The sequence below is a fragment of the Phascolarctos cinereus genome, unplaced genomic scaffold (genome assembly GCF_003287225.1).
Source record: "Phascolarctos cinereus isolate Bilbo 61053 unplaced genomic scaffold, phaCin_HiC Scaffold_1;HRSCAF=81, whole genome shotgun sequence".
Taxonomy (NCBI): Eukaryota; Metazoa; Chordata; class Mammalia; order Diprotodontia; family Phascolarctidae; genus Phascolarctos; species Phascolarctos cinereus.
Window position 1 is genome coordinate 911,505 of NW_027555514.1, and position 143,090 is coordinate 1,054,594.

At 50.1% G+C, this 143,090-nt stretch overlaps 1 protein-coding gene across 4 annotated transcripts; it reads right to left on the reverse strand.

Annotated features, from left to right (window-relative positions):
* Positions 1-1,797: 1,797 nt before the first annotated feature.
* On the reverse strand, positions 1,798-85,543 carry SLC25A13 (solute carrier family 25 member 13). 4 transcript variants are annotated; one of them, XM_020999968.2, is made up of 18 exons: positions 85,435-85,541; positions 76,539-76,592; positions 66,527-66,669; positions 48,006-48,121; positions 42,173-42,312; positions 37,492-37,638; positions 36,190-36,328; positions 35,478-35,571; positions 35,235-35,319; positions 33,768-33,879; positions 33,239-33,397; positions 27,429-27,481; positions 27,263-27,343; positions 17,162-17,302; positions 8,065-8,203; positions 2,970-3,128; positions 2,769-2,859; positions 1,798-2,695 (listed from the first exon to the last, which is right to left on the reverse strand). In XM_020999968.2, exons 1-18 carry the CDS (start codon positions 85,447-85,449, stop codon positions 2,539-2,541), a joined length of 2,025 nt encoding a protein of 674 aa, XP_020855627.1. In that variant the 5' UTR covers positions 85,450-85,541; the 3' UTR covers positions 1,798-2,538. The 4 variants fall into 4 exon arrangements, 3 of the variants coding, with proteins under 3 accessions (XP_020855627.1, XP_020855629.1, XP_020855628.1); XM_020999970.2 differs by lacking the exon at positions 85,435-85,541 and adding an exon at positions 84,756-84,846; XR_013485034.1 differs by lacking the exons at positions 1,798-2,695; positions 2,769-2,859 and adding an exon at positions 5,063-7,514 and having other exon boundaries at positions 3,038-3,128; positions 85,435-85,543.
* Positions 85,544-143,090: the final 57,547 nt, after the last annotated feature.

The window sequence follows — 143,090 nt, forward strand, 5'->3', positions numbered from 1 at the left end:
TGGGAGCAGGCCAGGCGGCTTTGTCCTTGTGCTCTAGAATGACACAGTCGGCTGCTGTCTGTCTGTCTTCCTGCTCTATGGGCTTCTCTCCACGTCTGGCCACAGGGTCTTCCTGGTTTCTTCTGATTTTGTTCACTTCATCCATTTATGGTGCAATCATATTCCATTCCCTCCAAATCCCAACCCACTCCCCAAGACAGCATTCTTCAAGTTTCTCATTTTTGGCCACTTGCCTCTCTGTGTTTGTACATAGGGATTCTTTCTCTTTTTTCCTTTTTTAAAAAATTCTTTTGGGGTCTAGCTGGTCGAGGGGATACAAAGTGAGCATCTTCCTGGCTTAGTTCCAAATTGCTTTCCAGAATGGCTGGATCAGCTCCTGGCTCTGCCAAGGCAGCGAGGCAGCACAGTGTGAGACTTGGACCTGGAGACAGCAAGTCTTGAGTTCCAATCTGGCATCAGGTGCAACTCTGGGCAGGTCTCATCTATAAAATGGGGACAATAACAGCCCCTCCCTTCCAAGGTCATTCTGAGAGCTGAAAAATGTATTCACAAAGTGCTTTGCAAACATTTAAATGCTAGCTGTTATGACTTTCCCATAGTCTTTTGACATTTATTTCTCCCTTCCGACGGTTATGAGGCAGAACTTCAGAGTTGCTTCAACTTGTGTTAAAAGAGCTTCCCAACTAATAACCTAACGGGGGCTGTCTCTAAGGCCCCAAGCTGGTCCCAACATCCTTGAGATGCTCAGTCCAGCACCAGGTTCCGAGAATCGAAGAATATTGAATCATGGCTCTGCTGAGCTGAGCCTTGAAGGTCAGAGCGAAGGGCCACTGGTGGCTGTCTGGGGAGAGAGCCACAGGCAGAACAATTAGGCAGCTGCTTAACGTTTCTTCATTTTAGACTGGGGGCACTGTGGTTTTGCCTCAAGCAAAGCCCTCTTAACAGCTGGAAATCTCCAAACCAAAGCAGATGGGAGCTCAGCTACCTGAGTACAGGGCCAGCCGTGTCTGCGGAGGCTCTGGGCTGGTCTGGGCAGTCCCCATACTTGGGCCTGGGCTTGCGGGTGAGGCAGCCGGGAGAGGGAATGGGGTCCTGACCAAAAAGAACTTTTCTGCTAAAGCCAGCAACCTGCCAAATTATGACAGTGGGGTCCTAGTTCAAAAGAGAAGAAAGTGCTTTGTGTTTACTGAAAACCTTGAGCCCAGAGGACTTTTCCCAGAAAAAGGTGGCAGCCAAGTTTTGCTGTTTGCTCAATGTTCACTCAGCAAAGGGGGTGCCTGTCCTACAGACCCGCCAGCTGAGTCCCATTTCATCCACAGTCTGAATCCCACCTTACCACTAACGTGGGGGGGCCCAAACCTCCCTCCCAAGATTGGTGCTGGGGTGCCTAGAAACACTGTCCCAGGCAGGCATGGCCCTGCTCTGTCCCCAGAGGACCAGAGGATACATTCCCTGACCTAACACCTCTGTCATTTTTGCTGTGATCCCACAGACCCATGCCCAGAGCCAAGTGCTGCTAGCATTGGCTTCCCGCTGCACTCCATCCTACCCCAGCAGGGAGGCCCGGGCGAGGCGGGGGCAGGAGTTCCACAAGGGCTGTATGTACAGTCTCAGGGCCGGATTTGCTGGGTGCTGGGGTACGCCAAGGCCCAAGAGGCCAATCTTTGTCCTTGGGTTCCAGGGACCCATTTGCCACCTCTGACTTACTCGTGGGAGACTTCCCCAGGCTTGGGACAATATGGGCACGATCTGGTCTGGAGGAGATGGCCCCCAGTCCAAAGCAGAGTCAGACCCGAATGGCTGTTTGAAGGGTTTATTTCTCTCCTCAGAAATAAATACACAGCCCTACAAACACGACCCCGGGCACCAGAAATCAGAGACCATCTTTGTCTTCGACATGATTCAGGGTAAAGAGAAGAGCAGGGACAGTGGCTGCAGGGTGGGGGGGAGGGGCCTGGTCTGTCTGCCTTTTGGCCCCCGGAGAGGGGAGCCCAGCCACATGTGCGATGAAAGCGAGAGAAAATGCCAGGGCACACCAAGAGCGTATGGACACAGCCCTCTTCTCAAGCAGCCCGATGCCGGGAACAGAGTCTGGGGTCTGAACAGTCAATGTGGTTTGCATTACACAAAAACATGTTTCACATCAATGCTTCATAATACAATCCAGAGACAGAGCTTGTGCGCGTAAATGTTTAAAGCCTGATGCCAGAGTGGCTGATCCTGGTATTAAAGAAACATCAGGGCTCTCCAGCCCCTCCTCTCCCCAGCTCCAGCCACAATCCCAGCCCAAGAAGAGAGGCCCTCGTATCTGTCTGTCACTCAGCTCCTGCCCTGTCCTCTCTCACTCAAACACCAGGCAAGGTTGGAGGCCAGAACGAATCAGGAGCAGGAATTTCACCGTGATCTGGTTAAGGAAGCACAATCCCCAAACGATTCCACAGAGTGATCATGATAGAAAGCCCCAACCTAAATGTGAATGAGATGAGGGAGAGAGGAAGGACAGTGCCCCCAGCTCTGCCCGATCAGCAGTGCAGGCCGCTAGGGGGTGGGCATGGATGGCTTGAACCGAGGCAAGTAAAGTCCGAACTTGTTTTCGATGCCCGCAAATGTGGCCACGGCTAACTTGTAGCCCCCCACGTGATCGGCGTTGGGTGGACGCAAGGATTTCACAGCAGGCTCTGGGGAGGCCGGTTTTCTGAAACAAAAGATTCAAAGTGAGATTCTGGGGATCAAAGGAGGGGCCCTACCCACCCTTCCCCTATACTCACGTGCCCCCGAAATCCACATAGAGCCAACGCTGCAGCAGCTCGTAGGTCAGCAGTGTCACACCAAACTGGGGTGATGACCGGAACACACGGGCTGGCGGAGAGAGGGGCAACCACGAACTGAGACCAGTCCCCAGCCTGGGAGCTTCTGAGCCCTCCCCCCAGGGGCTCCCAGCAGGCCGCCCGTCGCCTCCCCGGCCGTACCCCCTGTCCCCTTCCACAAGGCCCTGTGACCCTCTTCTCGAAGGATCTTCTGAAAGCAGTCCACCACTCCGCTGTAGGTGGTCTGGCCGGTCCGAGCTGCCACCTGTAATCTTGTCTTGATCACATCAGCAGGGGTCACTAAAGATGCAGCTGGCATACCTGTGGGAGAAACACAAGCCATCCGTGGGAAGCATTTTACTGCTGCATAAAAATCTCTTTCCTAGTTAAGAGCTGAACAGGCACCCTGCTCCTCACTCCTAGTGGGAGGCGTAGTCCTACTGTGCGCACATCTGTGCCCACCCCTGAACAGGGCTCCCCCCATGACTTAGCCCCCCTTAGGATAAGTCGGACTCCAAACTCTTCTTCCATGTTATCCACATTTTTAGCTTCAAGTTGAGAAGCAAAAATGGAGAACTTATCTGCTGAAGCTAGCAACTTGCCAAGTTATGAGGGTCAGATTTTTTAAAGGTGAAGTCTATATTGCCTCTTCCTGAAATGTGTCTGTGGCTGCTGGCACCCCCTGCCCTACCAGAGCTAGACAAGCACAGCTAACCCTTCCGGGCTCACTCTCTTCTACAAGAAGGAGCCACATTTCTTTTCTGCCCAGGGTTGGACACTGTTCCCCAATCCTTGGTGGAAGATTTCTAATGATGATGGCTAGTATTCAATGGAAAGGGGCAACCAGGATGAGCCCAGCCTATGTTAGCTACCCTTGGGGACAAAGTCTAAATCACTTTCTCCAAAGTGAGGCAGCTACAGGAAGAAGGCACTGTCTCAAACTGTTTCGAAACCAGGCGGTCACAAGCAGTGGCCTAAAGCAGCCTAGCTCTTCTTCAGGCTAAATAATTCTCTGACGCTTTCTGTCCAGACCAGTATGGTCTGGCTCATAGATGACTTTTAAGGTTATTCTGTGTTGGTACAAATGAGCATGCCACACCTTCACACACACTCTTACTGAAACAGAACTCTTGTCTTTCTGCCACTGTCCAAAGAAGCACCTTAAGAAACACCTCTGGGACGAGGTTCCCCAGTCACAGGTGTGAAGACCTCTCCAGGTTTGCACTGCATTGCGTCGAGTGGACTCTTTGAAGCAGTTGGAGGAACTGCTTTACTCTGTCAAGCCAGGCATCACGATGGCGGAAATCCCAAGGCAGAAGAGCCAACGAGGGGAAATTCTGCCGAGTCTGACGCCCATCCAGAAGGAGGGATGGGTACTGGGACAGAGGAAGCAAGCGTGCATGGCACAGCCTGACAGAGACCCTGGATCTCGGGAAGCGGCTGGCAGGAGGACAGGCACGGTCACTACCACTCACACTTTGTCTGACATCATAGGGTGATGCCCTGACTCGGCATGAACTGAACATCAGTGAGGCAGAGCTGCAGTCACCAGCCTCCCTCTCTCCTCCAGTCACTGAACTCTGGTGACAAAAGTCAGGGCTGGAGACGGCCCGGGAAGAAGGGGGTGCCCTGGACACTCCACAGCATCTGCTTCAGCTGCCCCCGTGGCCGCTGGAACAAACTGTTTTCTGCTCATTCCACCGGGGGGGGGGATCTTCCCTTGCTTGGGCCAGACATCCCCTAACCCCACGACGGGTCTGAGGCCTGTCAGTTAAGTGGTCTAGCCCACCAGCTGAGAAGGTTTACTGAACACTGCTGCTGTGCGTGCGACGGGAGCCACCGGTGAGAGGTGGGTGACAGGCAGACACCACAGGTGGACGGGTAGCCCTCCCACAGAGGTGCTGGCCCTCCCTGAACCGGGTGAGCTCCCATGCACTAAAATGCTTAAAGATGAGGAATGTTCAAGAACTAATTTTGAGGACACAAAAGGAAACAGGGTCAATGCTGGAAAAATAGGATTTGTCTGGAGAAACCAACGTGGATGTGTGGGGACTTGTAAGTAAATGCGGAACAGACAGGAGAGGGGCCAGGCCCAACCTGGGCCCTCAAGTGTCTTTTAGGGGCACCTGGCTCAGCTTTCCTATCATGCCGTTGCACAGCTGAGGAGACGGACAGCCTCAGGACGAGGAGGATGGGGCAGGAGGGGCCGGGAGGCCTGCTAACAGAGGTCCGCAGCTCCCCTTATGCCAACTTACAGTCAGCTCAGCGGCCGCCTCGTCCTTCCAGCCCTGGAGGTGAGAGACTTGGGCCTTCACTAACAAATGCCTGCCCGGAATGGCAGGAAAACGCCATCCACGCCCGACGTCCCATCACACTCCAGCGAGGTCTGAGCAAAGCCGAGATGCCCGATCCTTTAGGCATTCTGCTTCTCTGATGCCAACGGCTCGGTCACCGACGCTTCGCTCCACACCAACACCCTGGGGAAGGGTGGCATCGGGTCCTGGGGGGAGCTGGCTGCTGGATGACCAAGGGGAGTCCACGTTGCTCCACAGGCCGCCGAGGCCAGAAGATGCCGAACACCGGTGAGGACACGCCGCAGGAGAGACCATGTGTGGCGTCTCCCCCCGAGGTCTCCCTGCAGGCTCCTGCTGGTCTCTGAAGATGCAACAGCAGGTCTTGGGAGAGGCGCGGTGGGGTTCACCTGGGGCTTAGCACAAGGCCTGGTTTCCTAAGGAAGCTGCCCAGGCTGGATTCGAGAGGAGTGGGAGAAGTGTCCAGGACAGCGCGTCCACAGGCAGTGTGGCGACCTGAGGGAGGATCTAATGCAGACACGAGCTCTGAGGGTGTCCAGAGGCCAGGCCCCCCTCTCCTCCATCTTGCCCACCCCATGCAGCACCAGTATGGGGGGCAGCTACTGCATGGACAGACATCTTTCACCCTTCCTGGAATCCTTCAGTCCAGAGCTCACCACAGCGTCCCTGGCACGGGCACAGCCCCACCAACCCAGGAGAGTTCTTGACTAACACTCACTCCAGATGGTCACTGACAGGGGGGAGGGGAGGAGGGCGTGTCTGAGCCCCGTCGCATCCTGTCACTGTGTGGACGGCGCAAGGCACAGTGAGAGCTTGGATGGCGCGGAGGACGTGGTGGCCGCAAGGCTGGGGACCTTGTGCCTTCAGTGCCTCCAACACCCGGTGAGAGAAAATAGAGCGAGGAGGAGCCGGGGTGCGCTGAGGCGCATCATGGCTCCGCCTTCATGCCACACCTCTGAGAACAGGCCTGTTAGAACCCTTCCTTGTGAGCCCAAAGATGAAGGAGGGAGTATAAAGGCAGTGTGAGGGCAGACTGTGGAGGTCCGCTGGGCCCACAGACTCTTCCCGCTTCTCTCCCGAGGTGGCCTCATCTCTTCCTGTGCGGCTCTAGTCTCCCACAAGCCAAGAGCTGCCTTTCCCTGTCAGCCACCCACGTTTTGTGACTGCTCCCTAAGGACGGCTGTCACTCAGAAGGTGCCTTTCACCTCTTCTCTTGTGATCCCGGGGCCCCCTGTTTGCCCAGGATCCCATATCTCACTTGTGCCCCAGGGACCTGAGCAGAGGCTCTTCCCTGACCGCCGCCACGACCATCAGTGGGCACCGGCGTGAAGCAGCAGCAGCTGGCCCTCGGGGCGTGCAGGTGCACAGAGCCCTGTGGGTCACAGGCAGCCCCATCAAAGCACCCAGCCCGGCTGACGCCCCCTCGGCTGTGCCCCAGTCTTCTTCACTGCCCGGACTTGGGGCCCTCCCCCAGACTGGCCGCCTCCCGTGGATGCTCTCTGTAGATGCTCAGTGCCCTTTCCTCACCCCCCAGACGGGCCACCGGCCAGCCGTTCTCCCCTCTTCTCTCCTCCTGCACTTCGTGCCTTTCCTCCGCTGACTCTTTAATTTGTACAGCGCCGTCTATGTGCCTGCCGTGGGCAGGGCTTTGCTTCTCTTGTCTGTGTACCCAGTGCCAGGCACAGAGCCAGCGCTTGCTACGTGCCTGGCTGACGGACAGATATCAATCCCTCCCCGTGTGTGTGCTGGTGGACTGACAGCAGCCGCCTGGGTGCTCCCCTGGGGGGCAGCCCTGCCAGCCCACTCACAAGAACAGGAATGGCCTCCAACGCCAGAGTTGTTGTGCGGGGTCTCTTCTACATTTGCGTTTCCCAAGTCTCCTGGCCTGTGTCAGGCCAGAGATGAACGTGATGACCTCTTGTCTCCGGCCACCCTCCAGCTGGCCTTGGGGGCTGACATTAGCCACACCCTCCTCACCCTGGATCATTCGAACCCTTGAAGTCTAGACCTCCCCGTCTCTTCCACCCCAATCAACATCTTGATGACCCTTCCCCTGACAGGGGCATTCTGGGGGATCCCCACGTGGCACTGTGCTGGAGAGTCAGTAAAAACCACACCGACGCTCCACTGCAGAGACAAGACACATCCGTGTGGACTGAGACAAAAACAAAGATGGAGCAGTGCCAGTGGGTACAGGGGCACAGCACCTGTGGAGATGGGAGAGGCCTTGTGGAGGAGGGCCAAATAGATGGGGTGAGCCACGAGGGCAGACCCGCTATGCAAAGGCACGGAGGTGGGAGATGAGGCTACTCCCCCCCGCCAAGGTTCTGGGGGTCCCACGTCCTGGCTCTCCTTCAGGGGGTGCAAAGAGCCCCGTCAGTGAGTATGCGTCTACCTACAGAGGGAAAATGTGCCTCAGGCTCAAACTCCTGGAGGCCAGGAAGGGCAGATGCTGACCAGGGTCCTGGCCAGATTCCGGGGCCTGGCTTCTGATGTACATGTACTCACACAACGTCCGCGTGAACTCACACACACACACACACACACACACACACACACACACACACACACCCCCACACTCATGCAGTCACCCATATGTACGCTCTCACACATGCATGCGTGCATTCACACACATACCCGTGCATTCATACGTGCTCACATATACTCATACACAATGCAGTATTCACATGCATTCATGCGCACACACACACTAGCTCAAATGAATTCATACACAACCATGCATTCACACACATGCACACTTGCATGTGTTCAATACATTCACACACACACATTCACGTGCTCACATGCATTCACACACACACACACACTCACAAACACACAACTTACACACAGGTTACCCCTCCGCTTTCTCTCAGAGACACTGAAGACAGGGAAAGTTGGCGTTTCCCTCGGGGCAGGACAAAGGAAGGGGTGAGGAGACTTACCAGCGATGGCCCCCGCAAGGAGGAGGCTGCCAGGGCTGACGTGCCCATCCTCCTGAGCGAAGGACGCCTTCACATGCGCGTAGCAGGGGAAGTAAATGGCAGAGAAGGGGATGTCCCGCAGAAAGCACGCTTTGGCACCCTGCAAGGCGGAAGGGAAAGTGTGAGAGCCGCTGTTCAGCACCACATCATTTCTGACACGGAGAGTGCCTGGTCTCTGCTCCCGTGGGTGGAGACAGAACTACCACAGAGGAGGAGTGTCAGCCAGGGGAGCACAGGGGAGAGGGGCACAGAAGGGCCAGGCCAGGCCTAGCAGCCAAGGGCATGAACGGGTTTTCAGACACAAGGCAGGAGTCAGGGAGGCAAGTCTGTTCGATGCGCTTGAGGAAGATGAGAGATTCTGAAGCAGGACAGAAGGTGCACGCAGGCACTGAGAGAGCAGCAGGAAGAGTCCCGGAAGTGCGGCCCTGACCTCCATCCTCTACCTGAGGAAGGAGGAAGGACAGGGGAGGGGAGAAGGCCTAGGATGGAGGCTGTGAGGGAGGGGAACACTGGTTGGAGAAGACCAGCAGCCCTCTTCTTACAAGATGGAACCCCTCAGAGCTATCGCTCACTGGGCCCAGAGCCTCAGAAGAAGGCCAGGACAGGGGGAGAGACGCTGCGCCCGGGGAAGCCTTGGGGCTGACCCTGGGTCAGTGTGAGACAAACCTGGCTGGGGGTGGGGCTGAAGGCGAGGCCTGGCTTTCCACAGCCTCCCCAACCCAACTCAGGAGCCATGTTTGGGGGACCTGTGGAAATTACTCCAAAAATGGTTTCTTTCAAAGGATCGCTTTTTCTAAACTGACAAGAAAGTGCCTCCTTACCCCCTCCAAAGTCACCATCTGGAGGTAAGTGACCTCCTGGGGCAAACACTGACAAGTGTGTAGACAGTACCCTGCTGCCTTCAGCCCAGTGGCACCTCCCTCAACCACGAGACTGCCAGGAGCTTAGTGAGATGGACTTCCAGGGCCTGCCAGGCTGTGCCATGAGATGGAGGCTGCAGGGACTTCAGGGGGCAACCAGGGAAATTCCCAAAGCCTCCGGCTTGGGGGGACCCTGTGAAAGAGAGTACGCCCCTTCTTTTCTTACAGACCCCCAGTCTTCACTTCTGAGATTCACCCAGAGAGCTGCATGTCTGACGAATCCTCCATCCCTGGCTCACCTGGGGAAACCAGGCCTGAGGAGACCTGGCACCTTTGTACAGTCTCACACCCTCAGGCTGTATCCCAGCCCCTCTTCTCCTTGACCAGAAGGCAAGAGGCCTCCCAGACCTCCCAGCCGATCCAAGACCACTCGGGTGAGCTGATCCCATTGACAGCACTGTTGGGACACACTGGGCCCCAGGCCAGGAAAGGCAAAGGCCTGCAGGGCCCATCCCATACAGTCCCATGGCTTCCTTGTACATAGGCCTAAAGTAACTAACCCCCTCTGGAGAAATGCACAGGCAATGCATCACCTCCCCTTGTCCAAGTCCCCTCTGGAACCTGGAACGAGTGGGTTTTTAGTGCGCTCTTTACTCACGTGGACACAAGTTAGAAGGGAAAAGCTGCCCAGGGGTGACCTGTTGGGGCCGGCCTGTGTAGGGGCCTACATGTCCTGGGCTGACTTGTGGGGGTAGGGGTGGGTGGGGGGTGACCTGCCCAGAGGCTGCCCTGCCCGTGTGTCTGGGGGATGGACCTGCCCGGGGGCCAACATGTCCAGGGCTGACCTACCTGGGGGAGAGGGGGTACGTGACCTGTCCAGGGGTGACCTGCCCTGTAAACAAGGTTGGACCAGACTGGGATCAGGCCGAAGAATTAGCTCTGGCTTCCCTCCAGTATCCCCGACTCCTCGAATCTCCCCTTCCTCATCTGGGAAGGCATGTTCAAGGCAGGCCTCATTTAACTTCAGGTTAATCGTCCGCAACCAACCCTGGCCAATTAGGAAGGCCCAGAGAGGCTGGCCAAAGACACATCTCGCGCCCTCTGGCAAACAATCCACACTCAGGCGGGCCCCATATCTCCCCAGAGCCTGGGCTCTGCCTGTCTGTCTGTCCTGCTCCCGCTTCACCTGAGAAGAAGGCTGCAGACAAGCCAATGCCTTCCCAGCAAGGACAAGGTAATTAGCCTCACAAAGGCACCTCTGTGTCGGCTGGGCCCAAGGAGCCAGCCGGTCTAGGAGACGGAGGCTTAGGCTGGCCTCCTGCAGTGAATGCACATTGTCTAGTTCAGGGAAAGATGCCAGCACGGGGACCTGGCCGCATTCAAGCCCACAGTGGCGCACCTTGTCTGCCCTGGTGATTGAAGGGCTGCGTCAGGCCGGCCTCTTGTTACCCACCCTCCAGGTGGAGGATTTATTGGGTGCAGGGAATTGTTGTTTTGATCCCAGAGTGGCAGACAATAGGCAGTGAGTCGCCACAGGATCCCTGAGCATTCTTCTGGCTTTTTCCATGTGACTAACCCTTGGCTCCCGCAGCCCCCCTTCCTGGCCCAGTCCAGCATCTGCCTGCCTCCACCCCACTCACAGATTTCCTTCACACTGTGGGTCTTTAATGCCTGAAACTGCAAACATGCATGGGGGAGGAAAGTCCATTCTGAAGACACCTTCCTGCCCCTGCGGCCGGGCTGGACAGGCCACTGCCCCTCGCCAGCCAGCACTGCGCTGCTTCCTTGCTCAGCTCGCCGCCCCGTCCTGTCCTGTGGTTTCTGGGCAGTTTTCCTTTGTCCTTAAGGTTGCGGCGCCCACTCTTGTGGCTGGGGAGATGTAACCAGCCGGGCTGGGCACTCTCCATACCTTAGGGGCTCAGGGACCGTGGGGCCCTCAGCTCGAGGGCAGGGCCAACCATGGGCTCCCCACAAGTGGATTCTGGGAGTGGTGAAAGTGCCTTGAAAACCTGGCCAAGGGCAGGGCTCACGTGTGATCTGGGTCAGAGATCCAGGCGGGAGGGGCCTCAGCCAGGGTGATGTGGGCAGGGCCTTCTCCTCTTGTGCCTAGCACTGGGCCTGGCCTAGTTACAGACACAACAGCTACTTCACAAAGAGCCCACGGCTCAGTCATCTGTCTAAGGGAGCCATGCAGGCATAAAGGGGCCCTATAGCTAGGGATGTGGGCAGGATTTGAACCCGGGTTTTCCAGGCTCCAAGGACAGAGAGCAAACACCAGATACTGCATGATGTGGGATTAAAAAGCTACAAAAAGCAAAAATTAGACAGAAGTAAGAGATGCATCTGGTCTACATTTCTTAGAATTTAAAATGAAACACACGAACAAAAGCTCATGCAAACCAGTGGTCAGGACCAACTTCCTTTACCTCAGGAAGCCAAGGGCATCACACTGACCCACAAACCTCCCCAGTGAAGGGTCAAACAGACACAGAAGCATGATGGGATTTCAGCGGTAAAGGTTAAGAGTCCCTCCCCCCATCCCATGGGGAGGACGAGGCAGCAGCTGCTGAGACCCATGAGGCAGTGATGGCCTCGGGCACACTGTGCCCTGGCTCAGTCCACTTCTACAAGACTGCCCAGATGTGGGAGGGACTGTCTTTGATAAGCTAACGAGTGCCCAGAGGAAAGCGAGGGACCAGAGGCCTAGCCCAGGCTATCTGTCACACAGACCCCAAGCAACAGAGGCAAGGAGAGCGGGTGAGCTGCCAAGAGGCATGAGAAACAACTTTCCTGGAGCCCTCTGGGGCTGCAGGGGATGGGATCCAGGGCCCGGAGGAGCACGGCCACTTGGCGGTCAACCAGAAAATCAGGGGCCACCTCCGAGAGGACTCTCAGGAGTGCCGGGAGAAAGGACAGCCTGAGAAGGGGTGGTACAAAGACATGGCTAGGCTGTTTTGTTATGGTGGCATCGAAAGGATGGAACCCCGGGACAAGACGGTGGGAAGATCACAGGACCATGTGAACCCTTCTTCAAAATGGAGGGGACCAGGGCACCTCTGCGGGCAGAGATGAGACCCTGTCCATGGGGAGAGATTCAAGGTGTGAATGAGGGAGGGAAGAAGTGATGGGAAGGCAAGGGAGGTGTCCTTTACCTGGGGGATGAGCAGCCGAAAAGTGGGGGAGAAAACTGCCTGAGCACACCCTCTAGGCCAGGGAACCCAGAGTGCAGGAAGAGGAATTCCGAGACAGAAGTGAGATGTGTTGCCACCTGGAGTGGGTGGAGCTGAGAATCTGGGACGGAGGAACAAACTTGGGGATCTCTGAGCCTCAAGATGAACCTCAGCTCGAAACTGGGAGCTCAGGCAACATCCGTAGAAGGAGGAGGGGCAGTGCTATCCAGCAAACAGAGGGAGAGACAGAGGAACACGGCGGACCTCACGTAGAGGAAGGCATGAAGTGATGCTGCCATTGCAACAGACGATGAGGAAAGGCACGGAGAAGTGATGGAATCGTGACAGGGGACCACCATTATGTGGAGGTCAAAGAGGCACGCCTAGAAACCCCCCTATGTCACACCCTGGGCCTTCTTCTCTCACTTGGTGACCTCGTCCCACCACCCAGAAACCAATCCCAACTGAGAAGTCATTTTACCTCCAGCACACGTCTGCCATCCATCCCCTTCTCTCCACTCCCATGCTCACCACCCCACGTTAGGCTCTCTCTGCTGCATTCTAATCTGCTCTCCACATACATTTCCATGTGACTTCCTCAAGGCAGCAGTCAGCTCCCAATGTAATCAACTCCAGTGTCTCCCCTCATTGCCCACAGGATCACATAGGATCCTTCACAACCTAACCTCAGCCTATCCCTTTCACTCCTCTGCGCATATTCTATGGCTCAGCCAAAGTGACCTTCTGTTTCTCTGTTTCCATGTCTAGTCCTTTGCACTGGCTCCCCCCCATTGCAGCCCATCTGATCACTTGTTTCTTCCTTCATATCGGCTCAAAGGACACCTATATGAAGCTGTTATAGATTCCCTCCAGATGCTAGTTCTACCCTCCCCCATTACCTTGTATTCGTTTTGGATACATTTATTTATCCCTAGCACCTAACAATAGGTCCTGGCACACTGTCAGACTTTAATCAATGTTTGCTGATTTCCTGATGATGTCCCTCTGAATCTACAGAGTTCTGCTAGCTGATGGTGGCTGAGTCCAGCAGCAGTCAACTGAAATACTAGAGGGGCAAGTCCACAAATGTATTGCTCAGACCCAAACCTAGATGAGGAACTCACAGAGTTCAGACTAGGAAGGTAGGGAATAGACTTCAGCCTGCATTGCTTTGGTCACACAGAAAGCTTGTAGGTTTCCCAGCCTGAGTTGTTCCTGAAATCATGAATTAATACAACACTTAAGACCTTGAGAAAGTAACAGCAGAAATAGCCCTGATATTCCTTCCAGAAGTTCCCAGAGCACAGCTCTAACATGAAGTCCAAAGTCAGGAAGTAGTCTAGGAGAATAAGCAAGCAAAAAAAGAATCTCACCATAAAGAGTTATGGTAACAGGGATGCTCAGAATATAAACCCAGAAAAAGAGAATGACTGCAAAACAGCTATAAACAAAGCCTCAGAAAAGAGTATAGCTTGGGCACAAGTTCAATTAGAATTCCTACATGAATGAAGAATTAAAAAACACTTTATAAATTAAATGAGAGCATGAAAGGAAACAATTGGAAAAGGAATGAGAGCTATAGACAAAAAGGAACTAACATCTTGGCACAAGGGGTACAAAATCCTACCCAAGTGACACAATCCTTAAAAATTAGAATGGACCAAAAAGAAGTTAATGACTGCATGACACAGTAAGAAATAGTAGAAGAAAGTAGAAAGACTGAACAAAAAAATAGAAGTTTAAATTATCTCATATTAAAAACAAGTGACCAAGAAAACAGATCAAGGAAAGATAATTTAAGAATCACTGGACTACTTGAGAGCCATAACCTAAAAAAGAGCCTAGACATTATATTTCAAGAAATCATAAAACTGTCCAGAGTTCTTAGGAACAGAAGGCAAAGTGAAAATAGAGTCAACAGTCTACAACCTAAAGGAAATAAATACTCTCAGGAACATTACAATCCAAATCCAGAGCGTCTATGTAAAAGAAAAAATGTTGCAAAAAGAGAAAGAAAGAAAGAATTCAAGCACCTAGGAGCCATAGTCAGAATCACATAGGACTTAGCATCCATGACTCAAAAGAAGTGGAAAGCTTGGAGTATGATAATCCATAAAGCAAAAGACCTAGGGGAACAATATACCCAGCAAAACAGTATAACCCTTTCTACAGGGAAAAAAAAGAATATTTAATAAAATAAAGGAGACCTCCAAGCACTCCTGATGAAAATATCAGAGCTGTGAAGAAACTCTGAAATTCAAACACAGGGGTTAAGTGAAACATGGAAAGGTGATATAGATGGAAGAGAAAATAGAAGTGAGTAATCATCAGAGTAAACAAAGATGAAGTATTTACATTTCAATAGGGGGTGATGAGGCAGCTAGGTGGTAAAGTGGGTAAAGTACTGGGTCTGGAGTCAGGAAGACTCAATGTCCTGAGTTCAGATCCATCCTCAGACACTTGTGAAGCTGGGTGACTCTGGGCAAGTCACTTCACCCTGCTGGCCTCATTTCTTCATCTGTAAACTGAGCTGGAGAAGGAGATGGCAAGCCCCTCCAGGATCTTTGCCAAGAAAACCCCAAATGGGGTCATGAAGAATCCGATGCAACTGAAAGTGACTGGACAAGGGGATGACCGTATATACGTATGTCCTCTTAGAACCCTGCTATCATCAAGAGTCATAGGAGGAATTGCCTGGGAGTGTTTGTTTTTTCAATAATTTCAAAGAAAGAAAGGAAAAAGAGGGGAAAAGGGAACAGAGGGAGGAGAAGGGAGTGTACAGGTGGGAAAAATTCTCACACTACATGAGTATATAGGTAGAAGACTATATAAAAAAAAGAGGAAGAGGTGGGGGGAACAGGTGACACCTGAACCTCACTTTTATATGAAGTGGCCAAAGGAGGGACGCGTGTGCATACAGAATTGAGTATAAAAATAAACTGTAGAGGCAGCTAGGTGGCACACAGGATAGAGCACCGGACCTGAATTCAGGAAGACCTGAGTTCAAATCTGGCCTCAGACACTTGACACTAGCTGTGTGACCTTGGGCAAGTCACTTCACTCCATTGCCTCACCAAAAAAAAAAAAAGAAAGAAATTTCATTTCAAAGGGAAACAAGTAAGAAAAAAAGGAAATGGGGAGAGGGGAATAAGAGGGAGGGTGGGTCACAGAAGGGGAGGGAGGAAGACTTAGAGCCTAGGAATGGGCTGGGGAGCAGAAGAGCCCAGGGGCTGAGCATGCGAGCCTCTCACTACATTCTGTTCGCGCAGTGACCGAGCCTGATTCTGGGGGACTCAGACATACCACTTCACATGGCTGATCCCATAGTTTGCCATCTAGCTCCCTCCAAGGACCCTCTATCACCCTTACCTAAGCTTGCCCAGTGCATTCCCCCTCCCGGCCCTCAGCCATAACACAGCTGGCTTGACCTGGGAGGACTCATCCCAGAGACCAAACCCTGAAGGATCGATACTTGAATTATTCCTAAGATGAGCAAACTCTGACCCAGTCACCCCTCCTCATCTCTGGGATTCTGAACCTGGGCTGACATTAAAAAACAAGCACACGCCTTTTCCCACCTTCAACTGACCACTCCCATATTCCTGCCTCCTCTCAGCCTAGCCCCACAAACATCCTGCCCTTCCACTGTGCTCTGCAATCCCTGCTCCACCAGGAACAAACGAGCCTTCATCCCCGACTCCTTCCACCTTCTGACACACGGCCTCCCAGGCTGACCTTCCCAGCACTCTCTGGAATCACTACTTGAGGTGGCAAACTTCCTTCCTGCCTTGGCCACTTCCAAGCCACATCATTCAGTCCCCTCTCCCCCTCCAAAGTTACCGTGCAATGAAGATCCTGGTCACTGGTGTCCACAGGCTCCAGAACCCTCCTGCCCTCCCTTCCTTTCTTCTGGTTCAAGCCTGGCTCACAGTCTCTGTCTCCTCCCCAACTGCTGCTCTCCTATTTTAACATCTATAGTGACAACCTGTCTAGCCAGACACCACAGCGTCTCTCCAGGCTCTGTCCTGGGCCCTGCGTTCCCATGGACCCAGTGTCCAACTCTAGGGTGACGATCCTCAGATCTGTCTTTCCTGCCTCAACCTTTCTACTGACCTCCAACCTGGCCTCTCCAATGGCCTTCCACCCATCTCAAACTGGACATCCTGGAGACATCTTGAACCCAACCTCTTCCAAGATGGCTGCTCATCATCTTCCAGTCACCCAGGCTCACAAACTAGGCGTCACTGTCAACGCCTCCCTCTCCATCTCTGTTGATTCTCTCCTCTAACACGGCCACCCCTCTGGGGACTGGGATTGGGGGCGGGGGTGTCTGGCCCCTCCCCCCACTCTGCAATCCAGTGACCCCCATGGCTCCATGTCTCCACTCTGGGCGTTTTCTCTTCTCAGGCTGTCCCAGGTCGGGAGCTCTCTCCCTCCTCACTTCTGCCTCCTGGCTGCCCTGGTGCCCTTCAAGCCTGCCCTTCTGCCTCTCCTGGGACCATCTCCCACTGATCCACCATCCATCTGGTTTGGTCCTGGCTGCTTGCCTGTGGTCTCCCCTATTAGACTGGGAGCTCCTCGAGGGCAGGGACTGGCTATTGCCTTTCTTTGTATCACAGCAGCGGCTGGCACACAGTAGGTGCTTAATATGTGCTCACTGCCAAGGAACGGGGCTGGGTAGAGAAGCTGAGCTTCTCGAAGTGCCAGCTCACTGACTCACCACCAAGCCTCTGTCCAGCGCTTCCTAGGGGGCCCTCTCGGCTTTGACCCTGGAGGACACGCTCCACCTTGTAGGACTGGCTGAACACGGGTCTTGCTGATGCCAGCTCTGCTGGTCCCCACCTTGGCACTGGGCACTGTAGTGGCCTGACACAAGTCTTGCTGACTCATGGCCTGACCTCCACTGGGCACTGTGGCGCCCCCCGGTGGCCTGACACAAGTCTTGCTGACCTGGGGCCTGGTCCTGCTCTGGGCACTGTGGCGCCCCCTGGCTGCTATAAGCCAAGGGGTGATTCCAAGAGAAATTACCTTGTAGATTCCAAAGAAGCCCAGGTCGCGGACCACGGACAGGGCGCTGACACGAGGGCCCGTGGTGATTTCTCCAGCCACTTGTAAGCGGATCTTGACGATTTCTAGTGGGTTTGTGAAAATCACTTGTGAGCCTCCGGCCTGAAAGTCAAAGAGAGACACCTTGGGAAAAGCGATGCCTAAAACCTAGAGCCCCTCGCCCCTAGCTATACCAATGAAGACCCAGGCTGGCCCCAAGATGCTGGCATCCTACTGGGGTGGGGGACACAGGAGAATCAACAGGCAGTGTGTGAGAGTGTGTGTGAGTGCACATGTGTCCATGTGAGCGTGTAATGTGACTGGAGGAGGGGCACAGGATAGGACCCTGAAGGAGGCCAGGCACATCAGGCAGGGGGAACAGCCTGGCTAAGAGTTCCACTCCCATACTCTCATTCATAGCCACACGCTACCGTGAACTTCAACCTGACAGACACAGGATTACGGCCAACACAAGCAGCAGGTCCAAGGAGACCCCCTTCCCAGCCACAGCCCTGACCCATGTGAGAGGAGGAGGGAGTCCCGTCCCCAGAATGGCTGGGGTGTTAATAAGAAGGTTCTACAGGGTACAGGGGAGGGATGGAGCAGGAAAGGATGGGTGCCACCTTGGTTTCTCATCCCCAACGGGAAGCCCTGGGGGGGGGTAGACGCAGGAGGGAGGGCGCCCATCTATCAGGAATGCGCAGGGAGAGAAGCTCCATGGTGGTCAGAAAAGGCAGTTTTTAGAATTCTGCTAATCCCAGTGTTCATTCTGCCTTGTCTTTTAGAGGGAGCTTGGCCTTTCTGCAATTCCAAATGAGCGCTGACATTCTGTACTAGGCAAACGTGTTCCATGGGAAGCCCAGCCCTGTTCTTTGGCATAAAATAACCATCAAGGTAGAGTTGTGCAGCCCAAGCTGCCAAGAATTCCCAAGGTTCAGGAAGAGGTAGGAAGGTGTTTCCCACCACATCCGAGGATGAAAAGGCAAAAATTGGTTTCTGAGAGCTGTAAGAGGGCGGCCTTCCCACCAAGAAGACGCGGCAGGGTGCGGCGAGTACACACAGCCTCAGAGTCAGAGACACTGCCTGAACGCAGATGCTTACCATCAGATGAGTGATCCGGGTATAACTGCACCCTCCCTTAAGACCAACCTTTAGAATGTTCACCCTGTGTCAAGATCAAAGCTAGTTCAAGATGGCAGATCGCCGACAAACACGCCCAATGTATCTTGTGGGGACACTGCTCACTGAGATTCTGCCTCAGTCGTCTCCCTAGGACGTGAGTGGAAATGATGCCTGCAGTGGAACTGGTGGTGAGCAGTCCACTGCACTTTAATGCAAGGGGACATGCTCCTCCCTCTTTGGGACCAGGTCTGAGACTAGACAGTGTGGTGGGGGAGGCTCATCAGTGGGCTCCTTGCTTCTTCACTGGCTACTATTTAGGTCAGCTCTGTGCCAGGCACTGTATGAAGCACTTTGCAAACATTATTTCATTTGATACTTCAACAACTGTGGGAGGCAGCTGCTATTATTATCCCCATTTTACAGATGGGAAACTGAGGCAAACAGGGTTAAGTGACTTGCCCAAGGTCATACAGTTTAGTAAGTGTCTGAGGTCAGATTTGAACTCACAAAGATGAGTCTTCCTGATTCCAAGCCCAGAGCTTTATCCACAGTGCCATCTAGCTGTCATAATACTTAATAATTTCTTCATTCATTCATTCATTCATTCATTCATTCATTCATTCATTCATTCTATATTAATTCATAAAACTGCCCAGATCTTAGAACCAGAGGGCAAAGAGGAAAACAGATAGAATCTAGTGGTCACCTCTTGAAAAATATTCCAAAATGAAAACTCCCATGTATTTCATAGCTAACATATGGAGCTTTCTGTTCAAAGAACAAAACAGAGTAGACCACCCACGAGAAGCCAGAAGGACTAAATCTGGAGAAGTCCAACTGGACCACAAAAGATTTAGTGGCCACCACTCTGAAAGAGCGGAGAGCCTGGAATATGACATATTAAAAAAAAAGAAAAAGAGACAAAAGATGCAGAGTTCTAGCCAAGAAGAACTTACTCACCAAAACTGAGCTTAATCCTATAAGGGGAAAAATAGACCTTCGATGAAACTGAGGAAGCATTTCTTCCAAGCATTTCTGAGAAAAGACCAGAGCTGAGTAGAAACTTTTGATATATAAACACACAAGTGAAGAAAACAATCCAAAGGCACACGACCTGATGAGTAATCCTAAGAAACAAAACTAAGAAGAAGGGCTGATATTCTAATAGAAAAGATGGTACAAACGTCCCCTCAGTACTGTAATGTCATTAGGGATGAGGAGTCCTAGAAGGAAGAAGCCAAACAAGGCAGAGAGGTGTGTGTGTGTGTGTGTGTGTGTGTGTGTGTGTGTGTATGTGCGTGTGCATATTATTTCTTCATGGTCTGGAAAAAAAAGGAAAGGGAGGAGAAAACATTTCCTAGGGGAAAAAGGGAGAGGAAAGTTAGGAGAAATTATCTAACATTTTGTGTTCCTCTAAACACAAAACAATAGGAAATGAATGTTACACAATTACAAAGAACAGGCTTGGTCTGAAAATAGGGATGTGAGAAGACACCGGTCCCGTTCCTCTGTACAGGGGAAGGGTCCATGGGCATGGAACACTGCATATCATGTTAAGATTTTTTTCTTAATGTACTGATCAATTTCGCTGATTTTCTCCCTTTTACTCATCTTTTAATTTTTATTTAAAAATGTCATTTTCAGGAATAGCAGAAGGAAAGGGATAGAAACAGCAGGAAATCCAGGCGATGTAAAAAGAACACATACATATGTAAAAAAAAAAGTGTATTTTTAAAAAGAAGAGCCATAGGAGGAAATGAAAGGGATTGGAGCTGGCTATCTCATTTTTAAAAAGGCTCTGTACTGTCTTTGGACATCCTCCCTGGAAGTCCTGCTGATGCTGCTGGGACGCCATGTGGGTGTCCCCATGGCTGGGCAGCATAAGACCTGTGAGTGCATGGCTGTGTCCCAAGGTCCATCACACAACCTTCCTCGGCCATGATACCTCACTGATGGGTCTATCATGCTCTCATCAGCTCTTCACCAAAGTGAATTCAGGGCAAAGCATTTGTCTCCTGATAACCCAAATCTGTGTGTTCTAAATTTTGGGAACATGACACCAGCTTTAAGCCATTCACCCAAGATCCGCTCCAGAGCTCACTCTAGGACCTCAGTAAAATGAGCTGGAGAAGGAGAAGGGCAAACCGAGGAACCCCAAATGGGGTCACAAAGAACTGGACGGGACGGAAATGACAGAATGATGACCACAACAAAAGCTACCAAGGGCGGATCTCCGAGGGGGGACACTGAGGAACACGTCTGAGCCGTCAACTCTCCCCTGGTGGGATGGTTTGCCTCAGGAGCTGGTGAGACGCCCTCCTGAGAGACAGTCTGCTGGGAAGCAAGCAGTGACCGAGCGGTGCCTTTAAGAGCCAAACGCAACGTGGGCGAGCTTTGCTCCCCGAGTAGGCTCTGGAGCAGTAAAAAGGAAGAGGGTGAGAAGAAACATCTTGCTCCTTTGACCTCTCTTAGGGACTATCTCACGATGAAAGAAGAGAACTCTATGAAGCTTCTGTAAGCAACTGGGAGCTTACAGTAATTCTGCAGAGACCGTTCCTTGGGATGGCTGAAGAAAGGACCAGAGCAACTTTTTTCTGGGAGAATCGATCTTTTTTTTTTTTTAGTGAGGGAATTGGGGTTAAGTGACTTGCCCAGGGTCACACAGCTAGTTAAGTGTCAAGTGTCTAAGGTTGGATTTGAACTCAGATTCTCCTGACTCCAAGGCAGGAGCTCCATCCACTGAGCCACTGAGCTACCCCTTGGGAGAATCAATCCTCCTCCTACTTTAAGGAAGAAAGGATATGAAGACAGTCCTAGAATGAGCTTCAAACAGAAGGAAAGTCACCTGCTGTTATGGTGAGGCTCTGAGGTGATGGGCAATTACCTTTCTCAGAGCCAAAATATTGTTAAGTAAGAATCTGTCTTTGTTTTCTTAGCTAACAAACTATGTATTCAGTATTTAACCATTAAAGGACTTAACAGAGAATTATAAGTAGATACTATTGGAAAAGAGCTTTCTCCAGGTTATTTAGTAAATATTATTTAATAAATTCAGGTGGGGGCAGCTAGGTGGTGCAGTGAGTAGAGCTCTGGCCTTGGAAGACCTGAGTTCAAATCTGACCTCAGACACTTGCTAGCTGTGTGACCCTGGGCAAGTCATGCAACCTGACTGCCTCACCAAAAAGTAAATAAACAAACAAACAAATAAATAAATTCAGGTGGGAGTTTGAGGCAAGTGATGAATGATACAAGCTGCAATTTTAAAATGAGTAACAAAATGTCCAGCTTTGCCTCTGGATTGTCCCAATGCTTGGGATATGAGGCAGTCCAGTAGCAGGCTAAATAAAGGGAGATCTCCATGTGAGTGAGCCTTGCTCCCTCGGGGGCTGCCAAGGCCAGTGGTTCTCAGGGAGGACCTAGTACTTCCTGGTCAGCACAGAGTCCTAGCTCTCCAGGAGGCCAGCCCTAGGAGCTGGGGGCTCCCGGCACATCTCCACAACCAGCCCTCCAACAGCCACAAATGGGCTCTTTTTTTCTGCTGGCTTTCCCTTCACAGGGAAATAAGAGCCTACTTCAAACACCTGGCCGGAGGCAAGATGCTTCTTTCCTGGCCTCTGGGATGATACCTCCGAGAGCCAGTCTTGGAAACAAAGCAGGCCATTCCACTGTCAACATGCCAGGGCACTGGTGGTGACGGGGGGGGGGGGGTCTCATTCTGTTTTAAAGTAAACGTGCTGAACATGACAGTAACGCAATCAGCCATTTCATTCTGGATTCACACGGCAGATACTTCAAGCTACTTAAAAAATTAAGTGGCAAATGTATATGAAGAATATGGATCTTGATATTTTAATTATGCTCAATTGAATGTACTCAGATTTAAAGTGCTTTCCTAAGTGACATGTGCTAAGAATATCTAATTACACACTGACATTCTGAAATGTGTCCTTGCACATGTCAAAAATAGATGAATATAAAGTTATGGAATATGACTAATTTTTAAAAACTAAGAGCCCAACACGATTACCGGACAAATCATGGCCTAATTCCAGATAAAACGTGGCATTTTATCCTTGGGGTGAATGCGCAAGCACGGTCAGTATCTGGTGATTGATGACGATGAATGAGACAGTTAGCACCTATGCCAGGCACCATGGAATCAAATTGGAGGCATACTGAACGCTAGTAAGACAGCCCCCTGCCCACCAAAGAGCAGAGATTCCAGTGGGGAAGCATGTGGCTCATTACACAGCCCCGGCTTCTCAGGGAGAGGGGGGGGATTTAACATGAGGATGAGGATGGCTGGAGGGCAGGGGCCCAGTGGGGAGACGGCTGAGATGTAACATCCAAAGTCTGGCCAGCCCTCTCTGGAGAAGGCAAGAAGATGCCACGGCCACATCAGTGGCTAAGGCCGGCCCGAAGCCTGCCACCCAGAGCCAGGAGGACCATCGCCTCAGCTAGGAGGTCAGACCCAAGGAAACACAAAGAGCCCGGTGTCCCGGGGGGAAGGAAGGCATGCCCCAGTGCTGGGAGACCAGAACCTGCCACTAGCCTCGCCTCACCCGGCTCAATGACAGTCAACACACTCTTGCAGCCCCTCTCTCTTCAGGAGCCTCGCCAAGAAACCAAAGTGGAGCAGGCTTGATTGACGTCAGTAAAGCAATTAAGTGAGAGAGCCATCAGCTCTGTTAACGCTCTGGCTATTTCACTGCTCCTCTCAGTACCACTTAATGACTTACAGACCCTTCCATGGCTCAGGTATTTGAGCTGGGGGAAAGTGGGACCTCATCACTCTTCCCACTTCCACATCCTAATCAATCCCTTGTGAGTTAACTCAACAGCCAGAGCGGTGACTCGGGTTTGAACAGCACTGTCTCTTCCCAAGGGGGAGGAAGAAAGCACAAAAGAAGTGTTGGGATGGCCAGAGACCTCGGGTCTGGACCCAGGCCTGGCCCTAATGTGGTACACGCCCTTGGCCAAGTCACTGCACGAGTGTGGGCCTCAGCTTCCCTATTTATGAAATGGGTCCTTTCCAGTGCTAAAATTCCACAAGTCTGCATCTAGATTTTGCTGCAGCTTTTAAAAAACAAAAAAGCACAGAATACCCCAAGTTCATCTAGCAGTATGCTTCATCGTCTACTAGATACTAGCTCTCAGACGGAATTTTCTTATTTGTCTTCAGTCCCAGGAGGGAAAACTTCCTGGCCCCAGCCCTGACCCTCAGCTCAGGCTCTCCGAGGCAGCCTCCAGACCTTGACAGAGCACCCAGAATGTGCCAAGGATCCTGCTCCAGGCCAGTGCCCGGGACACACAAATAAAACATGTGTTTCCCTGGAGCTGATAACACACAGGAGGAGGCCAAGGCCCAGAGATTACCGTGAAACACCAGCAAGTCTAGAAGGCGCACAAGACCAAGCCTGGCATCCCACAGGATATCATAGCATCTCAGCCCCAACCTGGCCTGGGCCCAAGTGGCCACCTCGTCCAGCTGTTTGAGGCAACAGAAAATGCCTGCTTAGAACACTGGCTGACCCCCTTGTTAGGAGAGATGCGCCGTCTCTGGGATGAACAGAGATGTTCGCTATGAGAGGAACACAATGGAGGAGACGGATGGTATCCAAGTACACCAGAGAGCAGGATTCGCAGAGGACCTCTGAGTAGAGGCTGCTAATACATGAGCAGGAGGAAACACGGCCTTCGGAAGGGGTCTGGACAGTCCTGGACGGGGAGTGTCTGTGGTGCAGAGGTGAGGTCTCTGATCTCTTTGTCAACAACGTGGAGTGACGCCTGGCTCGTGTGGGAACGGTGATATGAACGTAGAGAAACAGCTTTGAGGGCACCAAAGAGAGGGAGGGCTGTGTCTGGCCCAGTGGACCTCTATGCAAACTATGATCTCTGGTTTTTCTCCAACCGACTTTAAGAAGCCAGAGTTTCTCCAGTGTGGCAGCGCATGGCTCGTCTGGACCCAGCCGTTCGCCTGCTGTCTCCCGCAAGAGACCGGGAGCCACTTGAAGGCAAGCTGACCCTTTCTTGGGCTGTTCAGGAATTAGCACAGTGCTCGGCACAGAGCAGGCACTCAATAAGAGAGGGCTGAAGAGGAGAAGTCATGGGAGTACTGATAGGACCCATGGGGCTGGCCCTGAAGGCTCCTTGGCTGCTCTTCAGCGCCCCCCAGAGGTGGAGAGAAGGCACTGACGGGCAGCTGACCTCCCCAGAGGGGCTCCGTCTCCCCGGAGGTCTGCATGGACTCATCAGGTCTCCTCACTGAGCTTCTGGCATTCTCTAGGTCAGGCCAGTGTGGGGCTGGGACACACGGGGCACGCTGAGGGGAAGAAAGGCGCCAGCCTGTGTTGGGCTGAGAAGGTTCCCGACGCAAAAGTGCTCAAGATGGCGGCAGGTTCTCATTAAGCTACCACTTGCTCACAAAGATTGCAGAAGACAACAAGCCCTCATCAGCCCTAAAATTCAACCAAGGAGGAATTCAATTTCCTAAAGCCTTGCTATCGCCCATCATAAATCCCAGTGATTTTCCATGCCACAGGAGCAAAGACCTCATAGAATCACCGTAATGAGCTCAGCCTAAAGAAAGAGTTCACATTTACGTGATCCAAAGCGGGGTGTGTGGGCTTCGCGGGCAGACCTTCAGGGCACAGGCCTCCTCCTCGTTGCCCCCCAAGGCCTGTGGGCCAACGTATGGATTTTCTCTCCAATTTGTTCTGACTCAATCCCAAATCTCAAGACATTTCAAAGTTAAAGGATGTGCAGTTTGGAGTACGTTCAAGAACAAAAGGGCATCTGGTTTTCCACAGGGGATGATCCCCTTACAAATTCAAAGTGGGGGCAAAAAGCGGTTATCGAGAACAGTCGGGGACAGACGGGGGGCGCTCCCCACTGGCTCCGGTTAAACCAAAGCCGGGTCCCGTCTGGTCACCATGCCGACCTGCTGTGTCTGCAATCTTCAGGTCTCCAATGCCAGCACTGTTAACTATCAGGAGCCAAGGACTGAGGGCCCACAGGACCACACGAGGAAGGCTTAAGGCATTCTGCGGAAGACAGACCGCTGACACGGAGATTCTTGCTTCAGCACCAGCACAGGGGCTTCAATGCTGGTCTGTACCAATGTGTGACGGCCTCATACCCGTGAAAGGACAGCTCCACGCACAAAGGGCTGCTCTGTTGGCCAGACCCGAATGGGGGCTGTCCTGGCATCTGGATCACGACATTCGTAACCTCCTCAATGAGGTGGGCGTGCAGTGGACATGGACTCAGGAAAACCCGAGTGTGAATCTGGCCTCGGCTGCTTCCTTGCTCTGTGACTCTGGGCAAGTGACTTAGCTTCTCCTGGCCTCACGAGTCACCTCCTTCCCTGGGTGCTCGCAAAGTGCCTGGCACACAGCAGGAGCTGTCGTGTGAGCCTAGTTTCCTCAACTTTACCCCTAAAACCTGTCTCGCAGAGCTGTTGTGATGGTTTGTCAGAAGATGCTTATAGCACAGCAAGCACATGGCATGGAAAAGGAGGAGGAGGGAAGAGGAGGGGGAGAAGAGGGAGGGGGAGGGGGAGGGGGAGGCTCCCTATCTAGAGGCCTGGAAGAGATGGTGGCCAGCCTTCACTAAGAGCACTGCTTTGTTACAAAATCAGGCCTTTAAAAGAGTGGGCTTGTCGAGGCAGCTAGGAGGTGCAGTGGACAGAGAACTGGCCCTGGAGTCAGGAGGATCTGAGTTCAAATCTGGCCTTAGACACATAATACTTACTAGTTGTGTGACTCTGGGCAAGTCACTGAAGCACAACTGCCTCACCACCACCACCACCAACAAAAAAATAGAGTGGGCTTGACTCTCACCCCCCCCAGACTGGCCTTTCCCGTGGGGTGAGGGGCAGCTCACTTCTGAGGCTGGGGCACAGTCCCAGGAAGGGATGCTACAACACTGCTTTTCTCCCCCAGGACAAGGGCCACGCCCTGCAGAATCTTCACCCAAAGCAGCACCTCTACCTAGAATGGCAGGGCCTGGCTTCACACACCTTCACGAAAGGAAAGTCACTCTCAGGGCACATTCGTGGCCAAAATTTGGAGCCGAAGCTCCTAATTAGTTTTCTACTCCAAAGACCAAGAGGGTCTCCTCTTGCATCCAGGCGGCCAGTGTCCTGACAGCTCCCTTGAGGACAGTGGCCCTGCCTCGGGCTGCCCTATGAGTCTGAAATGCCCAGAGCCTACTCCCCCGGGGGGTGGGGGTGGACGGCCCCCACAAGCCCCGCTGCGGCTTCCCCAGCCTCTCCTTCCAGCAGGTCAAAGGCGCCCTCTTTTCCCCAGAGGTCTCCAGGGAGCTGTAACAGGTCAGTGATCAAACGCTGTGAGCAGTGAAGCAGGGGAAAGCTAAACGTGCCACGTTTCTGCCTCACTGAAACGGCCCATGATGTGACAAAAGGGAGACAGATAAGGGGCAGCATCCTGTCCGCACAGCCATGAGCTGTGCCTACACCCCCAGCCTCTGCCCTGGAGGGGGGTTGAGAAAAAGTGAGTTGCGGGGGGCAACCTCATCTCTAAAGGAGATGCTCTGTACTTCGGCAGAGCACCCCATCTTTCTGCAGCACCGGCCAGCAACAAGAGGGACAGGGCTGGGGACCTCGGGGCGGGTGGCTGCGTTACAGCCACTTAGAACACACCATGCAGTGAGCCGGGACATGCCAGGCGCCCCGCCCAGAGCTCGGAGGGCAGGGGAGCTCCCTCCTGCAGACGCAAAGGTGGCCAGAGCGTGGGCACATGCAGAACAACCCCAGGCCTGAGGCGGCGACAGCGCAGACACGGGACGCACACAGCAGGCAAGAAGGCCAGAGTGTTTACCGGTCTCCAGCAGGAGCGGCTGGCGCTGTCCTATGGGCCGGCCTGCAGTTAAACACAACACCTTAGTCCGCGAAAGTACAAGGGGAAGGAGGATCCGCCAGAGCCCGGCACGAGTACTCACACAGCCGCCAGCGAGGATTTCTGCTGCCAGGGGGATGGAGCCATCTTTGCGTTCGAACTTGTCGCGGACAAAGTCATTGACCTAAAAGACAGGAGGGCAGAGAACGTGAGCAGCACACCTCAGCAGATCCCCGGCGGACACGCACGGCGGTACTCTGAACACTCACCGTGAGCTTGATGGCCTTCTCCGGGGCGACCCCCAACAACTGCGGCACCAGACCTGCAGGTCAAAGAGCACAGGCACGGTCAGAAAGGAGGCATGCCCCAGCCGCTCACTGCCCGCCCGCCTGGGAGCCGCCTCGCATTCAGGGCTGCACACGGCCACCGCTCCCTCATTCCACAGACCACTCCCCTGCTGGCAAAGGGCTCATGCTGGAGCTAAAAGGCCAGAATGCCAGGGAATGCACTAGACTCCAGCCTTTGAGGACAAAAGGCCTGGGTTCAAATCCTGCGCCTGCTACCTGCCACCTGTGTGACTGTGGACCAGTCCCTGGGCCTCAGTTTCCACATTTAAGAGATGAGGAGAAGCCTTTCAGCCCTACTGCTGCTGCCCTAGAAGATGCAATGAACCAGCTGAGAGCTTCTCGCTTTCTGTCATCTCTGACCAAAGGGACGACGGCTAAGCCAGCCTCTGCGTGCTGCAGGCAGCAAGGTCCCCATCGAAGCCGTCAGGTACCGGTCGGCCCAACACAAACCCCTAAAGCTGATCGGCGGACAGGTAGGTGATTCAGACCCCGGAATCACCAAACTGAGCAGCCTGGTGTTTGGACTCCACACCGGACAGGAGCTTTGGGGAAAACCAGGGAGCAGCGTGGCAGAGAGGAGGGTCAGACCGAGATCCGACACCACGTGCCCGGGCCACCGGCTCCAAACGGATACTCACTCTGGACACACAAGGACAGACAGACACACACACACACACACACACACACACACACACGTAAAATTACACATAAATTCACAGATACAGACACCCTGCACAACTACACAGAGAGGGAAAATTCATTTGTTTCTGACATCGCTGCAGCTTGCCCTGGTCTTCCTCCCCTCCACTTCTCAGGAGAGCAACCCTGTATTCTAGATAACAAATAGAAAACAAAAAACTTAAAAAAAACCTGGCACAGCTGCTGGAAAACATCTGGCATGTTAATGGGCCGCTGGACCAAGGCAGCTCGGGGGCACCTTCTGCCGCTGCCTTTCAGGCACCGTCCTCCTTCATCAGATCGGAATCTCCCTGAGATCAAGGATGGTCTTCCTTGTTCTTATCTGTATGCCCAGCACTCAGCACAGCACCTGGCACACCTGCCTACAAGCCTCTTCGCCGTGCCAGGCTCTATCAGTCCCGCGCCTTCCCTCTGCCAGGAGGAAAGATGGTGGCCACTCTATGGATGCTCCACGTCCTCCCGCAGCAGCGCCACTACTGTGCCCCAGGGCTGCCGGCATGCTGAGGGCTCAGCTGGGGCCCTGAGGTGGCCCCGAAGAGCGTGGGAGCCCCCCGCCCCGCGGCACTGACTGTACACAAGCCCGGAGGGAGCCCAGGTCCTTAGCTCTGCCCTGGGGAACGATGGGCCCGTCCCTGGACATGGCCACTGTGCTGCCCCCGCCACCCACTGCAAAGCTGTGGCTCTCATCTGGATTCCCACCACAGGCGCCACGTGCATGACGGTGACCATCTGTCCTTTCTCTTACAAGCCTAGGAGGGTCAGGGGAGCAGCCTGGCCTCAGCTGGTACGGTTCAGCAGCCCCCTCCTCCCTGCAGGCTTCCGAGGCAGCCTTGGGCCTCGTTTCCTACAATCATTCACACGGGGGGGCTCTCCAGAGGGGCCATCTACCTGCCTGTCAAGGAGCAGGTCGGTGGAGTCAGACCCAGGCCACAGACTGAACAAATAAGCCCCTAAGAAAAAAGAGGCCCTTCCCAGGCCACTCTATCTTTAAAGCCAGAGCACTTTCTGAAGACAAAAGGCTGCACTGTGGTCTCCACGCTGTCTGGTGACTCAGGCCTGTCCACAAGGGAGGGAGGGAGGGCAGGCTGGGCCCAGCGCTGGCCAAGGCCTCCCACAGGATGAAAGGAATTGGAGAAAAGAAACAGCACTAAATGTGGCAGGGAGATCTTGGGAACACAGGAAGCGCCAGGCCTGCTCCTGAGCAGAAAGCCGCCTCTTAGGAACTCAGCCCCCACTCACTGACGAGCGAGCATCTCCAGGAGATCGGTCAGACCCGCGGGGTCCCCTGCCCAGGCTCCCTCTGTCCGCAGGACAGGTGGGCGTCTGCCAGGCCGTCTGGGGAAGCCAGAGGGTGCCTGGCGCATCGCAGGCCCCCAAAGGCTGGACCCGCAAGCGGGTGACGCCGGGGCTCTCAGGGCTGAGGTGAACAAGGGTCAGGCTGACAAAACGCCATTTTAGAACGCGTGAGGAGCCTCTGACGAGGGAGGCCCTGGCAGGGACACGGAGCCCCAGGCCCTCAGGAGAGCCAGCCATCAGCTGGTCAGTCTGAAGGCCACAAGGAGCGGGGAGATACCAGGATGGTGGCCGAGCCTCCCCACAACCATGGGTGTTTTCATTAGAACGGGAACTTCTGGAGGGCAGGGGTCCGGGCTTTGCCTTTCTTTGTGTGCCAGTGCTTAACTGATGCTTGACTGACCGACTGATGCGGCGAGGGCGAGAAGCGGCAGAGGGGCAGGAGACGTGGATATGTTGGGAGGTGCCAACACTATGAGCTGGACCCCCAACTGGGAGAACTTGGTACCAAGGATGCCACCGCCTGTTCAGTGGTGAGGCGAGCATAGGCAGGCACTGCCCAGGGTCAGTTCATCTGTATGCTTCCCCGTTGGGGACGGAGGCAGTGACCCTGGCTGGAGAGGCACCATTGTCAATCACCCGGGGTCAAAGACCTTCCAGAAGGAGGCACAGAGGAGGGAAGATCAAAAGAGCTTTGAAGAGGGGGAGGGGGCCTCCCTGAAGAGCGGTAGCCTTGTTCTGAAGGGAAACGGTTCCACAAAGAGCCAACGCGGCCTTGTCAGGTGAGGGCCAGGGGACAGCAGGGGGCAGGAGAGGCCGGTCCAAGGGGGGCTTTCAGGGGGCCACGCGATGCTGCGTTTTCTGGTGCCCAGCAGAATCCCAAACTGCTGCAGTCAGGGCTCGGCTTAAAAAGCAAAAACAACCAAGCCTCTCAATGCTGCTGCTGTTCAGCCCGCGAGCTCCAGAAGCCGAAGCCAAGGGCGTGGTCGGCAACACCTCTGCGGTCACCTGGGTCTTCCAGACGTGGTCCTAGATGGGGACTTGTGAGCCAGGGAAGCGTGGGCACAGTGACTGGCCAGGGTCCCCCGGAGGGTCCATTCAAGTCGGAGGCCTTGGAAAGAAGGGCCTGGGTGAGGCCGGCTCAGGACAGCAGACAAAGGAGGGGCGGCCCGTGTCTGATCAGGGAAAACGTGAGGACGCACCAGGCAGGATGCTGACAGCCAGACCGTCACCACAGTGACGCCAATCCCGACTGGGAATGTGCTCAAACTGACCCGCTCCCGATGATCTGACGGGCGCCCCTCATTTTACAGATGGGGACACAGGCCTGGAGACTGCTTAAACTCAGCACGTCAAAACTGAACTCATTCTCTTTGCCCCGATGCCTTTCCCCCTTCCTAACTATTACTGCTGAGCAGCGCAATCCCCCCGTCACCCTGGACTCTTTACTCGCCCATCAGCCACATCTAGTCTGTCACCAGGTCCCACACTTATGGGACATCTCTCGTGGGTTTCTGCTTCGCCGTGGGTTTTCATTTGACATGTCTCTCGGGGGTTTCTGCTTCGACACATCCCTCGTGGGTTTCCCCTTCAACACACACGTCTCTCATGGGTTTCAGCTTTGACGTGTCTCTTGTGGGTTTTCCTTGGACACTTCTCTTGTGGGTTTCCCCTTCCACGCACACACACTTCTCTCGTGGGTTTCTCCTTCCACACACACACACTTCTCTCATGGGTTTCCCCTTTCACACACACACCTCTCAAGGGTTTCCCCTTCAACACACATGTCTCTTGTGGGTCTCGCCTTCAACACACATATGTCTCTCATGGGTTTCAGCTTTGACATGTCTCTTGTGGGTTTTCCTTGGACGCTTCTCTCGTGGGTTTCCCCTTCCACACACACACACACACACACACAACACCTCTTGTGGGATTCCCCTTCCACACACACACACTTCTCTCGTGGGTTTCCTCTTCCACACACACATTTCTCAAGGGTTTCCCCTCCCACACACACACCTCTTGTGGGTCTCTGCTTCAACACAAATCTCATGGGTTTCTCCTTCAAGACATCTGTCTCCAGTGTGCACCCCCCCAGCCCCAGCCCTGTCCCCCTCCCTGCTTCAGACCCTCCTCACCTCACACGTGGCCACTGCAATAGATGGTGGGGTGGGGGTGGGGGTGGGGTCTGCCTGCCTCCAGTCTTTAACTACCCCAGTCCCTCCTCCTTTCAGCTACCAAAGTGATTTTCCTCAAGCCCTGGTCTGACCAAGTTACCCCGCTCCCTCCCCAGCCAAATAAACTCCCGTGGCTGCTCGGGGCCCACTGCATCCTTCAAAGTCCTCCACCACCTAGGGCGCCCCTGCCCCCACCGCCCTCCCCGCCATTCCATCTCTCAGCCACACTTGTTTCCTCCAGTGTCCTCCATGCCTGGAATGTGCTCCCTCCTCCTTTCCCAGGACTCCAGACCTCCTGGGGTCCTTCAAGTCCCACTAAAGCTCCACCTTCTAGAGGAAGCCTCTCCCACCCAGCCCCTCCTTAATCCTAAGGCCCTTCCTCTGCATTGGTGACTGCCGCCCGGCCCCACTCAGATCTCGTCTGTAAGGTTGGGCAGTGTCTGCCTGGCCTTTCTTCATGTCCCCAGCCCTGAGCCCAGTGCCTGGCACACAGTAGGCACTTAATAAATGCTTACTGATGGCACCAGGTGAGGAACAGGCTGGGGTGAAGTCTGCCCAGGCAGGTCCTATGCTGCTGTTGGCCAATGCAGCCGGGGGACCAGGGCAGAGACCCCAGGGAAGGGGGCTCCTCCATGCTCTGGACCCCTGGGACAGCCCTTAGATGCTCAGAGATTGGCCTCAGAGAAGCTCGGTGTGCCCCCCAACCCCCATCCTGGCCCTGATTCAGCCGTGACTGAGCCAGGCCCCTCAGGACAACAGAGAGAGCCTTCCAACCAGCCCACGTCCACCCCAGGAGGCAAAGAAGGGAAGGTCCTTCTGGAGCCGATCCTGGGACCCCCAGATACCAAGCTGGACCTTCTCAGAGGCTGTCCAGTCCAGCCCCATCAGGAAGCCCTGAGGTCCAATCTGCTTCGGACACTGACCACCTAGCTGCGTGGCCCTGGGCGCGTCGCTCATCCAAGCACGGGGATCCTAACGGCGCCTCCCTCCCTTCGGGGGCTGGTGTCAGGGTCACACAGTGATGCTGTGGAAAGCTGTCTGCCAGCTTTCTGACAGAGGAGGCCACGGAGACCCAAGGTGGGTAAGTGACCTATCCAAGGTTCCATGGGGCCTCCGAGCCTGCAGCTAGGGCAGCTGCCGCTCGCCTGGCACATCCTCCTGCAGCTCTACTACATGCGAGGTGCCCCCTCCTCCCATGGCTGGATGCCCAGTGGGGGAGGCGTTGGGCACTGGATACACCAAAGGACGGAGGATTGCGCTGGAGCTGAGGCTCCCTGCCGTATCCAGGGATACGCACGGACAGGCGAGATACAAGGTGAATGCTTCTAATGGGGGAGGGAGGGGCTGCTCAGACATGGCCCAGAGCTGGGTCGTGAGGGACGACGGCCAAGAGATGAGGAGGAGCAGGAGGGCAGAGAGGGAGCCAAGCGTCAAGGTCAGAGACGTGGCCAGAGAACCCTGTGAACATGGTAGGCCGGGAGGCCCAGAATGAGGGCTGGGATCCTGGGGGAGAAGCCTGTACGCGCACCTTTGCACCCAGGACCCCGAGACACAACCACTGACCTCTGTACAGTCCAAAGAAGCCTTCGTAGCGTAGCACTTTCTTAAAACAATCAAAGCTGTTTTTGTACATCAGCTCTCCCACCAAAGAGCCCGTGGACCGTTGGTTCTGCATCCGGGTCTTCACCAGATCAATTGGGTAGACAGCGGTGGCTCCCACAGCTGCAATGGAACAAAGATAAAGGGGGGCCCGGGAAGAAGAAATGGGCTGAGGGGTAGGGGGAGGAAAGGGGAAGAGGAGAATCTAACCAGCCCCTGGCCTCTGCCTGGGATAAACCACGGGGCTTGGGGGAGCTGGCAGCCCCAGTGGGGGTGGGAGGTCCATGCTGGGCAGGGCCTCGCTCCTCACCCAGCCCCTGGCCTCTGCTCAGGATAAACCACGGGGCTCGGGGGAGCTGGCATCCTCACAGGGGGGAGTCCATGCTGGGCAGGGCCTCACTCCTCACCCGACTCTGCCTCCTGGTACTTGAAGGGCAAAGGGAAGGGAGAGGAAGAGGAGGAAGGAGAATGTAAATATTCACTGAGGACTGACCTCCGGCAACAGAGCCCAGGGCGAACCTGTAAGCAGACTCTGCCACGTGGATGATAAAGGGGCGTGATGCCCCAGAGACCTTCTGGAGAGATGGCGGTGCGGCATCAGAGACCTAGAGGCCAGAATTTGGGAGCATGGACATGGGGGGAGAAGAAAAGAGATTCAATGAATATATGAAGAACACCACCCCAGCCTGTGCCACGGCAGCACAAGCCACGCCATGCCCCGGCACAAGGAAGCAATGAGGCCCGATGCCTTCCTCATTCACAACTACCCCTGATCCATGGCTAGGAAGGCCTGACCAGGGGACTGAAGCAGGCAGGCCTGGCCAAAGGGCTGACCGTGGCCTCCCCTCCGTGGCTGCCTGCCCCCTCCACAGACACCCACTAAGGATCCATCTGGGACATATGTGGTTTTTCAGAGGCGTAATGACATTTACATGTCCAAAGCTCTGACTGTAAAGCCAAGGCCAAAGGGCCCAACAAAAACTAAGCTCCAGTATGAAGTAACCCCAATAGGCCACTAGGGGCGCCACAGTGCCTAGAACCCTGGGCCTGGAGTCAGGAAGGCATGAATTCAAATCCGGCCTCAACTCCTAGTAGCTGTGGGATGCTGGGCAAGTCACTTCACCCCTGTCTGCCTCAGTTTCCTCAAATGATAATAACAGCACTTATCTTTCATGAATGCTTGTCTCCTTATCTTTGTCTTCCTCCTAGTGAGGAATCCACAGCCCTCATTCTGGCCCTCTGTGCCTGTGAGCGCTGTGACCTGCTTCCTGTAGCCATCTGGCCGGGACTGAGGCCTGGGGGTCAGAACCAGCAAAGGTGCGCAGCGGGGAAGAGGGTGGCTCCCGCCCTGCACCCTCCTCTTCTCGGCCTCGGTTGGGAGCAGCCAGGATTCAGCACTGGCTCCCTCGGGGTCCCATGCTGGGTCTGAGCACTGAGGACAGCTATGTCCTGCCCTTCCCCCCTCCCCCCAGGCCCTCTCAGTTCTGGCCTCCTCTCTGAACGGTGGCCAGCCGGCTTCCAGGGTGCTAAGTTCCTGCCTCCCCTCTGGCTCGCACAACTAGCCACTGTACCCAGGTGAGCAGAAGGCCTGGCTCAAGGCCTGGATCCCGCCCAGCCTGCCGTGGTCACACTGGCACGTCTGTGCAGACCCATATCTCCAGGCAGCCAAGGCCCGGTTTGCGTTACAGGAGATAACGCTCAATGACATCAGGAGCCCATTTACTTTTAAAACGCTGCTTCCTTCTTGAATGCTAATAACCCGGAAGGTCCAGGAGCTAATAAAAGAAGGCTCTCCAGAGATGAAAGGGGCTCAGCACCCTTCGAATCGGGGCCTCAGGCTTAAGGCCAGGCCTGCAGGAGGCTCCAGGGCAGAGGCACACCTTCTAACCGGGTTGGTCAATCTGCCTCCTGGCCCTTGGACAGGCTCAAAGAGCCCATCAGGAACCAGCAGAATACCAACCTGCCTCTGGAACTCGGACAGCCGGCCCTGCAGGCGCTCACCAACGAGGGGGGTGATCCTCTCAATGTCTGCCAACGTCATGCGTCTGCAGAGAAAACAGGGACCTCCAGGGCTGCAGAGGCCTTCCAAAGCTTCCCCTGGGTCGCTCCCCCCCCCCCGACAAAGGGACCCTTCCATCACCACTTATGAAGATCTAAGGGCACCCACAAACACGTGTCCTCCCAGGCCCGAACCTCAGCATACCCTCGCGGCTCGTAGAGGTCAGCCAGCTGAAAGAGGATGTCTACTTCCATGGGGGTGATCTGCCCGAACTTCTGAGCTGCCAGCGCGAACTCCTCTAAAGGAAGGCAGGTGTGGGGGGAGAGTCGGGGTGGGGTTTGGGGCATCCTCCCCCCTTTCCTCTCTTGTTTTCCCTTTTAAAATGCTCTTTATCCTAAGTGATGGCTTTCTGGGAGGGGGAGTGACCCTGGGAGGGAGGAGGGGGCCAGGGACAGAAAAGGCAGCAACACAAACAGGCTGGAAAACATGTGAGTGCAGGAAGGGGCCGGAGCTTCCATGAGGAGGAGCCGGGTACCACACGTCCCTGGGGAGTCTCTGACCAAAGGGGTGCTCAGGGGCCCCCTCAGACTGTGAAGCAGCCAAGGCCAGGCCCAGACGGACTCTGGACAGACATCCGTGAGGCTGACAGAAGCTCAGACCCTCCCCTGGCCTCCAGGACTACCTGGGTGATGTAGGCGGTGGAATTGGGAGCGCTGAGCCTCTGACCACTGATGGAGAAGGAGGGCACCATACAAATCCAACTGGGCTTTGGATTTAGAAACATTCAGAAACCTCTTTTCCACGGCTAATTCCACGGGGACCTTTCCTGTCCTGACTCCAGGGGATGCCCCCCAGAGGTGCACTAGCCTAAGGAGGCCGCCCCCACCAGTGACCCCCCAGCCACACCCCTGCTCACCCTTGGTGACTTCGACGTCTTTCCTGTTGCCAGCCAGCGTGGTGTAGATCTTCCTAATGATCTCCATGTTGTTAAGGAGAGAATTAAACCCATTGAAGTAGGAGAAGCTAACTTGGTGGGCCGTAGTACCTCCTGCAGCCTTGAGGGAGGAGAAAAAAAGAATCCAAGATGGGTCTGAGGCACCCAAGTGTCTACCTGAAGACCAGGAATACGGTGGTGCCCACCACGTGCACTCCCCCTGCTCAGCCTGCCCAGGAGCCACGTGCAGAGCACAAGTTTCAACGGGGAACATTTTATAAGTTGGCTTATTTGACCTTTGGCAGATGCCAAAGTCTTCTACAAAGCGCAATTAGGGTTAGGGTTAGGGTCACATTGTGTGCACACACACACACACACACAAGACCAGCTGATGCCAGCGTTTTCTTGAAGGCCCGCCATGACCCTTATGGCTGGCTATAAACCATTCTACATGCACAGTCTCAACATCACACAGATTTCTGGCCCTGATGCATGGTCTGGGGGAAACAGGAAGCATAAGGGATGTGGGGGTGGGGGTACCTGGGTGTAGAGTCAGGGTTAAGAATTTATGAAGAACTAGGGTTTTTACAGGTTTTTTTTTTTAAGGCAATTGGGGTTAAGTGACTTGCCCAGGGTCACACAGCTAGTAAGTGTCAAGTGTTTGGTCTGAGGTCACATCTGAACTCAGGTCCTCCTGACTCTAGGGCCGCTCTATCTACTGCGCCACCTAGCTGCCCCTGAGAACCAGAGCTTTTGATGGAGATCAAGGAAAACACCAAAACGTCCCATTAGGAAGGGAATTTCCATTCTGGAATATTCCATGGTCAGTCTTTCTTCCCTTAGGGAAGTCTGTCTTAATGGGAGAGTCAGGTCAATCTTGATTTGACAGACAGCGAGCACCACAAAAAGCTAAGCGAGAGGAGGGTTGCATTAGCCAGTGGCTGTCTGGGTTCAGGGAGCTGGAAGGGTGGTCAAGCCATCCTGTAAGGGTCAGAGAGCCCCCCTGCTCTGTCCTGAGGAGAGAAAGGAGGGTGGGGTCTGCCTCAAGAAGAGAGCAGCAGATGTGCAGGGCATTTGGTGTGACATCCAAAGATGGCATCAGGGATGGGAGCGTCCCGCCAGCCTCCCCTCCTCAGGACAGAAAAGCGCTGGGGGTGGGGGTGGTCATTTTTCATCCTGCTTCCAATAGGGATGCTAGGTCAAACCACAGGTGTGGCAGTCCCCAGAGGTGGGAAAGCAAACAGACGCCCCTGCCTGCCCCAGCCCCCGGAGACTGCAGCTCACCGCAACCAGGCACTCCTCCACGAAAGGTGTCAAGACGTGTGGGCGGATGGTGACCATGATGTCCCGGAAGTCCAAGGCAGTGACCCGCCCGGTGCGTGCAGTATCCCGCTGCATAAAGGCCTGCTTGGCATGTTCCAACTGTATTTCCTGAAAAACGAGGGAGGGGTTGGTGGGTGGGAGTGGAGGGTTTTACGTGGCAGTCCTATGCCTTCCTTCATTCTCTGCCATCTGCCTGGGCACCCTACCCCAGCCCCACCCTCCCAAAACCTGCCAAGGGATTTGTGATGTGACAGACAGGCCCACAGCCTGAGCAGAAGCTCTTGGAGGGTAGGAAGATGGAGGCTTGCTTTTGTACGCCCAGGGCCCAGCTTAGCACCCGACCAAACAACTTCTAGAATGAAGGGTGAACAGAGTGGACAACAAAGACACAGTGTCTTAGTACAGGCGGCCCAGGTGTGGAACTCCCACCATGACGTGCAGAGAGTCCTCCCCTCCCCACACAACTAAGGACGCTCCCCATCTTTCAGGTGCTCAAAAATCTTGGACATGATGTAAGAAACAGGAAGGCTCAGAGGATTCTGTGAGTCTGACACTGCCTGGCACACAGCAGGCATTGAGGAAGGCTCAGAGAATTCTGTCTGTGTATCTGTCTCTGCATCTGACACTGCCTGGTACACAGTAGGCATTTAGGAAGGCTCAGAGGATTCTGTCTCTCTCTGCGTCTGACACTGCCTGGCACACAGTAGGCATTTACAAAGGCTCAGAGGATTCTGTCTCTGCGTTTGACACTGCCTGGCATGCAGTAGGCATTTAGGAAGGCTCAGAGGATTCTATCTGTCTCTGCATCTGACACTGCCTGGCACACGGTAGGCATTTACAAAGGCTCAGAGGATTCTGTCTCTGCGTCTGACACTGCCTGGCATGCAGTAGGCATTTAGGAAGGCTCAGAGGGTTCTGTCTATGCGTCTGACACTGCCTGGCATGCAGTAGGCATTTAGGAAGGCTCAGAGGGTTCTGTCTGTGTACCTGTCTCTGCGTCTGACACTGAGGAATAAATGCAACGCTATTGGAAGGATCCTAGATGGATTCAGAAAAGCACAGGAAGACTCCCATGGACAGATGCAGGGGACCACAATAAAGGCAAGGAAAAGAAGTCAGGCAGTCAGTCAAGAACCGTTGATCCAGCTCCTACTATGTGCCGGCAGTGTGCTAAGTGCCGAGGACACAAAGACAGGTAAAGGCTGACCCTGCCACCGAGGAGCTTAGAAGGGGGAGGGGAGGGATGGCTCCTCACTGCCGTGGCCAGGCCAGGAGGGGCCATCCCTAGGCAGTGCTATGCCAACGCACCAGCATGGCCCTAAGCTGACACGCATCCCCTCCCTGCCTGGCAAGTGTGGACAACATCACAAACAGAACCAATTCTGTGGGTAGCAGGGCCGAGACATCCCGGTGCCTGGCCGTGAGCAAGTGAAAAGGGGGCGGCCTCTGGAGGACAGACAGGAAGGAGGATGGGCACAATTATTCAGCCTGGCCTGACCATGTCACCCCCTGAAGTTCCCTAGGGCCTCCAGGAGAGGATACCTAGGGCCCTGCTTGGTGCTCACAGCCTTCCATCACCTGTCCCTCCTCCTTTCCCGTCTTCTCACCCCTCACTCCCCAGCACATAGTCTGGGGTGCAGTGCCCCCGGCCTCCCGACCCTCCATCTCTCAGCTTCGGACATCTTCTCTGGCTGCCCCCAAGCCTGGAATGCTCTCCCTCCTGTGCCCTGACTGACCTCCCCAGTTACTTTCTAGTGTAGCTAAAATCCCTCCCATTTATCCTGTCTACAGATTACCTGGTGTCTCCCCAGTCAGACTGTGAGCTCCTTGAGGGCAGGAATGCTATTTTGCCTCTTTTGTGTATCTCCATCACTTAGCACAGTTCCTGGCACAGAGCAGGCACTCAAAAAATGCTTACTGACTGACTGGCATGTGGTACCTGACTGTGAGAAGGCATTTAATAAATGCTGCCTGAAATAAACCAAACTGGGGTGTATTAAATAGAGCCCTAAGTGGGACTTTTGAGTCAGGAAGAGCCGAGTTCAAATCCACCTCTGACACACCCTAGCTTTGTGACTCTGGGCAAATCACTGAAAGCTGCCTTTGTATCTGTCATAGACTGTCTCCCGATTCCTGTTTCTAGCACTAGGTCTGATATACAGTAGGCACTTGATAAATGCCCTCTGACAGACTGAGATGCCAGGCTGAAAGAAGGGAAGGGTCACACAGGTAGGCACCATAAAGTGTCAAGCCCTTAGGGAGAGTCAGAGAGCTGGCTGGGTCTCACAGGGAAACTCCATCAGTGCTCTGAGACCCTGCCCCAGCCATGAGAACTGGCCATGCCTTTGATGCTACTGCCCTCCAGGGCACAGGCAAGAAAGCGGGGGGTCCCAATGACAGATCATATACCGTAAGAGCCATCAGGACCAGAGAGCGGGGTGGGCAGGCCATTCACACTCCAGCCCGAGGAAGGCTCTCTCCACGGGGAGACACAGGGTAGAAAACGTGTTTGCAAACCTCAAAGTGCTATGTAGTCATGGTAGTGGTGGTGGTAGTAGTAGTAATAGTAATAGTGGTGGTAGTAGTAGTAATAGCAATGGTGATGGTGGTGGTAGTAACAGTAATGGTGGTAGTGGTAATAGTGGTGGTGGCAATAGTACTACTAGTAGTAATAACAGTGGTAGCAGCAGTAGTAGTAGTGACAGTGGTAGTGGTAGCGGTGTTGGGAGAGGTAGGAGGAGGAGTGGCAGTGGGGTGGTAGTAGTAGTAACTCATACCAGCTCTGTTTACAGAACACTGGAAGGCGTACAAAGTCTCTACAAACGTGATTTCCTCTGATCCTCGTCAGGGTGTCAGACAAGGAGCCTGGTCTTCCTGATTCCAGGCCCCTTCCACTTGAGGCACCCCAAAGCTGCCTCTCATTGAACCGAGGCCCTTCACGGTTGCTCTCCTACAGAGGACTCATTGGGGCAGGAATCGAGGCTGCTCCCATGCAGGCCCTTGTGCTTCCTGCAGCCCCATCCTGACTGCTTGGGGCAGGGCACGCCTGGGGGGGATTACCTGGGGATCCTCCTGGCCACAGAACTATCTGTATGGGAGGGGAGGGTGCTCAGCTCCTCAGGGGAGGGGGAAGGGACATCTGCCCCAGGTGGATGCCGCGGGGGCCTCGGGGTTCAGCATAGCCCCACTGAGGAAGCAGAGGCTTGAGGACTGTCCGCTGCCCAGGCCTTGCCAGTCAGCGTCAGTCTTTTGTATTTTGGAATACAAAAGAGAATGGGTGCCAACAGTGTGCATGATCAGAGCAAGGGCTCCTTGCCGAGATCCCTCCCAGAGACCCCGCCCCCCCACCCCAACACACAATGTACCTTGGTTCGGCGCCCACCACCATCGAGGAACACTGGACGAATCCAGAGTTGGGGGTGGGGGGCCTTTGAGCAGACAGAGCTAGGCCGACACAGGCCACGAGGGGAGAGTCAGCGAGCCACCAGGCCCAGGAGCCCCCTTTGGCCCTGCTGGCCACAGAGGCCCGGATGCTTCTGAGAGGGGGTTCTCCACCTACACCAGCCCCCACCTACGGGACTTTGCTCAGGCTAAGAGACGTGGCATCCCGTGTGCAGACTTCCTCTTCAATGAGGCCGGGCTCCACAGGTCTCAAGAAGCACAGGCACAATCTTGGGGCACAATGAGGGGCTGTGCCCCGGGGAATTCCGACCAGGCCAGGCTCCCGGGAGCCCAGGAACACGCCCACATGTGCTTGCAACAAGAGCCCTAGAGCAGGCCCACTGAATGCACACCCCTCCAGGAGCTGCCATGCCAAGCAAAGCCGCCAGAGGAGGGAGGGAGGCCGGAGCTCCCTGGTTGCTGCTCTGTGCTTCCGGGGGCTGGCCGGCCTGTGGTTCTCCCCGGGTCCCAAGAGTTCAGCATCCACCCCCGAGTCCACGCTCCAGCTTCCAAGGCCCGCAGGAAGGCCCTGCCCACATCTAGGGCTCAGTGGGCTCCACACATGAGGCAGAGGGCACGGGGAAGGGGTCAGAGGCAGAGTGAAGGAGGAGGGCCGTGGAGACGGAAAAGGCCAGCAAGTAAGGGGTGGAGCTGGAGTACAATGAAGAAAGGAAGGGGGGGGGGAGGCTTATTAAATACCTACTACGTGCCCAGCTAAGCTTTCAATTGTATACTCACTGGATCTTCTCAGCGATCCTGGGAGGGAGGTGCTATTATCTCCATTTTACAGATGAGGAAACTGAGGCTAATATGACAGGCTCAGGCTCACACAGCTACTCAAGTGTCTGGGGCCAGATTTGATTTCAGGGCTTCCTGACTCCAGGCCCAGCACGCTCCCCACTGCACCACCCAGCTGCCCTCAAGAGAGGGCAAGGTGTTAACACCGTCAGATGTACACTTCAGGCGCGTCACAGCGAAAGCGTCAAGGTAAGAACCTGGAGCGTTCAGAGCCTTAGTCCTGCTCTGGGGTCCCCTAGGCATGCAAGAGGAACACAAGGCTTTGGACCAACCCCTCTGGCCAAAGCTGCCTGCTCAGAAGCAGGAGGCCCCCCTGCTCTCTGAACACAGCACTCTGGGTCAAGGGACCAGGGGTCCAGAAGCAGAGGTGGGACAGCACTGGCCAGGCCACGGAGCCACTTACCAGTAAGAACTGAGTGAACTCTGCATAGGGAAGTCGTCTTTTTCGGTCTTTCCCAAAGTGCAGCTGCACAAATTCCGAATTCCAGTTAAACGGAATGCGTTGATGAATGGTGGTCCGTTCAAAAACTTGCTTTACATCCTCTGGAAAAGAAAGGCAGAGAGAGATGGAAAGAGTTAAATTAAACATGACCAATTCATATTAGGTCTATTTTTTTTATGATTTTATAAGAACAAAAGCTTTTTCACTGCGCAGACAAGCTTATCAATTTCCACTTGGAGAATACCCTTTGAACCTTCCATGGAAAAAGGAAAACATTCAAAAACAGAAACAAAAAACTATAGAAAAAAAGGAAAAAGCCCACAATTATGTACAGCAACATCTATTATGAAATGACACCCAATCACTAAAGTAAAAGTAATGTCAACTAGCATTTATTCAGTATCTACTATATGAATAAACCTGAACATAAGCCCTCTCTCCCGTGGAGACTGCCTTTCAAACTCGGAAGGGATAACAACAACAACAACAACAGACACTTGCATCTCCCTCTGACCTCTGCCAGCCACTTTCTTCACAATACCTTTGGCCATTAAGCTTGCCCAAGTCTTCTCACCCTCAAGAAACCCCTTCACTCGATCCTATCCTCCTCTCAAGCCACTTCTTAGCTCTCAAAGAAGGCAGTGAACTGAGCAAGGGAGTAAATGCCAGCACCATCTATGGGCAGGATTCTTATTGCAGTAAGTTATTTTCCTGCTCAGTAGAAGCCCATTTGGGTATTCCAAAATGCTGAGCACATAGGCCTGCACGTGGCCCAGGCAGCGGACAGGAGGCCACAGACGAGGGTGCTGCTGTGAAGGGGGATCGATGGGACTTGGGGTGTGTGGATCGGGGACAACAGCAATGGAGTCAGAGACCAGAAAATGTCCAGGAAAGCTCCAGAGTCTTAAATAAGGGCAACTACACAGAACAAAAATGGATGTGTCCAGAGGAGTGGGAGGGGGCCCCTAGGGAACACCCTGATTTTAAGGCAAACATTCCGGCAGGCGGACAGAGAACTGGGAGTCGTCTGCAGAGAATAAGTGAGCCCAGGGAGAAGATGATCCCAAATTCAAGATGTGGAGCAAGAGAAGAGGCCCTGGGACACAAGTCTGGGAAAGCCCCACATATGAGCGGGGCGGGGGGACAGAGAAGAACCAGGGGAGAAGGAAATGCCAAGACAGGAAAGTCCAGGTGAATGGGGAAGACACTCAGGACCAGGCGTTCAGCCTCAGGAGCTTCAATGCAGCACACTGGGAGACGCGTTCCATAAAGATTTCTTTAAGTTGATGTCACCCCAAATTATTTTCTTTCAAAACCATGGCCACACGTGGCAAGCTCCTTCAGTGACTCGGGAGTAGATGCAGCACAAATGCACACCCACAGTTCTCTTTCAATCCCGTCTCGACCACCCACCTCCAGAACACGCCTGCCAGCCCTTTTCTCTGAGAGCTGTAAATGCTCAGAACTGGGCTCTTCTGTGGCCTGCCCTGCAGGATCACAGCCAATTTTCCAACTCTGAAAAGCAGTGTTTTTGTGTCTCTCATAGTGAAAAGAGGGGCAGGCTACACTTTAGATAGGAGAGATGGCTGGAAGAGCCCCTGTCACACTGCTAAGCTTTCCCATGTCCCCTCTCTCCCCAAGGACCCTGCGCATGCTGGGCCTGGGTGTGTGTGCCGACCCAAGGCTGTATTCAGACAGCATCAGTTCTGTCTCTGGAGACGGATGGCATGCCTCATCATGAGTCCCTTGGGACTGTCTTAGATCACTGGACTACTGGGAATAGTTAGCTATTTAGGGTTAGGGTCACTCTCACCTGATCACTGTACAATGTGGCTCCTGTGTACAACATTCTCCTGGGTCTGCTCATTTCACTTTGCATCAGTTCATGTAAGACATTCCAGGTTTTCTTCTGAAATCATCCTGCTTGTCATTTCTTATAGCACAATATTCCATCACACTCATATACCACAGCTCGTTCAGCCATTCCCCAACTGATGGACATCCCCTCAATTTCCAATTCTTTGTCCCCACAAAAAGAGCTGTTATAAATATTTTTGTACATGTGGGTACTTTTCCCTTTTTGATGATCTCTTTGGGATACAGACCTAGAGGTATTGCTGGATCAAAGGGTATGCACAGTTTGATAGCCCTCTGGGCATAGTTCCAAATTGCTCTCCAGAATGGTTGGATCAGTTCACAACTCCACCAACAGTACATTAGTGTCCCAGTTTTCCTACACCCCCTCCAACATTTATCATTTTCCTTTTCCACCGCAGTAACCAATCTGATAGGTGTGAAGTGGCACCTCAGAGATGTTTTCATCTATATTTCCCTAATCAATAGTGATTTAGAGCATTTTTTCATGACTATAGATAGTGTTCATTTCTTTGTCTGAAAGCTGCCCGTTCATATCCTTTGACCATTTAAGAATTGGGGAATGATTTGTATTCTTATAAATTTAACTTAGTTCTCTACATAGTTGAGAAATAAGGACTTTATCTGAGATACTTGTTGCAAAACATTTCCCCCAGTTTTCTGCTTTCCTTTTAATTTTGGTTACATTGGCTTTGTTACGCAAAACCTTTCAAATTTTATATGATCAGAATGATCTACATTTTGTAATGCTCGCTCGATTTTCTTTGGTCCTAAATTCTTCCCTCATCCACAGATCTGACAAATTAACCACTCCTTGCTCGCCTGATTTGCTTATGGCATCACCCTTATTTTGGTACAAGGTGTGAGATGGTCCTTTTCCCAGCTGTTTTTGTCAAACGATGAGTTTTCTGAGAGCCCTTTCAGGGGGACCATGAGTCATAGCCACTTGTCCCTCTTCTCAGTCCAAGAGGAGGAGCAGACATGCCCATCAGGAGAGAAGGCAGGGCCAGAAGGGGACTGGCCAGTGGAGATGTGGCTTCCTGGGGAGCAGCCTGGTCCTGAAGGGGCCACAGACAGAAGAGTCTGAAACCCAGCTGTTTGCTAACCCAAGCACATGGGTCTTCCTCACTCACTCTCCCCTGGGAATACCGCGTAGTTTAGACAGAGAGCATCAGCCAGGTTTCCATGCAGATTACACTTGCTTTTGTTTTCTTGCTGAGTGAAAGGTTGGATGCCTAAGAGTTAACGGAGTCACACTGACCCATTTTGTGGAGGAGCCTGAGGGTCAAGACACGTCGACAGATATTTCTGGGTGGCTGACTCAGTGCCAGGCCCTGTGCTGAGCCGGGAGGCCAGCTTCTCCTCCCAGGGAGCACGCATCGAAATAGGGAGACCCCACGAAGGACGTGGCAAAGCCAGGAGAAGGGAGCGTGCTCGGTGGAGCAGGGCAGCCCAGAGAGGATCTGGGAGGAAGGCATCAGGCCACCAACTAGGGGACGGGCTCTCTCCTGCAGACGCTTTGGGGCCCCAGCTTGGAGCAACCCTCAAGCCCAGATCTTGTCTCAAGAATATGCCTGAGCCAGGGTGACTTGGTCTGATCTCCTCAGGAGAACGCTGTACACAGTAACAGCCACGTTGTGCAATGACTAATGTTGATAGACTTAACCCTTCTCAGCAATGCAAGGATCTAAGACATCTCCAAAGGCCTCATAATGGAAAATGCTATCCACATCCAAAGAAAGAACTATGCAGTCTGAATGCAGATTGATGCATACTATTTGCTATTTTTTTCTTTTGTTTTGTTTCTTCTTTCTTGTGTTTCCTCCTATTGGTTCTAATTCTTACTTACGACATCACTAATGTGAAAACATGTTCAATAGGAATGTATATGTAGAGCCTGCATCAGACTGCGTGCCATCTTGGGGGGGAAGGGGGAGAAAAATTCAAAACTCAAAAGCTTATGGAAGTGATTGTTGATAAATCAAAATAAATTAATAAACTTAAAAAAAAATGCATTCTCCCAATGTCAAAATGGGTCATCTCAGCCTGCTCAACAGACAGACAGATGGGCAGCGCACAAAGTGAAGTCTGCTGGAGCCTGAGGAACCGAAGGCTCCCCAACAGGAGGAGGTAAGAAGAGCGCAGCCTCTAGGGTACCTCGTGCAGGTGTGCATGCCAGCAGAAAGTTCATGTTCACAAAAGGAGGGCGGCCGGGCGGGAGGGCTGCCTCCCAGACACTGCTGTGGACAGAGGAATAGGGACTGATGGCAGCCTGGTCTGGGCTCGCTGGAGGGAAAAGGGAAGCGAAGAAGCATTTCCATGGCACCTCCTATGTGCCAGGCCACAGAAGGAAGCAATTCCAAGCCACCAGGAGCTTCCATCCAGAAAGGGGGGGAGCCCCAGGAACACACACCTCTCTACACAGAAGACTTTTGAGAGGGAGGGCGCAGGCACTGCGAGAACCAGGAAAGGCCTCATGCTGCGCCCCGACAGAAGGAGCTGCGTCAGAGAGAGGGCACACTCAGAGGGAGGACGCATTGAGAGGGGAATCTGGCTGAATGGCAGGGGTTGAGAGGCTGCTGCCTGAGGAGGATGGGAGGGGAGGCCCTGGAGTCTTGGGCCGGAGCGGGGAGAGACTGGAGGCCAGGAGCCAGGGGAGGAGCCAGGGCTGTGCCCGTGGCACCCAAGATGTTGTGAAGGCAGAAACGGCAAATCTGGCAGGGGGAGAGCCAGGGAGTGCACACCTCCAGAAAGTGTCTACAAGGGGTCTGATGGCGCCGGCCCTCCCCAATCCTCCAACAGGCATGGAGAAGAGGAGATGGCACCATTTTCCAAGGAGCTGGACGGCCGTGGAAGCCTCTGGGACCCTTCTTGGGTGAGGGGGTGGTAAAAGCCCCTGGTCCTGGCCCTCAGCATGGGGGTCCAGCACCTATCGAACAGGCTGGCTTTGCTGAACCACGAGGAGGCCCTGGATGTCTTGGCCATGGGAGCTTTCCAGAGGGCTCAGAGTCCCGGGAAAAACCTCAACTGGGAGGTGTGGGAAAGAAAACAGTGAGGGTGACCGCCTAGAAAACCGGCTGCGGTAAAATAAGCGACCAAAGCGTTAAGCCGTGAATCAGCGCTGAGCAGACGTCTCCTTTATCTGAAGCGGCCGTCTGAGAGGGGCCAGGACCCAGAGAAGTTTGTCTCCGGGACATTGAGTCCGAAATGTCCAACAGACCAGCTGAGGACACACAGACCTGAGGGGGGGCTCTGGAGGGAGAAGAGTGGGGCTCCTGGCCGTCAGCCAGGTGGGAGAGAGCCACCCACAATGTCCAGCGTGAGCCCTCTGGCCATTCCAAGAAGGCTGGTGACAATGGACAGGGCAGCCAGACCGCCCAGGGTGGCGGGCACTGGCAGGGCTGTTTCTGCAGGATGGGAGAGGCCTGGCCAGGGTGGAGCTAACAGGTAGGGAGATGAGGAAGAGGACTGACAGCAGGGGAACAGCAGGCATTGAGCGCATACCAAGAGGGGAGACAGGGTCGGCCCAGAGAGGATCCCACCCAGCAGCCGGGCTGGAGGGTCCACAAGGCGCTCTTTCTCTGCCTCACCATCTCCACATCTTTCACGCTGCGTCCTCCTCCACTCGTTCGCTGTCCCTTTGGAACTGACTTGCCCTAGAGCCGACAAAGTCTCCTTAAAGGCCTCGTTTACTGAGGCTGCCCTCGGGAGGGGGACCGCGGGCTCCTGACCAAGCCCTGCGCCTCTCGGCTTCTGGCCGAGGTGTGGGGCAAAAGGAACCTTTCTGGTCTTTAGACACTCGGTCTGTGTCTCGGCCAGGGACCCCGCCAGAAGGGAGACAGGGAGGACAGAGTTGTGGCCTTTGATCCTTCCCCACCCACTGCGGCCGAGGGGAGCTCCCGGCTCAGCCCAGTCTTACCGAAGGTCACCTCTCCATTGCCAGTTTTGTCAAACAGCTGGAAGGCTACTACAAACATGGCATCCGGGGCGCACAGGATAGACTCAAATGCTATGAATTCTTGAAAGGATATTAGCCTGTGGGAGAAGAGGACACAAGAGAGAGTCAGTGTCTGTGGGTACAAATGCACACGTGCATTGCACATGCACGCACACATGTACACATACACGCGCACAAACACACGCATGCGCACACACGCACAGGCACACGCGCACCCCCCCCCATCCAGACTCCCGAGGTGAGAGAAGCCCCCTCCCCCCAGGCCCACTGTCAGCCTCAGAACACCAAGGGCTCAAACTTGGGGCTGGGACATGACAGCTTGGAATGGCTCACTGAGAGGAAAGTCTGCCTCTCTCAGCAACGAGTGCTGCGGCTCTTATCAATACTGCATACCAAGTCCTAGAGCTCACCCAACATGAAGCGGAATCTTAGAAATCAAAATGGGGTTTAATGCCAGAAATAAGACACATTATTCATAATATTACCATTCCATTCTCCTTATTATCATATAAATTAAGACTTCACAAATAAGCCACTGATTCCTTGTATAGCAATGAAGTGAATAAATAAAAGCACTGAGATTTCTCTCAGGCAAAGATTCTGTCCCTCGTCTCACAGGTTTGGCACCTGGGCACATCTTAAACACCAGAGAAATCAAGCCTTCAGGGAAGGTGGGAAAGGGAACAGAAATATTACCACAGGGAGCTCCCCTCCAGCCCTCCAGTTCCTCGGAAGAGACCAAATCCCATTTGGGAGAGTCAAGAAAAAACCTGCTGTGTCATTCTTTCAGGCCAGGTTTGCAGACTCTGGAGACAGGAACGTTCAGAGTGAAGACTGGGGGGGTAGTGGTCTATGCTGGGGCACAGAAATCCTGCAAGACCCCAGCTCGACTGACATAACACTCAATTCCCCCAAAAGAGGCATCAGGACAAGCCCAGACATCCAGGCTCTCATACAAAGTCTGAAATCACGAAGTAGGCTGAAAGAGGTCGTGCTAGTGATGGGACAGACAAAACATAACCCAGCAGAAGAGGACTCTGAAACAGTGTCAAGAAAAACCTCAAAGAAGACCCCAGCTTGGGAGCAAGAATCCTTTGAAGACATGAAGCAAGAGCTAAAAGAGATTTCTTAAATGTTTTTATAAAGAAAAGCCACGTCAGAGGGGAAAACGGGAAGAGAAGTAAAAGCTGTGGAGGAAAGAATGGGAAAGCAGCTGAAGAGCCTGGCGCAAGAGGCTGGTCCAAGCCCCAGAGGCTCTAAAATGGGAAGGCACCAAAAGAAGCCAGTGACTCCGGAAGACAAAAAGAAACATGAAACCTAGTCAAAAGAGTAAACACAGGAGAAAGCGTAACACACCACACAGCAAAAACAACTGATCTGTTTGAATTAGAATTACTGTCATGAAACCTAAAAAGAGCCTAGCTACCCCATTTCTAGAAATTATACAAAACTGCCCAGCTGTCTTAATACCAGCAAGCAGAAAGGAGACCGAAAGGATGCACTGATCACCTTCTGAAAGAAACCCCCAAATGAAAACCCTAGGAACATTCTCACCAAAGTCCCGTTTCTAGGCCAAAGAAAAAATGCTGCATGTAGTCAGAAATAAATCATTCAAATACTGGACCAACCTACAGTCAGGATCACACGCAATTAAGCAGCCACCACCACGAAGGAACAGAGAGCCTAGAATACAGTACTCCAGAAGGCAAAGGATACAGGCTGACAATAATAACAATAGCGAATGTTTATTTAGCACCCACTGTGTACCAGGCACTGTGCTAAGTGCTTTACAATTACCATCTCGTTTGATCCTGGGAGTTAAGTGCTGTTGTCATCCCTACTTTACAGACGAGGAAACTAAGGTTTGCCCAGGGTTACACAGCCAGTGTCTCAGGTGGGATCTGAACTCAAGTCTTCAGCCAAGAATAAGCCACCCCCACGAAACCGAGCATGATCCTACACCAGCAAAAATGGACCTTTAAGGAAACAGAGGGCTTCCAAACAATCCCGATGAAAAGATCAGAGTTGAAGTGCAGGACTCAAGAGAAGCATAAAACCCCAAATGTGAGCAAACGTTCACAAGGGATGAAAGAAGGAGAAACTGCTCACACTGCTATATGGAGAGATGATACATGTCCCCAGCAGTTCTGTTACGCTTTGATGATTTTAAAAGAGTGGAAAGGGAGGGGAGGAAGAAGGTGGGGCAGGGGGGAAGGAGAGAGAAATTATCTGGATGAGCAAGGGAAAGTCTACACAGACAAGGAGGAAGTGAAGGGAGCTACTGAGCCTCACTCTGTATGAACTGGGCAAAGAGAGGAAGAACACACACACACAATTACGTACAGAAATATGGAAACAAGAGGGAAAGGGAAGAAGGGGGGGCAGGAAAGAGAGAGAAGAGCTATCAACTGACGTGGCGTTCTCCTCAGCTGGGGACTGGCTAAACATACTCATGTCCTACAAAGGTGATAGAATATGACGGCTATAGAAATAATGAATGGGAGTTTTCAGAGAAATCTGGGAAGACTTGTATGAACTGATGCAGACGAAGTAAATGATTTGTACGATAACCACAACACTGTAAAGACAAGTGACTCTGAAAGTCTTGGGAACCTTAACCAAACAGAGGCCAGCCCTCCCTGCAGAGGACTCATGCTATCACTGACACAGAGGTGAAGGGCTCTGAATAAAGAATGAGACGCAGAGATGTGTCAAACATGGGCCGATGCAAAAGCTTGTTCTCTTGACCACATGAGCAAAAGGCCTTGTTTTTCTTTCTTTCTCAGTGGAGGGAAAGAAGGTGAATCTTGGTTGATGGAAAATAAAATTTAACTTAGAAAACGTTATCTTCCGCTCCATGTGCCGTCATCTCATTAAGAGAACACTTCGCACACCGAACCCAAGCGACACAGGGACAGCTCTCTGGGCGACAAGACTAGCTGGGAAAACAAAGCCATGGGGCAGAAGTTCTGCTTCGGTCAGAATCAAACACCACATGCCAGATAAGCACGTGGAACGTAAAAGATCACACACACACACACCCTCTGAAGCTACAGCTAGGGAATCACTCCTCTTCAGAAGGATAAAACAGATTACATCAGTCACGCGAAACGGAACGATTCTTCCATAAACAGAATCAATGACGCCAGAAGCTAGCTACTGGGAAAAGATCTGGCATCCAAAAGAAACAAAACCAGGAGCCATTCCCCAAATGCTGAAGCGGTCACAGGACAGGAACAAACGATTCCCAGAAGAACAGCAGATGGCCAAACGCTGCTCCAGATTTCAGCCGTGATAAAAGATTTGACAGAGCTCAAGAGCCACAACAACTGTCTTCAGGTGAACAAAGCTGGGTCATAGAGGGCAGGAGAAGCTCCCTAAGTGTGGGAGTCACCCAAAATACCACACCTCAGAACCTGAGCCTCCCGGAGCTCTGCAGAAAGCGTGTGGGTGAGAGTGAGGCCAAGCCTCCTGCAACTTCATCAGACCAGGGTCCAGAGGGGTCAGACATACAGACCCGGACACACCTTACTTCAGGGCTGCTGTAATCTCATTTCAATTAAAAAGAAAAAAATGTGATAACAGATTGCCGTAGAATGTGTGTGACCTGTGGCTCAGTGGTGCAGTGGGTAGAGCACTGAATTCAGAGGACTGTGAGCTCTGTGACTGGGGCGAGTCATTTAACCCGTTGGCCTCAGTTTCTTCACTGCTGTGAGGATGAAATGATATCATACTTGCAAAGTGCTCAGCATGACGCCTGGAACAGAGTCAGCACGGCGTCAACGATAGCTGTTGTCATAATTATCACTGTTCCTCCGCGTTTTATCTCATGCATCTAAAAACATTATTCTGAGGAGAGGTGCACAGGGTCCTCCGGACAAGCCAGGCAGGCGCCTTGTGCAGAGCCCCCGACTCAAGGCTCTGTGCAGACAGACAAGCACTTATTTGGGAGCTTGGGGGGTACGTTCTGATGGCATTCACGGAGAGAACGGCAGGGAGGTGGCAGAGATGCAGACAACATCACGTGGGCGGTGTGCGCTTCCAGGGTTTAGATTCTGCGAGCAGAAGGGATGGTCTCCAGGCTGCCTTTTTCTGGGTCTGGGCCTTCCCTTCATCCCCTCCATCCCCTCAGTCTGCACTAGCAGAAAGCCAACCAGAGTTGCTAAGGGCTTTACAAAGCCTCGCTTTCTCACTGCTGATACCGAGGGCTCTGTCGGTTAACACAGAAAACTCCCCACTACCCGGGTCACCTTTCACGAGGCCAACACCTGTCTTGATGGCAGAAGGCCTAAATAACGGGACTGCCATCAGAGGAAAAGCTGCCTTCAAATTGCCCGTGAATGTGCCGAGCGCTCCCACAGCTCTAAGAAAAGGCACAACATTTTATCCTCTTCCACATCGGACCAGGGGTGTGCAGAGGAGTTACCGTTCGTCAAGATGACTGGATGTCAGGTAGACTCTAACCGCAGAATGATCTCACTGCGTTTGCCGAGCGCACACCTGGTAAAACGTGTCTGTGTCCAGTTTGGCATGAGCATGGTGACCCTCTCACTGGACAGCTGTGGCAGGGTCCTCCTTTGTCTCCATTAGCGTCTCCACCTGCTCTCCTCTCCCCTCTGAGCCTCATCATCCATGTCCCCTATGATCTTCAAAGACAACTTTGGGCACACCCAGCCAACCTGGGTCCCTGGCTGAGGTGTGGACCTTGTGTCTCTGCAGATCACAAAGGTTCCTTTTGCCCCATGCCTTGGGCACAAGCCAGAGGCGCAGGGCTTGGTCAGGAGCCCGCTGTCCCCCTCCTGAGGGCGGCCTCAGTAAACGGGGCCCCGAAGGAGACTCTGTCGGCTCCAGGGAAAGTCAGTTCCAAGGGGACAGTGAATGAGTGGAGGAGGACACAGTGTGAAAGAAAGACTGGGAGAATCTTTCACAGCCATCAGCAGAGCAAGAATTCTTCACCAATGGAGGGACTGGAGAAGTCCCTAAAGACAGAACATGTAACTCACGAAAGTATGAAGGGGAACTGACCACTGGGGAAGACGTGCGTAACCAGGGTCTCTGACTGAGAGTGCCAAAGGACCAGAGGCCAGGACAGACTCGAGAAGAGGGGAACCGGCACACCAGGAGGTGGAAAACCAGGCGGCGTTCATGTAAAGCGCTCCCCCCCAGAGGCACGAGGTGCAGAGAAGAGGCAAAGAGCCCAAGCACCGATGAAGGGCCCACCTCGTGCCACGCAAGACACAAGGTAAGGCCACTTTCAGGCGGGGGAGAGATGGGGGTCCGTTTGTCGGTAGCTGACGGACAGACAGATGGAGAGACAGGGGAGGGGCAGGGGGAGCAATCTGCTGGAGATGAAGCAGGACTGGGAGTGTGGGAAGCCTTCCCAAGAAGAGCAGGGAGGGGACGGAGCTGCACAGTCTGTCTCCACAAGCCCTCTTAATCAGCAGAGAGGTCAGCACCTGAGCTCAAGGCTTGGAAAAGGCCTAGGGAACACAGAGCCCCTGGCAAGAGGCTGGGATCAGAAGGCTTTAAAAGGTCAGGCTGGAAGGTGTGTCTTTTATTCTGGGGGCAACAGGGAGTCAGTGAAGGTTATTGAGGAGGGGGTGTGTGTGTCTGGGGGCACAAGCCTCACCTGTGATGGAGGGACTGTGCTCTCCACTCCTCCTGGGATTCTGACAGCTTTTCAGAGACAGTCACTGTTTCAGAGGCTCCTCCATGGAGGGTGCTTTGTCTACAATCGACGGCAGAGACGAGGATGCTCTGCAATCTTCAGGCCTCTCTCTGCTCAGACTCCTCCCGCCCCCAACGGCCACCAAAACTGCCCATCAGACCCTGCCCCGTCCTCCTCCTTCAGGAAGTCTTTGTGAGCCCCGTCCCCCCTCTCCCCTGGTCTCCCTCCCCCTTCCCCGCCCCTCCCTCTCTTCCTGGTCTCTTTGCTGTGCACACTAGCATGGCCTATTTGTTCTTAAATACATCTTTTCTTTGGCTAAACTGTAAACTCTGGAGAGCAGAGACCTCCTCCAACCTCGTCTCATCGATTCCCCTGGCCTCGTCCATGGAGAAAGCTCCCAAAATACACACCGAGAAACCAATAAGAAGTCATTCACTTCCTCAAGTGCTTCCGATGACCCCGGAGTCACGTCCACCCATCAAGTCATGTCCTACCATAAAATGACTGCGGGTGTGCGCGTGCCTTATTCAGACGTGTTCTCCTGTTGTGTCTAGCGTCTCACATCCAGAAACACCATTGTCTAACACGTGTCATTACAAACAGTATTCAGCCACATTCACTGGAGGTTAAGCTGAGAGGCTGCATGTTTGACTGCAGAGGGATCTGGTCTCGTATTCAGAAAGACCTGGGTTCAAGGCTCACCTGACACAAGCGAGTCGATCCCCCTGCCCCTGCCTGGCAGGCAGCTCTCCTGGACCATGGCTTGTAGGTATAAGGCAGGTCTGGCCCCCTGCTACTGTGCCCACCGCACCCCACCCTCCCAAATGGCCAAATCCTATGTTGTGGACTATCAGAACGACCCACCGACCACAGAGCTGGGTGCCAATGAGGCAGGGAGGGCACTGAGGGCCCTGGAGCCCACCCTGCTGACTGGCGAATCAAGACAAGTCCAGGGCTCTACGGCCCCATCCAGCCCAGGAGCTCCCTTAAAGGGAGGAAGGGGCGACAGAGAGCAAGCAGTGGACCTGAAGATGATGGACTGTCAACGGAGAGCAGCAGCAGAGAAGAGGGAGCCTGCTCCCTGCATCAGGCCTGAGTCCTGCCCTCGGCTGTGGGCTGGCTGGTGCCTGGTCTTCGCCTTCAGGGGGCCTTTAGTAACTGCTAGAGTCCACAAGAATCCTGCTGCAGGAAAAGGGATCATCCTCTCCCATGCAAAGACTACGATGCAAAAATGCAACCCTGGGAGGGCCCAGACTGGGGTGTGCTGGTGTCCAAAGCCTGAACTGAGGAGGAGGAGGGGCTGGACAATAAAGAAGGCAGGCCACGGGCAGATGGAGGAAGCCTGTGATGAGAGGTGGGAAAGAAAAAGAAAAGAGCAATAATATCTGAAGGAACCCTCCGGGTGGACACTGGGCAGGACCCCGGGACCCTGGCACACTGGAATTCCCGAGCTCAGCTCTGGCTCCCCAACAAGGGGGCCCGCAGCAGACCCACACTCCAGCCTGGGAGGACCCTCGAGGAAGCCGAGCCCCCATGGCCTCACATGCTCCAGGTCCGCGCAAGCTGCCACAGCATTCCCAGGTTAACTCCGGGCCTAGAGCACAGTGGAGTCGCTCTATCCTTGGTTCCTTTTTAAAAAATGTCAATGACTCTCTTCAGTATGACTGGCTTCATTGGTAACCCTCTATGTGGTACATCAAGGCTTTAAAAGCATGATTCTGAGAAGGGGTCCACAGGCATCCCCACAACACCAGAAAAGCTGAGGGCCCCCAATATCACCTTAGAGGTCTTTCTCTGCTCGGTCCTTGCTTCATTTACCAAAACTGAAACCAAGTGAATTTTAAAAACACATTCCAAACTTCAAAGACACCAACTTCTAAATGTTCAGCACACAATGCCCTGTAACAGGAGAGCTACCAGCAAAGAAGGGAGGCGAGAACAAAGGGGTGAGGAGGAGGAGGAGGAGGGCAAGAGAGGGAGAAAGGCACCCTAATCCCACTGGCTGGGAGGGGAGGTAAAGGAAGGCCACCACCCCCACAGCCACCAGGCAAGCTAACTAGGAAATCAGCCACAATTATAAGGATAAAGGGAAGATAAGAGAAAAAAGAGAAAAGCAGGCTGCAGGAGCCTGGAGGCACAATTTGCTGATTACCAACTAAGTGACCTCCACAAATGCCTAACCCAATTAAACCATTAACTGTCTGATGAGGAGCTTCCTTAAAGAAAGCCCAAGCCAATGGGGTCCTGGTCTACCTCCACTCCTGGGTGGACTGTCTCTTTGATTCTCAGTAAGAGAGCTCCCAAGTGCCCTCAACTCAAGAGATCTCCTGAATAGCCAACAGCCAGGGAAGGGGCGAAGATCTGCTTTCTCGTGGGCACTGTTAGCAGATGGCCACATTATCTACTTTGTTCTTAGATTTAAAGGGGGTGGGGTGGAGTATGACTAGTTTTAGCCAAAATTACTTTTAATCTACTTCTTAGTCAAAGTCTTAAATCTCTCAAATTGAAACCCGGGTGAGAGACGCGAAGAAGTGAAGCTTTATTAATAATAATCATCAAATCCAATCTAACACCCTGTTTATTTTAAATAAAAGCTTAAGTAATAATGAAATCAAAATAAGATTGGATCCTTTATCAGAAATAGCAACTCAGTAGTGAGGAAAGTTTACTTTTTCTTTCAATTAAAGTACACGCACATCCAATTCTAAGATCCATGTACATTTCAAAACTCCCTTGATATTCACATCCAGCAAATCCTTGGGAAACAGAGGATGTGCTGCTTAAATGCCCTGTCCACACGCATCATAAAAGAATCAAATAAAACATGTCAGTGTCTTCTAGATCAGCTCTGAGGTGCCAGGGACCGGGCCACCACACCCCTAATGTGCCAGTGGCCAGGCCAGCTGAATTCAAATTAACCCCATTTTTACACGTTAATTAAACCAGCTATTTTCTTCCCTGTGTCGTTTTGCTCCTTAAATTGCAGAGCCTACAAAGGATTCCCAACAGATCCACTCTGACAACAACCATGTCTTCATTTACTCCTATTATGACCCCACAATACAGTAACTGAGCAGTAATTTTTCACAGTCAATTAGACGGGCGGGCGGCTCTTTATACTCCGAGATGCTGCAATAATGGGAGCCTGAGGGCCCCAAGCGAGCCTGCATCCCTGCATCCCCGCGTCCCGGCTGCGGGGAGGGGGAGGGGCAGAGAAGAGTTGCCCAGGCAACGCATTTTCTCCTGGCTTAGCCGAAACCCTCGCTGAATTTCATTAGGGGTCATTAACGGCAAAAGCCAGCAAGGACTTCCCCACACTCCCCAAATCCAACATTCCACCATTGATCATTTTAGCTTAAATGCAGAAAGGGCCCAAGTGAAGGCCCTAGAGAGAGGCCCAACTCAGAGATTCCCCCTAGATCCCCCGAAAGCGGGAGGCTGAGACTGGCCCGAGGGAAGATGACCAAGAAACCTTTCCAGGAAGCTACCACAGGACAAGCCACAACAATAAACTGGGGGGCTCTTCCCCACTTTCACCCCACCATCCTAGGAGTGCACCTCCACATAGAATCACAGCAATAAATTCAAAGTCCCCGTCCATCAATCCCCAAGTAATTATCATGCACCTGCAAGGTGCCAGGCCGAAGCTAAGCTCTGGGGATACAATGGGGGAGGCAAGGCCATTGGGAACTGAGCACCTAATAAAAAGGGAACAAACACAAAGGTGTCTACGCCTGCAGCTGAGGCACTGGGAAAGCCCCCCCTCCCCCAAAGTGTTTATGACCTGTCAGTTAAAGAAAGGGGGGGAGGAGGGAAGGGATTACAGGTGTGAAGCACAGGGATGGGGAGCCTCAGGTGAGGAACAGAAAGGAGGGTCTAAGCACACAGCCAATAAGGCTGGAAAGACACTTGGAGAGGTGAACAGGAATGACGCTCGACCCCAGAGGCAGCACAAAGCCACTGGCTGCTGAGCAGAATGATCCATGGTCAGATTGGCTTGGAAGGGAAATGATTTAGCAGCGCCGGAGAGGATGGTCCGAAGACGAGGGGCAGAGGATGAGGATGAGGGTTAGGGTTAAATGAGGATAAAGAGTGGGATTCAGAAAGGAACCTGAGGGCAGAGACTGGGGGGGGGAGGGGGAAGACCCGTGGAAGCAAGATGCCACCCTGCTGGGATCCAACCCCCAAAGTCCCTGGGACACTGCTAGAGGGGCCAGGACATTCTGACCACGGGGAGAGTGGGGAACCAGAGAGGAAAGCTCTTTGGAGGCGCATTCCATCTGAGAAATCTCTGTTCCGTTCAGTTCTTTTTAAAAGTCCAACAAGCAACTAGGGACGTAGGACCAGCGGAGGGGAAAGACACGGGCCAGACACATGGATGTGGGAGCCACGGTTCTGGAAATGCTCATCGAACACACAAGAGCTTCCACAGAGCTCCGAGGGAGAAGAGGACGAGTCTGCATGAGCAGTCCCGGGGCGAGGGGGTGCGCCGGATGGCAGCTGAGGAAAGGGGATGGAGAAGGAGCCATCAGACACGGGGCCAGGGAACCAAAAAAAAACTCCGTCTGGAGTAGAGAGGGTATGTGTGCCATGATGTGTGGCAACAGACAGATGGTCAAGAACCTTGGAAAGAGCAGCTGCTGACAAAGGAGGAGGCCAAGAGCCAGAAAGCCAAAGTGAGTGAGAGGAGGCACAGGCAGAGAGAGAGAGGGAGACAGAGACAGAGAAAAACAGAGATAGAGACAGATACAGAGAGACGCAGAGACGGAGATACAGACACAGAGACAGAGTTAGAGAGACACAGGGACAGACACACAAAGAGAGACAGAGACACAGACATAGAGACACAGAGAAAGAGACAGACACACAAAGAGAGACAGGAGCAGTCCGTGCAGAATGAAGAATTCTTAGGGAGCGCTATATAACTCTTCCATCCTGAGCTGTATCCCTGTTCCAGACTGAAAACTCCCTGAAGGCCCAGGGCCCATCCCTGAAGAGTTTTGTTCCCTCGTTTTTCACACAAGGGTATGTTGGGGTGACAAAGACCATGAAAAGCAGTCCTGGCTCCATTCTGCCTGGGAGACACAACCCATATTCCACAGTTATGATGTTAGATAATGAGAATCCCTCATCAGAATAATTACTGAATGCTACAAGATCCTAAATTAAAGAAAAACAAAATTACTTCTCACCTGCTACGTTTATTAAAGCAAGAAAGCAGAATCCATTCACTTGAGGTAACACTTTTAAGAAAAACTGAAACTAAAGGTGGTTTCTGGGTCAACCCTGGTCAACTCAGATTTACAGAAAAATTCCAGAAACAGAAATGAGCCCCAGCTGTTCATTCCTTAACAAACTGGCTCACCTTGATTTGTTCTCATGCCTTGCCTTCTCTGAGCACTGGCCTCTCCTTTGGTAAGAAGCCTATAAAATGGCACTATTTTCTATGTATTTCACTATTCAAATAATTCCAGCCACGTGCAGTGAGCTGATCCTTAGGTCATTATCATATACACATTGTCAGGAAAACAAAAGGAGGAAGAATTTACTCTAATCTGGAGGCATTTCCCTCCCAAGACAGCACTGACATCAGTGTTGGCTGAGGAAGGCAGGGGGCACCGAGCCAGCCTCTGAGCTCCGAAGGTCCCACGTCCATGGTCGCTCCTCTCCGATGTGACCGTCTCAGGCCTCAGCACAAGAACCTTTGTCACCCACCGGCCTGCCTAAGTGCTGGGCTCTGCGCCCATTTCTGGGCCATTCAGGCTGTCTTAGAGAAAGAGGCCTCCTGATTGAGTCCCAGACTCCAGCCAGTTTCTCAGGGAGGCCTTTCACTAAATATACAAGCCCACACACTCAATCTTCCAGCTCTAGGATACTTTTCAACATAAGGCATAAAATTAGAAGATGACAGGCCAAAACACCTGAGAGAAGTGGAAAGGCAGACGGTTCTTGGGGGCATCCCCCCCAACATCTGGCCTCCCTCTCCTGGGTCCCAGGTAAGAGATGCTCTGGTAAATATCAGATTTGGGGGGGAAATTCCTGCAGCAGAGTCTGTGAACAAGACCTAGAGAGAACTGATCCAGTCACTGTCCAGTGTTAGGGTAAGTGGTCAGAGATCAGACACAGGTCCCAAAGAAAGAAATGGAATCTGTCAACCACTCATCAAAAATGCTCCAAATCCCTCAGGATAAGAGAAATACAGATGAAAACTTCTCTGGGATGGGCCAAGGTGACAGAGAGGAAGATGACACATGGTGGCAGGTCCGCCGTGGCCTTCCAGCTCACAGGGTGCTGGCTTCTAGGGTGGCCATTCTGGAACCCACAGGGAACTCTCTTGGCCCACAAAGTTCCTCAAAGTACAGGACCTCTGACCCCTGCTAGGCACCCCAGGCCCCATGACCCAAGGAGGTCCAAGAAACAGAAGGACCCCAACGTGCAGAATACTGAGTGCAGCTCTGTCTGGGCAGGGGAGCCCATCACATGGGGAATGGCACAAGTTATAGGAAGAAAAGCAACGGAAGGAAATTAAGAAATTAAGAAAACTAGACAGCGTCTTGATGCAGGGTGCCGAAGGCACCAGGCTTGTTTCCATGGCTGACCCCCCTGCCTCAGTCCACGCCACGTGCCGAAGGCTCTAGGCTTGTTTCCATGGCTGAACCCCAGTCCATGCCACGTGCCGAAGGCTTCACCATCTTATTTCTGTGCACCCTTTGGGCTAATGAGGACCCTGACTTACTAAGGACTGTCTCACTCACAGTGACTCAATATCAACAGAAAAATGTTTAGAATTTAGTCACTCCTCATTGTTGAAAAAAAACAATGTGCTGGTTCAAAGCTAACTGTCCTATCATACATGAATGGGACAGCCAGACTAGAAAGATGATTTCTGGGCAACATTTATGCCACGGACGCCCTCTCAGCCTTTCCCACATCTGAAATCAATGTGTCTTGAGGCAAGAAGGAGCGAGCAGCCAATCTTCCAAAGGCCTGGCCATCCCATGGGGTGACAGACGCCCTGGGGGACCACCAGCCGCTCCCCCTCACTCCCAGGAAGAGAAAGAAGAGCAGAGCGTCAGGGCTCAGAGGCTGTCCCCTCCCCCAAGCAGGCAGCCCCCGCCTGCTCCCCTGAGTTCACATTTTTCCTGACAAAGATAATGGGCCTCATTTCAGAAAAGCTTCTGCCAGCAGCTCAGCAACTACTTCAAAGAGCTGCAAGGAGACGACGACACAGTGTGCAAAGAACCTTAGGTCTGGGGCTCCCCGGCCCACCCTAAACATATGCTGGGAAAGGGGCACGAAATCCAAGCCAGACAATTTCAGGAACCATAAGCCAGCTTTTCTGGGGTGCGCAGACTCGACTCGAGCGTCTCCCAGGTCAGCCACCTCCTCACGAGTGTTGGCTCTGTGACGGCGACTGAGCACAATCCAGAAAAGCAGATGAGAGGAAGTCTCTCAAAGGGCACGTCCAGGGAGTCTGAGGGCTGTGAGCCCAAGGAGGCTCGGGTGCCAAGGACCCCTCTCAGATACCCTGGTGCAAGCCTGGGGAGGTGAAACAGAAACTTGTTACACCTCTGCAGCTCTGCAAAGTCGCCGCCTGGCATGTGTGGGCCCCCTGGAATCTGCCGCTGCCCACGCATGAGGCGTCATCTTTCAGCTCCCTCCTCCCATCCACCTCCCGGCTTCCAGCCTTCCATTGACGGCCCCCACTGTCTCCCCTCTGCCCTGCACGGAGTTGTCTGTGGTTAGACTGTGGGAGGGGACTGCTTTTACCCTTCACTTTGCTCAGAGCCTGGCACACAGCAGGCACCTAATGCATGCTTGTAGCATATTGCTGACAGATATGATGGGTGACGGAGAAAAACTGGCCCTGCCCCGACCTACAGCACTCTTCTCCTGAAGGAAAGTGCCCCCCAGGTGGGGGTGGGGAGTCTCCTTTCTCTTGCTGTGTCTTCAGTGAAGAGTTTCTGTGCCAAAAGCCAGGGGACCCACCCCTGACCCTGGCAACAGATGGCCAGAGCTGAGACACCGAGGGGCTCCCCATCCACCCGTCAGCCTTTGGATGCCAAAGGAAAATGAACCCGAGATGATATCTGTCGCCTTCGTACAGGAAGCGCCACCGTGCCACGTGCTGCTTTCCCCTCCAGAGTTCAGACGGCCAGTATTTGTACAAAGTAAGTAACACCCAAAGACAGGAGGTGACTCAGGTGTCTGGAGAGAAAGAAACACAAAGCAGATCCCTGATTCACAGAGGACAGCTAGTGAGGATTTTCATGTCAGAGGCTTGGATGGAAAAGCCTGACAGTGGAGCTAGGAAGGCAGGCTTCCTCCAAGAAGACTCCCATCCAGGACATGTTAAAACCTTCACTAATTAGGGCCTTCCATAGACAGATACTGGCATGGACAGCGCCCACATTCTCCTAATACTTCTGCAGCATCACCAATTGGGAGCCTCGTTAATCAACACCTAGGTTTCATTCACACAACCGCAGGGTGAAAACAGATATATACAAATAATTTCATCATCAAGAAAATTATACTTGCATGTGTCTCATGAATTGGACAAAAAGACATTTTTTCCTTATCAGGAAACAACAGTGTATAAGAAACCATAAAAACAAATAACAAATGTCCTTTTCCTCTGATTCTCCTCCACCTCCAGGCCTCACCCCCAAACCCCCACCCCAGGAAATAGCACCAGACAGGAACAGTTAGAGGAACTACCCGCCTTTAGGGCTAATTTCAAGAAGTCGCCTTTCTAGGGACTCCAAGCTCCCACCTCCGGGAGCACATGCTGGAACCAGATGAATCACAGGTAGGGCAGGCTGGGAAACTGCACCGAGAAGCATTTAGAAGAGCCTGGAGAGAGAGTGCCAAGGAGGAGGAAGAGGACCCATATGTGCCAGAGGACTGAGTGGCTGTTCCTGGGGTGGCAAAGAACTGGAAATGAAAGGGAAGCCCGCCACAGGGGAAGGCTGACCAAGCAGTGGTACGCAACGGTCACGGGCTCAGCAGTCAGTCGTTTCAGCCACGTCCGACTTTTGTGTCTCCATTTATACTGGAGGGGTTCGCCATCTCCTCCTCTAGCTATGTATCTGAGGTCAAATTTGAACTCGGGTCTTCCTGACTCCAAGCTTGGCGCTCTATCCACTGACTTGTGATGGAGTACCACTGTGATTTAAGAAATGACAAGCAGGATGCTCTCAGAAAAACCTGGGACAACTTATATGAATTGATGCAAAGTGAAGGGAGCTGAACCAGGAGAACAGTAATATGGGAAGATGATCACCTGTGAATGCCGTAGTGACTGATATACAAAGGACTCGTGATGTCTGCCCACCTCCAGACAGAGACAAGGAGGAAGCAGGGTGCAGGCTGAAGCACGGTCGTTTCCTCTCTCTGGCCTCTCCTTCCTGCCCCCTCCCTCATTTCTTCCCTCTCTTCCAGACATGGCTAATGTGGGAATCTGTTTTGCACAACCTGCACATATTTGCAATGGGGCTGGTTTTCTTGCCTTCTCGATGGCCTGGGAGAATTTGGAACTGAAAATAAAATAGAATTAAAACACAAAGCACCAAGAATACATGAGAGAGATTCACAGAAAGAAGGAGAGGTCAACACTGCCTGATGCCACAGTCACGAAGAAGACGACTGAGAGAAGGCGCTGGGCTTTAGCCATTGCTCAGCCATCGCTGAAAGAACAGTCTGACCGCAGCTGCCAGCCTAGACACCAGCTAACTTCACGCGACCCATGCTTATTTTCAAAACTTTGTTGCTGTTGTTGTTGGAAAGCATTCCCACACAGGACACATTTTTGTCCCCTGTACTTCTCCTGATGGCAATTCAGAATAGCGTATTCTTCCATCTAAAAAGCAGCAGTTTGCCTTTTTGAGCAGATTTTCCATCTCCGTCCCATCCAGTTCTGGATGATTCTAACTACAGGATGAGGCAGCAGAGAAGGCTGGGGTCTCCCACGCTGAAAGCATCACTGCGAAAGGTGGGGATGCCAAGGGGCAGAGGGTGGGTGGGCTCCAAGCCCAGGGACAGGAGTCGGCAAAGGCCAAGCAGAGGGAGGTGCTGAGGCTCTCAGGGTCCTCGGTGCTGTGGTGCTCAGGACACCTCTCTTTCCTTCCTCCCCTGCTCCTTCTGCACTGGACGGAAGCCTCCAGAGGGCAGGGGTGACCTTTCTGTTCCAGCTTATAGTCTCAGCAGCGCCCTGCACACAAAGGGCACTTAGCAAGTGCTCGGTGGGAAGAGGGGCACAGCCCGCTGACCTGGCCCCAGGAGCCAACAGTCAGGGGAGCGTCAGGCCTGAAACGAGGCATTAGGGACAAGGGCGGAGGACTGAGCGCCTGGGCAGTGACAGGAGGGCCGGAGAGTCCCTGTGGAACATGCAGGAAGGAGAAATCCAGGCCAGATCCGGGAATACCGGGGCTCTGGGCACAGAAGTGGAAGGCTCAGGGTGCCCGTGACAAAAACAGGGGCTCATTCCTTCCCAGGGGGAAGTTCAGGTGGCAGGAGCGACGAAGCTGGGATATTTGGGGAAAGACCAACATGTCAGCCGTGGTCCCCGAGGGCAAGAGACAGGGAGGCTGCCACCACAAGGGGCTGAATTCCTGGAGAAAGGTGGGAGAAGGAGGTGCCCCGGGCTCTCGCCAGGGGCTGAGCCTCCAAGGGGAGGAGAGGCCTGCCCACCAAGGGGCAGGCCAGGAACGCAGACGCCAGATGGAGCATGGAGAAGATCAAGGAAAGTCAGGGTCGTCAGCATGACTCGGTACCCAAATGCCATTCTCCTTAGCCCAAATTGCAGGCCTCCCAGAAATTATTCTGGCAATAATGACTTGAGCAAAGCCAGCCTCTATGGAGCACCTTCTGGCTTGTGTGTGGGAAATGGATAAAATCCTTGCATGTGGACATCTTCTCTCCCCCTCCCAACACTTACAAGTGACCGAGGAAAGACAGACGTGCAGACGTCAGGCAGCACCCAGACCTTCCTGCCCTCCTGGGACGGTCTGAGATGGCGAACACAGAGCGTACCCTCTGCAGACTAAGCCAGCTCCTTCAAAGAGCCTCCTCTCCTCTCGTCGGCCTTGGGACTTCCTGGCCTCCTGTCCACTAGGGCCTCTAGCTTGGGGATGTCTCCAGCACACGCAAAGTGAGACACTGACCCTGACCGGGAGAGGTTCACTGCCCTTCTTCCCACCTATTGCCTAGGGTACCAGACCCCAAGAAAGGCCAGAGCTGGCCTCTTAAGGCCCAGGCCGGCTCCAGGGATGGAGCCCCATTCTGACAGGGGAGTGTAGACACCTGGTCTCCTGCAATAGCCCACCTCTGGTGAGTCTCCCCACTGCAGTCCATCCTCCATTTACCACCAACATCTTGATCTCTGATCCCATCACCTACTCTCCCTGCCGCCTCTGGGATCCGGAGGAAAACTATTTGGCCTTCAAAGCCCTTCACAGCCCGAGCTTCCGTGACCTCTCCCTGCCATGGATGCCACAGCCCAACTGACACTGCTCGCCAATGGCCTAATTCTGTCTCTGGACCACCTTCTCACTGGCCATTGCCCATACCCGAACGCTCTCCTCCTCCTTGCCTCTGCCTCCTGGCTTTCTGCAGACTCATCTCCTGGTCCTTCTCCTAGCCGTCTGTGTTAGAGCCTTCCATCCCTTCCCTCTCAGGCCGTGGACCCTCCCCTGGGGTCTGGTGCACTCTTTGGAGGGCAGGAGGAAAAGCTGAATGTCTGTCAGGGCCAGATGCTTCCCTCTGGCCACGGGGAGGCTTCAGGGGATGCATGAACTTGTGTTTTCACCAACCTCTAATGCAATGGGATGCTTCCTTTGGTTACTGAACGTTATGCGCCAAACACCCGCAGGCATGTCTCCCTGCATGGTCCTGGATGGACAGACAGACGTGTGGACATGCTTCCTGGTGCCTGTCTTCAGTGACTAGCACCCCTGACCCGTGATGGCCCGTCTGTGGATCCTCTGTGTTTCACGGCACCATCCTCCCCAGCAGTCAAACTGACTCTACCCTGACACACAAGAAAGGACAGGCTTGGGAATCTTCTGTCCATACATCTGTGCCAAGGTCAAAGTCAGCCCCAAATCAGGAGCACAAAGATGAGAAAGTGATGCCGCTCGCTGCTGGTGGAGCTCTGAACTGACGAGGCCAACAGCGTCTCACAGAAAGGCCCTCAGGTGAAGGCAGCCAGCAGCCTCACAGCCCAGGGGAAGGGGGGGGGCGCCCAACAGGGCCAGCTTACCTCCAAAGCCTCTGGACGCACAGTCCAGCATCAGGCTTCCCCAGTTGCGCCTGACTGAGACGCACAGAGGACAAAGGATCCTGTCTGGCACACTGTAGATGGAAGAAGAGCTCTCCTATGGTGGAGATGGGGGCACGCAGCTCCCCTCACCCAAACCCAGGAAGGCAGGGCAGCCCTGGTGTGACCCCAGACTCTTACAATCACCCCCGGGCTGGGGGCCTCGCTCCCATGACTGAGTCGTGGGCTTTCGGCAATGCCTGCATCCACAGAAAGAGGCATGGCCCACCCAGTCTTAGGCACCAAGCAGAAGGCCTGCCACCCCCCTCCATGAGGAGGCCACGATCTGCACCCGCAGCACGGGAGGGTGGAGAGAAGAGACGACTGTCATTGGAAAAGCCACTTCACTAGTCTGAGCCGTCCCTAACTCTGACATGACAACTAAGGAGAGCGTGATGGAGAAAACTCCTTCAAGGTGAAAACACACCTCTTCCCAGCCCCTTCAACAGAAAGACCTCGAGCACGTTTCCCAACGAAATCGAGCCTCAAACATACCCATCCTTCGTCTGGTCCACCACACTTCCTAGGAGCTCCACAGTCTCGGGGTTGGGCTGACAATCTCCAAAAATATTCAGGTACCGGTTGATAAAGTCGTTGGGAGACATGAAAAATTCTCCATTTTTCTCAACACTTGCATACTGTTGAAAAAAAAAAGTTACTTTACATATTCGACCTCAAAAGGAACGAGCGCATCTGTACAGGAAAAATGAGAAACTCTCCAAATGTCCCGGGCCCAGAAGAGGCATCAATGAGCTAGCCATGATCCTCACGCCCATCATTCACATACATCTGAGAAAAGCCCTGATGCTGCTCAAAACAAACAGAGAAGTTGAGGCATTGAGAGAGAGGACAAAGTGGTGCTGCCTCCGTGCCTGCCCAGGTTGGGCACGGAGGCCACGAGCCACGGGGGACAGGCTCGCCTGGGCAGCATGAGCACCTACTGTGCACCCCGCGCCAAACACCACACAAACACGACTTCACTGAGAAGCACTGACACCAGAGGTATCAGAACATCCGCCTTGGGATCTGCAGTTCTACAGTGCAGGGCAGCTGCCAATTCCCATGAGGTGGAGCCTCTGGTCCCTGGAGAGTTCCCCTGAGCAAATCGTGGGCCCCACTCACCCCTCCAGGGAAACCCGGAGGACCCCTGGGCTCTCCCACACCCTCTGCTCCTGCTGGAATCTCTACCCAAGAGGATAAAAGAACACAGATCCCATCTGTGCTGGTCGTATTTCAAAGCACCCAGTTTTATGGCTCAGGTCCCTTTTTCTGTCCTCCCATGCAGGGTTGACATGAGAACTCCACACCAGCCACCAGCATCAGTCACGGCTGGGACACACTCACCAGCATCTGAAACCCAATCTGGAGGTTTACCTTATCCCATTCAGAAAATGACCGTGAAATCCCCAACCCTCCTCTCTACTCCTTCAGGAGCTGCATGTAGCAACTCTGAGATCGAAGGGCCTGTACATGATTCTCAGAAGACAAGAAAACACATCATGCCTGGTTTAGGAAGAAGAGACAAGGCTTTCTGGGAAATCCCACCAGGTGCTGAAGTGTTTACGTCATGCCCTGCTTTTCCATTTCTGTAATTACCCGGGCCCAAGTTGTAATTCGATGTCACAAAATAGTCAGAGGCAGCCGTCTGAATGCTAACCCTACAGAAGGCTGGCAGGATGGGCAGAATCAAGTCCTGAACCCACTCTGGCCACACCAAGCCACCATACTCCAGACGGGCTGGAACACCACTGCCTGCCGTTACTGACAAGCATGCCCTGACCTCCTCCCAAATTACGTACTTGTTCCTCGTGTCCACTATGCCCTAATGTCTTTTCTTTTTCTTAATTTACCTTTTTTTTCATATTAAACATATTTCCACATTAGTCATGTTGTGAAAGAAGGATCAGAAGAAAAGGGAAAAACCACAAGAAAGAAAAAATTAAAAGAAATCAGCAAATAGGCTGCTTCCACCTGCATTCAGACTCCATGGTTCTTGCTCTGGATGTGGATAGCATTTTCCATCTTGAGTCTTTTGGAGATGTCTTAGGTCCTTGTATTGCTGAGAAGAGCTAAGTCTATCAAAGTTAGTCATTGAACAACGTGGCTGTTACCGTGTACAACATTCTCCTGGTTCTGCTCATTTCACTCTGCATCAGTTCATGTAAGTCTTTCCAGGTTATTTTTAAAGTCTGCCTGCTCATCATTTCTTATAGCACAATAGTATTCCATTACATTCATATACCACAACTTGTTCAGCCATTCCCCAGTTGATGGGCACCCTCTCAATTTCCAATTCTTGGCCACACAAAAAGAGCTGCTATGAATATTTTTGTACATGTGGGTCCTTTTCCCATACATATGATGTCTTTGGGATACAGCCCTAGAAGTGCCATTGCTGGGTCATAGGATATGCACATTTTTTATAGTCCTTTAGGCCTAGTTCCAAACTGCTCTCCAGAAATGGTTGGATCAATTCACAACTCCACCAACAATGCATTAGTGTTCCAATTTTCCCACATCTTCTCCAACATTTATCATTTTTTGGGTTTTGTTCTGTCATGTTAGCCAATCTGACAGGTGTGATGTGATACCTCCCAGTTGTTTTGATTTGCATTTCTGTAATCAATAGTGATTTGGAGCATTTTTTCATATGACTACAAATAGTTTTAATTTCTTCCTCTGAAAACTGCCTGTTCATATCCTTTGACCATCTGTCAATTGGGGAATGACTTTTTCCTTATAAATTTGACTCAGTTCTCTCTATATTTTAGAAATGAGGCCTTTGTCAGAGACACTGGCCGTAAGAATTGCTTCCCAGCTTTCGGCTTCCCTTCTGATCTAGGCTGCACTGGATTTGTTTGTGCAAAAGCTTTTCAATATAACGCAATCAAAATCATCCATTTTGCATTTCATTTCTTCCCTTCTCCATAGATCTGACAAGTAAACTATTCCTTGCTCTCCCAGTTTGCTTATATCAGCCTTTATATCTAAATCATGTACCCATTTTGCCTTTCACTTGGTATAGGGTGTAAGATGTTGGTCTATGCCTAGTTTCTTTCTTTTCTTTTCTTTTTTTTTGGGGGGCTAGGCAACAGGGTTAAGTGACTTGCCCGGAGTCACACAGCTAGTAAGTGTTATGTGTCTGAGGCCGGATTTGAACTCAGGTCCTTCTGAATTCAGGGCTGGTGCTCTATCCACTGCGCCACCTAGGTGCCCCCTAGTTTCTGCCATACTATTTTCTACCTAACATCTCTTCTTACAGCTCTCTCGCCTCACTTTGACTGCCAAACTCCTAGAGAGATTGAGTGCTCACTGTATGCCAGGCACTGGGCTAGGACAGCACATAAGTGTGAAGAGGGGAAAAGACAGTTACAGGCTGAGCCAGGCTTGAAGGCAGCTCGGCTGGCCTGGCCAGTTCCAAGAGGAAGCTGGAGGCGGTCATGGGCCAGACCAGGCTGTCTACATACCATTCATTCATGGTCTCTAATTCTTCATACTGCACTCACTCCTCAATGCCTGGAGCTGCCCTACGGATGGTCACCACACATCTCATAACTATTCAATGGACCCAGTGGCTGCGCTCTGTGACTGTGAAACCCAATGGTCTATTCCAGGGTTGGGGAACCCGCATGTGGCCCTCTAGTTCCTCAAGTGTGACCCTTTGACTGAATGCAAACTTCATGGAACAAATCCCCTGGATAAAAGGATTTGTTCAGTAAAACTTGGACTCAGTCAAAGGGCCACACCCAAAGACCTAGAAGGCCACGTGTGGCCTCGAGGCCACAGGTTCCCTACCCATAGTCTATTCCCTCGAACTTCTCTTCTGAGACCTGTAGCCCATCCACCCTGAGCCTCAGTCTTCCCTGGGCTTTCTTCTGTCACTTCTCTCTGCTACTTGTACTCCTAGCTCTCTCCAAGGGGCCGGAGTGGATCATTACACTCCCTTTTCCTGGGTGCCCCTGAAGCCATCCTGGGCCCTGCTTACCAGTTATTACCCCCCCCCAGCTAATCAACTCCCACAGATGAGTCAATCATATGTCTACAGATAACTTTGATCTTTGTACAAAGTCTCGAGAGTTCCTTTCAAAACTCCATCCAAGTGCCACGGGCATGCCATGCTGGGCAGTCCTGTGCCAGTGTCTCCCATGCCATACAATCGATTCCAAAGCTCCTGAGAGAGACCTTGAGAGTGTCCTTATGTTGCTTCTTCCAACCAACATGTAAACACTCGCCCTGTGTGAATTCTCCATAAAACAGTCTTCTTGGCAAGCGTTAGCTCTGCGTTTGAACATGGCCGGCCCACTGGAGTTGTGCTCTCTGAAGCAGCATCTGAATGCTTGGCAGTTTAGTGGGGCACGGCTGAACAACAAAGCTCCCACTTTCCACAGTGGCCTTTGGTGCGACACGACACCCAAATGTCCTATGAAATAGTCTCTGCGATCCTCCCTTCTCCTCTTTTTTACTTCTATCAAGAAAGTAAAGAGCAACAGGATCCCCACCCTGGCGGCATGTCTGTGAAGTCATTTGACAAAGACCTCCCCTGGATGGTACCAAGAGTCAAAGTAAAGTCTGCGGACAGCCTAAAACCAGTTTGATTTTGGCCCCGTCCACCCTTCCCCACCACGCTGGCTCTGTCACCAGAGAAGGCTGTGCAGGCTGGGGCCATGGCCACCAACGTTTCATTATCAAGCGACTCCTCTACAGGTGACCTGGACTTCGGGAAGCCGATTCAGTCTGTCTGCCAGGGCCAGAAACTGCAAAGGCTCATAGGCTGGCACAGCCTCTGAGCACCCAGGGTGCCCAGAGGCTGGCACAGCCTCTGAGCACCCAGGGTGCCCTCCACCACCCAAGGAGGAAGTGGAAGGGGCCAAAAGAGAAGGGAGAACACACTAAAGATCCAGAGAAATGCCAGTGTCCGAGAAAACGCCAATCACTCACCAAGACAAAGCTTTTGTAGGGTCACCTGCCTGTGAGCCGGGGGCACTGCGTGTGAGATAGCACCAGAGAGAGAGCCGCACGCAGTGACCCCGGGAAAACAAGGCTGAGGCGCCACATTCAGCCAGGGGATGGAGGGACTCATCAGCCCAATGGAAGTGTCCAGAGGACTCCTGCCGAGGGAGAGGCACTCCACGTGCTCCTGAATCAAGTCCCAATGGAGTCTGGCCTGTCCACTCGCATGGGAAACCCCAAGCGGAGCAGAGACACCTGCTGCCCAGATTCCACATGCATCTACCCGGAGGCGAGCCAGAGCCCATCCATCAGAACGGGAGGAGGAGAGTGGCTCAATGGCTTCTGGGAGATCATGAGAGCTCCCACTCGCCTGGTATCGGACAGTGATGTATAACACAATCACCTTGCCAGAGTTGCACAGAAAGCACTGCAGACGATCATGGAGGGTCTGAGCAGGCTGAATGCACAGCTGACCAAAAAACCAAAGAGGAGAGGGACCGGGGATGCTGTCAGAGAACTGTGTGGCAGGAGGAGCAACGGATGACCAGTAAGAGAGCGGGGTGCTACTGGTGCCCCAGCGAGGCCAGGCAGACCTAATGGTTGTCACCGCAGCAACGCCCCCATCGGCCAGAGCGCAGACCCATCTTCTGTAGGCCCCCCCGGGCAGAAGGGGAGCCCTCATGGGCAGGGGCTGCTTTGTATGCCAAGCACCTAGCCAAGGGCCCAGCACTCAGCAGGAGCTTCATAAATACTCTCTGAATGGGATGCTCTTCTCTTCGCCCAAGCAGTTCTGCACCCCTGAGACTCCCTTATATTCTTCCTTCTTCAGTGACGCCTCCACAGACTCGTGGCATCAGAAAGGAGTTCAGAGATCACGCAGTCCACCCCACCCCCGACCATCACCACCACAAGGCTTGGGAGACTCTTTAGCCTGCCCCTGCCCTCAGTCTCCTTGCCGAGTGCAGATGCGCTAGGAGATCATGAACAGCCCTGCCGCAGAAGCTCATTTACTGAAAGTGTGGTGAGAGAGACTCAGCACCAGGGTGAGTTCAGAGGCCTCCAAGAGGGAAGCAGCCTCATTCCTGGGACTGGTGCCTCTCTCGGCTACCTTCCCCAACTGCTGTGGCCAGCCCTGCTCTCACCTCACTCCAAAGAGCTACAGCCAAGGCTGTCCTGTCTACCACACACTCTGAAGCAAACAGACCCAGGCAGACCTGGGCTCCTGGTCTAGACGTTCCCTCTAAAAATGCAAAGGACAACCTGTCCACGCACACCACACCATCCTGCACAGAGTTCCCATCAGCTAGATTTTACTAGCAGATACCTGGGTAGCCCTCGCCTCATCAAGTGACCAGCACAGATCCTGCATCTGCACATGTCACTGACAAAGACCTATGCTGGTTAGATGCCATACGTAGTCTGCTCACACCTACTGGGTGCTTCTCCAGAGCTCCCTATATGATGCTCACATCTAATTATTTCAGATTACTGCGTCACATGATTGTATTAATGAACTACAGGGGTGAGGCAGCTGTACCCTCTCATCTTTGAATTCTTGCTTCTTACTCCTGACTCATGGTGTGTCTTTCACTAACCTTCCCAAGGCCACGTTTGCACTGAGGTTGATATAAATTGGAGACAATCAAATAATTCATGAAACATTTCAACCACCTTGTTCACACCAATAAATTCATTTTATAAGCTACAATCGGTTTTTAACTGAACAGATGAAGTGAAGACTTTTTATATATTATTGTTAACTTTTATCTTTATGCTGCCTACATTTCTCAATACATCCATCCCCCAGATAACTTTAGGTTTTCATGTTTATTGGTTTCAAGGTTACTGAGTTCAATTGTTCCTGACTCTTCTTTGTTTAGTCTGTTCCATTCAGCTACCTATTTTTTAAACCAGTATTAAATAGTTTTGAAGGTTATTGCTTGACAATGTAATCTGAGATAGTCTATATCTCATGTTATGAGCTATGCACTGGGTAACTGGGGATAGCCAATAAAGTTGGAGTAAGGCACTGGCCTTTAGTGGGGTCAAGAAAGGCTTGCTAAAGAAGGCGCAATTTTAGCTAGGACTTGGAGGCCAGTGAATCTTTCCAGAAGCAATACTGTGTCTAGCTCTGTACTGTCTCGGTCACTTAACTGCTATAGCACCACACCCATAAACTGATGTAGGTGACATTGTCATTTTTATTATTTGGTATGGTTCAGTTGTGGATGCTAATTCTCTCCCTACTTAAGTTAGTCTTTATTGCTTAAAGCGAAACCTTATACATTTTCCAGTTATTCTGAATGGGATTAATACTATTTTCTCCTTGATTCTGCTAGCGCTGTTGATTATCAGGGTTGATGTGCATGCGGTTACTTTATGGAAGCGACCGTCTCAAATAGCTTCTTTGCTGATTCTCTCGGATTTTCTAAACCAGTCATTAAGTCATTAATAAAACCCAACAGTTGTGTTGCTTTTCCTTAGCCCTTAAACCTTCTGCCTTACTGTTAGCACAAACATTCCTAGAACTGTGAGGCATGATGGCAGGGGAAGAGTCTCTATCACTCTTCCCCTGGCCTGACTGGGAAAAGCTTCTACGATCCGTGGCCTCTGCCAGAGCAGAGGTTTGTGGACACTCTTGGGCACTGAAAGAGGGGCCGTCCTTCAGGGTCTCTTCCACCAGTGAATTTCTGATTGAATTATCAGCTCATGAAATTCTTGTCCGTGTTCTCCTCTCAGAAACTCTGCTTAGGAGATCTTCTGAACATAATCAAAGAGTTTTTTTGGTTGTTTTTTAACACTGTCAAGTTACCAGGGCAGAGTCTGGGCTGGTTGTAACCATTAAATTTCCCCACATGGCTAACTCTGGCCATGTTCTTCAGAAGGGATTTAATAACCACAAATTAAGTGTAAGTTGGCTGACATTTTCTCACTGCCTTTGGGTCACCTACAGTTTGTACCTGTACACATGATCAGAAGACTATTGGTGGTTCTTTGGTTTTGTTTCCAGGCCACAGTGTGGTACTGCCGAAGCTCTGGACGATTTGCCAAATATCAGCCGGGGGAAGTCTGAGTCCAGCTCAGGTCCGATCAAGGATGTGCGTGTGTACACACCACAGCCACACGCCATAACGTGGTTCCTCCACACAGGAACCAGGCATTCCTTTCCTGCTTGGTTCCTGTGACTGTACAGACAGCCGAAGTGACTTCTTTGGAGCAGACGTGGACCTCTCTGAGAAGATGTTCTGGGGATGCAGGGTCAGCACCGTCACACTCACCCCCAGAGCATCCTGAGGCCTCCCCGTCTCGGAGGAGACCTCGCTGCCCTTGGGAAAGCACTCCTCTCCTGTCTCACAGCTCGATATTAATCATCAGCAGACCGATGAACCAAGTCATGGCGGTGACTGGGACCATCCAGGGACTACGTGCTGTTAACATCTAAGAGGGAGGCGAGATGCTTTGTTTAGAGATACTTCAAGGACACCTTCAACTACAGGAGTCAAACGCTCCTTTTGTCATTATTTCTTGTGATCAGCAAACAAATAACTTTCAGACAATTCTGTGACTGTGAGGACATCTGTTGAAGAAAATCGTCTAGCATGAGGGAGAGAAAAAAACCTTTTTGTACAAAAATATTTATAGCAGAACTTTATTATTGCATCGACCTGGAAACCAAATGGATGCCCATTAATTAGAAAATGGCTTAAAAATTATGGTTTATGAATGCAAAGGAGTATTATTGTGTGATAAGGAGTAATAAAAATGACAAATTCAGAGAAGTGTGGGCAAACCGTGAGAATCATTTATACAGCAACTAGCACATGGTAAAGAAAAACAACCCTGTAAGACTTCAGAACTCTGATCGACGCAAAGACCAGTGGTGATTTCAGAAGATGAAGGATGAAGCCTGCTTGCTACCTGGTAGAGGTGGTGGACCACAGGTACTAAATAAAACACACCTTTCCCCAGACATGACAGACAGATTGCTCTGTTCTGCTTGATATATGTATTCACTAAAAGAGGGCATTTATAGAGGGCAGCTACATGGCGCAGTGGATAGAGCACTGGCCCTGGATTCAGGAGGACCCGAGTTCAAATCTGGCCTCTGACACATAACACTTACTAGCTGTGTGACCCTAGCCAAGTCACTTAACCCCACTGGCTAACCAAAAAAAAAAGGGGGGCATTTATGGTAGGGGAGGGGAGTCACGGAGGAAGGGATGCTAAGACAAAAAGAGCACCAAAGAAACCCGTAAAGACATACACAAGAGCGCAAAAGCAAGTTCCAGAGGGTTAAAGTTAATTCTGTGCCCCCAGCTCACAGCCCTCTTTTCTAGTCTTTGTCTGCTGAGATGTTCAGCTCTGCACAAGCTTTGGTCCCTAACTCCCCCTGTCTGCCCCCTGCACTGTCTCTTCTTGGCAGCCTCCCTGGGGGCTTCTGCTAAGCCCCCTGTGCCAAGGACTCCAGAAGGAGGGCACAGACTGCCTTGAATCCCACCATGTCTGCCAAGCACCCCAGCTAGAGGCTGGCAGGGCCTGCTTAGGGGCTTCCTAACCATAGCCTTGCTGGTGTACCCTGGGGTGGGATCCCCTGTTCATGAGTGCTGCCTCATTCTCTCTGGCAGGAAAAAAGACAAAAGTGAGAGAAAGAAGTAAGATGGATGCAGTCCTGTTCTCCCTGCTCCAGCATCAGACTCTGCCTCCAGAGTCACACCCCTTTCTATAGTCACTCTCAGTTTCCTACTTTTGGCTCCCGGTTTCTATGCTTCATCTTAAAATCTAGGCTGGCACTGATGCATTGTTGGTGGAGTTGTGAACTGATTCAAACATTCTAGAGAGCAATTTTGAACTATGCCCAAAGGGCAATAAAACTGTGCACACCCTCTGACCCAGCAATAGCACTGCTAGGTCTATGTTCCAAAGACAAACAAAAAAAAGGGGGAAAGGACCTATCTGTACAAAAATATTTTTAGCAGCTCTTTCTGTGGGGGAAAAGAACTAGAAATTGAGGGCATTCCTACCAACTGGGAATGGCTGAATAAGCTGTGGTATATGAGTGTAATGGAATATTATTGTGCTATAAGAAATGATGAGCAGGATGGTTTCAGAAAAACCTGGGAAGACTTCCATGAAGGGGAAGGGAGCAAAACCAGGACAGCAGACAGATTGTAGACAGTAACAGCAACATTGTAACAATAAACAACAGGGAATGACTTAGCTCTTCCAGGCAACACACTGATGCTGACAAGGACCCCGGGAGCTCTGTCCTGGCAGAAGGGATATGGAGACCTGCACAGAGGCTTTTGATCCTCACAGGAGGAGGAGAAACCCTGGCCTGGCAGGACAGTGGGGATTCCTCTTCCACACTTCCACACCCAGGTTGCCATGGCAAAATGACGCTCTTCCTTCTTCCCAACAGACAAAACTCCGTATCAGAATAACCCCTCATCTTTCATGGTTAAGTGTTTAAATGGACCAGTGAGAAAAGGAACAGCTGAAACAAATTCTAAATCACAGTACACACAAAAGGGAGTCCACGAATTCCCTCCAGACTGACCTTTAAAAATACTGTTCTCAGCTCGGATGGATCCGCCCTCTTGGTTAAAGTCACCTATAAACATAAAGACAGTCATAACGTTAAAATAAATCTAAAGAACCAGACAGGCAGACAGAGGGAAAACAGGTTAGAAATTCAGGGCTCTCATCCTCTCGGGGTATGAGCCAATACCTCCATGGACAGCAAATATTTCAGAGCTAAGAAGATAACGAGGCTTCGGAACAGTCACAGTGTATGAAAAGAGGAAAACGATTCTCTAACTTTCTGGTCTCAGGACTCCTCCTTAGACTCTCCAAAATTTCTGAGGACCTCCAAGAGCTTTTGTTGGTATTGAATAGGTCTATCTCATTTTCAAAATGAAAACCTCTTAGGGCAGCTAGGTGGCGCGGTAGATAGAGCACTGGCCTTGGAGTCAGGAGGACCTGAGCTCAAACCCGACTTCAGACCAAACACTTGACACTTACTAGCTGTGTGACCCTGGGCAAGTCACTTAACCCCACCTGCCTTAAAAAAAAAAAAGAAAATTGAAACATCTTAATATTACTATGGCGATTTCAAACCCAATGCAGTCTCCTGGAGCTGGCCAGATGGCTTGAGTTCCCAGCTTTACGCTGATGGGGGGAGGGGTTCAAGCTACTCAGGGCATGCTGATGAGAAAACGCTCCCCACAGACAAGAACCCAAGGCCATGAGATGCGACAGCCTCACAAGAACCCCATTATCCCCATCTGTCAGGGGAGGAACCTCGAGGCTCGGAGGCGACACCCCATGACAGACAGGGTGGTGCATGCCAAGTCTGAGTCTGCCACGCCATGTCCTAAATGGGCTGTTGGGGCTCAGAGACTTTTCAGCAGTAAACACCTATCCCAGGCACTGAGGGCAGGATGCAGGGTCTCGCTGAGAAGACAGCTGAATCCAGAGCCCCTCAGGAAGAACACCTGCTCTCCTCCCTCCCCTGGCACCCCCCTCAAGGATACGGATCCTAATGAGGAGATGAGAGCGCGTGTCGGTGAAGCATCTATCCTGCCACGTCAGCTCCTCGCAACCTCTCTGGGAGGTAGGGGACAGCTCCATTTTACAGATGAGGAAACTGAGGCAGCAGGCCTCATTACTCCGATCTCCCTGAATCTCGGCCCAGCCCGCTATCCATTGGGCCACCACCTAGACAGAGTTAGGTGAAACAGTATAAAGTCATATGTGACCCTAACACTTATGTTCAAATACCACATATGACAGACCTGGGATGACGATCAGATAAGCTAGGGGTGGGGTAGGGGGAGCCCCAGTGAGCAAACTCCTTCTCCTAAAAGAAATTACCAGCTGCTCTGAAACTTGGAGTCCCAGGAAGCTGCAGGGGTCCCTGGGCAGCCACAGCCTGGACAGCCAGGGTCACGGCTTGACCCAGGCCTTCCTAGCTCTGAGGTAGACTCTCTAGACCGCCCCAAGAGAGTTCTGAACAAGGGGCGGCAGTATCGAGGTCAGACTGTGTCTGCAGCATTTTCAGGTCAGGGATGGGGTGGGAAGGTCAAACCAAGCTAATCTCCAAAGAAACAGGCGAGAGCCCCCCAGTCTGCAAGGGGTTTACACAAAGTCAGCAAAAGCAAAACACATAAGTAGGGGATAAGAGAAGGCAGCAGAGAATCAGGAAAGGCGGACTTCAGTAAGAGAACACTGGTTCACAGGCTATCTCCAAGATGGACCCAGGGTCTGTCTGGAGATATGCTGCCAGCACCTCTTCCTGGAATCCCTACCCACCCAGCCTCCAACTAGTGCTGCCTAGGGTTCCACTTGGGCCACTGGCTTGTCTCTGGGCCTCTAACTTCTATCTTCTGCCAAGCTTTAGTGGCCACCTTTTTGATCTGGCTCTGGGCCCACCACCCCTCTAACTACTTTAATGAATCATTCGCTACCCAAACACAATCATTCACACATAGAACCACCCGAAGCCGCATTAGATAAAACAGAGGAGGTGGGAGAAGAAAATGGTGGATCTCTTCCCTCTGAAGCTCACACCAAGCCCTGGCTTCATACACAGGAAGTGCCCCCAGCCCCCTGCAGCCTCTCCCTCTGGGAGGCCGGCTCCACCCAGAACCTCCATCCTGACCCTGGGCTTTCTCTAGCATGCCCCAGCCCTGGGTCCCTTCACCTCTTCACCCTCTCCCCCATCAGCTTCCTGTTAGATTGTAAGCTCCTGGAGGGCAGGGCTATCACTCTATTTGTGTCCCTAGGGCTCAGCACAGTGCCTGGCACATTGGAAGGGCCAAATACATGCTGGCTGAGTTGACAAGAACCTCAGCAAGCATGAACAAAGGGCCCCAGAGGAGCCCCAGAGGAAAGCCGGTGCGTGCTTCTGGCCCAGACTGTACACTCAAGTCAACTACAAGCATTCATCAAGCCCCTACTATGTGCCAAGCACTGTGCTGAGCACTAGGGACAAAGAAAGGCCAAAGCTCAGACTAGAAGGTGACCACGAGGCCACACACTCTAGGCCACCTGAGGTCCTCCAAAAAGCAAGACTTAGGGGAAACAGGGAAAAGACCCCAGAAGGCAGAGAAGAGGAGCAGACAGGCCCCTACCAGGCCTTCCAGAGCTCCCCAGATCCTGTAAGGCTGGAAAAACGCACCCACGGGATACCCGCCCACAGCAAGCCACAAATCCTGGAGACCACGATGACATGACGTCTGTAAGTCCTCCAAGGAAAACACAGCTTGGACAGAGGGAAGGTCTGCCGGGATTCTGGGGAGAAATGACGAGGTCAAAGGGATCCTATGAATGAAATGAGCGCTCTAAAGCAGAAACTTAGAAACTCCAGAGAAACACAGAAAAGCTAATCCACTAAAATAACAAGACGGGACAGAGCATGATAAACTGTTTGTTTTTCAATAGGAGAAGAAACAAAGGCTCCCTCAGAGCCCTCATGTCTGCAAGAGTCCCTGAGGTAGTAAAATAAGACAACCTGGTACTAGTTTTGTCAGAGGATAGAGGACAGTGTAAGGTCTACTTGGTTCGGGGGGGGGGGCGGGGAGAGAGAGAGATCGGATAAGAACTGTGCTGAACCAGCCCCTGCTCTCAACTTCCATTCTAATAGGTAGAGACAAAACTTACTGGGGAGTCTGAAAGCTGGAGGCAGAAAGGGAAGGTTGTAGCGACAGGAGAGGACACTGCCGTCGGCACAGGGGTGACAGCCTGGGAAAGGAGAGGAAGGGCAAAGAGAGGATGAAACACGGAGTGAGAGGTCACAAGGTAGAGAGAAAGACAAAATGATGAAAACTTGTGACCCGAGGACATGTACAACCAGCTCTCAAAAGAAGCGAGACCACATGAAAGAAAGATCCAAATCACTAATGGGAGAGGGAAATCAAAATGCATGCCGAGGCTTCACCTCACACCCAGCAAACTGGCAAAAACGGCAAGTCATGAGAAGAACACGCTGGTGCACTGTTAGTGGAGCTGTGAATCAACACAACCATTCTGGAAAGCTAACTCGTCTGTCTACCACCTTTGACCCAGAGACTCCAAGGAGCTCAATGACAGAGAGGCGGCTTTCTAGCCACTAAGATACCAAGGGCAGCAAATGCCTGGAAACCAAGTAGGTGCCCAGCAACAGGGCAAGAACCGTGACCAAAGTCTAAAGCACGGAAAGACTTGGGTGCGAGGATGCAGTGAAGTCAGCAGAGCAAGGAAAACAGTGTACAAACAATGTACCCAAACAAGGGAAATGGTGTGAAGATTCCAAAACCCCAAGAGGCATGCTAGGGGAAGGAGGCCTAAGCTTGGGGTTTGGAATACTCTTTTTAGAGTGGGATTTTTATTTTCAATACAGTGTTGATCTGAATTCTTTCTCTCCCCTCTCCTTTAAAGGATGGCTCTTTGGCACAGGAAGGGCCAGAGATAGGAGGAATGTAGGTGAAGCAAAAACAAAAGTCGTCATAAAAGCTATTGCTTAAAAGGAAAAAAGACTGATCAGATAAGAGATCAAGGTAGTACAGGAATGAATATGCAAGTTCAGAATGAGAAGAAGGCCCTCCCTTCCCAGGTGTCGGAGGAAGCACCAGCCTGTATACCCAAGGCTTCCCTGCTGAGGGAGAGAAAGCTTGGGAGAAGAAAGGAGGATGTAGGGCAGAGCACGCCACCCACCAGCCAGGACTGGGGTGACACACTGGGGCAGCATGGCCTTAGGAGGTAGGGCTACTGAATGAGCCTGGATGTGGGTGGCAATGGAGAGCACTGACTCATCGCGTGAGTGACAGGAAGGATTTTTCTATCAGCTGCTGAGTAGAGTCTAAAAGGAAGGGGGATGGTACCCACAGGTGAGGGAGCCCAGAAACCGAGTCGGGGTTGGAGGGGGACGATGGGAAATATTCCAGGGGCAAAGACACCAGAACTAACATGCCTGCTTTCACTTCCGTATGGTCAGACAGGGAGAAGGATCTCTGAAGCTGGAGACAATAAAATGTTCCGACAAAGGCAGCCATGAGAGCCCCCCAAGAGCGCCCCCATCTCCGCCTCATTGGAATGGAACTCCCCGCCAACTCCATCACCCAGCTTGGCGCCTTCTCCCCCAGCCCACTTGGCTAAGACATTATTAAGCCCAAACATCCTTCACGATCCCAGCTCTGTCCCCTGGGCTGAACAAGCCTAACCCCTCTTAGGGTAACAGGGAGGGAAGAGGGATCAGCATTTATCAAGCCCCTGTGTTGGACGGCTGAGGCATTTTTCAGTCATGTCTGACGCTCTGTGACCCCATTTGGGATGTTCTTGGCAGAGATACTGGAGTGAGTTTGACATTTCTTCTCCAGCCCACTTTACAGATGAGGAACTGGGTGAAGTGACCTGCCCAGGGTCACACACACAAAGTGTCCAAGGTAAGAATTTGAACTCCGGAAGAGGAGTCAGATCAGGCCCTCCACTCTGTGCACTATGGCACCACCTAGCAGCCCTATGGCCTATTAAGTGCCTACTCTGTGCTAAACCACAAAGTGGCCAGGTCCTCAAGGAACTCCTGTTCTACTGGGGGAGAGCAGGCGCTGCCGGGGGGCTCCTGCCCTCCTCTGGACATTCTCCTGCTTTTCAACGTCTTTGCCAAACAGCAGCACCCAGAGTTGGAGGAAGGCTCCGGATGAGATCTGACCAGGACACAGAGGGAGCGAGGAGGAAGGGGGAAGGAAATAGACATTTACACGGCCCCTACTGAGCGCCGAGCACCGGACCAAGCGCGTTACAATTATGACCTCCCTTGATCCTCACAAACCTCCCTGGGCGGTAGGGGCTTACAGATGAGCACATGGAGGCAGACAGAGGTGAGATGCTTTGCCCAGGTCACATGGCAGTCAGCATCTCAGGCCACATCTGAACTCGGATCTTCCTGACTTCAGGCCCAGAGCTCTAGACACCATGGCACACCTCGCTCATCCTGGAAAGGGTGCTACTGCAAACAAGGACGTTCTGGATGCTGCGTGGCACTGCTGCCATGGCCCCCAGCCCAGGAGTCTTGGCTGGATGGAGCAGAGCTGGGCATGGCAGGGAGCCCCCTGGGGCCGCTTCCTTCCCAGGCTGCTGCTCCGGCTGGGGCATGGGAGAGGTGTTTAGCGTTCATCTGAAGGAGTCGCCGCTCCAAAGGGGCAACACGGACTGGGACACTCGCTTGGCCATTCCCCCAGCAGGGATCCTGCAGGTCAAGTGCTTCCTGAGGCCTGGGCTGGCACACAGTAGGCCCTCTTAAAATCCTCATTGCGCAGAGCAGCCCAAGAGCTAACCCCCCACACTTTCTAGCCACAAGAATCCCAACCCTGCATCTGTGAAGGGGAGCTTCATCACTGATCTCAAATCCATTTCACTTAATTCGATTCCACTCCCTCTGACACAGGTCATTCCAGGAGGCCCGGAGCTCACAGAGCCCTTTCTGGTGGCAGGCCCCAAAACACCACCTGATGCTTAATCCCGCTCTCTGCCAACGGGTCTGAAGGTCACCAGCTCTAAAGATTCATCACCAGGGGTCACAGAAATGAGGGATGAAGAAAAAGCAACGTAACACAGGACAGGAGGCATCCACAGACTAGCCCAAAACGTCCAGTCCCTTCTTACCTCCCAGCTACCATTCCTCAGGGGGGTTCCAGCTGTCCCCTCAACCTGCCCTACCTGCAGACCAAATGCCTACCTGGGCCACCTCCCCTCTCTGACCGTGCTCCCAGACAGCTGTGTGGATGGACGGTCCCTTCACCGCCCAGACAAGTCATTTAATCCCAACTGCCTCCTTGCTCCCCCTCCCATCCCAAAACTGCTAGTATAAAAAATGATCACATATCTCACTATTCCTCCAAAGCAGCATCCAGGGGTGGTGTCCTGACGAGTCCCTGACTGGACTACATCCATGTCAGGAAGGCCTGGGTTCAAATCCTGTCCCTGACACAAAATGTGACCGTGGGTCTAAATCTGTAAAACGGGAACAAAGGAGTTTTCAACTCAGTGGCAAGGAAGCACCTACTATGTGCAAAGCAGAGCGGGGCTTTCTCCCACCTGCCCAAGTGGCAGGGCCAGGGGAGGCTGCCTTCCAGTCACAGTGGAAGCTTTCGGCAGCCAGGACCACTGGGGGGAAGGGGAAACACACACTTGGGGGACTGAGAGAGTCCTGTAGAAAGCCCTGGGGGGAAAAGAGGACTAGGACAGGGGTGACAGGCCATGTAGATCTGATTTCCAAAACTGACAGGGGACTGAAACCAGCATTTATTAAGCTCCTCTGAGGTTCTGGGCACAGAAGAGGCTAACTGTAGCACTGTCAGCACGGAGCCAACACGGATGTGCCCTCCCTCCAAGTTACAACAAGGCACTGGGCTGGAGGGGGGTCAGGGAAAGCCTCTTAGCTTGATCTGTACCCTAACAAGGGGTGTTCAGAGGCAGGTGTGAATTCTCCATAATTCCCATTTCCCTTGGGTTCCAAAGCCCCAGGATCCTGGAAGCTACCTTTTCCTAAGTTCACTCTTCCAACTCACAAGCCTGGAGACCCATCTCTACCCTCTGCTCCATCTGTCACCCCTGTCTGTGCTGCTCTCCTTTCAGACCCACCGTCCAATTTCTGCTGCTGCTGCTCCGAATCTCTCGAGGCCTCAAATTCTCTGACTCTCAGGATGGCAAGAAAATCTCTTCATCTAGGACTGAAGCCCCCCTGCCCTGCCCCCAGGGGTTCAGAGCCTTCTCCTCCAGCCCCTCCTGTGGCCTTGGCCTCTTCTCTCTCAGCTGACCTTCCCACTTACTTCAAGGGAACTTACCTTCCCTTCTACAACCCATCTGGCCACAGGCCGGGTCCTCTCTGATCCCTGGCTGCTGAGGCATCCATGCCACTCTAATGGCCCCTCAAGACAATGTTCTGTCCCCTTACATCAAACTCTACCTCTCTGCCCACATTCTGTCCAAGCCCAAAAAGGCTGACCCTTGTCCACAGAGCAGTTATGTGAACTCTAAATCGGGGCCCCTGGCTCCAGGCTGACTCAGCCACCCACCCCCACCCTGGCAGGATCTCTTCCCTTGAGGCACCCCCTGAAAGGGCCACTTGGTGGGAGATGATCCCAACAGCTCCGCCCCAGCCTTTCTCTGTCCCCTTCTTCTAGGCCCCTTCTCTCTCTCCTCCCATATGCCTCAAATTCTTTGCCGGGCTCGCTTCCTAGCCCTCCTTACTTATCTGGATCTTGGGCTGAAAGGGGAAAGGTGCCCGAGAGACTGGGGAGTTCAACGGTCCCACCTGAATGGCATCTATGTCCAGGTTGTGTCCATAGAACTCACCCAAAGGACTCCCAACTCGCCTTTCAAGGGGCAGGAGGCACGCCTCCGTACATAAATCCCGAGTGACTCCTAACTCAGACTGAAAACTTCCACTGTTTTGGGTGAAAAAACTGGCTCAAGAATGACAGCGTGACAGCTGGGGGCCTTACACTAGGTGGATGTTCTGCATGTCCATGGATCTAAGTGCATCGGCCAAAGCGGCGAGGGGTGGGGGGCTACATCCCTGAGGGATCTCTGCAGCCCCACTTGGACCTGATGACCTTCTCACACCGGCCAAGTCACACACCTCCAAATGGACATGGGTCCAAGCCCTCTGTTCCCCCAAGCTGGGAGCCCCGGCGGACTCTCCCCTTCCCCCGACGTGCGAGTGGCCAAGGCCTGTCTATTTCACTTCCCTGTCGCTGCGACTCTGAACGTAGCCTCCCCTGGTCCAGGCTCTCACCTCATCACCTGCCGCCTGGACAAATGAAGGGCCGGGGCTGGGGCTGCCTGGGGTCCCCCGGCCTCCATCCAGGCCCCCTAACCGGTCAACTCCAGCGGCTGCCTATGGCCTCTGTCCGGCATTTAGGCCCGGCGCTCTCTCGGATCCCGTGGCCCCTCCCGGCTCACCCCTCCCCCACCCCTTCTGTTAATTATTTCCTAATTAGCCTGTAGGTCAGAGTGGCCGGCGTGATCCTCCCCCCATTAGGCTGTAAGCTCCCTGAAGGCAGGGACCATCTTTTGCCTCTTTCTCTACCGGCGCTTGGCCACTGCCCGGCACACACACACAGTAGGAGCCTAATCAATGCTTGTTGACCGACAGTCATTGTTGACAACAACCCGCACCTGGCACGCAGCCACCTCCAGTCCCCGGCTCAGCAGCCCAAGGGCTCAAGGCCCCGCCCACTTTGCCCCCCCCCAGCTGGACCCCGCGGGGGTAACCTGCTTCTTTCCTTCCTCCTTGCGTCCGTCTCTCCTGGGGCAGCGGTGCCGGCGAGCAGCACTAAGGAGAAAGGCGAATGGACCCTTCCTGCCCCGCCCATGCAGGGGAGCCTCAGTTTCCTCCCACGTCCAACGCCCCCCGGGCGCCCCATTGCCGCGCGGACGCGCCCCCACGTGGGCCCCCGGACCTCCACGATCACCTTAGCTGCCGCCATGCTCCGCGAGGATTCGCCGTGGGTAGACGCCGGGGGCGTTCTCGGTAGCGGGCGAGTGCGCGCGCACTGTCGGCCCCGCGGGTCACGTGCCCAGATGGGGCGGGGCCGAACGGCCGGGGCTAGCGCTCATTGGCTGCACCCGCAGGCGTGTGAACTGCCGCTCTCCGGTTCGGAGGAGGGGCACGTGACGTAAACGGGGCGGGGTCTCCGGACATGTGCCGCCTAGGGGGGCGGGGCAAAAGGAGGGTCTGGGAAGAGCAGGTGAGCTGGGGGCGGGGCGGGAAACAAGGGCTCTGACCCATGAGCTCTGAGGCCCCTCCCCCCTTGCTCAGTTTCCCCTCAGAAGTGGGGCCCGAGGTCGCCCCCATCTGCCCATCTTCCTCTCCCATGGACCACGCGTGTCCGTGCCCTCCGCCTCCCGGCCCTGGGGAGGGGCTGCGTGCTATCAGGGAGACGGAGCAGAGACCTGCGGGCTCCTGACGCTGGCTGGGCTCCCCTTTCGGGGCCTGGGTGCGGCTGCGGGGGGGGGTGGTAGGGCGCGGGATCATTAATAAGGGCTCCCGCCCACCCCCCACTCCAGCGCACGCGTCCTGGACCCCCTGCAGAGCATCTCGGGTCCCCACATCCAGCCCCAGGCTCTCTCCTGAGCCCCGGCCTCATGTCGGGCATCCCAGACGGGGTGGGAGCTCATCCCGCCCCTCCAAACCCCGTTTCGTGGGGGCACTGCCCTGCGAGCGTCCGGTCCCCCATGCCCCTCCCCCATTCATCTGCTGCCAGCCACATGGTGTGGCTCCTCTGACCTCCCTGAGACCACCCTGATGCCCCCTGGCCTGAGCACTGCCCTCCCTCCCTCTCTGAGGTTTTGGCGCTGGACTGGGACCCCCCCCCCCGCATGAGGCTTTTCCTCCCCCCCAGGTTCTGGGACCCCCCAGAGGAGGCCTTTCCTGCCCCCCATTCCCTCCAGTTCACCATCTCTCCCTTGGGTCCTTAGCACTTCTACGTCCTCCACCTTCAGGAGGAGACCCTTGAAAGCAAGGGCCTGGCACTCACCACCCCCCTCCACACAGCCAGCATTTAAGGAGCATTCTGTGGATACAGTGCCTCCCTGCTCCACAGCACCTTATCAGCTAGATTTAATAGAAATGATAGGTCAGCTTGAGGTCATCATCATCATCATCTGAGGGAGGAATGCAAAGTCCTAGCATCCAGCCATCCTGGCAGAGGCAGGGGTGGGGAGGCCAGAGGTAAGGGTCAGAATTTGTGTGCACTGAAGAAACCTGACATAAGGCAAGTCTGCCCTGATATCAACTGCTTGACTGCTTGGGAAAAGACAGAAAACAGCTCCTCCTGTTGTAGGGTTCCCATGAGACCATCTGGAGGTAAATGTTGGCTTCTGTCAGAGCAGAGTATCTCCCCCAAAGCCTAGAGCAATTGTTTGGATGCACTACACGCTTACGTTACTGTTAGTTTGATAATCAGTCTCCCATTCCCATTTCCTTTTGAAAATGAAAACCCAAGGCTAATAATAGCTGTGAAGCAATAGAGAAAGGGATCTCATGCAGGTGAGATGAACCCCAATATATACATTGTTTTGTTTGACAGCAGTGGGGATATCCAAGAAGACTTCCTGTAGGAGGTAGTCTTCAAGCTGAGCTTTGACAGAAGCTAGGGATTGTCTGAGGCAGAGGATGAAGAGGAAACGTTCCATGTGTGGGGGACAGCCAGGATAAAGACAGGTAAGATGGCATGTCATGAGAAAGAACCGGAAGGTCAGCCTGGCTGGGCTGCCTAGTGCATGTGATGAACTAGAAAGGGAGGCTTCAGGTTGTGAAGGGCTTAAGATGTAGGGCAGAGGAGTCTGTATTGGATCTGAGCAGGGGGCTGGGGGGCCAGGCCTGTGCTTTAGGGAAATCACTGGCACTTCAGTGGAAGGTGGAAGAGACTTGGGGCAGGAAGAACAATTAAGAGGCAAGAGGTGATGAGGGGGACAGACGAGAGAGGTCATGGAAATAGCCTTGGGAAGACTAGGCAGCTGATTGACTGGGAGGAGGACAGAGGAAAGAATGAAGGATGATGTGAAGGTTTGTGAATGAGGGTGACCAGAAAGATGGAGCTCTCTCTGGACAATGGGGAAGTGGGGGAGGGGAAGAGAAAATGAGTTCAGGTTTGTCTCCAGGACGCACAGCTCCCAATTTGGGATGTGGGCCCAGAGCTCTGGACAGAGAGTGGAGCTAGGTGCACAGGTCCTCTGTGGAAGAAAGGCTTAATCAACCCTTCCACAGCTCTTGGCCTGAAGGAGTCACCACTGGTACAACCTCCACACTGTTGGGGGAGCTGTGGATTGATGCAGCCATTCTGGAAGCGACTGCACTGTGCCCACCCCAGAAGTCAGCATCTATTGACTTAGCTAACTGCCAGGCCTGCAAAGATCTGCCGAGTAGATAGATGTGCAAATACTTTGTTGCAGCACTTTTGATTCTTAGCAAAGAACTGGAAAAGGGGGTGCCCATCAACAGGAAATGGCAGCACAAATTATGGCATGTGGATGTCATGGAATATGATTGTACCCCAAGAAATGATCGATTCAGAGAACCTGGGAAGAGTTGTAGGAAGTGATTTTGAGGGAAGTGAGCAGAAATGACAGAATGATTGACACAATGAGCACAGATGTGTTGCTGTTCATCCTTCATTTTCCAACAGGCCCAGTGACATCACAGGTGATGTCCTGACTTGCTAGAGAATTGGATTGAAGTGAGGCAGAGCTGCATAAAGTCATCAGCCTCACTCTTTCTTCTAAATCCATCAAAGTCCAGTGGCAGGACAAAAATCGAGATGACTACTGATGGCCTGGGATGCATTGGATGACCTGGCATCTTTGATTCCTGACCAAGCTCTAGGGGAACCGCGGCACCTGCTTCACTTGCCTTCATGGCCATTGGAACAAATTGTTCTCATCCCCCATTACAGAAAAGGGAGAAAGGGGAGTCATCACATACACGGGGTAGACATCCCCTAACTCACCAACAGCTTTCAGACCTGTTGGTTTAGCCCATCTGCCAAAGCAGTTTACTGGGGTATGGTTGCTGGCCCACTATAGCTTCTTGGAGCCACAGGTGAGAGCTGGGTGAAGGTAGATACCAAAAGTGAGCCCTGAAAAGGGCTCAGCAGCCTTCACTCCAGAGGTGCCAGTCCTCCCTGAACACCCAATGACCACGGTAAGATTCGGGAAGACAACCACGGAAGGCCTGAGAACTCTGATCAATGCAATGGCCAGTCACATTTTCAGAAAAGTGAGGGTGAAATGAGCCAAAGAGAGGTGCTAGGTGAGAAGTGAGGACAGATTTGCTTTGTTTAACGATGCTCATTTGTTATGAGGGAGGACCTCCCTGAGAGCAGGGAGTTGCAGGTAATGATAATGATGCAAGACAAGCCCTAAGGAAACATCACCAAATACGCCAGAGCAGCAGAAGGCAGTTTAGAAGAAGAAACTGCCAACCACTGCAGTTCTGTTAAGACTGTGTTGTTTAATACACTTGTAAAAGTATGTAACATATGTTCACAGTTTGTTTTATACATACTGTTTTCCATTCTCTGTGTATCGGTAAATTTGTAATAAAAATGAAAGTTTTTTTTTAAAGAGTAGCATATCTGTGAGTGGGCTTGTACCATCTTCAAGAACAATTGATCTGTGAAATAATGGTCTAGTCCTTTCCTGGAGGAAGACAAAATTAGGAACCTGCTGCCCCTGAAAATGATGCGAAGGGGTCTGGCATCAGGAGAGTTTTCCTGGGCTTTTTCCAGGAGGTCACTCCTCTTTACACAGGCCTCTCTTGAGTCAGCTAGTGGTATGAGAGATTTTCCTATGATGGCAGATAAATGGAGAAGTCCAAAAGGTCCAGATTGTGGTGGAGATACACTTTCTCATGGTACTCTTGGTCATGCCTCAGTCTCTTTACAAATTTGCTCGGGGAAAGTTTTCATTGAAAGAGTAGGTAGAACAAGGAAGGTAACAAATTAGGAAGGCTTATAATTATGTGCTGATTTGATAGATGCCATTTCTATATAGAATCACAGAATCTCAGGGTGATAAGGGACCTCTGAAGCCATCTGGTTTAACACATGACTGGCCTATAATCCTTTTCACAAAATTCCTAAGAAATACTTACCCAGCTCCAGTGAAAGGAGCCTATTAACTCCTGAAACCACAGTCCATTTTGGAGTAGTTATAGTGGTTAGAAAGTTTAGGGGTTTTGTTATCGTTATTGTTTTCTTCCCCAGAGAGAGGCTGGCAAGGGTGGTGGAGCAAGAGGAAACAGTCCATCCCAGCTTTTTGCACATGACTATTCCAACCAAGATCAAGGAAAGGCACCAGACCAAATGGTAATCAAGGAAAACCACACTCTATCACTTTTCTGGCCCAGGTCAGCATAAGGAGATAGACAGGCCTGGACCTTGGGAAGGAGTCACTAAGTGTTTGCTGTGTGCCAGGCACCATGCTAAGCACTGGGAAGGCCTGGGCAGACCCTTCTATCGATGTGCCCGTGCAAGGTGCACAGAGAAGGCATGCTAAGTAAGCCTTCCACCCTGTGGCTTCCACTCCAGAGCAGGATCTGACTTTCATCATGTAGATCCAGGCTGGACCCTGTGGCTGAGAGTTGAGGGGAGGGAGCTGAGTTCCATTGCTCTCAATGTGTGCAGCCTCTTAGCTAGCTGCAAAGCTCAGACCAGGAAGGGGGGCAGCAGCCAGACTTCTGCTTGGATCCTACCATGTAAGACATAGTAAGTTTGCCAGCTCCTAGCCTGAGCCACCCCTGAAATACTTGGAGAACATAGCACTCAGTACCTGGAGAAAGGAAGTGCAGGATCCCAGAGAACACAGCCCAGGACCATGCAAAACCCCAGCATTCCCTCCAAAAGTAGACAGAATCTGGCCTTGACAAACAGTCACAATTCAGTAAGCAAGGCCAGAAGAGTGTGAGAAAAAGATACTGATGATAAAGGGCTTTGTAGAACCAGGGATGCCCAAGACACAAACCCAGGAAGAGAGAGTAACTCTACAGCTACAAGCAAAGTCTCAAACAAACCTCAGTCAATTAGCAGTGAGTTTTTTAAAAGCTAAAAATTATATAAATGAAACTCAAGCTTTATGGGGGGAAAATGGAAAAGAAACCAGAGTTTTTTAGGAAGGACTTTGATGGAGAATTAACGGTTTAGTTCAAGAGCTACACGATGTTGCCCAAGAAGACCAAACAGAAATAAATGGCTCCATGATATAATAAGAAATATTAAAACCAAGCCAAAAGACTGAAAACGTGGAAGAAAGTAAAATATTCACAACAACTGACTTAGAAAACATATCCAAAAGAAACAACTTAAGTATCATTGGACTACCTGCAAACTATGACCAAAAAAAAAAGACCTAGACATCATTTTGTGAATCGTGAAAGAAAATAGCCCAGATCTCTTAGAACCAAAAGAAAAAGTGAAATAGGAGAATCCACCAGAAACCTGCTAAAAGAAACCCCAAAATGAAAACTGCCAAGAACATCACTGCCAAAATGCTGACTTTCCAGGTCAAAACAAACAAAAAAATACTTCCAACAGCCAGAACAAAAGAATTTGAGGACCAAGGAAGCACAGTTAGGGTCATATAAGTTTTGGCAGTACCCTCATGGATGTATGTATGTGTGTGTGTATATACATGTGTTTGTTTTGAGGCTGGGTCTCCTCTAATTCTGACTCTACCCTTAATTCAGAGCTGGAAGTGTACCAGCCACTCGTGTGCCTGATCCTGATGCTGATCAGCATGGAGGCTTTAAACTGCTCTGCTTTTCTGATTTGGGCAGCCTAATGATCCTCTCCTCACAGGGGCTCAGCATATTGGTGCCAGACTCAATGAGGACTCATGATTAGCTTTGGCCCTTCTCTAGCCCAGAATTCCCAAATTCAAGAGACCCAGCAGCCTCTGCTTCCAGTATTTTTAAAATGTATTTTTTAATGTTTAATTTATTTTATTTTTAATTTATGGACTAAAGCAAGCATTTCCATAACATAGTATAATAAAAAAAGATGATTGCACATGAGATTGCAAATCTATTATGTACAACTTGCTATTCCTTTAAAATATTTAATAAAGTTATATAATTTCTTTTTGTCTTTTTGTTTCTCCTCCCTGCCCTAGAGATGGTACCATTAGACACAAATGTGTATATGTATATATATAATTCTACTCATACTTCTGTTTATCACTTCTTTCTTGGATGCAGATAGTATCTTCTTCATATGTCCTTTGTAGTTAATTTGGGTATTTATAATAGTCAAAATGATTTATTCACTCAAAATTGTTCTTTAAACAATATTGCTGTTACTGTATACAATGTTTTCTTGGTTCTGCTCATTTCGCTCTTCATTATTTCTTGCAAGTTTATACATATTTTTCTAATATCATCAAGCTTATTATTTCTTATACCACAGTGGTATTCCATCACAATCATATACCACAACTTGTTCAGCCATTCCTCAATTGACAAGCATCCTCATAATTTCCAGTTCTTTACCACCACAAAGAAAGCTGCTATAAATATTTTAGAACATATCGGTTCTTTTCCTTTTTCCCTAATTACCTTTGGAAATAAACCTAGTAGTGGTATTGCTGGGTCAAAGGGTATAGGCAGTTTAATAGCTCTTTGGGCATAATTCCAGATCATTCTCCAAAATGATTGGATCAGTTCACAATTCCACCAACAATGAATGTGTCCCAATTTCTCCACATGCCCTCCTTTACCTTTGGTTAATTTATTACTTTTACCTTCAATCATTTTAGCCAATCTGATGGGTGTAAGATGATATCACATGGTTGTTTTAATTTTTATTTTCCTAATCAATAATGATTTATAGCATTTTTTCATATGACTATAAATTATTTGGATTTCTTCATTGGAAAACTGCCTATTCATGTCCTTTGACCATTTATCAATTGAGTAATGACTCGTTCTTATAGATTTGACAAAATTCTTTGTATATGAGACATGAGACCTTTATCTGAGAAACTGTCTACATTTCCCTAATTTTCTGCTTTCCTTCTGATTTTGGCTACATTTGTTTTTTTAATTTAATGTAATCAAAATCATCTATTTTACATTGTACTGTGCTCTCTATCTCTTGTTTTTTTCATAAATTATTCATGTGTCTATAAGGTTGATAAATAATGTGTTCCATGTTCTTCAAATTTTTTATTTCTCAACCAGTACCAGATAGTTTTGATAATTACTGCCTTAAAATATAGTTTAAGATCTATTACTGCTAAACTTCCTGCCTTTTCTTCCCCCTGTTATTTCCTTTGATATTCTTGACTTTTTGTTCTACTAAATGAATTTTGCTATTCTTTTCTCTACTTCAGTAAAAAAAAAATAGAATAATTTAATTGGGATGCATTGAATATGTAAATTAGTTTAGGTAAAATTGTCATTTTTATTGTAATGGCCCTGCCTGCCCATGAACAATTAATATTTCTTCAATTATTTAAATCTGATTTTATTTGTATAAAAAGATTTTTATACTTTCGTTTATATAATTCCTGGGTTTGTTTTGGCAGGTCTATTTCCAGGTATTTTATGCTGTCTAAGGTTATTTTAAATGAGATAACTCTTACTATTTCTTCTTGCAGTATTTTGTTTGTGATATATAGGAATGCTGATGATTTATTTCGATTTACTTTATATCCTACTACTTTGCTAAAATTGTTAATTGTTCAAACTAACTTTTTAGTAGAGTCTTTGGGATTTTCCAAGTATATCATCATATCATCTGCGATAAGAGATAGTTTTATTACCTCATTCCATATTTTGATTTGTGCTATTTCTTTTTCTCTTCTTATTACTATTGCTAGGATTTCCAATATAATATTGAATAATATTGGTGACAGTGGGCATCGTTGTTTCACACCTGCTCTTGCTGGGAAGGCTTCTAGCTTATCCCCATTACAAATAATTCTTGCTGATGGTTTAGATAATTTTTTTTATCAGTTTATGAAAAAAATCCATTTATTCTGATATTTTCAAGTGTTTTTAATAAAAATGAGTGTTGTACTTTATCAAAAAGTGTTTTCTGTATCTCTTGATATAATCATGATTTTTTAAAACTTTATTATTGATATAACCAAATGTTAATAGTTTTCCGTATGTTAAACCACCTATGCATTCCTGATATATATCCCACTTGGCCATGATGTATAATCTTTGTAATATATTGTTGTAATCTTTTAGCTAGTATTTTATTTAGGATTTTTGCAACCATATTCATTAATGAAATTGGTCTGTAATTTGCCTTGTCTGTTTTTATTCTTCCTGGTTTAGGTATTAGTATCATATTTGTTTCTTAAAAGGAGTATAATAGGATCTGTTCTTTGCCTATTATTCTAGATAATTGATTTTAATATTGGAATTAGTTGGTCTTTAAATGTTTGATAGAATTCACTTGTAAATCCATCTGATCCTGGTGCTTTTTTCTTAGGCAACTCATTTATGGCCTGTTCAATTTCTTTTTCTAAATTAGTTCGATTTAGATATTCTATTTCCTCTTCTGCTAATCTAGGTAATTATATTTTTGTAAGTAATCTTCCACTATTTCACTTAAATTATTAAATTTATTGGCATATAATTGGGCAAAATGATTCCTTAGAATTGTTTTAATTTCATCTTTATTAGTGGTATATTTACCCTTTTCATTTTTAATAGTAGTGATTTGGTTTTCTCTTTTTTTAAATTCAAATTAATCACTGGTTTATCTCTTTTTTTTTTTTTTCATAAAACCAACTCCTAGTTTTATTCATTAACTCAATAGTCTTTTTACATTCAATTTTATTTATCTCACCTTTAATTTTTAGGATTTCCAATTTAGTGTTTAGTTGAGGAATTTTAGTTTGTTCTTTTTCTAGTTTTTTTTAATTGCATACACAATTCATTGGTCTGTTCTTTCTCTATTTTATTGATATAAGCATTTAGAGATATAAATTTTTCTTTAATCACTGCTTTTGCTGTATGTATCCCATAGGTTTTGATATGTTATTTCATTATTGTCATTCTCTTCAGTGAAATTATTGATTGTTTCTAAGATTTGTTTTTTAAGATTAGGTTTTTTAAGCTCCAGTTCATTTTTAATCCATATTTCCAGGGTCCTTTATTAAATATAACTTTATTGCATTGTAATACGAAAAAGCCACCTTTAATATTTTTGCTTTTAGCTATAAAATTTTGTCCTAATATATGGTTAATCTTCATAAAAATACCATGAACCTCTGTGAAAATGGTGTATTCCTTTGTGTTTCCATTCAGTTCTTTCCACATATCTATCATATCTAGCTTATCTAAAATTCTATTCACATCCTTGACTTCTTTCTTATTTTTTCATTAGATTTATCTAGTTCTAAGGGGGGGAGATTAAAGCCCCCCACTATTATAGTACTACTATCTATCTCCGCTTGTAATTCATTTAACTTTTGTTTTAAAAATTTAAGATGCTATAGTATTTGTTATATATAGGTTCTGTATTGATATTGCTTCATTGTCTATTGTACCTTTTATCAAAATGTAGTTACTCTGTTTATCTCTTTAAATTAAATCTATTTAAGCCAGAACTTTGTCTGAGATCATAATTGCTACTCCTGCCTTTTTTTTTTTGCATCAGCTGAAGCATAATAAATTTTACTCCAACCCTCCATTTTAACTCTGTGTATATATCTCAATCTTAAATGTGTTTCTTGTTGCCAACAACATATTGTTGGATTCTGATTTTTAATCTATTCTGCTATCCATTTTATAGAAGAGTTCATCCCATTCACGTTCAAAGTTATATTTACTATTTGTGAATTTCCCTCCATCTTATTTTTACTCACTGTTCTTCTTGGCCTGTCTTTTTACCTAATCCCTGTTACCTTATCTACTCCCCTCAACATCCTATTCCTTATTCTACTCACCCCTCTAAGTCTCTCCCTTATAGTCTCCCCTCATCCTCCTAAATCTTAATCTACACTCCCTTCTAAAAGTCCCTAGCTTATCTTCTCCCTTTACCCTCATAAATCTGAATCTATATAACCCTTCTAAAAATCCTTCCCCACCCTATCCCCCAGTTCTCTCACCTCTCTACAAGTCTAGAATCCTTCTATTCCCCTCCAGATGTTCGCATTGCTTCCTCTTCAACCCTGATCCGGTGATCCAGACCTCCCCTTCCCCACTGCTTCCTCTGTATCAGTTCTTCCTTTCATGCCCCATTTTATGAGATAATTGTTCCTTTTCCCCCCTAGAATCATCCCATACACAACTCAGTCTCAACTTTTCTTTCAAACTATCCTAGTAATGGTGACAATTTTAAGAATATTAATGACATTTTATATACAAGAAGTAAACATTTTGACCTTAATTAGTCCCTTATAATTAGTCTTTAATATTTTCCTTTTATTTCTTCAGGGTCATTTATATTGAATTTTCCATACAGTTCTGGTCTTTTTGTCACAAATACCTGAAAGTCTTTCAGTTCATCAAATGGACATTCTTCTTTTTCATCCAGAATTATACTCCCCCAGTAGCAGGGATTATGTGCTACCAGGCCCAGAAACAACAACCACTTTAAAAGAATGGTGAGTTTGGAAGATGGTATCTCAGAAATAAAAAAGGTGTTGGCTTACAGCTAAGTATGAGGTATGCAGCAAAACTGGGGATGATCCTACAGGGAGAGAAATGGACCTTTGATAAAATACAGGATGTCCAAGCAATCATGATGAAAAGACAAGAGGTGAGTAGAAACTTTAGAACATGAAAATATTTCAAGAAATATAAAAAGGTGAATACAAGGGAGCAATCAGAATGTACTATGTAAGGAGTCATCGAAGTCTCTGTGTTTTATCAGATGAGGAATGAAATAAGCAGCTTCTCAGAACCTAACATCACCAGGGTCGAAAGGGAATTGTAGAGCAGTTTTCTTATGTTCTGATGATCCTAAAGAAGGAAAGGGGAGTGAAAAAGAATGGGGATGGGAAGCAGTGTGGGGGAGCTTACTCTCTCATCTAAATGGGACCTGCAAATAGAAAACTTCCAACATGAAGGAAGGGGTGGGGGAAGGGGGTATGACCGGAACCTTACATTCCTCTGAGCTAGTCGGAGAGTGGTAGATCACACCTATACACCCACACACCCACACCCACACACCCACCCCCACACCACACACACACACACACACACACACACACACACACACTCGAGCACGCTCAACAGGAAAATAGTGAAAAGAGTAGGGCAGAAGAATTAGGGAGAGAATAGATTCAGGGAAGGTTAGTTAAAAGCTAACAGACTAACCTCTGAGAGTGGATCATAAAGAGCTTTTTAAAAGGAAAGAAAGAAAGAACCTGTGATTGGGATCTTGGGGGGAGGGGACCAAAAATATCACAGAGGAGTGAAGACAGATCGAGCATGGATGAGTGGTGCTGAGCACTAGGATCTCTCTTCTTTGTAAAGAGGAGGGTGGGGGACAAAGAGAAGAATGTCTAAGAGAGATGGAAGAAAATGCAAGGGCTGATAACCGTGAATGCAAATTGCACGAACTCAAGGATAAAACAAGAGGAGAGCAGAACGGAAGGAAGAACCTAACAATATGTCATTTACAAGAAACATACTTGAAACATAAAGATTCCCCTAGTTCATATGAGGGGCTGATGCTAAATCTATTATATTTCATCTGAAATGTTAAAAAGCAGAGTAGTGATCATGCTCTTAGACAAGGCGAGAGTAAAATAGAATTATAGACAATAAATGAATAGCATCTATGCACTAAATGGACAAATTAGCTATTAAATACATAAAGGAAAAGGATAAATAAGGTATAGAGAGAAATAGACTGTCAAATTACAATAGTAATGGAACTCGGGCAGTTCTAGACAAATCTAGCAACAAACAAATAAGAAACAAGTTAAGGATTTGAATAGAATTTTTAGAAAAGTTGGATTCTATAGCTTTCTGGTGATTACTGAGTGGATGGACATAGACAGGAACATTTCTATTTCTCAACACTATATGACACCTTTACAAAAACTGGCAGTGTTATTGTGGCATAGTACCTTTGGAAACAAAAGCAGAAAGGCAGAAATACAAAACATCCTTTGCTGACAGGAATGCAATAGAAAATGTACTCCTTAAAGGCCTTTGAAGAAAAGATTAAAATTAATTGGAGACTAAATAACTTAATCCTAAAGAATCAAAAAACAAATCAAGAGAAATATCCAAGAAAATGGTAACAATGACATGTCATGTCAAAATCTGTAGAATGGAATCAGAACAGTCCTAGGGTGTAAAATGTCTGTCCGGCAGCAAAAAGAGAAAGAGAACTGAGCACACATCTCTTAAAACCAGATAAACCATCAGCTGGTCCAATTGGAAAAGAGAAATAAGAAAAGGAACGTTGGTGGCTTAGCAAGGAGCTTCTTGAGCCCACCTCAGCCACTCCATTGCCAATCCCAAGAGTGTGCTAATCCCATCAACCCCTCATCTCCCGATGTCTTCATTCAGGTTCCGGAATTGTAGAACCACTCTGAAGTTGTCAGCAGCCTCACTCCCAGGGGCCTGAAGCCAGACTTCCTCCCCGTTCTCTCACACCCCTGCCAACAGTTATGCGTGCCATGCTTGGCAAGGTTGCCAGCATGGTCCTGGAGAGCTGGACATTCGTTCAAGCACCGAGGTCCCCCCAGCTCTAAAATTCTATTAATCTGTAGTTGTTCCATATTTATATAACTAAGGGGTGCCATTTATCCCTTTGAGATTAAACAGTTACACATTGTGTGCTAAGAGACCAGCAAGGTGAGAAAGTCCATGCATAGAACTGGAGAAATAAGAACTGATCTGAGTGGAGAGAGGGCAGGCCCAGCTTGGCTCCTTAATGTCAAGTTCCTGGTTTTAATTGGTCTGGACTATTTGTCTGAACTCCCTGAGTTCATTAGACACAGCAGAACTCTAGCCACAGGGTAACCAACCTTTCCAGTGAGCTAGCCTCTTTTATCATGTCCAAATCCATTAGTGATCTGCTTTGAACGCACCCTTAGCAACAGCAATGTGGAATGCTTAAGACAGAGGAAGTCTCCTTGCTCTGCACCTGTAGATTAAGTGTGAAAATGTTGAGTGGATGGTGGGAGCTGTTTCCCTTCTCGTGATCTCACCCAACTGGGCAAGCTGCCTTCTCTGTAGGTTTGCCAGCCCTGGCCCTGGCTGCTGGGGCAGATGGGGGCAGACAGCCCTGGAAGCAGCCTGAGCCCACCCTCCCCTGGTACTCTGTCTGAATATAAAGGGGGATGGTTCTTTGTTGCCCCACCCTCATGCTGATGGGGTGTGCTGGGTCACTCAGAGTATCCGCATGACATCCACGCAGCAAGTGGGTAGAAGAGAACTGATCGTCAAAGCGAGTGCAGAAAGAAATCTCACCAACAAAAGGGAATCTTGTTTCCTAAAGGGAAAAAGTACCACCTAACATCATCAGCTCACTATTGGGCATGAATTAGTTATGAAAAGCCTTCACAATCGAAAGAGACATAATCATCCTTCATGTAGAACAGATTTGTTTATTCTGTAAAGAGTCATTTCAGTTGATTAATTATTAGTGTCTGCTGATGGTAGGGGTAACAAGGCAGCCCTGATGAGGGAATTATGGAACTACATGCCTAGAATATTCATCACCCATTACACCTGGTGTGTTCTTAACCTGCCCATCTCCTCCAAGCCCGTGGGCCCTTCAGAAGAATTCAAAGGCCCCACTGGCTGGCTGGCTCAGGACATAGAGTTCTGTCTTCTTCTGGGTTTCCATAGAGGAAACCTGCTTCTGTAGAGGACTTGTCTCCTTTGGCAGGGAGTAGGAAGCCTCCAATGGACACAAGCAGGCTCTTGTAGGATGTTCACTCCTCCCAGACTTTAGATACTTCTCCTCCAGAGATGAGAAGTACCATGAGTGCCAGCTGTTGTCAGGGCTAGCCAGGTCACCCCTTGATCCTGGGTCAGCACGTGCCTGTTGGGAAAAGGGAAAGGTGGGAATTGAAGCAGCCAGATCTTAGCCCTTGGTCCAGTGCTGTGTGGGCGTAGATGCATCAATGGGCTGTTGACTTGGTGGTCAGGACTGCTTGGATTCATGGCCCACACTCCTGGTAGTGTGGCCCTGGGCAAAACACTTTACCACTGGGACTAGGAATGGCCGCTGGGCATCGGTGGGGGGATATGACATAGTAGGAGTGGCCCCACTCATGTCCAGCCCCACAAAAAAGGAAGTAATTCAGGCAGCAGAGGAACAAATGAAGTCGAGTTATACCTTGGGTCATTTCCCCTAAACTGAAAGCAAATGGCCATGGGGCCAGTGTGAAAAAAAGTCCAAATAAGCTGCCTAGAGGCAGCCAGGGGGCGCCACAGCGCACAGTGCGCTGGCCTAGAGTCGAGAAGACTTGGGTTCAAATCCAGCCTGAGACCGTTACCAACTGGGTGACCCTGGGCAAGTCACTTAACCTCTGCCTCAGTTTCCTCATCTGTAACATGGGAATCATATATCATCACCTCCTGCCTGGATCATGCAATAGCTGGGGGTGGGCGGGGTGGGGCGGGGCAGTATCTGCCTGCCTCCAGTCTCTCCCCGCTTTGGTCCATCCTCCATTCAGCTACCCAAGTGATTTTCCTCATGTGCATCTGACCAAGTCACCTCCTCCCCTCCTCCCCTTCCATAAACTCCTGGGGCTCCCTATCACCTCCAGGAATGTATACAAAATGTTCTGTTTAGGATACAAAGCCCTTCATGGCCCAGCCCCCTCCTGCCTTTCCAGTCTTCTTATACTTCACCCCCCCACACAACATCCTGTTGGATCCAGTACCCCCCGCCTCCTGTCTGTCCTATGAACAAGCCCCTCCATCTCTCGGCCTGGAATGCTGTGTCTCCTCACCTCCCTGACAGCCCTTCCTGTAAGGTTCAACTAACATCCCACCTTTTACAGGAAGCCTTGTCTGAATTCCAGTGCCTTCCCTCTATTAATGATCTCCATCTTATCTTGTCTATGGCTTGTCTGCACATATTTGTTCGCATGTTGTCTCCCCCATTAGATTGTAAGCTCCTTGAGGGCAGGGACTGTCCTTTGCCTCTTTTTGTATCCCTAGCACTTAGCATAGTGCCTGGCACACAGGGTACTAAATAAATGTTGATTGATTGATGGAGAGAAAGGTATGAAAAAGGCTTCTCTCCAGATATCATTGGCTTTTACCAGATGGTGTCAGAGGAAGTCAAAGAAAAGGAGGTGGGAAGACAAAGTAAGGGCTGAGGAACATTTTGAAGATGCCTCCAGTTTCAGTGATGTGACCAATCTCGTGGTGGGGTTAGTAAAGCAGAACCAGTTATAGGCTGAAGTCTCTTCAAGGCATTCACTTCTATAACATGTCTTATTATGACCCTTCCAGAAGTAGGCTCCTCAGCTCTCCCATAGGAATTGGCATCACCTGAGCTTGAGGGTCTCTTCTCGGTAGAATTCTCTCCAAACTTCTCCCCATCATTTAATGGGAATTGAACCAGACCCAGAGACCATAATGGAAGAATTTTAGTGATTGTGAAGGCTTATTGCATACAGTGCTGCCCAAAAGTACAAAAGGGAAGGGGCCTATTACTGGAGGGGCTGCTGAGAGGTGGCAGAGCTGCTCAGTAGTAGAAGAGTCTCTCCTTGGCAATAACGCAGAGGCCATAGAACTCGGCCAAGCCCAGTGACCTGGAGACCAGGGAAAGGCTACACAAACCTGGGCCTGTATTCTTATAACCCAGTACAGAATAGGAGGAGTTTCTGATAAGGAAGACAGAATTGTGCCCCCTCAGATTAAAATACAATTATTAATTTTAAAAAAAGATTTGCAGATCCCAGGTGTCACCAAATCCTGGCCACTGGAGGCTCTTTACCAGGTCTGTGTCTCCAAAGGAAATTGTCAGAGACAGTTGGAAAAGGGATGTAGGCTAGAGGAGTGGGAATGAGCCAAACCCTGTAAGCCTAAAAATCTAGAGAGGAGGGCTGTAAAAAGTAGGTGCTCCTGAAAGCTTGGGGAGAAAGCCACAGCGGTGGCCCTGGTGGTGCTGAAGAAAGGCATTGAGGATCGTGGCCTCAGAAGGAAAGGAATTGAAGGGGGGGGGTAGCATCCCTATCTGTGGTACAAGGGGCACAGGAATCTGCTTATTGAAGCCCCTCTGGAATTGTCATTGCTACAAAATGGACAAACAAATGCATCTCCTTTCAGCATTACATAATATTTCAGTGGGCAGTTTGATGTCCACCCTAGGATTCTGAGCTGGAAGGAAGGTGGAGATGGATCACCAGCAATGCTGCTTTTTTTCAGGGGCCCAGGGGGAGAGTGATCTACCCAAGGTCAAACCCGTCTTCAGGCCTGGAGGCAGCCTGCCTAGTGCCTGCATTTTGTGCAAGTCGGTAACTATGGGGACAAGTAGTGTGGCTCCTGCTCTGGGTTCATAGGATGGCAATTTAGCTGAATGAGAAAACCAATGAGATCAACTGTCTAAGCCTGGGAACGAACCTCTAAATAAAATGCTAGCTATTATTTAACATAGGACAGGATTCATCTCCCTTAGAAAAATGAGCAGATCATAAAATATCTGGATAAGTATTAATTAACATGAGAAAAAATTAAAGCGAACATTAACAAAGCCATTGGCTAATCACTTTAAAGCGCCCTTATTTTCCATCTGTTACAGAAACCTTAATATAGACTTGCCAAGGGGCGCTTGCCTCTTTTCCTGTGTACCTGAAGCCTTCAGAGCTTTGGTTCTTTTAAGGCCTGAAGCTTCAAGAAGAAGTGCAGGCACCTGACACCATACTCTTCCTGCCTTCTGGACCTGAGGGCTTCTCTCCTCCTCTGTGCTTTCTTTCCACTTCCTTAAAACTTAGACTGGAAGATGGCGGCCCTGCAGACCCCAGACCCCGTGAAGGGGTGATTCTTTCTTGGAATTTGTCTCACATATGATGTAAACGTTCTCAATCTCTTTTCAGAGTTCTTCATCCTAATCCTACGATTGGCTTTTCAAGCACTTCCTCCCTGTCTCCAACATCCTCCACAACTTGGTGACACTTTGGTGTCCCTCTCAAGAACAGTCTATGTCCCTGCCCCGGGCTCTTTCTCTAGCTGTCCTTCATGCCACAGACTCACTTCCTCTTCTTTTCTGCCCCCTGGCTTCCTCCCCGTCTCAGGTCTCAGCTAAAGTCCCACCTCCTGCCAGAAGCAGAAGCTTTAATCTCACTGCCTTCCCTCTTAGCTGATCTGTATTTCATCCTCTATGAATCTGGTCTGGAAATTGTTGTTTGCGTGTTGTCTCCCCATTAGACTGGGAGCAGCTGGAGGGCAGCCACTGGACGTGGTTTTGCCTTTCTTTGTATCTCGTTCGTGCCTGGCACAGTAGCTGCTGGAAAATGGTCATTGACTTGACTAACCCATGTTGCACAGCTAACCTTACAACTCCCTTCTGGATTCCTATTAAACATTTGTCTTAAAAGAGAGTCGGTGTTTTTCCCCCTCCTTGGAACCCCTCAAACACTTAAAAACGTGTTGATTGTAACAAACCATAGCAGATAGCTTTTGAACATTCAGAGCAATTGATCTTTCAGCTGAGTGAAGCATTTCTTGTCAAAGGCTTTGGGCAAGACTCTGGCCAATGGCAACAGTCACCACCAGATCTCCGTGGTGGCAGCATGGTGCTCAGGGCAGTGACGAGGTGTAACCCCAACCCTGGGGTTCCACCATAGCTGTGGACAGAAAGGCTGCGTTTTCCTGTTGCTATTAAGCCTGGGTTATTAAGCATGGGACTATTCAGCCTTGCCAGGGATGAAGAGGCTTTGAGAAGCTGGGTGTATCCCTCAGTGGCGGGGGAGGGGGGGAGTGGGGAGGTGGGGGAAGGTGTTTGAAGCTCTATTGTGTATGGATCACTTTCTTTTCCACTTTCTCCCTCTGAGGGCTTTTTCTGCATTTCTTTCTAGTGCCAGAAAAAGGCATTCAAAAGATGACAACCAGCAGTGGGCAATCAGCGTAGTAGCACCACCACTTCCCCAGCATCACCCAGTGATTAGGGTCCATTAGACATTTTTCCCTGTGCCAGAACACTGTGAGCACAGCACTGCCTCCTGCTTTGCAAACGCTCAGACCTACTTTGCATCAGCACATGTGTGGCTAGCAGCCTCTGGGACAAGTTTCTTCTGATTTTCTCTCTCAGAAGTCTGGTGAAAGATGAGACTGCATCCAGATGCTTCATGAACCAGGACAGCTTTCTCTTCTGGTAACAATATTCTAGATGGTTACATATTATATGCAAGGGTTTTAATTCTTATTCTTTGCTTGTCCTAGTGTGGAATTTTGGTCATTCACTAAAATGGAATAACAGTAAGCAGTGGGCCAGACTGCATCTGGGAAGTTGTGTGGTCCTTTCAACAAAGCCTTGTGTTACTAGTGCCAGCTGCCTGTTGCAGGGGAATGCCCAGGGCACTGCAAAAGCCAGGCCAGCGGAGGATACATTGAAGGGAACTCTACCACATTTGTGAGGATTAGACTTGATAAAGTATATGGGGGGCAGTGTGGGAGGCACTGGCATCATTCTGAGGGCACTGCGAGATCAGTTCTCAGGGATCTGCAGGAGGGAACTTGGACCTTATCACTGTCCACACTCAAAAGGCAAAAATGGGTATGTACTCTCATTGACCAATTCACCCTGCCAAAGGTTCTGGGGGGCAGGCAGCCTTTGGTTCTAAGCAGATAGATACTTTTTCATGCTCAACAAACAAGAAGCGCAGTGGATGGAGCTTAGAGGCCCCCCCCCCATCTTTCAATTAATTGTGGGATGGTAAAGGACGGGCCAGTCTTGGGTATCACTTAGACATCCCTACCACTGCCCTCATTTCATGTGTGGAGGACTCTCATACAGACTTTGCATGATGTCTTTCCATTGCGGTTCTTTAGAATTCACCAAATTTCTTCTTCAGCCAGACTGAGGGTTGTAAAGGAATCTGCCGATGACATCGAAGAGGGCTCTTCAGCTCCACATAGTAAGCGACAGTCAATGATTTAGCCCTCTCCAAACACCATCCCTGCTCGCTTCCAACTCAAAAAGCAAAGCCTTTCCAGTTACTGATTCACTCACTTTTCCTTCTCCAAACTGGTTTCAGCAGTAGGAGGGTTGTCCTGCCAGGACTCCAGACCTAGGGCCATGCAGGGCATGAATAGCAGTGTTTGTCTGCTTTGGGGAGTCAGCAGACCCTGCAGCAGGAAGGTGCCTTGTAGCTTACTAGCTCACCCAGCCCCCTGATTTTACAGAGAAGGGAATAGGCAAAGCGTATTGCAAACTTTAAAGTTCTAGATGAGTGATAGCTATGGTTGTTATTACTAAGTGGTAGAGGCATGGGTAAAAGCCAAATCTCTTGGTTCCCAGTATAGCATTCTTGCCATGACACCAGCCCACTGTGCCATCGAGAAACTGGGGTGACTCTTTGTACCACTGTCTGACCTGCTTGCAAATCATGGCTGCTTAGTGGCTCAGGTGGGAAGAATTTTCTAAGAAAACCTGAGATTGAGCAAGTGTGTCAGAATGCTAGCAATGCTACTGGGTGGCCTTGGGGGACCTTCCCAGGGCTGAGGCTGTGGCCCAAATTGTGAGCATGTCTGAACGAAGCTCGAGGCCACTGCATCCATGGAAGGTTGGGCAGACCACAGTTGGACAGTCAGTAGGTCAATGAGCCTTTAAGTGCCTTCTATAGGACAGGCACTGGGAACACAAAAGCAAAACCTAAGTCACTGGCCTGATGAGTGCTAATTCTAATGAGGAGCAACATGCAAACAACCGCATACCTCCAAAAATGCACAGGGTCAATTTGAGGCAACCTCAGAGGGAAGGCACTCAGCAGTAGGGGAGACCGAGGAAAGCCCCCTGCAGAAGAGCTTCAAGGAAGTAGGGAAGCCAGGACCCAGAGGCAAGCATGGAGGGCTTTCCAGGCTAGAGACACAGCCAATGACATGGAGAGTCACATGCACTGTTGAGTCTGTGAAGTCAATAAGCATTTAAGTGCCTAGTGTGCCTAAGGACGTGCTAAGCACTAGGGATGCCAAGAGGGACAGAAGCAGCCCCTGCCCTCAAGGAGCATGCAATGTCATGGTGGGCATGGGGGGGGAAGACTATGTACAAACATAGTTTGTTTACTAACAAGATATAGACAGGATAAATGAGAGATAATGGATAGAGAGAAGGCACTAGCTGGGGAGACTGGGGGAAGGGGGTGGGAACGAGGAAAGACTTCTTGCAGAAGGTGAGGTTTGAGGTGAATCTTGATGGAAGCCATAATGTGGAGATGAGGAGAGAGAGCATTCCACCCATGGGGGTCTGCCAGGGCAAAGAGTCTGAAGAGGGAGGGTCTTGCTTGAGGAAAGGCAAGAAGGTCAACATCACTCCATTGTAGAGTAGGTGGAGGGGATGAAAAGGTTAAGAAGACTGGAAAGGTAGGAAAGGATGGAACTGTGAAGAGCTTTAAAAGTCAAGCAGAGAATTGTCTATTTTATCCTGGAGGTAATAGGGAGCCACTGAGAAAGAGAGAGAGAGAGAGAGAGAGAGAGAGAGAGAGAGAAGAGAGAGAGAGAGAGAGAGAATGAGAATGAGAGAATGAGAATGAGACATAGTTGGATCTATGCTTTAGAAAAATCACTTTGGCAGTTTAGTGGGTAATGGACTGAGTGGGGAAGAGACTTGAAGGACAGAGTCCAATGAGAAGTCTGATGTACTCCTTTAGGCATAAGGTGATTAGAACTGACCTCCCCACCAACCCCAGGGTGGCAGCTGTATGAGCAGAGTGAAGAGGATATTTCTGAGAGATCATATGAAGGTAGAAAGGATAGGACTTGGCACCACATTTGATATTTAAATTGGTCAATGAGTTACCGTGCTTACATCCACACCCATTTCTTCAGACAAATCCCATTTCCCCTCTTTATTGGAATTATTTCTATTTATGTCTTCAGATTCTTATTCTTAAAGGCCTCCCTCCTTCTCCTGAGCTGACTTGCCCCCAAAGACTTCTGGTCCATGGGAACCCATCTTTCTACTAAGTCTGGTTGGAATCATGGGAATAGTCCCCATCCAGCACCTTGGAGAGAGCCACCACATCCAGAATGAGGGAAATGTCAAGCTCATTGTGTGCTGCCCTGGTCAATTCCAGTAATCACATTTTCAGAAGAACATTGATAAGCTAGAATGCCCAGAGGAGAGTGACAAGGATGGTGGAGGAGCTGAAGACCATGCCAAATAAGAATTGGTTAAAGGAAGTAGGGATATTTGGTCTGGAGAAGAGAAAACTTCAGGGAAAAAGGGTAACTGTCCTTAAGGATTTGGAGATCTGTCATGTGGAAGGGGAAGTGGATGTTTCTGGTTTGGCCCTAGAAAACAGAATTTGGAAGCACTGGGTGAAAGTCGTAGAGAGGCTTATACTGGCAAGATGAAAGAGAAAATTAATCTACTCAGCACTGGAGTATGTTCTGGGGCAGAGCTTATGTGGCTGATGGTGAATATCTCCTGGAAGAAGAGCCTCTCCAACCAGCCTGTCCCCAGAATTCTGACTACCCAAGCCTTGGCCACCATACAGGGACTGTACATCTATCCCTCCTCTTCCTCCTCACCTCACCACCATTGTCTGCCCCCTTTCAGTGATTGATACTTCAACCAATATTACCTTTGCTACTGGGAAGGGCATACAATCTACTCCTCTAAGACTACTCAGAATCCCTAGGAATGGAAAGCAAAATTATCTCTTTTTAAAAATGACATGATGATTTATTTAGAAAACACTATAGAGAACTATATGAACACAGTTACAAAACACTTTACACAAATAGGGTCAGATCTAAATAATTGGAAAAATATCAGTTGCTCATGGGTTGGCCAAGCTAATATAATAAAAATGACAATTCTACCTAAATTAATTTACTTATTCATCCTAATGAAACTACCTAATCAAACTACCAACAATTATTTTATAGAGCTAGAAAGATAAAAACAAAATTCATCTGGAAGAACAAAAGTTCCAGAATATCAAGGGAATTAATGAAAAGAAATGCAAGGGAAGGTTGCCTAGCCATACCAGATCTTAAATTGTATTATAAAGCAGTAATGATCAAAACTACTTGGTACTGGCTAAGAGATAGAGTGGTAGATCAGTGGAATAAGTTAGGTAAATGACACAGTAGTCAGTGACTATAGTAATCTACTATTTGATAATAATCCAATATTTGATAAACCCAAAGACTCCATCCAGCTTCTGGGATAAGGACTCATTACTTAACAAAAACTACTGGGAAAATTGGAAAAGAATATGGCAGAAATGAGGCATAGACCAACATCTTACAGTGAGATAAAGTCAAAATGAGTACATGATTTAGATGTAAAGCTAATACTATAGGCAAACTAGGAGAGCAAGGAATAGTTTACCTGTCAGATTTATGGAGAATGGAAGAATTTATGACCAAACAAGAGATAGAGAACACTATGAAATGCAAAATGGATAATTTTGATTACATTAAATTGAAAAGTTTTTGTGCAAACAAAGCCAATGTAACAAAGATTAGAAGGGAAGCAGAAAGCTGGTAAACAATTTTTACAGCCAGTGTCTCTGATGAGGGCCTCATTTCTAAAATATATAGAGAACTGAATTAAATTTATAAGAATACAAGTCATCCCCCAATTGATAAATGGTCAAAGGATATGAACGGGCAGTTTTCAGAGGAAGAAATTAAAGCTGTCTATAGTCATGTGAAAAAAAATGCTCTAAATCACTATTGATTAGAGAAATGCAAATCAAAACAAGTGGTAGGTACCACATCATGCCTATCAGATTGACTAACATGACAAAATAAAAAAAAAAGGTAAATGTTGAAGAAGATGTGGGAAAATTGGAACACTAATGCATTGCTGGTGGAGTTGTGAACTGATCTAACCATTCTGGAGAGCAGTTTGGAACTATGCCCAAAGAACTGTAAAACTGTGCGTAGCCTTTGACCCAGTAATCGCACTTCTAGGTCTATATCCTAAAGAGATCATACAAATGGGGAAAGGACCCACATATACAAAAAACATTTATAGCAGCTTTTTTTGTGGTGGCAAAGGATTGGAAATTGAGGGGATGCCCATCAATTGGGGAATGGCTGAATAAGTTCTGGTATATGAATGTAATGGAATACTATTGTGCTATAAGAAATGATGACCAGGAAGACTTCAGAAAAGTCTGGAAGGACTTATGTGAACTGATGCTGAGTGAAAATAGCAGAACCAGGAGAATGTTGTACACAATAACAGCCATGTTATGCGATGACTAATATTGATAGACTTAGCCCTTCTCAGCAATGCAAGGATCTAAGACATCTCCAAAAGTCTCATGATGGAAAATGCTATCCACATCCAGAAAAAGAACTATGGAGTCTGAATGCAGATTGAAGCATACTATTTGCTCTTTCTTTCTTTTTTTGTTTCTTCTTTCTCATGGTTCCTTCCACTGGTTCTAATTCTTCTTTACAATATGACTAATGTGAAAATATGTTTAATATGAATGTATATGTGGAGCCTATATCAGATTGTGCACTGTCTTGAGGATGTGCAAGGGAAGGAGGGGGAGAAAAATTAGAACTCAAAATCTTATGGAAGTGAATGTTGAAAACCAAAAATAGATAAATTAAAAAAAAACACTAAAGAGTCAGCAAAAATTAAGTAAATTAATTAATTAAATTAATTATCAATTAAGTTAATTAAATAAATTCCACAAAATTACAGGATATAAAATAAAGTCACATAAATCATCTGCATTCCTGCATATTACTAACAAAATCTAACAAGAAGAGATAGGGCAATTTCATTCAAAATAGCTATAGGATGTATAAAAGGTTTGGGAATCCATCTACCAAGATACATCCAGGAACTATTTGAATACACTTACGAAACATTCATGCAGAAATAAAGGCAAATTTAAATAATTGGAGAAATATTCATTGTTCATGAGTAGGCAAAGCCAACATAATTTTAATAAATGCCAATACTGCCTAGGTTAAACTACTGTATCAAAATACCATAGTATTATTTTATAAAGCTAGAAAAAATAATAATGAAATTCACATGGAGGAACAAGGATTTTCCAGGGACATAGTGAAAAAATGGTAAAAGAGGGGGCCTAGGCTAGCAGATCCAAAGCTCTACTATAAAGTAATAATTATTAAAAACTGTTTGATAATGGTTAAGAAATAGAGTTAAACTTGTGGATCAGATTCGGTGCACAATACACAGAGACAAATGTGTTTTATAAAGACTAAGATCCCAGTTACTGGGATAAGGACTCACTATTTGGCAACATCTAGAAAAACTTGAACCCAGGAAGAAATGAGGTAGAGACTAATACCTCACACTGTATACCAAGATGAACTCCAAATGCATAAATGGTTTGGCAAGAAAAGTTAACATCAAGAAGCAAATTCGAGAAGCAAGGAAGAAATTGCCTTTCAAATTAATGGATAGGGCAAGAATTCATGACCAGAGGAAGGCTTGAGAGGGTCATAGAAGATCAAAGGGGCACCACTGATAAGTAAAATTTAAAAGTTTTCACACGCACAAAAACAATGTAGTTACAATTATTAGGGAAACCAATAAGTGGAGGAAAAATCTTTGCAGCAAATTTCATCCAACCAAGGTCTTACATTTGGGATTTATAAGGAACTGATCAAATTTATAAGAATAAGAGCCATTTCTCAATGAATAAATGATCAAGGTTATTAAAAGGCAGTTTTCAGAGGAAGAAACCCAAGTTCTCAACAACTGTATGGAAAAATGCTTCAAAATCATTAATAATTAGAGAAATGAATATTAAAGCTACTCAGAGATTTTGCTTCACACCCATCAGTTTGGCAAAACAGACAAAAGAGGAAAGCGACAATTTTTTTTTTTTTGGCAATTGGGTTAAGTGACTTGCCCAGGATACTCATAGCTAGTGAGTATCGAGTGTTTGGTCTGAGGCTGGATTTGAACTCAGGTCCTCCTGATTCCAGGGCCGAGTCTCTATCCACTGCGCCAGCTAGCTCCCTAAAAGCAACAAATATTAAAGGGCCTGTGGGGAAAGTGGCCCACTAATGTATGATTGGTGAAGCTGTGAGGAAAGCAATTTGGAACTTTCCCCTCCCCCCAATCATTAAACTGTTCATACCCTTAGACAGCCATGATAGAAAGAGGAAAGGGACTTGTATGTACAAAAATATTTATGGCAACTCTTTGTGTACTAATGACTAACTGGAAGCTGAGGACATACTCACATGGTGGGGAATGGCCAATCATGGATTAGTATTGGGCCCTGAGAAATGGAGAAATGGATGGAAACTGCAAGAACTCTGTGAACTGATGTGGAGCAGGGGAGCAGAACCAGAAGGCAACTTATGTGACAACAACACTTTGCAGACAAATAACTTTGAAAACTCTAAAACTCTGATCTGTGCCACGATAAACCATAATTGCAGAAGACTGACAAGGAAATGTGCTTTCCAAGAGGTGATGGACTTAAAATGCACAATAAGACATAGTTTTTGCACATGACCATGAGGGGGATTTGTTTTGCTGGACTGTATGTGTCTGTTAAGATGCTTTTGTTTTTAAATGTTTATTGTTTCATTGAGGAGTCAGGTGGGAGAGACAATAAATGTGTGCAAAAGTCAGCTATAGGTTAACTACCACAAAGGATTCCCTGTGATTCGGACTTAGGTGGCCTCAGCTGAAATGCTTGATCCTGGCCATCAAGTTGTCATTGGTCCTCCTCCTCCTCCTGTTCTTCCTCCTCCTGTTCTTCCTGCTCTTCCTCCTCCTCATCTTCTTCCTCCTCCTCTTCCTCCTCCTGCTCCTCTTCCTCTTCTTCTTCCTCCTCCTCCTCTTCCTCCTCCTTTTCCCATGCTTGGTAGCCTCCTCTGTCTGGTGTCCTTTCCCCACTCTGTGCATTTGCATGGTGCTGTCTAGAATCCCTGTTCTCTTCACAAGCTGCTCTGCATGCCCAATCTATGTCCTCTCCCTGCCTTGTATGTATTATATTCATTCATATAGGTGTGTTTGCTTTCTCTAAGTAGAATGTAGGGTCCTTTAGGGGAATGATTGTGTCATTTGGCCTTTGTATCACTTAGCATCGTATGTGCTGCTGAGAGAAGGCAGTGGGTTCTCCTTACTGGCTGCTTACCCAGCAGAAGCTCAGAGACATTGCAAGAATTTCATAAAGGATATTCCTTTTGAGGTATAGGTTGGACTAGATGGCTGTTCTCATTTTCAAACCAAAAGCAGTTGTTAAGAAAGTTTCTGTAATAGAAAATAAGACATTTTTGGCCGTGCATTTCTGTTTCATGGCACACGTAATGCTGTGTTGGGGGAGGACTTAGGGGGCTCTTCTCTGCCTGGTGGCTCCCACCCAAGTCTCCAGGCTGATAGAGCTCCACAGAGTGACCTTTTAAGGACACAAAACAAATTTTCATTCAATTCAGCATATATTTATTAAGTTTCTCCTGTGTACAAGACCCTTGGGCTGGAGATCAGAAATCCAGTTCTTCTTGGGAGGCAAGAATGCAACATCTAAACAACAAAGTGAATGCAAAGCAATTTGAGGCAAGAGATAACCATAAAATAGGGTGGAGGGGGAAAGGTTTGCTTATAATGTAGAAAATGAGCTGGTCATTACGGGAGAGAAGGTGCTAAGAGAAAGAGAAGGAATATATTCCAGACAAGGGTGTGACATTGGCAAACATATGGATGTGCAGATGGAGTAACAAGTTTAGGGGAGATAGGTCAGAGTCCTTTGGCACTGTGGACCACCCTCTTGCTCCCACATCCTCTCCTCCCTGGCTTTTGTGACCCTGCTTTCCCTGACTGACCTATCCCTGGTCACCTTTGCTTGATCTTCATCCAGCCTGATCTCACTAGCTGTGGGTGTCCCCCAAGGCTTTCTCCTAACTCAATGCTATTTGCTTGGAAATCTCATTGACTCCATGGATTCAATTATCACCTTCTGCAGATGGATATTCATCCAGCCCTATCCTCTCTTCTGATCCCCAGTCTTGCATCTCCATCTGCCCATTGGACATCTTAAACTGGGTATCCCATTCACATCTCAAACTCAACATGTCCAGGATAGAACTTAGTATCTTTCCTCCAAACCTTCCCCTCTTCTGACCTTCCCCATCACACAGATTCATAACCCTCATGTAATCCTGGAATCTTCATTGTTTCTCCCAGCCCTCATCCAGTCAGTTGTGTGTGTGCTCCCTTCTTTCCTCTGACATGCGTGCTGTGGTGACTGCAGCAGCCACCAACACCAGTTAGGGTTGATCCCCTCCCTCAAGCCTCTGCTCATTCCAGGCCTTTCTGTCCTCAGCTCTGGGGATCTTCCCGGAGGAGAAGTCTGGCCCTAGAACCCTCCTCATCAATAAGCTACAGTGGATCCCTGTTGCCTCCAGGATCAAGTGGAAGAGACTTCCTGCCCTGGCTTCTTGCTGCCTTTCTAGTCCTCTTCTACCTGAGTCCCCTCTGCACACTCTACAATCCAGTCACACTGGCCTCCTTTCTGCTCCTTGGCTATGACACTGTTTCCCGATTCTGTCTGTTTTCCTGGATGTTTCCCTTGGCTGTATTCTCTCCCTCCTCACTGCCACACTCTGACTTCCTTCCTTCAGTTCCTCCATTCTCAGATAAAATCCCGCCTTCTGGAACAAATCTTTCCTCACCCTTTTTAAAATCAGTTTTATTTTATAAGTCTTTTATGGCTTCATAGTTCCTTCCAGTATCCCTCTCATTCCATTTTCCAGAGAGCCATCTCATATAATGATTAATATTTTTTAAAAGAAAAGGAAAAATATCAGCATAAATGATCCATACACTGAGAAAGTCTGACAAAATGTACCACCTGTAAGCCCTGTGGCTCCCTACTTCCATGCAGGGCTGGGTTGGGGCATCCTGTCATCCCTTTTCGGTCTTTAGAGCTGGGGTGCCTTTGCTTCAGTTTTTCTGTTGGAGGGGTAGCTTTTCCCCGACTGTCCACCACCCCTGGGTTGCTTCCTCCTCCCCTCTGCCTCTAGGATTCTCTGGCTTCCTTCAGGACTCAGCTGAAATCCCACTTTCTGCAGAAGGTCCTTCCCACTCCCCCCAAACTCAGTGTTTTCCCTACAGGATTGCCTCCATTTGCCTCATATCTGTCCTATATGTTACTGAATCACTCACATGTAGTCTCCCCCATTAGAAGGTGAACATCTTGAGGGCAGGCAATGCTTTTGCCCTTTTTGTATCCTCGGTGCCTAGCATAGTGCCTTGAATAGAATAAGAGTCCCCCCAGAATGTTGGACAGCATGGAGTGGGGGAAGTGACTTGAGGCAGGGCTGGGATGGGAGGCTAGAGCCAGTCTGTGAAGGCTCTAGGTGGAGAGTAGGGGCAGAGATTAGCAGGCCAGCTAGGGTTGGGGTTAAGGTCAGGGTTTAGGGTTAGGATTCTTATAACAGTCTGTGGGAGAGGAGGTAAAGTCCCAAAGGAGAGCAGTGGCCACCTGAGTAAGGAGGTTTTCTGAAAGGAGAAGTGACTGGACTCGGCAGCCTGTGGGGAGGGATGGAGGGGGGGGGATCAAGAATGTTTCTAAAGCAGAGAACCTAGCTGATAAATTGTGACTGGGAACTTTGGTATTTGAAGTCCCACATCTTAGCATCGCTCCCATGCTGCTGCGGGATGTGGTCCTAGCCTAAGCGCGAAGCCCACCTTTGGTGCTCCCTCACTCACTCGGGGACCCTCCTCATCTGTGCTGTAGAGCTGGCCTTGGCCGCCATCTCTGGCTCTGCAATGCTGTGGAAACACTCAGTTCTGTTGCATCATCCATCTGTGGACACAGATAAAAGTCATGAGATGTGTGTCCACGTCTAGCAGGGGGAGAGCAGAGGTTCGCTATCGATTGTGGTCCACATCACAGCTGATAACATACTGTGTGCTTTGGCCAAAGTAAACCTGTGAGGAGGAGACCCAGGGAATACAACTAATCAAATAAATGGGAGACTCCTGATTTCAGTGGCCAAGGGTCGCCTGCAAAGTCTCTGCTCTGGTGGGGTTCATTGATGCAGGAGAAAGGGAAAGCCTTGAGGCAGAGGAGGAGGATTATGAAGGGGATTTGGAAGGCAGTGGGATCACTAAAGAAGTCAAAGATCGATTGTGGGGAGGAACATGTGGAAAGGCTTGAGATGAAGTTGGAGGCTAAGGGCTTGACCTGAAAGGAAATACATGTTTATTAAGCACCCACTATGTGCTAGGCCATGTGCTAAGCGCTTTACAGATGTCTTATTTGATCCTCACAACAACTCTGAGAGGGAGGTAGTATTATTATTGTCCCTATTTTACAGTTGAGGAAACTGAGGCAAGCAGGTTCAGTGACTTGTCCAGCAACCAGATTTGAATTCAAGTTTTCCTGACTCCAGGCTCATTGCTCTATCACTGAGACCTAGCTGTCTGCGTGGCACAGGGAGCCAGAGAGAACCGGAAAGAGAGAGGGCTTGATGCTTGGAGCTGGGACCCCACTGCCAGGGAGATGTCAGGCCTGATGCTTGACTCCAGGGGACCTGGGCTCAGAGAGAAAAGCAGAAAGGTAGCTGAGGCCAGTGCCCTGGAACCCCTCCACTCCTTCACTCAGGCATCGTTGAGCATTTAAGTATGAAGCTCACTACCTGCTTGTACTGCCCTTGCCATGGGGACGTCATTGCAAGAAGAGAGTGGGGGCAGGGAGGGCCGAGGAAGACTCTTCAGGCTGTGGAAGCTCAGCCCTTCCTCAGAGCTGCTGCATAACTCAGAGTGGCTCCTTCATGTTACGTGCTCTGGCTCTTCCGTTTGCCCAAGTCAGGGACTGGGCAGAAGAAATGCATGGTCCGGGCAGGTGTCTTCTCCTTTTCTATCCTGACCTGCTTTCCTGGCCTCCCTCTCAAAGTCCAAAAGGGACCATCCTTCATCTCACTGTCTCTTTTACCTGCCCAGAACATCCTGCAAACAGGGCATTTAAAATGGACACCCTGTGATTTCCACAAGTGAACTTGGGGGACCCTGCTGCTCCAGGGAACCCTGGAAACACTCTTGGGTTTCCCAAAGAACTGGAAACAAAGGAGGTGGGGAACGGTCAGACAAGTTGTGGTGTGTGAATGTGAGGGGGGTGTTACTCTGATAACACTGAATGTGATGGATCCAGAGAATCATGCAAAGACTTAGATGAACTGATGCAACCTGAGGTAAATAGAGCCTGGCACCTGCCATGTCCACGGGAAACATTAACCTGGCAGTTAGTGTTGGAAATGGGAGGGCCTGGGGCTAAGATCAGCAAGTGGCCAGCTACCCTCCAGCCTGAGCTACATCTATGGAAACACCCTGGGTAAAGGAAAGGGAAGCAGATCCCAGCCTGAGGAGTCACTTTTTCATGGGAGAGGAGAGTAGGGAGCTGTTGGTATTTGTTTTTATTGAGAATCTAGAGGCCATCAGCAACACCATTTCATGGGATTCCGAGTCCTCACAGCAAGTACTTACAGAAGAACTGCCAGGGAGCCAGTCAGTCAGTCAGCATCGATTAGGCACCTACTGTGCACCAGGCACTGGGCACACAAAGAGAAGCAAAAGGCAGTCCCTTAGTGCCTTGGCTCACTGTCTAAAGGAGGAGACCACATGTAGACAATGAAATACCAACAAGGTGTAAAGGGTAAAGAGGAGATAATGAACAGAGAGAAGGCCCTGGGCAGGAGAGGGGCTGGGGGAGGCTTCCTGTGGGAGGTGGGATCAGAGAATGCCTGGAGCTGAGATGTGGAGGGTCTTGTTTATGGGATGGGGGGGGCACCCACTGGATGGAAGAGGACTCTGGGGAGTGAGGTGTGAGAAGACCGAAAAGATGGGGGGTGGGATAGGAAGGGCTTTGGATGCGAGGAAAGCACTTTGTGTTTGCTCCTGGAGGCCATAGGGAGCTGCTGCGGTTTATTGAGGAGGGGGATGAGGAGGCATAGAAATCCTGTGGAGAGCTCAGGAGTTCCCACAAACGAAGTCAGCATATACTTTGATACTTGCTAGCTCTGATGTAAAAACGGGCAAAGGCAAGGGCGGTGGGGAAATAAATTGGAAAATATGCTTTAGATGTGTTGAGGAAGGGATGCAAGGGGGGAATAGGAAGAGGAGGAGGATTAGTGGTGGTGGTGGTGGTGGTAGTAGTAGTAGTATTGGTGATGGTGGTAGTGGTAGTTGTAGTAGTAGTATTGGTGGTAGTGGTGGTGGTAGTAATAGTAGTAGTAGAAGTATTGGTGGTGGTGGGTAGTGGTAGTAGTAGTAGTAGTAGTAGTAGTAGTTTGGTGGTGGTGGTAGTAGTAGCAGTAGTAGTAGTGGTGGTGGTGGTGGTAGTAGTAGTAGTATTGGTGATGGTGGTAGTGGTAGTTGTAGTAGTAGTATTGGTGGTAGTAGTGGTGGTAGTAATAGTAGTAGTAGAAGTATTGGTGGTGGTGGTGGTAGTGGTAGTAGTAGTAGTAGTAGTAGTAGTATTGGTGGTGGTGGTAGTAGTAGCAGTAGTAGTAGTGGTGGTGGTGGTGGTAGTAATAGTATCGGTGGTGGTGGTGGCAGTAGTAGTAGTATTGGTGGTGGTGGTGGTGGTAGTAACAGTAGTAGTAATAGTATTGGTGGTGATGGTGGTAGTAGTAGTAGTAGCAGTAGTAGTAGCATTTTATAGCACCTTAAGGTTTGCAAAGTGCTTCCCAAATATTAGGCCATTTGATTCTTAGAACAACGCTGGGAGGTAAGTGTTATTATTATTCCCATTTTACAGATGAAAAAAGGGAGGCAGACAGAGGTGAAGTAACTTGGCCAAGGTTACCCAGCTAGTCAATGCCTCTGGCTGAATTTGAACTCAGGGCTTCCTGCTCTGGCTCCTGGACCCCTCAGCTGCCTATAAGATGGAGGAAGGAGGGAAAAGATGAAGGAATTGCACAGGGAGGAAGCTAAAAGGGGAAGGTGGCTCTACTGGATCTAGGGTGCACAGGTGAGGGCTGTGTTGCAGGTGACGCAGCTCAGAGAGTAGGAGGTGGAGGACCCCAAAAGCATAGGACAAACCTTGGATGTTGTTAGCATACTAAGGCCATTAAGCCTAGCCACCATTTGACTGTTTTCCAGTCTACGTGGACTTTTTCTGAAACAGCAAAGAGCCTAGGGGGAAAGACTCCTCTGTCACGGTCCAGGCAAGTCCAACCAGACTGTGCTAGAAGTAACCCAAGATTCTGAATCCATTGTAGAGCCCCCAGACTACAGGCCTTGCTTCTAGCCTCCACCCAACCATCCCACCCCCCGCTAGTATTGAAGAGAGCAATCCCTGGAGAAGGGCAGGGAAGCTGAAGGGCCCCAGGAATGGCAGTGACCCCCAGCTTACTGATTCGGCTCCAGACCCGCTCTAGAGGGAGCAAAGCGAACCTGGCCACCGTGGTAGTCTGCGTTAGGTACTAACCATTCAGGAGAGTGGATTTCAGAGTGGCGGCACCTCCAGATCAACAAGCCTGCTGGTGAAGGGGTGAAATCTGGAGGAGCAGAGTGGGAACAAAAGAGGCGTGTGTCATCTGGACCACGTGTACTTCTACACGTCTGCCTTTCTCCCAGTGTATTCCATGCATGTGCACATTCCTCCCACTGATGCTGTACGGATTTATGGCCGAGTGGACCCAGGGTATGAGGAGAAAGCTTTGCAGCTGCTGTTATGATGATACCTTTTCAGCTAATGCCTTTGCCTTGAGCTCCTTGTGTCTACTGGTTGATTGTTAAAAGTAAGTACATCAGTTGGGGCTCATGTCCTAGAATTTTAGGGCTTCAGACTTGGATATCTTGAACCTGAAGGAGTTGTTCCACTGGGGACCCAATCTAGCAGTGCAAGCACCATGTAAGATCAATTCATCAGGAGACCAGGGACCTTGAGACCCCATTTGGGGTTTCCTTGGCGAAAATGCTGCGGTGGTTTGCCATTTCTTCTCCTGATCATTTTATGATGCAGGAACTGAGACAAACAGAATTACAAATGACTTGCCCAGTGTATGAGACCGGACTTGAGCCCAGGTCTTCCTGACTGCAGGCCTGGCACTTTATCCACTGCAGAGCCACCCAGCTGAAATGCAGACATCCCACAAAGTACCTTTTCCTTGTACACTTGGAACTCTCAGCTGTTCTCGATCCTGAGAAATGGTGTGAAATCGCCAGGGGTGGTGGGGCCCTGGATGAGGAGTCAGAAGAATAGGCCCAATTCCACGTTCTGTTATTTACTCACCACCAGGGTGACTTTGGGACTCTCTAGGTCAAATGTGAGGGCAGAGAGGGGGTGGATAGAACAAGATAATCTCTGAGATTCCTCCCAGCTTCAAACCCTCCGATACTCCGTGCTAAAATATACAAGAATGAGGAAGTGGAGAAGGAAGATGGTGGCCAGACTTCAGGGGCCATTTAAGGGATGACTGAGGGTTATCTAAATGCCTTCGATGTTAGAGATCTAATACTGAAGGTAAGGCAATGGGAGCAACGTTGGCAAAGCTACTTCAGTCTGCTCCAGAACACAGCTGTGGGGATGGGCATGGATCTGCCACCAGGACCCTCACCTGGTTGTTATTGCCAAACCCACGGCAGCCCTCGGGAGTTAGCATTGCACCTCAGGATTGCCAGCAAGGCTAAGCCAAGGCCCTTCAGACACACACACGAGACCTCGGAATGTGAGCAGCCAACCCCAGTCTCCTGGAGCTACGTAAAGCACCCAGCTGAGCCCAGAAAAGGAGACCGCCAAACCAGTCTGTGGAGCTCGCCAGGACCATTCCCTGCACCATCGTAAATAAACAGACGCCAGAGCCTCTTTAGCTAAACAGGAACCTGGGTGAATGGGGTGGGGGGAGCGTATGCATAGGATGACTTCAGCTGCTCCAGCTTGCATCCTCTGTCTGCTGACCCTGGGCACTTTCATCACCACTCAGCCCACCATTCTGGGCTCTTTCCATCGTCACTGAGTCAGATGTTGGGGAGGGAACATTGACTAGGAGGCCTCAAAGTCTGAAATCCAAATACAGTTTCAGTGCCTCCCTCATCCCTAGGAAGGTATCAAGGCTGCGTCTACACAGGAATAGTCTATCAAGGGAATAGGAATAAGAGGGAATTGTGGACTTGGTCATCTTCCCCTGCCTCCAGTTTCACGTATATATTTTTTTCCAATTACGTGTAAAAACAATTTTTAACATTCATTTTTAAAAATTTTGAGTTTTAAATTCACTTCTGCCCTCCCTCCCTCCCTTCCTCATTGAGAAGGCAAGCAATTTGTTATAAGTTATACATGTGCAGTCATATAAAATATATTTCCATGTTTTAGTCAGGTTGTGAAAGAAAACAGACAGGAAACAAAAAAAAAGTAAAAATAGTATGCTTTGATCTGTATTCAGACACCATCAGTTCTTTCTCAGGAGGCAGATAGCTTACTTCATCATGGGTCCTTTGGGATTGTCTTGGATCATTGTATTGTTGAGAATAGCTAAGTAATTCACAGCTGATCATCATTCAGTGTTTCTGTTACTGTGCACAAAGTTCTCCTGGTTCTGCTCACTTCACTTTGCATCAGTTCATGTAAGTCTTCCCAGGTTTTTCTGAGAGCATCTGGAATCAGTCATCTTTAACTTGTCCTTAGCCCTTTTAGTTATTCAGTCACCAAAGCAGGTCAGTTCTTTCTTCCAGATGTTTCTTGCTTCTGTCGCTTCCTCCTTCCCGCTGACCCCACCAATGCTCCAAGACCTCGATAGGTAGGAGCTTCGTAGCAGGCCTCCTTGACTGTACTTTCCCCTCCAAGGTCTGTTCTGGAGCTGTGTTCCCTTCAGGGCTTTTCTCTCTTTAGGCAGTAGGATGGGCACTAGGAATATTTGGCTCTAAACCCCCAAATTATCCCATGAAATCTGAGCTCCTCGACGTGGCTTTCAGGACCTCAGGACTATTGCTCATAGCCTGTTCATTGAGCCTTGAACGTGTCCCATTCTCCATCCTTTATCCTCATGTTTGTCATTTCTGGCCCCTTTCTGCCTCTCACACAATCATCAGCCTCTTTCCAGCCTCCCTCAGTGATCACCTGGACTGAAGCCCAGCACCCCCTCCCTGCCCAATGGGCTTGCTGGTCCCTTGAAGGACAACTGTGAGACACTCTGCATGTGGAGAGAAATGGGGTGCCTGAATGACTGACAGACTTCTGGGAGAAAGGAGGTATAGACTTTGAATGGAAAATGGTACCCCTGGAGCCACAGATGTCTGTGGAAAACATCCCAGCCTCGGTTCCCAGTGAGTGCCTGCACTGCCAGAGACAGTGACAAGTAGACTCAGAGGGAGGAGATGGCTCTCTCCTCAGTGGAGCTATGATTTCATCTCACACTAATGACTTTGGTCCCCAGAGCATATCTGCTGCATCTCCTCAGGGCTTGAGGGGCAGACCTGAGGCACTGAAAGTATGCCTTTTCTAGTGCTACATTGTTCATGAGCCCCCACTGGTGTGCTGCTATGATTATGGGTTAATTATCAATTAGTCAGCCAGGCTTAAGAAGCTTTTAAAAAGGGATATTTACTATGATTGTAAGAACAGTTGGCACAAATCATCCCACCAAAGTCCCCCCAAAATACATGCAGAGTCCAGGGGAAGTGGGCTCAAGTTTAGACAGCACATGTGTCAAGGGGATGCCTAATAGTTCCTGTGAGTCGTTTTGCTGGAGTCCTCCAATGTTCTCTTAAGTGGCCTAGTTTTCCACTGGGCTCTTTACAGGGCTGTGAATCTTTGTCTAGTCTGTTCTTGGCCCCTAGTGCGGAGGCTGTCAGCTTCATTCCTTTGTTTCTGTCGGGCTCAGCACTTAACCCTTCAGACTTCTTTCCTCACCCAGCAGCCTTCTCCTGATGGAAGATCATTCCACCCCTGCAGCCTCTTCTCCTGGACCTCCTTTTTAAGGAGAGTGCCCTGGCCATCTATGTTGACTCTTTTCATTCTCTGAACTTCACTCCTGACTCCCCAGACTTCCTCCTCCACCATGCCCCGATGTGGGTCCCTTTCTCTCCTCCCTACCCCATACTTTCCAGCTTCCTTTAATGTGTTGCCTTCTCCTGTAGAATGCAATCTCCTTGAGGGCATAGGACTGTTTTTATTTCTGCTTCTGTTTGTATCCTCAGTTCTTAGCACAATGCCTGGCACATAAAAGCATTCCATAAATGCTTGTTGATTTGATGGATATAGGAACACTGCTAGAATGCTGAAGGGAAGATGGGAAATCCTGAGATCCTCCTCCAGTAGGCATTGGTGAGAGAAAAGACAAAAAATGAGGCTATAATACCTCCTTCCCACCCATCCCCAATCAGCAATTCCTCAGGAGGTCCAGTGGGAATGCTCTCTCCTCATTTGCTGCTCATTGGAATCTTTCTCTCTAATTCTCTTAAGTCTAGATTAGCTCCAGAAAGATTGCAACCAAATTTCCTCAGCCAATTCAGATATTTTTATCCAGTAGCCTATTAGAGACATCTAAATTGGTAGAGTCCTTTCCACACTTGGTTGGAATGCCTTTGATTGATTGGATTCAATCTGGATGCACTCCCACCTGGTTAAGGTACTAGGGCATAGCATTTTATTATTTACTTAGGCGGGAAAGGGTAATTTGGTTGATTCACTCAACTGACCCAACAATTCCATACTGATAGGGGGATGAGATCAGAGAAGTTTGGAGACCGCTGGTCTAGCCAGGCACCAGTTTTCCAGTTGCCCCCATCTCTATTGCATCTCCTTGACTGGCTTGTAGTTCTGCAGTAAGGGTGCCTTGTCTCTTTGCCTGAAGTCAACTCTGACACCAAAGACTGTCCTTACCTTTGTTCACCATCAGAAGTTTCCTTTGTTCCAAATGATCATGAACCTAATCTCCATTTTCTCCATCTTCTTCCTCTACACTCTCCACTTCTGAACTACCCCATGTGGTTCCCAGGACTGTATCTAAGCAATGGAGCCCTTTCTTCCACCTCAGCCACACCTCTGACCTCCTCTCCATATGGACTTCCCCTTACCATAATCTGATTCATACACTTTATCTCCCATCTGAATACTAATTTTCTTCTCAAACTATTTCTACTCTTTGCCAGATTTCAAAGATGTGGAATAATGCACATTTTGTTAAATCTCCACGAACTAGGATCATTGCATTGTCAAAGTCCTCAAAAGCAAAAAGAACTTAAGAAGCCATTCCTCAGCATTTTAAGAGGGGCAGCTAGGTAGTGCAGTGGATAGAGAACTGGTACTGAAATCAGGAGGACCTGAGTTCAAAGCCAGCCTCAGACATATAATACTCACTAGCTGTGTGACTCTGGGCAAGTCACTTAAACACAATTGCCTCACCAAAAAAAAAATGTATATTTGTCCTCATCATTTTAGGAAAGTGAGCAACCAACTACCCACAAAGATAGGCTTGTTTATTTTTAGCGCCAGGGAGCCGAAGGTAAAGCTTGACGTTAAGGTGTGGAATGTGTGCCAAGCTCACGGCCCCTGAGGGAGGATTGAAATAGAGCGCTGATTCTGGAAACTTCTCCTGTTCACATGCCCTGATTAGATGCCCTTTCCCTCCTCATCCACCTTTTGCCTGGGCAGATTATCATTCCAGAAGGAACACAGTGCGTAAAGTCTAGAAGTATTAGAAAATAAATAAAATCCTGCCCAATGGAATGGTGATGGTGGTGGTCTTGGAGAGTAACAGCTGATCATGGAGAAAGAATGGCTGATTTGAGAAGCTCTATTTTTTTTAGATCAAAGAGCAGTAGAGGAAAGAATGTGCATAATTTAAATATGTAGTTTTCCCAATAATCAAAGGCTATCAGTTGAACAGTTCAACCCTAAATGGAAGAATAGTGGGACAGCCACATGTGGTACCAGGGCTGGAGTCTGGTAAGAACTAAATCATCCAGCAGTGTGACTCAGACAGATGACTGTAACTTTGTGGAATGTGCTGAACTTTGCATGAGGTTAGTTTCTCTCTCAGTCTCCCTCAAAAAAACAAACAAAAAAAATGCCCAAACCAAAACCTAAATTGTCCTCCAAGTATGACATATTATTATAAAATTTGTACATAGGTGTCCAGCAGGGTGGTATACTTTCACTTCGGGTAATCACCAGTGTGAATTTGATGTAAAGCCAAACAAAAGAAAGATTCTCTATTAATAGTAAGATTCTCCACATGATCCTGTTTGCAGGTGACATTGCGCTAATTGCATCTAACTCCGGATCACTACAAAGCTTATCATTGAAACCCATTGACAGTTTGAGGACTTTGGCTCACCATCTATGCTGAAAAGACAAAGTGGATGACAGTTGCCCATGATATCAGTTGCTGTGGGAGAGGCCTTTTGCCAAGTCAAGCCATCAGTATGTATTATCCTGAACAGAAGCTTCAGGAAGACAAGGAGAGGGGTTTGGGAATGAATAGGGAGAGAAGAGTAGGTTGGATGACACTTGGAAACTTGTGCATTGCTTTAAATGATCCCAGGCTGCTCATAGCTGCCAAATTCCATCTCTTTAACACCACAGAAATAATGATTGGGCAGCTCTGTCATCTCCCAAAGCTACTGGTTTCTCATTCGGCTTTGATTTTCTCAGCCAGTGTCCATGAATTCACATTATAGGAAGCTGGTGTGTATCTGGTCTTGGAGGCTGGAAAACCCAGGTTCAAGTCCTTCCTCTGACACATGCTGGTTGTGTGATCCTGGGAAAGTCACACAACTTCTCAGCTTTAGAGGTAATTTTCTGGGACCATAAGGTGCAGAGAAAGCACTGACCTGCCATTGGTAGATGAACTTTTCTCATCTAGAAGAACCCTTTACCAAGTAAATCACTGGTCTGATCCTTATCTCTCTCTCTGCAAGGAAAATGATGTCTGGCATTGAAAGGACAGAATGAAAATGGTCAACAGGCCATTGCTACCCAAGGTCAGTGAGATGAGAGGAAGAGAGAGCTTCCCTGCCCTTGGAGCATTTGAGCCATTGGCCCAGATGAACTGAGAACCAGAAGAGCCCCTATTGGGGAGGTCTGAGAGATCACAGACAGTGGGAGTGACACCCTAAGACTGACCAAGAGAATCGGCCTCCATTTTTCTTTAAAGGAGGATGATAATCTGCACACTGTAGGCCAGAGAGATTTATTTCAATCCTTGCAGAATCTGGAAAATATTATGAAAGCAATGACTTTTGAGCTCCTAGAGCCTGTGGTCCTTTTGAGTTCTAGATCTGGGATCCTTTCTCCATTCCTATCACACGTTCAGTCACTGGTCCCATTCCACCCTTGGTTCTCTATTTGTCACACATCCTTTGAGGACAGTGAGAGAGTTTTGTGCTCATTCCCGTGCCTCTCGGCTCCTGAGCTCAGAGTTTGTCCTTACAAATATACAATAAGTACTTGATGGTCAACAATCAATTGACTTGACAGAGTGAGGTATGTAAGCCTTCACTGGAAGACGCTGTCTAAAACTCTCCATTTAGTTCTAGCCCCTGCTTGAACAGAATTCCCACTCTGATGTTGTGGTTGTCTGGTCTCTGCTTGAACACTTGCAGAGAGCGAGAACCCATGACCTTGACTGTTAGGAAGTTGTTCACAGTGTCTGCGTGGAGTGTTAGCTTCGAGATCCCCCCAAAAAACGGACAGATGTGAAAAGCACATCACCCAGGGAAGGTGGCATCTTTAAAAATCCTGATTCCTTGTAACGGAGAAGTTCCAGAGATACTACCCCACAAGGGGCGCTGTGAGAGGACTCTATGAAGAGAGAGAGGACTTCCAGCTGTACCAGGAGTTGTGTTACTCTTTTGCCACATGTGTTTCCTAATGTATACATGAGCTTATTCTTACTATGGATGTTGTGTGTATTTGTGGGAAAATTAGCCCCAGGTTTATGGGAGAAATGTTTGTACCAACCACTTTTACTATACTGTCTTGGTAAATCTCCTTGCTAAAAGCTAACTGAGGCTACTGGCTGATAGTTAATAGAAAGTATACCAGTGGGGGCTTAGAAGCTGCGGTGTTAGAAGCGTAACTCCACAGGTTATTTCTGAAACCCTGAGATGTAGCATTTATCCTTTGTAGACCTGAAACCAAGTGTGAAAAAGTTGAGAGAATGGCCCCAATAGAGGTGCTATAGATGTTTTTCCTAGTGCTTTGTTTTGTTTGTAAATCTCATAATTTGGGCACAAAATAGGATTTACTTTTTAGTGTTAAATGGAAATATTTTTTATTTGGAAGAAATAAATGCCAGACTTTAAGTCTCCAAGCACTGTGTTAAGCTAAAGCATTGGCACCTTTCACCAAGTTGAAGGGTCAGAGTTGAGGGGAGAGAGAAGAAAAAAGAAAAAACTGGTCTTTGTGATTGTTGAGAAGACCTAGGAATGCTTACCACAATTGCACAAGGAGCGTGGAGAGCACAGATAACTGTAAGAATAGAGAAGGGTTTGTCTCGTTTGAACAATGCTTTTCCTCTCCTCCTGTCCTAGGATGACTGATCTCAGCCAGTAAGTGATCAAAGAACCTGACCTGAGCTTCAGCGGAGGGGGAAGAACAGCTGAGCTGTGCTGAGTGACCACACATCAGTGGGACTGACATGCAGCCGCCAGCCTTGCTGGCGGCTGGCACAAACCACCTCCTGCCCATGCTGCAAAGAGGAGGGTGCATTTGGATTCCCAAGACATAACTATCTATGAATAGACAGATCTATGTGTGTCCATCCATGTGACATCCAGTGATTCCTGGGTGGTGTTTAGGAGAGGGTAATTGTGAGTAATGACAGTCAGGGAAATGCAAGCCCAGCACATGCTCTTTATCTGTATTATATCTAGGGATGGTACATGTAAAAAAATTACCTTAATGGTTCCTTTTCATTTTTACATCACAGTCATTTCAATTCCCTGTCCTATAGCCAGAAAGCTATCCCTTATAAGGAAGACTAGAGGAAAAAATCTCAGTCAAACCAACATATCCACTCAATCTGATAGTAAATGTAATATTCCATACCCATGGTCCCCACTTCTGAGAAGAAGGAAGGGCGATACATTTTCTCAGCTGTTCTCTGGAGGCAAGCCTAGGACTTAACATTTTAAAGGAATCTCTAACTTACAATTACTAGAGCATCAATGGGTAAATAAAGAGTTCTTATTCCTCCTTAATTCTGTGTCCCTCTGGGGCCCTACAGGTCACAACCCATGAATTCTCTCAGGCATGGAAAGGTAAGTTATGTTTGACCTCTCCCTCCCCTCCCTTCCCCTCTCCCAGAACTAATGAAAACGTGACTTGCATTCTGGTGGAATTCCACCCTGCCCACACACCCAGTTCTCATGACCAGCTGCAAACACAAGGGAGATAGATAGCTGCTGTGATTAGAAGGTGTTTGTAGGCTGGGAGCTGAGTGATACCCACTGGGCCCCTCTTAGAGGGACCGTAACTCTGCCTTCACTGGCAGAGGGCTCTGGTGTAACGTTCATTGTGAGCATTTATACCTCAGAACCAGCAGTGGCTACCAATCAGGGCTTGATTGTCTAGACTTAAGAAAACATTACTAATACTTAAAAGTGTGTGTGCATACAGGAGCCTGGTTGTTAAACATTTACCAGCAACCTCCCTTCCCACCAGTTGCTCTATAAACATTCCACCTTTAGGCTCAGCAGGAGTCGGGTAGTAGAAGGCTCAGGGAATGGAGTTATCCAGGCTGGAGAGGCTAATTAATAATAATTATAACTGGTGTTTCTGGAATTCCTCAAGGTTTGCAAAGTGCTTTGCATCAATTGTCTCACTGGAGCCTCTCAACACCTCCCTCTAGTGAACCCCAAGCTGTCAGTAAGTACCCACATGTTCTATGAAGTTGTGAGCTCCAGTGCTCACTGCAGCCCACCCTCCCCTTCTCCTCCCAGGTAGTCCGTGTTGTGTGTTAGAAGTCTGCTCTGTGGCTCTTCATACTTTGAAGTGCCAGGGTGACCCTTGGGCACTCACCTGTCTTCTTTTCCTCCTTGCTACATGACTGCCTCACATCTTTGTTTGGTCCTGTGTGACCTTGACCCCACCCTTGACAAGGATGCTCCTTGGCAGTCATCCTTGGTAACACGCTGAAGTCTCCTGCATGCCATTCTGTGGGGATCTCATCAGGGTGAATGCTGCCATTAGTGGTGAGATCACAGCCCAACCCTGCCTTGCCCAATATGAAATGGCCTTCAGTCTTATGGAGCCTCTTGACACTTCCAGCAGATCCTTCTACTGCCCTCTGCAACATCAGTAATGGGGATCCATCCTTCTGAGACTGGGGAACTCCATGACTCATGGTCATGGAGCCTGATGGACAGAGTGTTGGAGCTAACAAGATGGCCCCTGGCAAAGACAAAGAGCAGCTCGGCATCCTTGGAACTGCTGTCCAATTTCCCAAGTTCCACTGGGCTATGCTTATCCCCTGTCCTGAATGGATATAACTGATGTCATTCCTTAGGGTGAATTGAGCAGGCTCCCCACCTAACCACATGCCCTTCATCCACTTGGTTGTTCTTGTTTGACTTACCCTGGTGGTCTCCCAACAGGGCAGGAGTGGCAAAGAGGCCAGTTTGGGCTCGATGGTGGGGCGAGGTCTCCCTGGGGTGACAAGGCAGAGGGAGAGGCCTTTGGACTGTGGGCTGGCTAGCTAGAGGTCTCCTCCAGCTCTAAAAATGTGCTGATCCTTTTGAATGAGCAAGAAACTCATCAAAGTCTTTGTGATGTTCTGGGCCTCAAGACCACCAGCAAAATCCCTTCTGCAAAGAGGAGACTGTCAGGAGGCAATCTCAGTGGGACCTCAGCAGATGCCTTGTTCACTATCGGGCTCTTCCCATCGAGTCGTTGCCCGTGGATCGTTAGCAGCTATACCGCATCGGGGACAGAGTATTGGGCGGGGATCAGGAAGAGCCGAGTTCAAATCTTACTTCAGACATTTACTAGCTGAATGATTCTGGCAAGTCACTTAACCTAGGTCAGCCTCATGATGCTGCCTCTAGGTGCTCCCTATTAGACCTGTTCAAGCTCCAAGTCAGAAAAATAAAGGCTGCCTCATTGTTAGGCTTCTGGAATTCATTGCCAGAGGGATGTACAGTGATGAGGATGCAAGCAGGCTCCAGAGGGGTCAGGAGCATTCCTGGCCTGGAAAACCTGGGGAAACTGCTGACCGTGAGGACAGTGAAGAAGTGAGACAGTAGAGACATGCACAGTTCTTGGTGATTAGCCAAGGAGGCTCAGTAGAGGATTATAGAAAAGAGAGTGTCGGCTCATAGGGGACCTTCATCCACAACCACACGTTAATGTGGAATTGTTTCCAAGCCCACTGAGGCCTTTAGCAAATCCAGGGAGCTGGGGATCAACTCCAGGGGAGCTCCGCAGAAACCTCGATGTCACAGGATGACTCAATGGGGACGCAGAGGCTGGCAGTGGCACGAAGACTGTTGTCAGACAGAAAGAGGTGGATCAAAATTCACACATTTTCCCACTTTTTTTTTGAGTGCAACTTCCAAGTTCAGCTTGATTTCTGAAGCCTGTAGACTTCATGTTTATTTCTTAGCACTCACATCCTTTCTTTCCAATTCTGCATAGGAAGCCACAAACACCGTTTCATTAGGGAAAAAAAAGCAGAAGAATGAGCCAGTCGTGCCAGGGAGATTTTCCCATCACTGTCTGATCTTGGGTCTTCAAATCTAGCTTTTAAAATAAAGCAGAAAAAGACTATTTGGCAGACCTGGACACTTAACAAGTACTCCAGGTCCTAGAGAAGCCCTTGGCAACTGCCGAGAGAGAGACAGAGAGATAGAGAGACACAGAGAGGGACAGAGAGACAGAGACAGAGAGATAGAGAGACAGAGAGAGAGAGAGAGAGAGAGAGAGAGAGAGAGAGAGAGAGAGAGAGAGAGAGAGGAGAGAGAGAGAAAGACAAAGACAGAGACAGAGACAGAGAAAGACAGAGAGAGACAGAGACAGAGACAGAGAGACAGAGAGAGAGAGAGACAGAGACAGAGAAAGACAAAGACAGAGACAGAGAAAGACAGAGAGAGACAAAGAAAGACAGAGACAGAGAGAGAGACAGAGACAGACAGAGAGACAGAGACAGAGAGAGACAAACAGAGACAGAGAGAGACAGAGAAAGACAGAGACAGACAGAGAGACAGAGACAGAGAGAGAGAGGAGAGAGAGAGACAGAGAGACAGAGAGAGGCAGAGACAGAGACAGAGAGAGAGACAAAAAGACAGAGAGACAGAGAGATAGAGAGACAGAGACAGACAGAGAGAGACAAAGAGACAGAGACAGAGAGAGACAGAGAAAGACAGAGACAGACAGAGAGAGATTGATTGTGAGTGTGTGTGTGAATGTGGGAGTGGGCATGGGAACCTCTGGTGGGGCTGGGGAATGTCTCTAAAACAAGGTCATCTATTTACACATCTCATTTTTGGGTTGGGTTTGATTTCCTGAAGCCACCTTTTTTTTTTTAAATGGAATGCAGCTTTGTGAAAAAGAAAAATGATCATCTTTGAAGGCACTTTCCTTAAAGTGGATCTCAGCTGTTTCCAACAGTCAGGAAAAGCAGATTTGGACTGATGCTGGGTCATAGTGGCCCAGGCAGAGGCCCCACCCAGTGAGCATAGCTGAGGTGAGGGGATACACTGTGGCCAGACTTTATTTGTAGCAATGATTGAAGTTGGACCTCAAACCTTTCTCTGAATTGCCAGTCAAGGTAACTTTCCTCTTCCTTTCTAGCTCCATTCTCCAATAAGAAATACCATGCCCAGGTTTCCTTCAAACCAGGGTGACCCACATAAAGAAACCAAGACCTAAGCAGTGACACAGAGGCTTATTGCCTTCCCAGGCCATGCGACTGAGACATGGCTGAGGATGTCCCGGGACGTCCAAATGGACGATTACTCCCCATGTTTGATGCCACTGCCTAGGGAAGCCTGGAAAGCATCGGTAGAGATGCCAGAGTGCTGGGCTAGGACCGAACACCTCATGGGCACAGACCATGGTGGGTGTTGTCATCTCTGGGGCTCCTCAAGGGGAAGGGGTGAGAAGAGAGAGGCGAGGTTCAGAAATAAGCTTTGGCTAAGAACACGGCGCCTGAGAATTGGTTTTGGGTCCAGGGAGACAGGTTCCTGGCCAGTAAGACACCTAACCATGCCTGGTGAGGATAATCGCCTGGAGCTTTTCCGATTTAGTCACAAGGGCTTTCGACTGGGAAGCAAGGACCTAGAGGGAGAAGCTTGCCCATTTATGTTGACCAAGCTTGAAAGGAGAGAGGAGTGATTAGTGATAGGAAAAGCAGCAGTGGCTGCTAGAGGAATGGAAGTCTGAGAAAGGAGGGAGCCCAAGGCAGCCAGTCAACACACACTTATGAAGTGTCCACAATGTGCCAGGCACTGTGCTGAGCCTGGGAATGCAAGAGCAAGAGTCCTGTCCCCATCAAGTGCCCAAAGTCTGAATAATAGTCCAGATAAACTAGACAGACCAATGCAAGGCACAGAGACAATCTCAGGACCTTCACTGAGACTTGGCAGGAATGATTGGCATGGGGCGCGGACAGTATCATAACAGTAATAATAGCTAGCCCTTGTAAAGAGCCTTGAGGGCTGCAAAGCACTTTACAAACATTAGCTCTTATTTTATCCTCACACCAATCCTGGGAGGAAGATGCTGTTGTTATCCCCATTATACAGATAAGGAAACTGAGGCAGACAACTATTAAGTGACTTACCAAGATCCTGCAGCTAGTAAGAATCACAGGGTGCATTTGAACTCGGGCCTTCCTGGCTCTAGGCCTGGTATTCTACACTCTCTACCATCTGGTGGACTTTTTCTTTTCTTCTTTTAATTTTAACTAAACAGCTTAATTTGTATGTCTCTTAGCAAAGCGATTTGAAGCATATCGTCACATAGTAAGTTACAGTTTTCAAACTGTCCTTTCAAAACCATTCCCATCTTTTGTTCACTTTGAGAATGAGCTTTCTTTTATTTTAGTAATATTTTATGACCCACCCAATTACCTGGAAAAACAATGTTTAACATTTGTTGTTGTTTTAAGTTCTGAGTTCCAAATTCTATCCCTCCCTGTCCTCTCCCCTCTCCTTGAGAGGATAAGCAATTTGATATAGCTTCTACATGTGCAATCATCTTGAACATTTCAATATTCGTCACTTTGATAGCTATCTTTTCCAAAAGAAAGGGGACAGGTAAAAGAGAGGAAGCAGGTAGCATTTGGACGGAGATCAATGGTGGTCCAGACCATCAGGGACACTGATGGAGAGCCAGGGCAGCAAGAGGAGGCCCTGTACCTTTCATACCTTGTCTTTCTCTCAGGGGAATGTTGCAGGTGAGAGGTGCCTACACCCAACCTCCAAACACAAGGCCTGCACCTGAACCCTGTTGGGAAGCTCCCATCCCACTTTAGTGGGAAGATGTAGTAATGTTGTTTTTTTTTTTTAAAGAACAAAGTTTGTGGCTTTCAAAGTCAGTGCTTGGTCTGTGAGGGTCTTTGTATACAGCTGAAGCACTCCCCCCCCCCACCCTGTGTCTACACCCTCGATCTCAAGAAAGCATTGAATAAAGAATCTCTTGCTGTTCTCAAGGACCCGGAGAAACCCAGTGAGATGCTGGCACACTCCAGGTAGTTTGGGTCCCTTGGAGCAGGCTCAATGGAAAGTCCCAGGGCACTCATCTTGGTCCTGCTCATGGGCGCATTGTTATGAATGGGGACAGGCCTTGAATTCGTGCCATGGAAGGATCCATGAAGCACTTGGGGGAAACTTAGCATTGACGATAAATGATGCAGGGTGACAAGAGGTTGGTCTCTAAGTATTTTCCTGGCCCCGTCACACCACATGGAGAAGGGATTCAGTGTCTTCTTGACCACAGGCAGAAGAACCAGGAGCATCGAGGGCAGGGGACAAGATGCAGGGAGTTGGATTCGGCTCTATGTTGGGGAAAGACTTTCTGATAACCAGTGGAATAGGCTGCTGAGGAAGCTGTGGGTTCTCCCTTGCTGCGAGGCTTTACAGGATGGCTCAGTGAACACTTGTGGGGTCTACTGCATCATCATTCTGGGCTGTGGAAAACCCCCTCATTCCTTTTGCCAGCTGAGGTGACTAGCAAACTCTTCTCAGTGACCAGCAGAGCACTCTACTGGCTTGCATTTTGGGGGTTGTTGTGAGAGGCCCCAGACCAAGGGGGCGAAAACAAGGAGGGAGCAGGGTCAATTTCTCCATCCCCTCCTAGAGCAAAACTTCAAAACACTTGCCTGAGGAAACATCAAAGATGTGTTTGTTTAATTTTAGGGTAAATGAGATAATAGAGCCTTTGTGCTTCCTCAGTAAAGTTAATGAAGTTTACTTCTTTGGAAATTCCAAAGAATAATAAACAAGATTATGTGGTCCTTCTCTTTGGCCTGAGTCCAGGGCTGCCATACTCCACGAGGCTTTTCTTCCCTTGGGAACACAGCATGTCATGGTGTTTTCAGGGAGAACTAAAGAGCTTACTTAACCTTCAGAGCCTGGGCTGTGGTAAAAGACACCAAAGTCACATGTTAGAGAGCCTCCCCCAGGCCACGCTCAGATTCCTCACGGAGACAAGCAGGTGACCCTGTCTCCTGAGTGCTAGGAGGGCTGGTTAAAGACGGCCAGCAAATGAGGTCTGCCTTCTCCAGGCTAGTTTAGAGCAATTCAGAAAGGCTCATGAAATAAAGAAAAATACAAAGCGCTCTAGTTCACCTCCAAACAGCACCTCCCAGCAGTTCTGGCGTCTTTGAAATCAGTCTGGAAAGAAGAAAGCCCCCAGAAGAGCTGACGACGACTCTTTGGATCTTTTTGGTACCAGCTCATTCACCACAACTGTTAGCCTTTCTGGTGCTGAAGTTAAGAAGAAAACTCCTTGTTCACACCCAGCACTAGCCTCTCAGTCACTCTCAGCCCTCCTGACCAGGAACAGGCTCCCCAAAATTCCACCTCGAAATTGGGTCGAACCAGCTGGGAATGTTGGCCAGGCTGGAAGAACTCCTCCCTATCTGGCCAGTCACCTGTTCCAGCCCTGCTCTGTCCCTCCAGGTGGTGCAGTGACCCCTCCAGGCTTGGGAAAGTCATTGTCATGGTCCTGGCATGAGCTGTCACAAGTAGAGAAAGCATCAAAACTATCCCTGAGACACTGGAGGAGTGAAGGAGGGGACTTGATTTGCATCCAAGGCCCCTGTTGGCTAATCTAATGAAAACCTCTGATGTTGGGGTTTGGAGGAATCCCAGAATGTGGGGGTGCAATGTATGTGTGTGTGTGTCAGAGTTGTCTTGAAAGAATTCGCTCAGGCTACCTCCAAATCAAGTAAAGGCATTTATTGTGGATAACACAGCAGGCCAAGCAGGTTCCTCTGCCCCTTAAGGGAGACTGCAGCTTAAGGGGGGGGGGCAGCTACCTCCTTAATGGAGATAGCAGCTCCTTAAGAGAGATAGCCCCTGAGGGAGGCAGCCTTCCAAGGGAGAGGGCCCCCCTAAAGGAGACCCTCCCTCAGGGAGATGCCCACTAGCCAGGATTCTTGTGGAGGAAAACCCGCCATGGGCCGGGGATGAGGTAACCAGGGACACATAGGCAAGGGTGCAGAGGGAGTTCAGAGTTTGAGGGTACCTAGGTCCGCCATTATTCCATTGTTCAGCCCAGGTGGAGGGGCCTCTATTGGTCGAGGTATTTCATTGACCAGCCTACTTGAATGTCAGCATCCGCTAAAGTGGCTTTCAGTGGCACTGGAGATAGTGGGCTCTTCATTGACCAGTCTACTTATTTCTCAGCATCCGGGGCATTACTAAGTACTTCCTGCATGGCCTGCCCTGAGCTGAGCACTGAGGACACCTGCCAGCATGACCGTCACAAGACATTCTGACATCAGGAAGAGGCTCCATCCAAGGGAGCCAGAAGCAGGGATGCCTGGCTTGGGGCAAGAGGAGGCTCAGCTCACGAATCTGAGCAGAGCCAGAGGCACGGGGATGATGACAGGGGTGTGAACAGAGTGCGGCTGTGTAGAAGGCCAGTCTGAATTGAGGCAGGGAGAATTCAGGGCAGCCAGGTGGTGCCATAGCGCTCTGGCCTTGGAGTCAGGGGGATCTCTCTCAGACACCAACTAGCTGGGGGATCCTGGCCAAGTCACTTATCCCTGTTTGCCTCAATTTCCTCATCTGTAAAATGAGCTGGAAAGCGGGGTCATGAAGAAAAACAACTGAGCAACAAAAGGGAAAGTTGGAGGAGAGTGATTAGCTGCAGGGAGAAAGGGGAGGACCTGAAGAGGAGAAGGCCAGGTAAGAAAGGTAAGGAGAGCAGGTTGGTGGGGCCAGGTGAGACGCTAACGAGCAGCTTTGCCGTGCTGTGTCCGATTCTTTGGGAGCCCAATGGGAGTCTTCTTGATAAAAACTTGGCTTATTTGACAGAGGAGGAAACTGAGGCAAACAGGATGAAGTGACTTGCCCAGGGTCACACAGCTAGTAAGCGCTTGAGGCCAGATTTGAACTCGGAGAGATGAGTCTTCAAAGAAAAGCTGAGTGACAAATGGGATGGTCCAGTGACAGCGCCTGGAGGGCAGGGTCCTTTGTTTCCATGTGTCTGCGCACTAGTGCCCTGCTCAGCACGTAGTAGGAGGTTTTTATGGTAGACGGACAGTGAGCTGGACCTGGGACAGAATCCTCCCTGCGTGGAACAGGTCCCTTCACCTCCTGGGCCTCGGCCCCACTGGGGACAACGGAAGGGCCGGATTGGGCGGCTGCTCAGATGGCTTCTGGCTCAAGATCTGGGTCCTACAAAAGTAGCATTTATAGAGCGCTTTCTGTGTGCAGAGCACTTCACAAGCAGCATCCCGTTTGATCTTCCCAACAAGCCTGGCAGGGAGGTGCTGTCATTATCTCCACTTTACAGATGGGAAACTGAGTCAGACAGCTGTGAAGTGACTTGTCCACTAAGTGCCTGAGGCTCAGGCCTGGTGCCCTATCCACTGCACTACCTTGCTGCCTCCAAATAGAGGGGGCTCTAAAATGGGGGGCAGCCCCTGCCCTCCAGGAGCTTACATTCTAGTAACAGAAGACAGCACACGCCAGGGTTGGGGGAGGGGAAGGTATGGTACTCACGTCCTCAGACACAAGGTGGAGGAGTCCAGATCGCAGCCCAGTGAGGGGCCAAGGCGCCCCCTTCACAAGAAGGCTCTGAGCCGAGCCCCCCAATCAGATGGAGGGGCACAGTGGCTGGAAGCACTTTGGAGAGGTGAACCCCAGGGCTGGCATGATCTTTTTTTGTTTGTTTGTTTTTACTTTTTGGTGAGGCAGTGGGGTTAAGTGACTTGCCCAGGGTCACACAGCTAGTAAGTGTCAACTGTCTGAGGTCGGATTTGAACGCAGGTCCTCCTGACTTCAAGGCTGGAGCTCTATCCACTGTGGCATAATCTTCTAAGAGAAGAGACCAGGCTGAATTGATTTCCTGGGAAATGGAGACAGCCTTCTTCCTGAAACTGACTCCTCCTGGAATGCCAGTATTCTGGTGATGCTATATGGGTACAAGTCATCCCACAGCATACCCTCTGAAGAAGCAAGATGGCTGGGAGCTCAAGGGGTAATGGAGGGATACCCAGTGGTTGGCAATAGGCTGTGTCACTGCCCCAGTGACACGTGTGGGGAAGGAGACCTAAAAATGCCAGTCATGGGTGATGGAAGACGTCTGACAAACAAGGTATGGGGAAAGGGGGCCGACCCCTGGGAGGGCGCGAATGTCCCAGCAGTTCCCCAGAGTGTCGGGTACGCCTTCTCTGGGTAAGACAACTCTCTCAGGGACAGAAGGGGTGGGGAGGCTGCAATCTGTGCCGCTGGAGGGATTTTGCCACAGCAGAATTGCTCATGGAGCCTGGAAGTAATTCTTAAAAGAAGAAGAGATTGGTAACTGCCTTGCATTTCCGTCCTCGAGAGATCAAGCACCATAGACTCAAGTTATGGGGGCCATCGCCAGGGCCAAATGGCAGCCCATGCTCCTCGGGATGCTGGCTTCCCCTCCCCACATTTACCTGGACAGGAGCAGGAATTCCCCAAGGCAGAGGTCGGTATCTCAGAGACTTCACCTTCGCCTTCCCTGACCTGGAAGCCACATGACTCCTTGTCTGACTGGTAAGCCTGGCAAAGATCCCAAGCTCTCCCAGACCCAGAGCAATGGGCTCTGTTCCAGCCATGCATGGAAGGTGGGGAAGGGGTCAGGAACACGCTCTGGGGTCCAGCTGCAAGAAAACATGGGCCTGGTCAAACCTCAAAGGACTGACAGCTTTGTCAGAGAGCAGGGGACATTTCCTGCTACCTCTAACATGAAACCTTGCCCCCCTGTCACGGGCCCTTCCTCGCTGCTTATGGACGTGGTCTGGATCCTCAAAGGAGGATGCCTGACCAGCCAGATAGGTAGGTAGGGGTAGCTGGCAAGAGTATCTGGGAACTCTGGTGGTCAGGGAGTGTGGAGGGGATAAGGGAAGAATGGCCACGTCCAAGCCTGGCTTGTTGGTGGCTTACACTGTTCCAGGAACCACAGACTGACCCAAGTGCAAGAAGGGCCTTGGAAGACACTGGCAAAGACGGCAGCTGTCAGCCGAGGACAGAAAGCAGTCTCTTGTGGGTTTGAAAGAGGGACATTCTGCCAATGCTGCTCACAGGGATACCAGGGGAGAAAAAGGAACCTTTCTGCTCCCCTGCTCTTTCCCGGGGAACTGCTGCCAATCCATTTCATGGTAAGGAGTCACATCATCTTTCTCTTCAAGTCAGTGAGATGCAGGTGTGAGTGCCTCTGAGAGGGAGCCTGCACACAAGGCTTCTTTCTCTGGGCTCACTTGCTCATCATCCCCAGAGGTGGGCGAGCTCATTTCATCCCGGTCAGAAGCGTGCGGTTTGATGGTCAGAGCACAGGGCGGGCGTCCCAAAGTCTGGCTCCTGTTCCCAGCTCTGCCACTGACTCACTGAGTAACCTTGGCCAGCGGTTCCACCTTGGTTTCAGAATTTAGAAGATGGGGATTGAAGGCCGGCATGTTTGGGTGGGTGGGTGGGGTGGCTGTGGCGAGGGAGCAAATGAGTCCCCAGGAGAAAGGTCCTGCCCTGAAAGCCAGGGCCTTGACTAGAAGAGACTTGGAGGTGAGAAGGGAAGGAGGAGGTCATGGTATCATGAATGCTGCAGGCCCCCAAGGCTCAGGCCCGGCTCCCAGAGCCTGGGACAGCGATCTCTGCTCATTGGACCTCTGATTTTACTGCAGATAGAGAAGGTCTGTGGCTCTGGCGAGGACTCTTTATGGGGTGTAGCCCAGTGCCTCAATGCAAGGCAATGCCCCTCCTGCAGGCTGTATGGGGGAGCACTCTGTACCCTGCTTTCGTACATGTTCATCTGAAGGATAAGGTTGGAAATGCAACTGTTTGTTTGTTAGCTAGAGGAAAGAATGGGATACAGCATCCCTCCCCTCCAAGCGGATACCCAGAGCAGTACTGCCTTCACTGTCCTCCACTCCCCACAGATGTTGTCTTTGCCGTTAGAGTGTAAGCTCCCGGCAAGCCCAACTCCTAACTCATCTCCACAGGGCTTTTTCTGCCGTGGTCCTTCCCATTACTCATTGTTACCTACGTCTGCCCTCCTTTCTGGGCTCCCTTTTGATGTTGTCTTTCTTCATTAAAATAAAAGCTTCTTGACGTCTGGGACTGTGCTTTCTGCTTCTGATTTGTTCCATACTTAACATATATGGGATGTCAGTCACTTTTCAGTGGGGTCTAACTCTTCCTGACCCCACTTGGGGTTTTCTTGGAAAAGATACTGGAGTGGTTTGCCATATTTCCTTTTCCAGCTCATCTTATGGATGAGGAAACTGAGGCAAACAAGGTTAAGTGACTTGTCCCAGGTCACACAGCCAGGAAGTGGGTGAGGCCAGATTTGAACTCACAAAGATGAGTTTTCCTGACTCCAGGCCCAGTGCTCTGTGCGCTATGGTGCTTCCTAGCTTCCCCAACACCTGGTGTGTAGTAAATTTTAATTAAATGCTTGTTGAAATGAATTTTGTCAAATGAATACATCCTATTTCTATAGTATTTTAAGGTTTGTAGAGCTCATGGACTCATCCGAGCCTGGTAACAACTTCCAAAGTGGCAGACAGACATGAAAACGCAAACTTGTCTGTGGATTCAGAGGGATGCGGCCATGATGGGTGACTTTCCCTGCGTCCCTGGCTCATAACCTTATGGGGTAGCCCGGCACAGCACCCGTGAAACTACCCTGATCAGTGTCCTTGCACAGTTGTATCATGAACAGATGACGAGAATGTAGGCAAAGAAGCCAGTCCCAGGCCAGTCCTGTCCCCACCCAGAGGAGGAGGTGCTAATGGTATAATACCCTCACAAAGTGTGGGCTCCCCCTGTGGTGTAGTCGGAAAGGACACTGCCATTTGAACATTGGCCATGCCTCTGAGAGTCCCAAAGAGGCTGAACTCAGAGGTCAGGAATCCAGGCTGTGGCCAGTCTGTCTTTGCTGGGAGGGCATGCTCTCGCCTCCCCTTTCCGCCAGGAGCTGTGGCACTTTGGCTGGAGATTTCCAGCAGGCAGCAGAGACGTGCACAAGAGACAGGGTTCAAACAGTGGCAGGAAGCAGAGATGAGGGCCGACTCTAGGCTAGAGAGTGAGTTGGCCGTGGCAACTGAGAGCTAGGCCATGGGAGGAGCAGACCTTGGGCATCCACCAGAGGTACTGTGCCCAGCGGGACCATTATGTCTGTGGATTCCAAAAGGAGAGAAGAAGGCCTTGGAGTTCTCAATGTCCAGCATGCTCTGCTCTTGCTGGTGTCAGCTCCCGATAGCTGAGTCGTTACGGCCCTGCGTTGTGTCTCATTAACAGTGTCCTCTGAGTTTGTGCTCATTCTGCCCATGGGTGCCGTGTGCATCTGTGGAAGAGTTTACCTCAGGCTTGGGATGGGGGTGGGGAGAAGAGGGCATTTTGAAGCTAATGTTCTTATGATGCTGCCTTGGTAAATGCCTTCACTCCAAGCTGTCTGCTGGCCGACTGTTAGTGGGAAGTCTACCAGCAGGGGCTCGTGAGCTCTGTGGTGCCAGGCGTCATATGCGTGGAGTACCATCCCTGTGAACATAAAAGCACTCCCTCCCCTGGGTGCCCAGGCATGTGCTGGACTCTCCTTTGCTGGAGGTCTTTAAGCAGAGGCTGGCTGGCTGGCCTCGTGCTGGCTACATTGTGGCTGCTGAGTTCCCTTCCAGCTCTCCGGTTCTGCAGACTCGTCTGCTCTGAATTAGGGAACGGGGGCGGGGAGGGCTGATGCAGAACTGAGAAATCTTGTGGCCTCCTTGCCACATTTATACATGGTTCATGGACAGCTCTCATTCCCATTGCTTCTGTTTGGTTTTAATTCACTTCAACAAGGATATATGAATCACCTACTGTGTGCCAGGCACCATGTCAGGGACTGGGCAGAAAAGGGCGCTTGAGGCAGATGGAGCCAGCAGGACGTGAGATAGGAGATAAGACACAGGACGTGAGCAGCCAGAAGAGTGATCGAAGAGGACTATGCATTGCAGCTCCACCCAGGACTTGTCTGCGTGCTTTCACAGAGCCCCCTCAATTCCACCACAGCTCTTCCCCTCCCCTTACCTTCGGTCTTTGCTTATCGCCTCCAACCACCTGATAGCCCAGGCATTTTGTAGCCATTCTCCTGTCCCCTTCCTCCAATTCCATAAAATCGCATTTAAACCATACCTTTGACCTGGCTAACGGCCTTTGCCTCCTACAGGAAGCTGGGGCTGCTCTGCTTCCCGCGTGGAGTGAAGCCCACTGGGGCTCTGCCTCCCCGGGAGCAGGCCTGCTTGAGTGCATCACCCCAATAAATGCCTTAACTTGGAGACTTTCCAGTGAATTCTTTCAGGACACTAGGCCCTGCATATCTATTCCTCATCGTGTAAAATAGTGCCCCAACACTATTGGGTCCACCCTGAACTCACTACCCATGGCTACAGGGTCTCAGTGAATTCCTTCACACCTGAACCAGCCCTCCCAACTTCAGCCTCAGCAGGGAGACGTGTCTGACGTCCTTAGGCAGGACTCTGTGTCCCCTGACCTTTCTGGATAGGGATTGAAGTGCACAGACCCTCCAAGTGCCTCATATGCCAAGTGAGCTTTGGAGAGAACCTGCCAGTGGCCACTTTGCTCCCCAAGAGGAGACCCTGAGAACTCCTATTTCTCTGGGGCTTCACCATGTGCAGCATGCCCTCCTTGGCGCCATCCTGGGAGGTGGGTGCGCTGCGGGGGTTGTTAGCACATTTTACTTGTTGGGGGGAAGTGGCTCCCAATGAGGAAGAGTTCAGATCAGAACCCGAATCCAGGCCTCCCCTGGCTTCAAGCCACATTGCCCCAGGCTGGGAAAGACTGCTTCCTGTAAGGCTGATCAGAGCTTTCCTCTCTGAGTAATACAACTGGGCTTCTGTTTGCCTGGCAGCCCATCGGGCAGAAAAGTGACGCCTCTCTTGTGGGTTCCCTTGCCTCTCCTGAGAGCCTTTCCCCCTGAGGAAGCTCAAGCTGTGGGGTTTGGGAGGAAGACATGGTGAGCCCTGGCAGGTGCATGACCGTCTGCAGTGGAGGAGAGTGCAGAGACTGGAGCTAAATACAGCCCCCCCCCCCCGGCCCTATGTGATGGGAATGACCTCCTCCCCCTCCCTACCATCTTGGCCCAAGATTCCTATATCTCCAAGTTTAAAAATGATTATCTCCTAGAGACACAAGTCAGGCAGAATTGACCCTCAGCAGTAAAACAGTTAATCGGGAAGCAATTATGCCCCAGCGTCCCTCTGAAATTCTAGAAATGCCTTGCCCCTGAAGAATGAGACTGTCCTTTGATTTCCCCAGGCAGCTGGGGAGGGTGGGGTAGGGGTGGGGGCCCAAGTGCCTCTTGCTGGCCTGTCATTCACCAAAGCAGCTCTGGGGAGAGCTGCACTTTGATCTGCAGACAGTTAAAGTGCATGGCAGGAGCCCATGGGGAAGATAAAGTTCATGTTCCCTCCCCTAAAACAGCAAAGGGCAAGGCCATGAGAAGAAGAGACTGTGGCACAATTAGGGGGTTCATCTCTGGCCCTCTGACCCTGTGCTGGAAGCCCAGAGGAGCAGAGGAGATTCCCACCGTCACATCATGGCTTCCACCAGACCATTTGCAGGAGTGGGGAAAGTCAACCCTGCTCTTGAAACTGGCTTTTGGAGCTTGTGACTCTGGTATTAGAAGGAATCTGGAAACTGCTGTCCTCCCAGATGGCTGGAGCTGGCTCAATGTGAGGCACTATGTTGAGCAACAGGGAGACAAAGACCTCAAAAAGGAAACTGAGGCTCAGAGGGAGATGGACTTAGACCACATAGCTTGTGAGTGTCAGCAGAGTCAAAGAGTAGAATCTTATTTTAGACAGAATGATGAAATGCCTTCAGACCCGACCCCCTCCTCCCTACCCAAGCTTGAAGGCCATCCAACGTTACAACCCTTGAAAAGGGTTGTCCACCTTCTGCCTGCATGCCTCCACTGAGGGGGCTGAAAACCTGCCCCCCCAAGTAAAGATGACTGCATCAAACTCGACCATACTGGGTGACCCTCCATACTTGGGTGCTTCCTCATACCCCTCCTGTGCCGTTGTCAGCCCAGTGGGCTTACCTGTGATCTCCATGGGGCTGAGGCACCCGCATCTACATGGCCAGTCCCAGCTGTTCTCCTGCCGTCCAGGGCTGTACGGCCAATGTCCTTTGGGTCACTTTGATTTGGATGCTTTGTGAGCTTCTGCAGCTCAACACCTCCCAGCATCTTTCCTTCCCGCCCTCCCCTGAACTTTCTTAACTCTGTCAGGGCATCCCCATCATTCCCTGAGGCAGCCCCAGCATCCTCCCCCTTTATCTGCCCCCCTCTCTCCTTTCACTTGGCCACCCTCCAGTTCATGCTCTCACTGCTGCTTACCTGTGAGGGTTTTGCAGCTCATAAGTTGGTGCCTGTGCCTCACAGCTCCACCCTCTCCAGTTCTTCCACACAGTTGCCGATGAAATCACAGATCTAATCAAATTGCTCCCCTGATCAATAAGGCTCCCTGCTGCCTTTGGGATAAAGTGCAAACTGTGCAAGGTGGAATAAAGCTGGAAGACAAGGAGGAGGCCAGGCTTGCAAAGGCTTTGGCTCCAAACAGAGGTAAGGGCTTGACAGGGGTTTTAGAAAGACCATGAGAAAAGGGAGTGGCTGCCAGATTTTGGAGGGGAGATGTCTGATGCAGGGAGAGCCACAAGTCTGGTTTAGCCCAAACCAGCCGGAGTGAGAGGTGATGAGGACCTTTGTGAGGGGAGAAGAGGAGACATTGTGGAGGTAGAAATGAGAAGATGTGGTGCCCACGTGCCTGCGTGGGGCGAGGTGATGGAGGAGCCGAGGAGGACTGAGGGTCTGCACTGTGAAGCTAGATGTCGTGCCCTATTTTGTGCCATGGACCCCTACGGTA

What these genes read in the sequence shown, in the direction of transcription:
- SLC25A13 (XM_020999968.2), bottom strand. An exon ending in CAATGGAGAGGTGACCTTCG is followed by an intron (nt 42,313 to 48,005) that starts GTAAGACTGGGC and finishes TTTCTTTTCCAG; the next exon opens with AGGATGTAAAGCAAGTTTTT. An exon ending in AGACGTCGAAGTCACCAAGG is followed by an intron (nt 35,572 to 36,189) that starts GTGAGCAGGGGT and finishes GCCTTCCTTTAG; the next exon opens with AGGAGTTCGCGCTGGCAGCT.